Consider the following 140,723-nt stretch of genomic DNA (forward strand, 5'->3'; position numbering starts at 1 on the left):
CCAGACTAGATTATTGCCACGTCTTCTGTATGTGGCTCTTTTGAAGATCTCAGAAAAAATTAATTCAAAGTACAACTGCTAGGCTGCTAATTGGGGGAGTGGACAAATGGATCACATCTCATCAGTCCTTTAACAACTGGACTGGCTGCTTACCTTTTTTTAAGGAGCACAATTCAAGGTGCTGCTGCTAATCTTTGATAGCCTAAACAGCATAAGTCATATAATCTAATTAACAAATCATCAGTAAAATTATTTTTTATTATTTTTTATTGAATTTATATACCACCCTATACGCACCCACAGGTCTCAGGGCAGTTCACAGGATAAAATCAGAATATAAAACCACTAAATACATAATCAAAATAAAAACAACCCAATAACTCACAATGTTAAAATGTTCATATGAGTTTCGAGAGTTTATTTCAGGATTCAGCTCTCTGCTCCCAGGGTCTCCAGAAGTTAAATATCTGAACAGGAAATTGGCATATGAACATAGCCTGCTGGATCAGGCCCATGGCCCATCTGGTCCAGCATCCTTTTTCCACAGTGGCCAACCAGACCAAGGAGAAGCCCTCACCAGGTGGCAGAAAGGGAGATTCAGCAGGGACTTTTGCTTGAGGAGAAACCCTTGCAGAGCTTCACCCCCACTCCCATCATGGAGGCAAGCAAGGGGCATTTCTCGGGCATCAAAGCATCTCCAGATGCCCCTGTATGCACACGCACTCAGAAATAAGTTCCGTCAAATTCAAAGGGGCTTCTCCCCATGTGGGTGGGTGTGGAGGTCTGGTGGCTTAGACCCCATTGCTTAGCCTCTACCTTTGTCCTGGATTGTGACTGAGGTCAGCAGAAATCTGTCAATTTTTTTTCTTGGTTTCTCGTTTTTCCACTCTTAAATTCAGCACCCAATGTTTCTCAGTTTGCAAATTTAAAAAACTAGTCGTCATGAAAATTCAGCAGCATTTTAGTGCCAATTTCTCCTGTATGCAATCTTGACTAATATACATATTTTTGCAAATCAGTATCCCCGTCTATAAGGGGTTGTATGCTGTTATATTAATGTACACTTTACCCTAGCATGTGCATCTCTTGGCTAGAGAACTGCTTTGCAAAATTCAGAGAACTACACATTTCAGAGGACAGTGGTGCTTCACTGAGCATGTTTCAAAAGGTGCAAATTAAGATTGTTTTCCTTATAAATGTAGACCAAATTGAATTCCTTCACCCCTAATTGTGGCCCTGATGTTTTCACATTGCACCAGCTGCAAGTCATAATGCACCTTGTATATACTTCAATCAAAAATAAAGGTAAAGGTAAAGGTACCCCTGCCCGTACGGGCCAGTCGTGTCCGACTCTAGGGTTGCACGCTCATCTCGCTCAAGAGGCCGGGAGCCGGCGCCATCCAAAGACACTTCCGGGTCACGTGGCCAGCGTGACGAAGCTGCAGCTGGCGAACCAGCACCAGCGCAGCACACGGAAACGCCGTTTACCTTCCCGCTATAAAGCAGTACCTATTTATCTACTTGCACTTAGGGGTGCTTTCGAACTGCTAGGTGGGCAGGAGCTGGGACCGAACGACGGGAGCTCACCCCGCCACGGGGATTCGAACCGCCGACCTTATGATCAGCAAGTCCTAGACACTGAGGTTTTACCCACAGCGCCACCCGCGTCCCCATCAATCAAAAATACCCACTTTAATAGCGTTTCCATGCGCTCTGGCTTCTGTCACAGTGTTCCGTTGCGCCAGAAACAGTTTAGTCATGCTGGCCACATGACCCGAAAAGCTGTCTGTGGATAAATGCCGGCTCCCTCAGCCTGAAAGCGAGATGAGCGGCGCAACCCCATAATCACCTTTGACTGGACTTAACCATCCAAGAGTCCTTTACCCTTTTTTAAAAACTTATTTATTATTTCTTACTTACCTTTTACAAATACAGTACCTACCTGTGGATTTAGGCATAGGAGAAAACAGACCAGATATGTATACTTTGTAGTTAAGCAAAGATATTAACATTTATTAAAGATTATTATTAATACTACATAATGAGATTATACTTGCTGGTAAGTAAATGTGGTTTAAACATCAGATGCAATATGTTATTGCATGCCTTAAATAGATGTTACAACAATGCTGGTGTTGCTTTAAGAAGATGGCTAGGTGTCTGCTGCTGTTCCTTTTCAGCCAGGAATGGAAAATATTTGGCCCTCCAAATGTTTTTGGAATCCAACTCCCACAGCCCCAGCCAATATGGCCAGGGCTCAATGGAGTTGTAGTCCAGAGAGGTGCAGGTACTGCTATGCAATAACCAGGTACCATTCCCAACTCTACCTCCGTTAATTCAAATATGCTTGGAGTGCTTCACTTGAAGTCTGGTCACGTTCACTTCCCCTGAGTTATCTGGCAGGAGTCTTCAGTCTGGTCAGGAACTTCTTCAGATGACTTGCCTAACAGCTGATTCACTGGGCTCCATTCTTCCCCAAACCTATTACAGGAGACCCCCTCTCCTCTCTCACAGACCTTCCTGGCTTCAGGCTCCTCCGCTTCCCTCTTCCAGAGTCTTCTTAAGTCCCTTGCTGAACTTCACAGCCCTCCTAGGACTGTTCAACTGACCTCCAAACAGCACTGATCCTGGCCTTATATTCCCTGCAGCTGGTAGCCCACAACCAATCAACTTGCTTCCAATGCACATCTGAGCCCCCCATTGGCCTAAAGTCCCAATGGGCTTGAACGGAATGGCCGCCAGAAGACCAATTGTAGCTGACCACTTTGGGATGCTGTTGCTCTGCATACAAAAGCTGGAACCTGCCAGCACCATGGCAACGGTGAGCAACTGTGGCAGTTTAACTGCCATTTGAAAGGCTCCCAGCAGGCCTTGGTACTAGCTATCCCCAGCCTAGTGCCCTCATTCTGGACTATCAGCCCCAGCCAGCACAGCACAGCTGAAGGGAGTTTGCAACCCAAACCATCTCATGCATCATGTGCCTGTTTTTAAGAACATAAGAAGGGACTGCTGGATCAGACCTATTTCACCCAGTGTCCTCTTCACATAGTAGCCAACCAGATGTCCATTAAAGGAAGCCTGCAAGGAGGGCATGAGTGTAATTCCCAGCAGCCTCTGGCAATGGAGGTGGAACACAGCCATTGGTAGTCTTAATCCTCCATGAATTTGGCTGGTGCTCTGTTATTTCTCATAAAATCCATATACCTGTACCTCTTAATTGTAAAAAACAAACAAAGTGGTGTACAAAAAGAATAAAACAATAAGATTATCAGTCAAAAAGTTAAAAACAGAACATCCAAAAATAAAATCACCAACGAGCTAAAAACAGATTAAAACACATTTCAACATTCTAGGTATCTGGGTAGATTTGTCTAATGAAAAATGTTTTTAGCAGGAGCTGAAAATAGTACAGTGAAGGCTCCTGCTTGATGTCAACAGGCAGGGAGTTCCAAAGTGTAGGTTTTGCCACGCTAAATGATTTCTTACAAAGGTAAAACAAGTATTAGGTGGCACCTGTAACAATGCCAGTTCTGTAGATTGAAATGGTCAAGTGGGCTTATATGGAGTAAGGCGATCGCACGGGTCAAGTGGGTCCAGGTTAAAGCCATCCACGTTGGTGACCATCCCTACCTCTTGTAGAAGAAGGTTCCATAGTTTAATAATTGCAGTGTGGGGAACTTTCAGGCGACAGAGGTGATGTGACTCGCTCTCATTCTCCAGGACGGGAGAGAACCACAGAGGCTGCTGCACCTCCACTTTGGGTTGAAGCAAAGCACCCCAGCTAAGGCCAGTCCCAAGCCCATGGTGATGCAGATGGCCCACTTCAGCAGCCCCCCATCCAAGATGGGTAGAATGAGGGCCGCGAGCAGGGCTGAGAGCAGCAGAAGGAAGACCAGCCTCTTGGCAGCCATCCTGACATTATCGCTGCTGCCACCGCCATCTGGGTTGACGTGGAAAGTGCCACGAGCCAGCGGCTTCCCTCTCCGAGCATCCAGAGGAAAGAGACCCTCTGCATTCCAGCCAGGGTTTGGCAAGGGCTCAAGAACGGCTTCCTCCTTATCGCGGAGGCTGCAGATAAGGCCCCCAAAGACGGAGGTGGCTTTTCGGCAGATGGGGCAAACAATTTCCCACGTCTTCCCGTCATTCCTCAGGATAAGCTTCAGGCAGACGGCGCAGAAGACATGCTGGCAAGCCAGAAGTTTTGGCAGTCTGCTAAGACTGTACCGGTTAAAGCAGATGACACAGTCTGTGTCTGTGGCTGGGACTGCAGAGGAGCATCCAAGGTCCACTTTCTCTGCAGGGCTGTCTGAATGAGTCGCTACCCAAAAGGCTGGAGGGAAAGAGTTTGGTGGGTTCGTGTCCAGAGCTGGTTGATTTGGAGCACCTAGGCCGGGTCGTCGCACAGGAGAGGCTGGGCCCTCTGAGCCTGAAATTCCAACCATGCGTCCTATATCACCTGTATTTTGCATTTCTTCTTCAGGAGGATCTGTGTTTTGCATTCCTTCTGCTGATTTGCCCTGGTCTGTTCCTTCTTTAGCTCCCCCAGGAGAGGAACTTTCTCTTTCCACCAAGCATCTGCAGGGAGGAATGAGATCTTGCTGTGCTCATCTCTGGCTTCACAGTAACCGCTGCAGTTTCCATGATGCTTTACTGGTATTGATATGAGCGATTATTAGTGAGTTGGCTTTCAGCCATGTTGACGTCAGGAAAATAATGCTAAGAAGGGTGTTAATCAGTAACGCCACACAGCTCCCTGGGTTCCTGGTGCTTGGCAATAACACCGAATTATTCTGCCCTTGATTTTCCCAGTCATAAAAATATGTAACGTCCATATCAGTGGCCACCAATATTTTATTATTTTCTGAAGTGTAAGTGCTTTATGGCTCTTATCTAGCCTGCGCAATAGGCACCATGATAGGCTGGATCCTATCACACCCTCCAAGCTCCATAGCTGAGAAACAGTGGGGACACACAAACTACAAAAATTGCTTCCTCCTTGGCTCATATCCATGCTGGTTGGTGACCACTGGGCCTGGTGGGGCTGCCAAGCGAGCCTCTGGAAGCAGCGCCAGTTTGCTCTGGGTTCCACCCCACTACTTGCAAAGATACTGTGCACACGCTAAGGAATGCAGCAATACAGTTGCTTTCATCTGACTGGTCACAACCCTGTGAGGTAGGCTAGGCTGAGAGGCTCCACCTCCTAGATGTCCGGCACCTGCCCCCACTGGAGTCAAGGGTGAACGGTAGGACCTGCCGGCCACAGCCATGTTTGTGATTGACTTTGCTGTCCACTGCTGTGATTGGCCAGCAGATGAGATGGGCAGGGGGGGAAACCCCAAGTAGTCTTTGAATGATGCAGAATTCATGCATGTATCAGGAGTGGGGTGGAGCCTCCTGCTTGGGACATTGGTGGGGGATCTCAGGGTCAAGGGCCAAATGTGACCTTCAGGCTTCTCTCTCTGGCCCTCAGGCCTCTCATCAGCCCACAAACCCTCACCACCTTTCCTTAACATGGTCTGTGAGTGTTTTTGCCTGGCTGGAATGTGCCCATGAACCCTGATAAGGCTTGCCTGGATGGCAAGTGTGTGCAGAAAGTAGCCTATCACATGGAAGTAAAATTTGTGTCCAGTGCTCTGCCCCATTTTGTCTCTGGGCCATAGCTGTCAACTTACAGATTTGAAAATAAGGGACCAGCAGCCTTGAAAATAAGGGACCAGCAGCCAAAATAAAGGACCTGCAGCCTCACCTGTTCCAGGCACTCCAGTCTTCCTGTCCTCCTGCAGGCTGGTCAAACTCATGCTGGGTAGCTTCGAGAACACTGTCCAACCAACTTTGTAACCAGAGGTTCAACTGAATAGAATCTGAATCACATGCACCACAAGCCCTATGCAGCCTCAACTTAAGATGGCTCCCCGGCCTAGCTTTGCACTGCAAAGTTTGCAGCAGCACGTGCAACAAAATGGCGTCCAGCATTCAAAAACCCCCTCAGCTTGCATTAACCAGCCACATACAAGGCATGCAAGCTCCACCCCCCAGTCGTTCTTAGACTTCTTATTGGGTGAGCAACACAGCTAAACAACACAGTTGGAGCCTTCCTCCTCCCTGACCGGCAGGGAGGGAGGGAGAGGAGCTGCTTCCTTTGAAATTTAAGGGACATCATTTAAGGGACATCCATCAATAAGGGACAGCAGCGGGACATGGCGCTGGAATAAGGGACTGTCCCTTCAAATAAGGGACACTTGACAGCTATGCTCTGGGCCTGCCCACTGCTCAGGAGGTTGCCCAGAAAGGAATGTGATTCTCGGGCTGAAAATGGTTCTTTATCCCAGCTTAAGCCACCCATTTCTCTCTCTCCCTCTCTCTTTCTCTCTCCAGCTGTTGCCATGCGCCATTTTCACCTTGCTGGAGGACTTTCAAAACAGAGGCTCCTGTCTGCTACTGTGCTTATCTCCGATGCGATATTTCTGCATGCAATTTTTTCCATTAATGTTTAAGCGAGACTAGTTGGCCGATAATAAAAAGCGCAGGGGATCAAACGGAAGTGTGAAGATCCCTGGGGCCGGGCGAGGGGTGGGGAAGTCCTGGTGTGGAGGACACCTCCCTTCTGCAAAAGAGATCCAGGAGAATGGAGAAGCTCACACTCTCCCTAGTTTCTCTGTCTCTGCCATTTCTGTTTCCAAGCCAAGTGAGAGAGCAGAATGAAATAAAGACATTGGTGCCAGTTTTGCCGCAAGTTTCTATCTCATCCTGTCTTCTGCAAGAAAGACACCCTGAGGTGTCTGATGTCAGGAGTGGGCAAGCTTTTTTCTGTTTAGGACCACATTGCTTTGGGGGAACTCTGTCAGGATCCGCATGCTGGCAGCAGGATAGGCTGAAGCCACCACTTGGCAGAGACTAGAGACTTAAAGAACCAATCTGCATACCCCACTTTTACTCTCTTTCTGCCACCCATTTTCCTCTCTCCTTCTGCCACAGCTCTCTCGCTTCATCTGCCATCCAGTGGTCACTTTGAGAATTACACAGCATTGATTGAAAGAACGACTTTTTAAATTGAAATTGAGAAGTCCCCCGTTTTGAACTCCAACCTTCTAAAGAACTTGGGGCATGGCCTTTTGTTTTTGATATGATTTTCATTCTGTGTGTATATACAACATGATCCCCGCCCTTAAAAGTCTGATATATCTTAGCCATGTCTTCGTATCTTATTTAGAACCAATGAAGTACTAGGAAATGATGGAACAGCAAAGAAACAGAAGGATAATATGTCTAACAGTCTCTTGGAATAAAATGTATATAAAAAGGAGGAATAAGACAATAAAATAATCAGTAAAGCCAGTGTTATAGAAAAAAGGGGGGATTGGCTTTGTTGCCCAACTCCCAAGGGACTGAGTCCCCTAAGTCCATGATCAGTCAGAGATGAATGGATGGAGGCAAGATCCGTAGAAGGCAGGCAAGGCAGATCTTTATTTTTCTGTTGCAACAAAGTTCCCTCTCCTCATTGCAAGGAGGTAGGAGAGACCCAGAACAATGGTGCACAAACACCTATAAAGACTTTTGAAATTGCTCCACTCTGTAGCCCAAGACCACCCCCCAAAACATCATGCATACATCACAGAAGGAGGCAGTCTCCAGCAGAATTTTGAGAGTGTTGCTTCTCTCCTGTCTGCCAGGATACCTGATCATGCCTTAAAAAGTAAAGGTAAAGGTACCCCTGACCATTAGGTCCAGTCACGGATGACTCTGGGGTTGTGGCGCTTATCTCGCTCTATAGGTCGAGGGAGCCACCGTTTGTCCGCAGACAGCTTCCAGGTCATGTGGCCAGCATAACTAAGCCGCTTCTGGTGAACCAGAGCAGCGCACGGAAACCCTTTACTTGATTGCATTTTCTGGGTAGTCTGGCAGCCCTGGGCATTCCTTCGAGATGGTAAATACTTTAGTTCCCAAATCTCTTACACATATTGATAGTTTGCTCAGCCTAACAGATACTTGCCAGGCTGTATTTGCAGGGAGGTGTAAGCCCATCCAGTCCAAAGACAATTTGAAAGCTTTCCCCATTTCCTTCCTCCTTGCAGATAAATATTTGAGGTCACTTTGGGAGAGTCAAAATGGCTTCAGGATTGCTCTCCTGTACTGTTTCAGACATGTGGTTTATATACAGGGTAAGTCCTTTATATACAGGGTAAGTCCATGGGGCCTCTTTTAAAAGACTCATCCTGTACTTCTGTATGTTTGTTTGCCTTGTATATTAATGAACATTTATTCTGCATTTGAGAATGTAGAATTATTATAACAACAGTTAAAAGCAGCCATTTAACACTTTTTTTAATAAACCCCCCCTGAAATCAATGATATTCTAAAGACAGATTATAACACATGTCAACAGTCTACATGTCTAGGTAGGCTTGTCTATAGAGTGTATATGGAGTAAGGCAATCTCACATGGAAAAGTGGTCCCATGTTTACCATGCTGCTGAGGGTTTATAGGTACTAACAATCTGAACTTGGCCCAGGAGAAAACCGGCAACCAGTGCTGGGGGGCCCTCACTCCTGTCAGCCACTGTGCTGCAGCATTCTGCACTAACTGCAGCTTCCAGTTCAAGCACAAGGCAAGCCCCACATAGATCACATCGCTGTAATCCAGGCTTGAAGTAAATAGTGCGTGAACTACTGCAGCCAGGCTTTCCTGGCCCAGGAATGACCATAGCTGTTCTCCTATTAAATGCCAAGCCCGCTGCAATCTGTGCTAAGCGCCAACCCTCACAGCTCACGGAACAGACCAGTTGTTACCATACCATTTCAAATCTGCAAGCACATGGCTCTCCTCCTCATGCGTCTACTGGCACTTGGGCAAAGCCAACTCAGCACTTTTCATCCTGTGCTTCCACGATCCGCAGCCCAAGTATTTCCGCAGTTTTGCTCCGTCTCCTTTCCAGCTTCGTCCACATGGTTTCTCCATGGATCATTCTACACACAGCCCGCTAGCCAGTCCCAACTAAAGCAATGCGATTATACAAACTAAAAAATGGCGATAGCCGGGCTTGGGGACAGCCTGACAGTGCTGAACCCAGTTTCCATTCCATAAAAAGAATGGTCATTGGAGAGAGGGGCAAAGTGAATTTCCAAATGGTAAATCACTTGGGGAGGAACTGCATTTCAATCCAAACTGCTGGGCTTGAGCTCTAAGGTTCTGAACTTCCAACAGCCTCAGTCAGTATGACCAGACCTCAGGAACGATGGGAGTTGTACCCCAACAACACCTGGTAGGCACCACATTGGCCATCCCTGTCCTCAATGGTCCAGGATCAGCTAGCTTCCTAAGACTCCAGCTGCTCTCTTTGGACAAGTGACAGTTTCTGACCATGTACAGGGTAAAAGTAAAGATAAAGGGACCCCGGACCATTAGGTCCAATCGTGGCTGACTCTGGGGTTGCGGCGCTCATCTTGCTTTATTGGCCGAGGGAGCCAGCGTTTGTCCGCAGACAGCTTCTGGGTCATGTGGCCAGTATGACTAAGCCGCTTCTGGCAAACCAGAGCAGCGCACGGAAACGCCGTTTACCTTCCCGCCAGAGCGGTACCTATATATCTACTTGCACTTGACGTGCTTTCGAACTGCTAGGTTGGCAGGAGCAGGGACCGAGCAACAGTAGCTCACCCCGTTGTGGGGAGTTGAACCTCCAACCTTCTGATCGGCAAGCCCTAGGCTCTGTGGTTTAACCCACAGCGCCACCCACGTCCCTATGTACAGGGTAAAGGTAAAGGGACCCCTGACCATTAGGTCCAGTCGTGGCCGACTCTGGGGTTGAGGCGCTCATCTCACTTTATTGGCCGAGGGACCTTCTGATCAGCAAGTCCTAGGCTCTGTGGCTTAAGTCCTAGGCTCTGTGGTTTGTCCCTATGTACAGGGTAGACCTCCACAAAACCCAGGCAAATCTTCCTGAACACCAGGGTGAACTTGGAGACTGCTCGAAACCCTCCATCAGGTGGACACATGGGTAGAGGCCCTTTTTGCGGTGGCACAGAGGCTGTGGGGATAGATCCTTCAGGGTCCACCTTTGCCCACCTTTCAGCAGGTGATAGACACACAATGGGTCTCATCAGGTCTTAGTTGACTGAGTTGATTTAGCCATTTATACCCGAATGGGATGTTTAATCCCTTTAATACTGCAGCCGCTTGGGAGTATTTTTGAACAGAAAAGAGGGTTGTGAAAACAAGGCTGTAAATAGCACTGTTAATGTAGAGGACAACTATTCAAAATAACCTTGAAACGCAACACACAAATTTGCAGGGAATGGAGCCAGCACTGTTGGTGCCAACTAATCTACACATTGCTGAACTCTCAACAAAACATGGTTTGGTGGGATGGGGGAGGGGAATCCAGGTTAAGGCAAACTTCCAATATAATATTAATCTAGCAAAGAAATCCAGAAGGAAGCTGCTCACTTTACTACCCAACTTCAAAACATTGTGATCTTTAGCTCCAAAATTGGACTACTTGGGGAAAGGTTGCAGCCGAGCAACAGAGCATATGGGTTTTCATGCAGAGTCCAAAGTTCAATTCACTTGCCTGGCTGAAGCCCTGCAGAACGGCTGCCACTCCACCTGGAGACCCAAGGGATTTAACCAGAGATCGTCTGCATGCAATGCAGATACTCTACTACTGAGTTGTGGTCTTAAATGTTGCCAATAGTTTGACTGGGTAGAAGGGCAGCTTGTCATGTTTAGGTCAGCTTTCCCTTTAAGTCTGGGTCTGACAGCATCTATCAAGATATCTCAAGACTAGTTCAATACATATCATAGGAAATATGGGGCGGTTTCCAGAATATAAGAACGTGCTGGATCAGGCCAGTGGCCTGTCTAGTCCAGCACCCTGTTCTGACCTGAGCACAAGAATTCTTTCCCATTTTGTGGCTTCCAGTAGTAACTGGTATTCAGAAGCCTGCAGCCTCTGTGGAGCATCGCCATTGTACATTTCTGAACATAATTCAAAGTGTTGGTGCTGACCTTTAAAGTCCTATACAGCCTTGGCCCCACATACCTGAAGGAGCATCTCCACCCCCACCGTTCAGCCTGGACACTGAGGTCCAGCACCGAGGGCCTTCTGGCGGTTCCCTCACTGTGAGAAGAGAAGTTACAGGGAACCAGACAGAGGGCCTTCTCAGCTGTGGCACCCTCCCTGTGGAATGCCCCCCCCCATCAGATGTCCAGGAGATAAAGAACTATACAACTTTTAGAAGACATCTGAAGGCAGCCCTCTATCAGGAAGTTCCTAATGTTTGATGTTTTATTATGCTTTTGTATGTGTTGGAAGCCGCCCAGAGTGGCTGTGGCAAGCCAGCCAGATGAGCAGGGTTTAAATAATAAAATTATTATATTAGTAGTAGTAGTAGTAGTCACAGATAGCATTATCCTCCATCAAATCAACGGAATCCTTCCTGGGCAGATGATCTAAATCCCTCTTTGCCTGACCACTTGCTCCCAAGCATCATGCCCACATCTCCCACTCCACATCTTTGCCCAGGATCTAGGCATGGCATTGTTAGTTCCAACCAATGTAGGGAGTCTCACATTTCATTCATTCATTCATTCCCAGACCCATTATAACAAATTAAAATTCAGACCAAAGCACTTGAAAGTTGCCGCGCAGAGTCCAATTCTGCTGCCATTTTCTGTGCACAGAATCTTGGCTGATAAACTGCATTTATTCTGGGAAGGTGAGCTACTGAGGATCTGGCAAACATCGGTATCCTGCCCGGGCCCTCTACTGAAACAGAGAAAGGAATGCATGACCCCTGTGTGTTAGGGCTGGGGAACATGTAGTCCTCTGGTTGCTGTTGGAATCCAGCTCTCACTAGCCTCAGTCAGCACAGCCAATGCTCAGGGCTAATGGGAGCTGGGGTCCAGCAACAGTTTGGAGGGCCACAGGCTAAAGCCTTGCCCCAGCAGAGGAAACACTCACTTTTGGCAGCATTCAGTTCCCAGATCGATCATAATTCACTCGTCTATTGACAGCTTTAATTAAAACCTGTCATTTTGTTTGCTCTCAAGAACATCCCATTTCTGAAAAAGCTCTGCCATTTCCTTGGGGACAAGGCAAGAACACAACACAACCAGTTACTCTATGTGCTTCTTTGCATTTGGTAAGAAGAGGAGCTCTACCAGATGGAACAGCAGCCTGTCCTCCACCAGAATAGAAAGGGTTCCCCCTAGCGCAGTGATGGCCAAACTTGGCCCTCCAGCTGTTTTGGGACAATTCTCATCATCCCTAACTAACAGGACCAGTGGTCAGGGACGGTGGGAACTGTAGTCCCAAAACAGCTGGAGGGTCGAGTTTGGCCATCACTGCCTAGCACATTTGAACATAATTTCCTCAAATCGTTGCATTTAGGAAGGGCTTACTCCCTGGACATGAGAGCTTAGCCAACATACACAGACAGGCTCTGAACAAGCAATGTAACATTGGAAGTTGGGCAACTGGTAAATTTTCTAGCATTTTGGAATATTTTTTTTTTTAAAAAAACCAGTTCCACTGACAAAGTTCCTTTTTACAATTTGCAACAAAGCCTGGCTGATCATGACACTGTAGATTTTCAAGGGAAATTCATGAAACAAGTTTGTTTGGATGCAACATGTGGATAATAAATGAAAAAAATCGGGGGGAAAGGTATCCCAATGCAATAGAAATTGGGGGGGGGGGTTGCATTTCTAAATTTCCAAGATGCTTTGGTCATGCTGTGCCATCTTCTTGGCTTGTCTCCTGGGCTTTTGCTGCTGCCTCCTCAAATAACCCCCCTTTCTCCCAACTCAGCATCAGCAGCCACCAGGAGTTTCTTTCAGCTCCACATTAATAATAAAGGTTGCTATCAAGGCATGAGATAAAGCAACCTCCTTCTCCAACTGCTGAATATGCATTTAGACCAGTTGATACTTTGTTGTTAAGAGCTAGGGAAACTCTTCCAGAGTGCTAGAACTTATTATCAAGTGTGAGCCCCGCGTGAAAAAAGGCTATTTCCAAAATCATCTACAATGTCCCCACCCCCACCCTACGACGTTTGCAGCCGGTGCTGAGCCTGCACAAACCAAATGATGCAGTACACCAAGGGGAGGATAGCCTGCTTGAGGATTAAGAGTTGACAGTCTCCCAATAGAGTGGTACCTTGGGTTAAGTACTTAATTCGTTCCGGAGGTCTGTTCTTAACCTAAAGCACCACTTTAGCTAATGGGGCCTCCGGCTGCGCCGCCAGAGCACAATTTCTGTTCTCATCTTGAAGCAAAGTTCTTAACTTGAGGTACTATTTCTGGGTTAGCGGAGTCCGTAACCTGAAGCATATGTAACCCGAGGTACCACTGTATAGGGAATCACCTCACATACGAACACCTGGATACAACAATGATGCACCTGCAGCTGGCAAGTTTGCACCAAGCTCAAGCCTTCAAGAAGTGAAAAGGCCTGGTTTACGTATGTCCAAAAAGCCCCGACATCTCAAATTCCTTGTTAATTCAGCCCCATTTATCTGTGTTCTGATTTGTGATGGCAGGTCTCCCCCCCCCCCCGAAACACCCCCAATTTTTCAGAGCTTTTTGTATTAATACTCAAGTAGTCCTTTATTCCAGGTGGTTTAATTTCGGCACTATGAGTACATCAGACTAACAACACATTAATGTCTGGGGTTTTGAGAAAAATGTCCTCCTCTGAGCTTCTGAAACGATTTATGTGGAGAGGGTGGGGAGGATCAGTTAAATCATAAACACACGACACCAGGCAATTCTTAAGACCTTTATTAAGAGATGCTTGCAGTTTGACTTGAAAAAATCAGGTGTATATTTCATACAAATTAAAAATGAGGTTCTTAAAAATCTGAACTGACCAGATATGAAACAATTTAAAAACCTTTAAAGGTGTATTGAGAAAAAACAGGCCTTTAAAAAACATGTTTGTCGCTCCAAAAAGGAGACCACTTTAGGTAAAAAGAATAAAAATCCCATGCTGCATAGATAATGCAGAGAGTTCGAGTTATCTGGTCAACAGCAAAAAGCAAGCACTTAAGGTCTTCAGTTCCAATTCTTCTGTTCATTTCTTATTGCTGGAATTTCATATTCTCTTAAAAATTTCATATTCTTCTCTCTTCTTTGATGACTAAACTGTAAAGAGAAAAACAAGAAGTCACCTTACTATACTGGGTAAAACCCAAACCCCACAAGAGTAGGTCCGCAGATGGCCTCTGGGCTCCTCTTACACACCACCACCACATAGTGCAACATCTCGGCTGCACAACCAAACCTAGGCATCATGCATAACACTCTTTGGACTACAATGGGGAACTTACAGGGTGGTATACTCCTCCAGCACTGAAGTGCTCCTCGTGCATATAAAAGGAGACTGCCTGGGAACACAGTTCTAACCTATCCATCTTGCCAGGCAACTTTTCTATGTGCAGGATTTCTGTTCTAACTGGCGAAGAATGCAATCATGCCATTCACTTGAAGGCTATAGTGGTTCAATCCAGACTCAAGTTAATGCCCTTCTCTGTGGAGTAACAGAAACTAGGGCTGTGATTCAGCCGCAGTCAGGACATGTGGTTTGGCAGCTCTCCAAGGGCCAGGATTCATGAATCTTAACCCACTACTGACTGCTTCTTGGAAGCCTCACTTAGACTCAGTACCATCTAAACATGAACTCAAGAAAGTTGCTTGAAGGAAATCCTGTTAAAGCCTTTAGGATGAACTTCCAAGCATTTATTTCAAAGGGCTTGTATAAGGATCATCTTGTAAGCCTTCCTAAAAAGACCACAAGCTGTCCAATGGGAGTGCCCCCAAGAGTTTCTTGGCTGATTTCCCATAAATTTTGTCTTTCCATGTTTGACCGCTAGAAAACTAGAGGGAAGGCCTGCAACTGTCTCCTGTTGTGAGTACCACAGAAGGATGCTGCTTGGCCTTGCCAATTCAAAACACTTCATCTCAGCTGTAGGACGTCCTTTCTGTGGTCTCTCACCCTTCCCAATTTCACCCAAAGTGACAATGAACATCTACCTGTCAAGGTGAAAACTGTACTAAATGTTGTAGACAAAAATTACGACTATGCCTGACCGTACACAGCTCTTCTAGTCTTCACAGCGCAGTGAGCCCCCCTTCTGGGCTATTCACTTAACCTCTGCTTGACCAAGGTTTCTAAAAGACCAACTCAGATATTCACAATTTAGACTGCATTGGACTCCTTTCACATGGCATCTTAAAACAGCTGGGGGATCACTACCATCCCAAGCCCCTTTTTGTTTTGCTTACTACCCAATGAACTCAAAATCTCATTTACACCTTTGTGTACTGTGGTTGGTCCTAAGGGCTTTCTTATGAGCTGCATTGTGTTTTTATCACCACCTCCAATTCATTTAGCAGGTTTCAAGCGCCTATCTAAGGGCAACTTCAACATTCCTGCCAGCTGCCTACTAAACAGGGCTCTGGACCCATTTTCCCTCTCTCCTGGTGGGAATTGCAGCCCACTTACCCGGATGATGGTAGAGATGGTAAGCCGGTGTTTACTCAGCCCCGCCCTGCTCGGCCTCGGGAGCGGACGTGTTCTCAGCTGATGGTTCGGCTGCCTTTGTCTCTTTGCCATCTTGTGGTTTAGGGTTTTCTGGGCGTCTGCGTCGGTAATTGAAGTTACGGCGGTACCGACGTTGAGGTGGCTGCTGACCCTGGGCCTCATCACCCTGGTTCTCTTTGTCTTCTTCATTGCCTTCCTCCCTGGGCTGTCGTTGGCGAGGAGGACCCCTGAAAAGTGCAGCAAAGCTGTGAGCATCTTACTCCCACTTCTAGGGGAAAAGCATTTAAAGCGCCTGAGGGTAGGACATGCTCTCTGAGGGAACTCACCTGCGATAGCGTGGTCTGTAACCCCGATACACGTTCTGTCTGACAGGTCTGCCTTGTTCTCCTGCACCCTGGTTGTCAGCACCCTGGAAGATGGAAGAGGTGATAAAATGGATTGTGGTTTGCATTTAGGAAAAATCCTGCCCTAGGCAAACTGCAGTAAAAAAGTAATTCATTTTAATATGTAACAAATTCTGAATTTGACTCACACCAAGATTAAACTGATTTTTATTTTTTTTAGGGTCAACTCAGTTTAATAGAAATAAAGCTGTATTACTTGGCTTCACTGGGAGGAAAGAAAAATGCCAAAATGTTGTGACTTGCAGGAAGCACAGTGTTTTTGGCAGGTATAACTTAAGAATACAGAGACCACCTGAATTTCAAACAGGCCAGTGCACAAAAGGCATGTCTACTGGCTTCTGGCCTGGGTATGTTCACTACTGGCAAGGAATCCCATTATTCAGGCTAGAGCTTCATGTTTTCAAACCTGGCTCACAAGAAATATTCGTTAGTAAAAATTACCTCCACTATCTCGCCTTGCACAGGAGCATTGGAATACTGTGGCCGCCGGCCGTAGGGCCGACGCATGTAGTAAGGTGGATACCGCCTCCTGCGGTAGGGGCGGCGCTGTTGGGATTGGCCTTCTGGGAGGCTCTCTGACCCCTCGTTCTTTTCCCCACTCTCACTGTTTTGGTAATTTTGCTGGTAGTTGCGTGGAGGACCTCGACGCCGTGGATATCGTCTGTACTGGTTACGGTCTGCTGCATATTTACTGCCTTGCACTGGAACGCCACCAGGACCTGTAACGTTGGCTGCCTCTGCTCCCTAAAAATAGCCATCAAGAGACAACATGAGCAAGTGTCAGCTGCGCCAGCACAAGCACAGAGAAAGCTCCCTGCTGCACCCCAGACAGAAGGAAGCTGCTGGCCTTCACTTGCTCAGCAGCTGAGATCCAAAGAGCAGGAAAGCCCCAGAGTCAGTCCAGGGCAGTCACCTCACCTTTTCTCCTTCAACCACATCAAACTCCACAGTCTCTCCATCTCCTACACTGCGAAGGTACTTCCTGGGGTTATTCTTCTTTATAGCAGTCTGATGAAAAAACATTTCAGATTTAGACTTGTAGACATCTTGTGAACTGCCCTGAGATCTATGGGTGGTTCACAAATTTAATAAATAATAAATTTTAAAAGTGCAAGTTTTCTAGATTAGTAAGACCATGAAAGACCAACAGCAGATGTATATCCTGCAAGATTGAACATATAGAAGGAGCCATCAAATGTGTGGTAGGTCCCCTCCCAGCAACCTGTCCAGGGTAACCTTGGGAGTAACTATGGGCCACAAAGACTTTGCAGTCATGCCAGAGAGGCATAGGAAGTACATTCTGATTTACTATGTCCCTTCTAGCCCTAATTTTCTATCCCAAAAACATTAACAAGGAAAAAAAATTAACTGGTGTTTCCTTCCAGAAGTCCATGTAATTCAGGGCAATCAGTGTAAAAACTCACATGAGTGTCATGAGCTAGTCTTTCTCTAACTAATAGAACAAATTCTGTCTTTTTGAGTGGCAGAAGCTTTAATTCTCAGCCACTCATGTGATCACACTCTATTAAACTGACCTTCATAGTTTTGCTTACCAAACACTTTTCAGTGTCAATAGTAACAGCTGCACTAGGAGCAAAGTTAAATAGTGCTGACAACATATTCCTGGTATCCTGCTTCTGAATAAGCAAGCACCACTAACCCCATTTGCAACTAACAACCCTAATGCCCAATTCTTAAGACACAGAACTACACCAGGGGAAAGAACAAGTTGTTTCTCATAGGGCTTTCATCCATTTAGGCCTCCTAGCAAGGAAGCCATCAGACAACCCAGGGAAGGGAAATTTATCCACCACCAAGAAACAGATGGAAATGTATCCCAAATAGGAATCACAGAATCATATAGCTGGAAGGGACCCCAAGGGTCATCAAGTCCAACACCCTGCAATGCAGGAGGACCTTCCTTAATCAGACACCAGAGAATGATACATAAATTTTGAAACTGAATTAAGAGTCCTTGAATTGAGAATAAGACATTTGTCTTTAGCTCCTTCCATTCCTCCTAAACAAAAACTGAGCACTAAATCATATTAATTTAACAACTGAATCAAAGCCAAAAATTAGTTACTGCCCCTCAGACACTCTCATCAAGTTCAAAATGTTCCTCCCAGGCTTTTCTGAGGGAAAGGCCAGTAGGGAAAGCAATTGATTGGCTGCTGCTATTGGAAGGGCTCTGTGCACCTCCAGCAGTGATGACCGTCCCCCGACTGCTGGTCTTTCCCATGAAAAGGTTTGGCAAGGAAGAGATGAAGGCACCCTGAGCGTCTTTCAGCAGCTAGCTCTAACTCTCCCCCACCAAACATTCCTGCTTCATAGCAGGAAGTGCTGGCGTTTGCTGGGGCTTTGCTGATTTGGAACCCACAGTCTTCCTCTGTGTGGGGAGAGCCATAAAAGCAGTGGGGCAATCTCTGCCCAGCTTCAAAACTGAGAGGGTGGCTCTCTGCTGAACAATGGATGGCCTCACACTTGCTACTGCAGCTAGAGCAGGGGTCACCAACCTAAGGCCCATGGACAGGAAATCGCGTTTGTGCATGCGCAGATGCCGAAAATCATGTCTGCACAGACACCGAAAATCACGTGTTAACAATTGCGGGCGCACGCGCTCACGCAATCTGGCCCACAGAGGGATCTCCACAGGACCGATCCGGCCCAGACAAGATAAACCTTGCCGACCCCTGAGCTAGAGGAAACCTGTGCAGTGGGCAATGTTTCCTTCTCTTTTATCACTCTGCTTTGCCCCACCCCCAGAAAAATATTCATATTTGACAAATTATCACCCTGGTTCTTTGTTTACAAAGAAAAGTATCCTTAAGGAGAAGAATTCAACTAACTGGTCCTGAGAAGACCAGGAGGAGAAGGGGATGTTCCATCTGGCAAACTGAAAAGCATTGGCTGATGCTACACTGAATTCTTCCCAATGTGTCAGGCAAGGGTACCCAAGCAGCACCATTAATTTTTCAAGCGGAGACCAGGTCATATAAATGACAGCCACTGGTGTACAGGAAAAAGCAGGAGTCCCCAAAAAGGTTGGCACCCAACCAATATGAAGTTCCCAAAAGTCTGTGGGTGCAAGGATAGATGATAAGAACAAAAATACTTTGGCTATTTTTTAAAAAAAAAACTTAACAGTGCCTAATAACCCAATTAGACAGAACAAAAAGCAGGCATAAGCCATTGTGTGACTTGTGGGACGCAAAAGCAAAGGTAAGGTAGCAAAGTGATAAAGACCAACTGAGGACAAGCAGGACATGGGTGGGCTGCAGGGAAGTCCTGACCACTTAGGCACTGCAGGCAAAGAACAGAGGGAAGAAAAGCACAATGAAGAGAGAAGGGGCATGAGATGCCAGGTAGGCAAACAGGCACAGTGTGTTGAGCATTCATAGGCTCTTAAGATTGGGTTTTGGCTACCTTATGTCAACTGGTTTCCCCTATAAAAATTCCACACTTCATAACTTCAGTTCTGAGGCAACACTGACTTCTCCCAAGAGCAACAGAACTGATACTTTTCCACCCCTTTCAGCTAATGCACAAAGTGTATCATTTCATCAAAATCCAGCATATCTTGTTGTACAAGGAAACAGTCTCACCTGGTGGACAAACACATCTTCCTTGGTGTCATTCCTGTAAAACAAGGAGTTTCATATTCAGAAAACATGACACAAAAACCCAGCATTTTCCAGGAAGGAGTGGCACTTAATTTTGGACGGAGGCCAGCCTGTAGCATTGGGGGACTGCCAAGGAACAACACATATCACTCCTCACTCCACACCCATGACTTTCTTGTGCTAAAAATACTGGGAGTGTATTAACTTGGAAGTTTCGTATTTCTTTTTGCGGACTCTTGCAATTCTGGCTACAATGATCAAGCAGGTGTAAGTTGAAAGTTTGCCAAAATGCCTTTTTGGACAAATGACAGACCTTTCCCGCAGAAACATTTTCATTAATATTTGATTTACAAACACTCTTACACTGGAACACAAACATTAAAGGAATATTCCAATATATGCCTTATTATTCTATTATACTTTTACTTCCTAAACAGGGATTATTCTACTTTCTCAGTAGAGATTAAAAGAAGAACAAATAAAAGCAGGTAGGGTTTCTACATGTCTCAAAGCACCAAGTATAGTCATCAACCCTTCCCCTATCCTGCAGTCACAGAGCTGTACGGGAGGGATTACAGGATGTAAACACAGTCACTGCCAGAAGACTTTCCTGCCACACTGTATTGCAACAGCAGAATGAGCTAGGTGGAGTTTATGATTGGACACGGGTGGGGCTACAAGTAGGACAAAGATTTTCAAGCGTGATGTGGATAAATACAATGACTTTGTACAGAGAGTGATTTCTGATCAGGTGTTTCAACTACACAAGGAAGTTACATGCCAACGTTAATTCATAGAATTACAGAATTGTAGAGTTGGAAGGGACACCAATGATTCTGTAGACCAACTACCAGCAATGGGGAATTACAACTAAAATATCCTTGACAGATGCTTAGAAACCTCCAATGAAGGAAAGTCCACCACCTTCTGAGGAAGTCTGTTCCACTGTCAAACAACTCTTCCTAATGTTTAGTTGGAAACTCCTTTCTTGCAATTTGAACCCTTTGTTTCCAATCCTACCCTCTGGAGCAGAAGGAAACAAGCCTGCTCCATTTTCCATGTGACAGCCCATTAGAAATCTGAAGATTGCTATAACTCCTCTCTTTACCAGGCTAAACACACCCAACTCCCTCAACTATTCCCCATAAGGCTTTGTTTCTAGACCCTGGATCATCTCAGTTGCCCTACTCCATACATTTTCCAGCTTGTCAATATAGTATTAAATTAAAGTACCCAGAACTGGACATGGTGTTTCAGGTGTGGTCTGACCAAGGCAGAATAGAGCAGTACTAGGACTTCCCTTGACACTGTTGGAAAGCCAGGAGACCCCCATCATATATTTGTGCACCTAGTTATTCCTTCCTAAGTGCAGAACATTACATTAGTCCCTACTGAAATTCATTTTTTAATTTTTGCCCATTTTCCAATCTGATAACCCTTATCCTATCTTCTGCAGTATTAGCTACCCTTCCCAGTTTGGTGTCATCTGCAAATTTGATGAGCATCCCCTCAATACCTTTATCCATATTGTTTATGAAGATGTTGAGCAATACTGGTCCCAGGCCAGAACCCTGTGGCACCCCACTTTTTACAGGATAATGAGGAACCATTAGTGAGCACTCATTTGGTTTGGCCCGTCAACCAGGAGCTGTCTCATTTCAACTGCCATTTCCTGAAATATCTCATAGCGCCTTTAAGACCTGTGCATGTCCCCTTTTGCCACACTGCACATGTAATATCACGGCCCTGCCAAGTCATATTCAGAAGTACACAACTGATGGAGCCTATCTCAATATCTACCAAGGCCCATTTCAGTCCTGCCTACTAAGACCCTCAACTGATTGGCCTGAGGTAAACCAGACCCACCTGTACAGAGGCCAAACATACTAGAATAACCACTGTTTCATACATGTCTGCTATTGAAACACTACAAAAAGTGCTGCCAGCTGTAGTGATGTGGAGAAATGTCCCCCAAAGAGGCAGCAACAGCCGCCCTGCCTTTGCACTTAATTGCAGCCATGGCATAAGAAAAAGCGAGAGGAAAACTAATCAAATTCCATATAAACTGAAGTCACACTAATCTAAGGCCTTAATATAGATCAATGCCATTCACAAGACAGATTTACAGATGGCAGGCAATGCAGCAGGGCACCTACACGTCTCAAAGTGGACAATCTGCCAGAAGGTACATGTATGGCAGAGGTGGAGGAACCATTTAAGCTTTTTATTGTTTTTTAATTACCTACATGCTTTTCATTTGCCATGTACTTTAGAGAAGCCCCTGGGGCATTTCTCTGGGTTAGGCATAATGACCAGGAATCTAATTAACATAGTTTACTCACACCTGCTTTGAAAAACAACCCAAGGTAGACCCAACCCAAGGCAGACAGCTAGCAGCACTTTATTTTAAGTGTGTATGTTATACACACACTCTGTAAGAACATCTGTAGATAAAAATCTACTACCCTGTATGACCAGGGGGTTTGGTTTGCTGTGTGCTCCTTTGGCCAAATGTTCAGAGGCAAATTAGCAGGAACTGTAAGTAAAAGATGGCTATTATCGCTGTGGACAGTCCTCACCAGCCTTTATAGATCTTTGGACTTGCCTTTTCACTCTCATTGCTGCTTTCCTTATTGAGACTGAGGGACCCCAAAAGGAACAAAACCACCACATGGTATTTTACTAGCCTTCAGCCAAGGAGTATAATCATTTCCTAAATCTGGCCATCTCTGTTACAGTATACATGTTGAGTCATGCTCAGTTTAGTTCTAGCACTCTCTAGAAGTTCTGCTGTCTCAACTGCTCTCTCATATTTCACCTCCCTTTTTATACTTCTTGGCTGACATTTGATTTATTATGCCCAGTCCTCCTCTAATTTACATGTTGGAAGAACAGAAGTTACAAAGAACTGCCAAGGTACCATATTAAAGAAGCCATCTGTGAGTAAAAATTTATGATTGCACATACATATACTAAACCAGTGGTGGCCAAACTTGGCCCTCCAGCTGTTTTTGGACTACAACTCCATCCCTTGCCAACAGGACCAGGTCAGGGATGATGGGAATTGTAGCCCCAAAACAGCTGGAGAGCCAAGTTTGGCCACCACTGCACTAAACCAATCCACTGAGATGTACAGCAAAGAAGCTGAAGCAGAGTGGAATCGGTATCATTAAGTCCTGTGCACAAATCTAGCTCAGCCTTCATCCATCTGCTTTTGAACTACAAATCTCATCAACCCCAGCCAGCATGGTGCCATATGAGTTTTAATCCAAACAGCTGGAGGGCATCAAGCTGAGAAAGCCTGATCTAGCTTGATACTCAGAGGACAGCTTTAGAGTGAAAAGGCACATTTCACGAGCCTAAATCAGCTTTCAAAATATGATCACATCCAGCCCCTTCTCACCTGTTGATGAAGCCATAGCCGTTCCTTACGTTGAACCATTTCACTGTCCCCAAAACCTTCGTTGCTACAAAAAAGAAAGAAAGAGTGACTGCAAGTTAAGATATATGCTCCCCCTGCTCCTCCCTCCCTCCCTCTCTCTCTCACACACACACACACACATGAGGGGCCATTCAAAAAGTTCTGAGCCACATATAGATGCTTATCACTGGACTACAGCATCATGACTGCTGCTCTCATGTACTAAAAGATGAACTTTCCTCATGCCATGGGTCACACGTGAGTAAAGAAGCTTGTTGCCTTAGCCATGAGTTCAGTTTTGTGGCCTCAGGCAAGGTACCCTCAACCCTCTCACCTGCAACAAGGGATCTTTATTGAGACAATTTTGTACTGCATTTGCACACACATATAGTGCAATTACATGTGTGTGTACACACTATATATGTGTGTTTATAATTAAAAACTAATTTATAATTAAAACATAGAATTTATAATTAAAATATGATGTATTTCAATCTATTTGAAAACATGAAAGGAAATAAAGACAAGACACAGTCAATATTTTAAAAACTTCATAAAACATGCAGCCCATTCCTATACACTTACTATACTATACCCATTCAATAAGGTAGATGTATGACTGCAGCTTTCAGATTTTTTAAAAAAAGATATATATAATTTAAACAAACTTTAACAGGTTTTTTAAAGGCTTTAAGTTGCAGGAATGAAACTCCAAAACTGATTCCAATGAGCCTTGTGACATCCCAAAGTCCTGAATCAAGGGATGAGCAATCAAATCATGTGCACATTTCTGTCGATTTGCCAACTAGCCCCCAAAAATAACAGCAGCAAAGCAGAGCCTGGCCTGCTCTTGTGCATTGAAAAGCCATTTGATATGTGGAAAACAGATGCAGCTTTTCACAAGGAAAGGAGCATGAGCCACCCGCACACCAAATGGTTATTTAAAAATGGACAAATAAATGGGAAGGGGAGATTCAAAAGATGGCAACCTGCTAATGGACAGTGGCATTGGAAATGCTACTGTCATTGGTGGTTTATGTGTAAAAAGAAAAAAATGGATGTAGCTGAGCACATACTTTAGCATGCAAAAGGTCAAAGAATTAATCTCAAGCATCTACTGCTAGGGCAGAAAAAGACTCCTTTCTGAAACCAGACAGAGCTGCTATCAGTCAGCAGATTAATATTGAGCTCAGTGTAATTCAATATAAGGCAGTTCTTCCTACTTACACTTCAGTGGCAAAACACACCTTTTGAAGCTGGAAGGTCTTATGTTCAAACTCCAGCATCTCCAGGTGAGGCTGGGAACATCTACTGCCCCAAACCTTGGAGACCTGCTGCCAGTCAGTATAGTCCATTGTGAACTGCATGACCCAAAAGTCTGACATGGCAAGAGGCAGCTTACTATATCCCTATAACCCTCAGCCTGAATCTACTCCCAATCCCTGATTAAGGTATATTTTTTTAAATATTAAAACTGGCACTCCAGTAAATAAAACAAGCAAATTTAATTAAAACTTGCAGTAATAAACTATCAATTAGTTATATACACAAGCACACACACACTCCCCTCAACTGTCACACCGTGGTAACCATTCCAGCAGTGGGAAAACTGAGAAGCAGAGTTCACTCAATCGGCTCTGCTGTGACAGGCCTGTGGCACCATGCCTCCTCTCCCCTCAACTGTCACCTAGGGGCAGCCATTCCATTAGGCTGCCCCAGTGGGAAGAACAGGAAACAGGGCTCATTCCAGCAGCCTTGCTGGAGGCCCAGCTTCCTCAAACACCTCCTGCCCCGGAACTGATGCCTAAATTTAGACCCCCCCCCTTCCCTTGTGTATCATGGTTTTTTTAAAAAAAAACTGTAAGCCTGCGGGGCAGGGACTGCCTTGATTTGATTGTATGTAAGCAGCTCTGGAAGTCTTTTTGGCCCAAGAGCATGGTATAAAAATGTACCAAAAATTCAGCTACATGAAACATCACAGCTACTGCTCAGAGAACAATCTGCGGCTAATAGCATCAATAACCGGGATTAATGGAGAGCAGGGAGGGGGGGCTCCCCCACTGCAATCACACAAAGGCTGCGCGCGTGGCGGACATCTTGCGCCGTCTTCTCGGCCACGCCCCCTCCCACACGCACGCACGAGCCGCTTGCCTTCCCTTTCCCCACCAACATTCTCTCCGCGCAGGCGCGCTAAGGAGAGGGAGCGCGAGGCAAGGCGCCTCAACGGCCGGGGCACGCGCTCGGACCTGAAGGGAGGAGGGGGGAGTCTTATTAGAATATGAGGAACTAGGGGAGGAATAAAAAGCCTCAACGCGGCCAGCCAATCCAGGAGGGGAGAACGGAACGGAGGCGGAGACAAGGAAAGGCACGAGCGCGAGCAACCAGCCCACCCTCAGCCAATCATCGAGGCGGGAAATGGAACGTGAGTGAGGAGTCGGGAGGGGGGAGAGTAGGGGATAAAAAGCGCGCGCGGGAGAGGAAGGGGGACAGAAGCCCACGGAGCTAGCCCAGTCTGTCAGTGGCTCAGCCGCGCCCCCGTTAGCACACACGCGCGCGCGCGCCCGCAGGCCCCTCCCACCCTCTTTCGCTCCCTCTTTCCCCCGCCCGTCGTCCCTCACACGCTCCTTCCCTCCCTCTTTTTTTCCGAGCCCCCAGCCTCACCGATGACCTTCTTGTCCCCGCCGGCGGGGGGCGCCGCCGAGCCCAGGCCGCCGCCGTTGGATCCGTTGCCGCCGCCACCGCCTCCTCCGCTGCCGCCGCCGTTCCCGGGCTTGGCGTCCGGGACGACGACGATGGCGGTTGTGGGGGACGGGGGTGCGGGCGCCGCCAGGGGGGCCGCCGCAGGCGCCGCCGCCGCTGGTAGAGGGGCGGCTGTGGCTGTGGCGGCTGCGGCGGTGGGCGACTGGGTCTCGGCCTCGCTGCTCATGGCGGCGCCGGTGTCTGTCGGCGGACGGTGGTGGTGACTGGCTTTCGCAGCAGCTGCAGCTGCGCCGCCTCCCGCGCGGTGTTGATGGTGACTCGGGGGCCGGCCGTTGGCGGGGGGGGGGCTGCTCCCTTGCTCCGGGCTTGCTGGGCTCCGCTCTCCGCTCCCGATACCGATCGAACTGGCCACAATGGCGGCGCGCACTCGCTAGCCACCCCGCAGGCGCCGCCCACCGTGCGCCACCTATTGGGCGCCGGATTCCGTCAGTCAGTTGCCGCGCCTAGCGATTGGGGTGTCGAGGCGCGCCTGAACGTTCGGACTTATTACATTGGCCTCGGGAGCCCGTCTGTCAGAAGCTGCGCGCAGCCATTGGCTGGGCTCCAGTCCTCTTTTCCTCCCTCCTCTTCTGAAAAAAAGAGTAGATAGGTTGTAACATGCGCTTGCTTGCCTCGCACCGTCTGCCAGTCGATGGGTTTTGGGTGGTGATTGGGCGAGAGCGCTCCCTTTTCCTGCCCCTCCCTTTAGGGGAAAGGCACAGTCAGGAAGTGCCCTTTCCTAACCCTACATGGGGACCATGCGGCCGAGGGAACCTAGGTCCCCTTGCCTTGTGGGGCCGCTGCCGCCCTTTCCCGATCAAGGCCTATACATTCTTTGCCCATGCGCCCACGTTTACTCAGAAGTCCCATGTGGTTTAGTGAGACTTACTCCCAAGTAAGTGTGCACAAGATCGTGGCCTCTTGTCGCTCAGTGTGTTTACTTAGCCTTCGTTATTTTCACAGGGACTTGCCTCTCGGGTAAATGTGGCAGAACAGCGGTGGAGAATCGGTTTCGAAGACCAAAGGCTTCCTTCCCTCGCGGGCCACCACCTGAGGGCCGCATGGCAGGGGTGGGCGGAGCCGGGGCAATAGTGGGCGGAGCAACAGGTGCGACTCTTACCTTTGTATGGGAAGCTACTTCCCGTCAGATATTTCCCTTCCTGATCCCACCCACGCATTGCTCGCCCCAGCAAGCTACAGTCTTGCTATTCTATAGCGTGCAGAAATCTCCGAAAATGGTGTGGAGCCAGGATGGTAAACAGGGCATGGGCGGGGGAGAGTCCCAAGAACCAGGTAGTGGATAGCTACGATCCACCTTTCAGGACCTGTGGTTCTACACCCCAGAGCCTTAGGGCAGCTCCACACTAAACATTTTAAATACATTCAATGCACATCTAAAGCACATGGAAGGACAGATCCTGAAGCTGAGGCTCCAATACTTTGGCCACCTCATGAGAAGAGAAGACTCCCTGGAAAAGACCCTGATGTTGGGAAAGATTGAGGGCACAAGGAGAAGGCGACGACAGAGGACGAGATGAGATGGTTGGACAGTGTTCTCGAAGCTACCAGCATGAGTTTGACCAAACTGCAGGAGGCAGTGGAAGACAGGAGTGCCTGGCGTGCTCTGGTCCATGGGGTCACGAAGAGTCGGACACGACTAAATGACTAAACAACAACAAAAGCACATGGGTTTTCTCGTGCTTTTTTCTGGGGGGATGCAGGGATATGCATACCCCTAAACATTTTGTGAATCCAAGTTTGGGGGGCAGTATTTCAATATGAATAAGAAAATGAGAGTACCCCTAAACATTTTTTAAGAAAAAAAGCACTGGTTTTCTCAAAGACCTTACAGAACTCTAGTTTTTCCCTTAAAAGGTAAAGGTACCCCTGCCCGTACGGGCCAGTCTTGACAGACTCTGGGGTTGTGCGCCCATCTCACTTAAGAGGCCAGGGGCCAGCGCTGTCCGGAGACACTTCCGGGTCACGTGGCCAGCGTGACATCGCTGCTCTGGCGAGCCAGAGCCGCACACGGAAACGCCGTTTACCTTCCCGCTGGTAAGCGGTCCCTATTTATCTACTTGCACCCGGAGGTGCTTTCGAACTGCTAGGTTGGCAGGCGCTGGGACCGAGCAGCGGGAGCGCACCCCGCCACAGGGATTCGAACCGCCGACCTTTTGATCGGCAAGCCCTAGGCGCTGAGGCTTTAACCCACAGCGCCACCTGCGTCCCTACCTTTTTCCCTTACAGAGCTACCATTTCCAGCACCCTTAATTCCCAGGATTTTTTGGGGGGAAATCGTGCTTTAATTGTGTACTGCAGATCTGCCCTTAGTCAGTGGATAATAATAATTTTATTATTTGTACCCCAGCCCCTCTGATGAGCTTGTGGCAGCCACTCTGGGAGGCTTCCAGCAAATATAACATAGCACGAAACATTAAAAACTTACCTATACAGGGTTGCCTTCAGATGCCTTCTAAAAGTTGTATACGTAGTTCTTTATCTCCTTGACATCTAATGGAGGGCATTCCACAGGGAGGGTGCCGCTATGAAGAAGGCCCTCTGCCTGGTTCCCTGTAACTTCTCTCAGAGGGAACCACCGGAAGGACTGCTATTACTCTTCTAACTGGGAAGTAACCCCTGCTGTTGTCAATGGAGTGTTCTCATTCATCCAAAGCATAATTACCTAAATGTAGTTCTTAATTGTGGGTATACTTGCATAGGACGGCTGCATGCAGATGAAAATGGCTTTATTTTCCCTAATGTGAGTGTTCTATTGCAATTGACTTCAATAAGGCTTGGAGCCTGATGCACACTTACCTGGGAGGGAGGCCCGCTTACCTCAGTGGAACTGACTAGTTAGTAGATAAACATGCATAGAATGACACTGTAAAACAACTCACTCCATCACCTGAAATATTTCCTCAGTTTTGTTTTACCTGTCTGTCTATGATCACCTAGGAACAGAGGAACCTGGCTTACATAGGCAGAACATTCGTGCTATCTACACTGAGTGAGTCTCCAGGATTTCAGGCAAGAAATGCCTCTCAGCTCTGCCTGGGGTGATGGGGTATTGAACCCAATACCTTCTGCATGTAGAGCAGATGCTGGACCACTGTGCCCCCCACCATAAGACTGGGACTGGCAGTGTTCTCAAGCTCTGACCCAGCCTTAATGAGAAAACAGATGGGTTGTTTTGTTCAGCCTTACACCAAGGCCATCAGCATCCTGTTAGAAATCAGAATTTTGTATAATTAATGACAAAGCACCCCTATAAAGTTTTTACTCAGAAATAAGTCCAACTGTGTTCATGTATGATTTGAATCTGGTTCCCCAAGGTCCTGTTCTTTACTAACAATCCTTGAACATGCCTGGGAACTTTGTGTTCATCCTCATTTGAACAAACCAAGGAAACTTTGCCAAAGTGAATTCCAGCTTCCCCCATTCACTCTGAAGCCCCTGTGAATTTGATGGCTTTGAAATAAGCATGGTTTGGATTCATTCGACCCTCTGACTCAGACCACATGATGTCCCAACCCACATCAGCTAATCTTCCCAGGCACCAGCTCCTAGTTCTTACCATGAAAGCTCTCCCCAACTTTTTCTATCTGCTTTTATTTCCTTTTAAATGTTTGTCTGAGACTTTTGCTCCTTCAGCTCCTCCACCCCAAGGCCATGCGATGTCAGCCATTCTGCCTTGTTTCCCCTTAGGCAGTAGTGTTGCCAAGTTTGGGGCGCCCTCTGCAAGTGCACCTGCTCCTAGCATCTGGTTGCTCAATATTTCAAAGAGTAGACAGACCCTTGGTGTGGTTTTTCTTTGTTTTTACACGTCTGAGTTCTGATCGTGCTCCTCAACACTGAAGACAAAGAGCTGAACACCAGGAAGATATATGTGGCAGTAGGAGCTGCTTGACAGTGGAACAGACTCCCTCGGAAGATAGTGGACTCTCCTTTATTGGAGGTTTTTAAGCAGAGGTTGGATGCCCCTCTGCCATGGATACTTTAGTTGAGATTCCTGCGTTGCAGGGGGTTGGACTAGATGACCCTTGGGAATCCCTTCCAACTCTGAGTCTATGAGCAGATATACTTGCATGCCACAGACTGCTGACCTAGTTCAATCCCAGTAGAATGACTTTTGCGCTATGGAAGCATCTTGCTTCTCTCCTTCACCCAACCCTTTGCCCATTCTCCCTCTTCATGGCAGGAATGGGGAAACCTGTGGCTTTCTGAATGTTGCTGGACCATGGTTTTCACTGGGGGAATTGGCCATGGTGTCTGGGGCTGACAGGAGCACAGCATCATCTAAAGGGCAGCAGGTATCCCATAGACCAGTGCTTGAAACTTGAGTATCTGATGGAACCTGCTGCCATAGCAGCATGGAAGACTCAGCTGCATCTACACCCTGTGATCATCGTCTGATCAAAGTATCTGGCAAGCCAGGAAGCTATTTTGCCAAATGTCAGAAGGGTAAGTCTGTGCAGGCACCACCTGCGAACAGCACACTGGGCAGGTCAATGGATGACCACAAACAGGAAGCAAGTAAGAGTTGGCAAAGACATTTCTGTAATCTAGGAGAGTGCTAGCTCTAATCCCTCTCTCCCGGTCTGCCAGAAATCCCATTAGGATGTTATAGGCACACGGGCTAGCAGAAAGTTATAGACAAATAGCTTTTGTGACGTATTGTGCGATTTCTCAAAAGGGACACTTTAGATCTGTATCTGTTCGCTCTATTACTTCCTCTCCCCCAGTAACCCATTAGCCTCTGCTTGAAAATCGAGAGGTAGACATATTTTTGTAATATAAAGTAGGGTCAGATCCAATAGGCATTTGCAACTGTGGCAGCTTAGCTACTGCCCCTGCCAAAGCTGTTGCCTCCCTCCGATTATTTTGCTGACTTTTATGCTGTTCCTTCAGTTAATTGCTTATTTCAACCTATAGCTATACTGTATCCTTTTTGGTTTTTTGGGCAATTTAGGATATGCTTTGAATAATAATGAAAAAAGGGTTTTGTGCAATGCTAATTCTACTCAGAGTATACCCACTTAAATTATCGAACATGACTTGGGCCCATTTCTTTCACTGAGAAAGTTAGATATAACTCATCATTCCTGCTACACCCACACAAGAGGAAAACGCCAGGCTGTGTTGCTGTATACTCCTTGCTATGCTCTTCTGGGGAGAGGCAGTGTCCAAATACCCAAACAACCACTTCCTGGGCATTGTGCTTGCTGTCTGCTGAGGATTGTATCCAGTTCTGGCCCTACTCCGGGTAGGACCACTGGAGTTAATGAACACAATAACTTGAGTCCACCACTTTCAGCAGGTCTCCTCTCAGAGTAGGACATCATTGGATACACCCTTAAGACTGAGCCACAGGTGCTTAATGAATCACACAAGGTTTCTCAACTGGATTTTTTCCTTCCTATTTCTCGGAGTAAAAAACAGACTGCCACACCTAAAAATAAAATGACATATACCTATCATATATACTGAGAACAAACTTGATTCTCCATGCCATTCCTCATGCAGCCAAAACAGCACCACCAATGCAGAAAAGAGAGGGAGCAGCAGGGCTTGAGTGAACCCAGTGGTTTGCAAAAATAAATTTCATGGGGCAAAAGCTTTTTTTGGGGGGTGGGACTCAACCCAGTAAGGATTAAGAATACTCTGGTCCAGAAGACTTAATTGTTGGAAGGTGGGACAGTAAACGGGGGAGGGGGAATGGAATGGAGAGTTCAGGAAGAATCCTGGTGGAATCCTGAACAGGAGGCATGGTGCACTGCAATGTTTTATTGTAGGCCTCACTTGCAACTGACCCAAGTCCAGGTTCCCTGGGATGACTCGATGGACTTTGCTGATGTCACAAGACAATGGCCCCCGATAATACTTCCTGTTAGGCAATTCCTTGTGCATTCCAATGGAACAACAGACACTTAACCAAATTCCTTTATTTACAATGGGGGGAGAAAATTAGTTTGGAATGTGTGGTAGATGAGGCACCACAGGAAAAACATGGAACAATCGGGAGGTGATGGTGATCCAAGATGGAAAGAGACTAACCTAGAATCAGGAAGAGTCAAAGAGTCAGTCATCATCACAGCTCTAACATAGTGTACCAGAAACAGCACATTCCAGCCCAAATAATATGCTTTGTGAATGGATCTTGGCAATGCCACTAGAGGTCTGTGTGGGGTTGCAACACCCAGAGATACTAGTGATCCACTCAACTATGTAGCTGGGGAGCCCACAGGATTGGTAAACCTTTTTCCAGCTGGAGGGTCACATTCTCCCTTGTCCAACCCTACGTGGGACTTTATGTCATTGGTGGATGTGGTCACACCTGCTGTAGGGGCTGGTGATTGCCAAAGCCTAAGAAGGGTCTTAAAGAGGGTGGATTTTGTGCCAAGGCAGCTCACACGATGCAGTATATGAGTGTCGTCAGCAGACAAACCTGATTTCCTTTCGATTAATATTTTCTGCATTTATTGTACTTAATAGAATTTATTTAGCAATGTGTTGCGGGAACTTGAGGGCTCTCAAGGAGAGTGTAGCCACCACTCTTGACCACTGTAAATCTTTATTCAGCAATTGGTCTGAGTTGGAGACTCCACCAGGCCGAAACAGGATTTCAAAACCAGATGAGCAAAACATTCACCTTCAAAATGTTACCTGATAATTACATACCTGTCTCTAGTTTGAATGAATGTTAAGATTCTTACAAAGCTGAATTCTGCACTTTTATGGAGCACAGCATACACTAAGGTTTCATTCAACTGAAGTCAGATTCAGAAGTGGACGCACTGAAATTGATGGGCATTATTAAGTTTGATGATTTGATATGGTCTACTTTGAATCTGACTTAGCTGAATACAACCCTTGGCATATGCTGTATTCCATAAAAGGAAAGAATTCAGCTTCCTAAAAATCTTTATTTTTTTATTCAAGCTAGAGATAGATATGCAATATAGCTTATCCACCCTCCCCAGCTTCATTGGGCCAGGTTGTGGCTATCACAGCTATGGAGATGGGTACCTACCTTGAGAATCGTTTCCCCCTACATCTCACCACATTGGGCAATCACCACTGGCAGTTTGGGCTTGTTATTTGGACCGGTGGGCACGTTCTGAGGAGGGAGCAAAAGGCAGCATTAAGAGGAGACCCTCAGCCCCTGCTGGGAAGAGCCATTATATTACTTTCCCCACCCCTTAGCAAGCCATTTTCAAGATAATTTTTCTCATTTATGATTGGTTGGTGTCCTCAGGACCTTCTTTTTCTACTGGCAAACCTGCAACCCACAATGTTGTGTCTCAAAAACTGACGGAGATCATTCTCAGTTTTGAACTGAAGAGCTGCCTGCCACTTTGAATGATGTAAAGCAGCATCCCCATTTACAGTTAACGGATCAGGACGGTCAGAAAGGCAGCAGAAGTCAAGCCTTATCGCTCAAGCCCAGGGTGGTCAACATCTTCTTGTGCTTTACATTCTGCCACAATAAGGACTAGAATCTTAACTTAGATTCCTAAGCTGCCCAATTCTGCGTGGTAATCAGACTGCCGACTTGTGCACCAAACCCCCAAATTAGCACAATTGTTACTTCTTTGGCTAAGATACTTACTTCAATTTTTCTCATGACAAGCAGCCCATCAACTATTTTACCTGCCGGGTTTAAAAAAAGAAAGAAAAAAGGATGATTTTAATTTTTCAAGTATTTCCAACTCATCATCAGCAAAATTAAGGTCAAACAATGCAAGAGGGGACTGTGTACAGATGTGGCCTTGCTTGACCATGGAGATCTGCAGGGGAATCTCTTCTAGGGGTTCCCTATGACTCAGACACATGACTCATATCTACTAGGATCTGTGCATTTGGTATTGTAGGATTGATTCTGTGGAACTCCTGACTGAGACCCCCTGCCTGTTAAACTTCTGATGACCAATAAAGACCTTTCTATGTCAGCTAGCATATTAAGTGAACTCTCCTGTTTTTATTATTGATCCTATCTACTTCATTTCCTTTGTAACTTTATTGTATTCGGTTTAGAAGCTATGTGTTACGGGCTGAATAAGTTGCCTGCCTGCCTGCCTAAATAAATAAATAAATAAATCAAAAGCAGATTGCAATATGGGGATGGGCAATGGGTTTGGGTTGTTTTTTTGGGGAGGGAACTAAGAGAATTCCCACAGGCCCTCCCAAGGCCATGGACACACCTAAAGGAGCTTTTCTGATCTTGGTCCTTGCCCAGATTGCAACTAAGAGCATAAGAAGAGCCCATGGCCCATCCAGTCCAGGATCCTGTTCTCAGAGTGGCCAACCAGATGCCTCTTCTGGGAAAGCTGCAAGCAGGACTTAAGCACAAGAGCACTCTCCCTTCCTGTGGCTTCCAGCAACTGGTATTCAGAAGCATTACAGCCTCTGAATCAGCCCTGGGTCAGACCACAGCCATCTATAACCCTCCCTCCTCCATGAATATGTCCATTCCTGTTTAAAGCCATCACTGCCTCCTTGGAGAGAGAGTTCCACAGTTTAGTTATGCTCTGTGTGAAGGTAGGACTTTAAAAATTTGTCCTGACTACTCACCAAAGACTACATGCTTCCCATCCAGCCAGTCACACTTGGAGCAGGTGATGAAGAACTGGCAGCCATTGGTGCTGGGGCCACTATTTGCCTAGCGGGGAAAAAAATCCACATAAATCATGGAAGGCAAAGGCCCACACTCAGCCTCGCTCTGCCACAGCTGGTCTGGTGCACAGGATCCCAAAGGAACAAAGAAATAAAAGGTGGTCCTAAAACCACCCTACTGATATGTCGACTAGCACAGAAGCCCTGATCTGGGCAGAGAAATGAAAATCACTTCTTTTCAGGGTGAATAAGCTAAAAACAGATTAAAACATATACCTGGACATGCCTGACTAAACCATAATGCTTTTAGCAGGTGCTACACCAGGCCTTTATGATGGCAGGAAAGGTCAAAAGTACTATGAGCCCCTGCTGAACGACCCCAGTTTCAGACAGGTTATGAAGAAATTCTGTTTCTTAAAAACTGTTTAATGAGTATCGTGCAATGTATTTGGTTATTTGTATTATAATGTACATTGTAATGTGTTTGGCAGAGGAAATCTTTTCTCTGGTCAACTGAAAGTTAAACTAACTGTCACTGGGGGACCTTAACTGACAGTTGGGGAGGGGCTGGAGATAGAACTCTCAGTATGCAACTGAAGGACATAAGAGATGTATACTCTGATTGGTGGTTGCTGGTTTAGAATTCTTAGACTGACAATGTGATTGGCTGAGGCAAGACTGGGAAGGGCCAGAAGAAGTGAATATAAGGCTGGGTGCTAGTTAGCCAGAGTCTGTCTGCGCTGGACATCCAGAGGAAGAAGATAGCAGAGGCTGAGAACTGAGGAAGAGTGGAGAAGACCTGAAAGGAAGGTGGAAGGGCTTGGCGGTCAAAGAGTAGCTGGGGTAGCCAAGCTACTTGACTAGCCAAGACGGGAAAATAAACAAATCTGGAAATCAGCAGGGCTGGAGACAGAAGCTTCAATGAAAGCTCATAGTTAAAGTGTTGGTGAAGTTTGACTGAGGTGGAGTATAATATAAGATCAGTCTGTCAAAAGTTTTATTACGATTCCTCAAAGCTGCCTTGGTTTAGTCATAGTACTGTAAATAAGATGCTGGTATTAAGTATATACACATTTGAAGACACAGTAACTACATAAGCTTGTGCATTACATCATAAATGTTAGTGCCTTGTCAAATACAGTCATACCTCGGAAGTCAAATGGAATCCGTTCCAGAAGTCTGTTTGAATTCCAAAATGTTTGGAAACCAAGGGGCGGTTTCCAATTGGCTGCAGAAAGCTCCTGCAGCCAATTGGAAGCAGTGGAAGCTGTGCCAGATGTTTGGGTTCCAAAGAATGTCCGCAAACCGGAACACTCACTTCTGGGTTTGCGGCGTTTGGGAGCCAAAACATTCGATTCCCAAGGCATGAGTGCATTTGACAAATATATTAATGACATGACTGGCTTTGCCCCACACTTACACCTCACAAGGTTATTGGTTGGTAAAGGGTGTAAGTTATACTAAATGGTGTTAGCAGTATAGGTTTAGGAAAACCATTACAGTGGGAGTTGGGTTTTTTTGTTATTAAGAAAATTATCACCATGGGCTTCAATGCATGTACAACTCTCACAAGCCGCAAACTGATGGCTCTTAAGGGCCAGGAGAGACTGCTACCTTTGCACATAGGCATGAGCAACCCCAGCTGCACCCTAGTTCCAAATGTAGCCAAGTTGCTTCCAAGTTTAACTGAAACATGAAGTGGTGGATGTAGGGCTTATCCCATTCTATCCTTGCAGTCACCCTGCAAGGTAGGATGTGTGAGTGGCTCAAGGTAATTCAGCAAGCATCATGCCCAAATAGGGAGTTGAAGTCCAACATTTAAATATCTGCATGGGTACTCCATGCCAGACACTTGACGTCCCACTGCTTTTAAAAGGCACACCAAATGGCAGGCCAACCCCATCCCTTTATAGGGGTCAGAAAAGGGAGCCTGAAGTCAAATGAAATTGCTGGACCACAATAATTTTCTCCAGGCTACTTACCATGGACAGCAGACCAGGAGCGGAGTGTTTCAGCTTGAAGTTTTCATCTGCAAAGGGACCCCGGTAGATGCTAGCCACTCCGGTGCCATCTCCCTGTTTTAGAAAGTGGTCATGCACTCAATTCCACAGCTGAAGTTTTATTGGGAGTGAGTAATGTTCTCATTTATTGTTTATTTTGGATGCTGACAAGTGTCTCTTGATAAAACCAGCCACATAATTAGAACACTTGCAGAAATGTGTTTTGGGAACCTCTTTCCCTGAACAGCTACATGGTCCTCCTCTCTTCTTTCCTTTAAATCCGCCCTTAAAAAACAGACTTTCCCCAAGTGGCCTTTGGCTCATCCTCTTAAATCTGTTTCCAGCAGCAACATAGTTTTGCAATACAAGTGTAAAGGCACATTCCTAGGCTGCCCAGGTCTGTTCCTGACACTTTGGCCACACTCATTTTTGACTATGTCCACATTTACTTGTGGCCCTAGGGCAGTTGGCCACTGCTCAATGTGGCCCTTGGTCTGAAAAAGGTTAGCCTACCCTGATTTACATAGATTGTGTGTAATAGTAATAATAAATAGCTAACTGAAGAGTTTTGTGTATGGTCTAAATTAAAGTGCTGTGGGCTGATTATTTATTGCATTTACAGTGGTACCTTGGCTTAAGTACTTAATTCGTTCCGGAGGTCTGTTCTTAACCTGAAACTGTTCTTAACCTGAAGCACCACTTTAACTAATAGGGCCTCCCGCTGCCGCCGTGCCGCCGGAGCACGATTTCTGTTCTCATCTTGAAGCAAAGTTTTTAACCCAAGGCACTATTTCTGGGTTAGCGGAGTCTGTAACCTGAAGCGTATGTAACCCGAGTACCACTGTATATACTATTTTTCTGTCAAGGCACCAAAGTAAGTTTACAATTTTAAGGTACTAAAGCAAATGATATAACATCTAAAGTTGGCTGTGGGGCAACTGAAAGTTGTCTGTGCCTGCCTCCCTTAACTTCCTCTTCCCTCTTATTTTACAACTGAAGTATCCTGTGCAACATCAAGGCTTGTCTATTCAGGCACCAATTCAGGTAAGTCTGCCAGAACATATCAGACTACCTATTTTGTGAAGATTAAGGGCAGTTATACAAAATTTTCTGCAGCCCCAGTTAGCTTTTCTTGAGCACCCACCACAGAATTGTATTTGGTTGGGCAAAACATGGCTTAGGGTGAACATGCAGACTCCCAGAGAGGAGCTCACAGCTGCTTTGCTCCTCCTCTGGCCCTGCTTCTGTGGATTAAGCCATGGTTTGGCTCAGCATGTTGCCTGAACTCGGGTTCAACTCAGCTAGATGGGCGGGGTATAAATAAATTATTATTATTATTATTATTATTATTATTATTATTATTATTACCTCACTACCAACAAGCAACAGGTTGTAACCAAAGGTAAGATTCCAAGAGGAAACACTGCAATGTCCTTCCCCTTGATGACAACAAAGCAGAATGAAAAAAATGGAGCACTTACGTTTACAAAATCGCCTCCTTGGATCATGAAGTCCTTAATGACCCTGAAAAAGTGGGGGAAATAAATAAATTGTAGGCTAGACAGACAAAACAATTACTCTTCAGCACACAGCTGGGAAGCTTGCCAGTTGGCTATGTGTTCTTCAGTGGCCTTGCAACCAGCCAAAGAGCAAAATTGCACCCACAGGGCCACCTGCTGATCATTGCCGACATTGGAGTAGTTGTTAATCCTACTCAGAGCAGATCCACTGAAATCCATGGTCATAGCTATTTCTATTAATTTCAGTGTGTTTACTCTTGAGTAGGACTGATATTGGCTACAACAGACACTTATTGTTTTTAATGAAGGAATGGGAAGAAGCTATTTGTGCAGCTGTTCCCAAATCCTGCTAAGCCTTGTTTTCTATATCAACAGTGGGTGATCCAAGACAAGCTCTTGAGAAACCATTCAAGGCTTACCCCTTGAGCAACGCTTCCCAAACATTGGGTTGTTGCCATGCATTGAAAGCTTCACTTTAAGAGTCAGACAAGCAATGTACCTGTGAAAAGTGCTGCCTTTGTAGCCGATAGGAACTCCATCTTTCCTAGAATACAAAGATACAGACATGGTGAAGTTGTGCAGCCTCAGACCACAGGAACTACCCCACCCCAGTCCTCAATGCATTCACATCTGCAGTGGGCTTTGAATTGGTGACCTGAAAGATCTCAGATGTGGTTTCAGATGTGAACTACCAACGAGCTTTGGCCAAAGAAGTGGATTGCCAAAGGCCGCCCAGCCCCAAAAGGTCAAGGCAGGTCATGTGCTACTTTCTGACCCTCAGCAGATGTGTCTGGGTCATCTGGCTACACATGGAAAGCGGTCATAGAAGCCAGCTTGGACAAAGTGAGAGGCTGGCTTTCTGTAAGATGGGCAGAAAGTATCCTCCTCCCCCTTCAGCCTACTGCAAGTCTGCTTTGATTAAACCAAGAGGCCAAGTGCTCTTTTTACATCTGTCTGCACACCCCAGGTGAAGGGCAAGAGAAAATACCACCCAGAGAGGCATCAGCCTTCTAATTATATTTAGGACTTATTAGACAAACACTCATCAACACACAAGGGACTCAGACTGCAGAAATAAGAACTTGCGGCTTAAATTGAATGGAGAAAGTGTGAGGGAGAAATCAAGGCACAGTATTTCTGCAATCCAGGAACTCATCAAAATCCCAGTTTTCAAACTTACAAATCCCCAGTTCTCAAGGAATGTATACACCAAAGAAATTGCTGACTTATGACCACCGTAAATTAAACTCTCGCGTCACTCTCTGAGCCTTTCCTTTTGCACTCCAGGTGATAAGAAAACAAAAACTCCAAACAACAACCAAGTACATCTCCAGAACCAAAGAAATGTTGTACACAAGCAGAGATGAAGCATTTGGAAAGCCAGGTAGGTTATTCTTTGGGGGGGGGGGGTTGATTCTTCTTCCAAGGAGACAAGCCACCATTTGATCTTTAAAATGGTTTCTCTCCTTGATGTTGTGCACTGCTGCAGTGAAAAGTGCAGCCACCTCTAGTTCTCCTAAGCATATGTATCACAGCTTTATAACCCAGCCAGGGATTCAGGTTTTCCTGCTTGCTCAAATGCTTGTTTTTACACTGAGACAACATACCTGAATTCACCTGTGCAAAACTGCCTGAAAAGAAGAAGAAATCTACAAGTTAGTTCTTCTTACAGGGATGTTCTTTTTTAGGTCCACAAGTTTAAGTACTCCTGAATACTGAAATAACTGTTAAGATGGAATTCAGTGTTGTTGGAATTCTAGAATTCACAGTGATTGCTAGAAAACCAACTTAAAACTTTTAAATTATTTCTGTTACAAAATAGTATATACCAAGTAGGAAGGGACCAATAATAATCTAAGTTCAGGGCTGAGAAAATATTTTTTGGCTCGTGGGCTACTATGAAAAAGACAGAGAAAAACCATTATGTTCTCGCCCCATGGTATGCCATATTCTTTCGAAAAGGATGGAGGTTTGCTCTGCATTTAGAGAAAGACATTTAGTCCAATACAGTGATATCTTGGTTCTCAAACGCCTTGGTTCTCAAATGCTGAAAACCCAGAAGTAAGTGTTCTGGTTTTTGAACGTTTTTTGGAAGCTGAACGTCCGATGTGGCTGTCAGCTATTGTTTCCAGGGCGCCTGCACCAATCAGAAGCTGCGCCTTGGTTTTCGAACCAAGCGGACTTCCAGGACGGATTAAGTTTGGGGCTTTTGTTTTTGCTATTTATTTTGTGTTTTTGAGGTTTTTTCAGTTTTTGTGACTGTGTGGGAACCAGTTCAGCTACTGATTGATTGACTGATTGTGTGATTGCAGAAATGGATAAAAGCCCCCCATCCAAACAATGACTATCATCAGTGCAGGTAAGAAAAAAAGTTAATTTTAATTTTTATCATCTACCACACTGTCTTATTTATTTTATAGTATAGTACATTGATTATTGCTTTCATTTTATGGATCAATGGTCTCATTAGATAGTAAAATTCATGTTAAATTGCTGTTTTAGGGGTAGTTTTTAAAAGTCTGAAACGGATTAATCCATTTTGCATTACTTTCTATGGGAAAGCATGCCTTGGTTCTGGAATGCTTTGGTTTTGGAACGGACTTCCGGAATGCATTAAGTTTGAGAACCAAGGTACCATTGTACACGAAGAACAGATTATGTGTAAGTCTAGTCTTTTTCTCTTTCCACCCATTGCTTTCTCACAGCATGTGACATATTGCCTGGGAAAGAGATGAAGAAAACCCAGAAGCTTTCCCAATCTAGTGCCTTTGTAGTTTTGAACTACAAGTCCCATTAGACCTCCGAGTATAGGGTGGTATATAAATTCAATAAATAATAATAATAATCAGCCCCAGTCAGCATGTCTAAAGGCTGGCAATGATGGAAGGTGCAGTCCAAAATACCTGGAGGGCACCAGATGGGAAAGACTGTGCCAGAAGAATGGCATAAGGAATAATATTTTTTCACGTGCACTGGCTGAACCAGTCTGAGGAAGGGAGGGGAGGGTATTTATCTGGAGATGGTGAAGACTAGATTCAGCCAGCGAGCTGCCAGTTGCTGACCTCTGATCAAATCCAACCCTACAGGCAAGAACTAGCTGTGTGGTGAGAGAAGACAGCCCCCAATCAAGGTTTATTGCTGTCTTAATACAGATCTGCCTAAGGGAACATTTTGCCATGACAGGTTTTCTGCCAGGATGGAGAGCAAGCCAGTAAAACCAGTGGTTGCACTGTTTACTAGACTCTGTTTAAATTCTAGTCAACATGAAAAGGCTGGGGAAATCCAAAGTGGCAAGTCACTATGATAACCAGGGACTACTTGAGCCAATTATTAGTCATTGGATCACAATGAGTAAGACTTTGAGAGGCTTCCCATTTCATGAATTTAAGAGTTGACAAAAGCATAAAATAAGGAAGCTTTGCTAGAGGGAACCTGTGGCACTCTTAATGTTACTGGATTACAAGTCACCAGCCCGCAACCAGTATGGCCAATAGCCACAGATGATGTGAGTTGTACTCAAGTGACATTTAGAGTGCCACATAATCCACACAAGTCTCCTGGTTTCCAACAGTCTTTAGAGAAAGATGCCTTCAGTAGACTTCCTGAGTGGGCCCATCTGCTGTTTCCTCACCTTTGTTAATTCACGCAGTTGCCCCTTCATCTGATGTCTCCCCTAAAACCAAGACTGTGCAACTGCCTAGGAAGGGAAAATATCTCAAGGTTGGTCTCCTGTCTCCTCACCACTCCCCTGCGGACTGGAGACAGCAGTCACAATATGGAGGGGCCCCAGGAAGAGCAGGCCCAGGAGGCTTTAGGGTTGGCAGTGGGGTCCATGCAGGTACAGGCCAAGGCCAACCCGTAGCGCCAGTCCTAAGAGCAACCCAGAGTTGTGACTGGTCACCAGCCGACCCAGCTCAGAACAAGGAGCATCAAGCGAGGAGCTTCTGCTTTTTCTAACTCAGCATTTCTTGTTTAAGTTCCCATACAAAACAAGATCAGATTTTCTAAGCAACCCCACTTGGCAAACCCCATTTCTGTGTCGGGTTGCCCGTGCCGATTTCGACAGAAAAGGGGATTTTTTTTAATTTTATTTTTTAAAAGGGAAGGAAATCAGCCACGTGGGACCAGCGCAGCTTCCCGCGCGCATATGGGCCGAGACGCGTCGCTCTAGGCCTGCAACTCACTCGTTACCCACCGCTACCATCATTGGCATAAAAGGGCTGCCGGAAGAAAAGGAGGCCGGGAGACTATGCGGCCTGGGGCCCAGAGATGCCGCTCTCGCCGCGCATCTTTATGGCATGCCGCATTGTCTGTCAGACACAAACACACGACCAATCCTCCGCCGAGTTTTCTCCTCAGGCTTACCTGAAGTTTTCCGCCGTCTTGGGTACCACGTCGGCGAAGAGCTCCACTTTCATGCGGCCGACCTCCTGGGCATGGGCAGAACCGTCAGAGCCTCCTCTTCCTCCTCGCGCGCCCCTCCCTCGCCCCCACGCCAGACCTTCCCCCCCCCCTTCAGCCTCCCCCGAGCGAGCCTTACCTGGCCGCCTATCGTGACATCAAAGAACACCACAGGGTTGTTAGGATTGGAAGCCAACACCGCCATGGCGACCACCTCTCACCCGGAAGTGTAAGCTCGCCCCCCCCTTCGCGAGAGGCAACCCGTTGGAAAATACGTCACATCCTGTTACTTGCTCACCGAGTAAAAGCTGCCTCGCGGTCTTTGTTCGGGTTTCCTGTCCCCTGTTGCGCTTCTATTCGTTCGAAGCCTCGACGGAGGATTTTTGTTTCTTTTTCTAGAGATGAGTGGGCTTACCTGTTGCCCTCCATATGGCGCTGGAAACCAACTCTTATCAGACCCCTGCTAGCGTGTACAGCAGTAGAGGTTGATGGGAGTTGTAGTTCAGCAGCGTCAAGGCAACCACGGGGTGGGTGGGACTAGCACTGATCTGTAGGCAGTGGCGTAGCGTGGGGGGTGCAGGGGGGGCCGGCCGCACCGGGCGCAACATCTGGGGGTTAGGGTTAGGGGGCGCAAATTACTTGCCTTGCCCCGGGTGCTGACAACCCACGCTACACCACTGTCTGTAGGTAAGGAAGAGACGCTGTTCCACCTGTTTAAGGTGCTGTGGTGAGAAGAGTTTTCATTCCCCCCACCCACTGGCGGTCTCTTAACTTTGACTACCCAATTAATTAATTAATTAAATTTTATTAAATTTGTACACAGTGGAACCACGGGTTACGTACCATCCTCCTCATGAATGCTTTGTGTAATGAGCTCTGCTAACCCAGGAGTAGATGCCCCCAGTTGGGAACTTTGCCCTGGGATGCAAGCAGAAGTCGCGTGCCGGCAGCAGCGGGAGGCTCCATTAGCGAAAGCACGCCTCATGTTAAGAACAGTTTCGGCTTAAGAACGGACCTCTGGAATGAATTAAGTTCGTAACCAGAGGTAGCACTGTACTGTCCTATACCCGCAGGTCTTGGGGCGGTTCACAGGATAAAATCACAAGGCAGCTTCCTCCGTTGGCACAGAGCCACGCAGCAAATATATCTGTGTAGCATTTTAAGTGAGGCGAGGGAAACGTGACATTGGTGCATCTGTTTTACTCTAATACACATTCATAGATTAAAGATGGAAAAAATGAAGATGTTGGATGGGAGCACAACAGAAGGAAATGTAGTGTTGATGAACTTTGAAGAATGTTGCCATTGACTGATGAACTGATAGTTAATGGTTACAACTTGGCCCTTGTGATCTACATGGTATTGTTGGATCTTCAAAATCTTCATTCAAAAAATATATTAAAAAAAAAAAATCTTCATTCAAAATGCTGCTCAAAATAGTGCTTTAAATGGGGCTTCTGAAGATTCCTGCAGGCGATGTCATTGTAATGTTGGGTGATGCACATTTGGACTATCAAACCTGGCCTGTGAGGGCTGGGGAACATAGTCTTGCCAGGCTAGAAAGGTTCCCCAACCCTGTCCTACCTCAACAAATCCACCTTAAAAACAAGAAAATGGAATTCCTCAAGTTTTGAAAGCAACAGGAAAAGCATTGAAAATATGGGATGAATGTGTAACTATCCAGGAGGCAAGAAAGAGCTAACCTGCATAAGCTTTGTGAAAGCCAGTTAAGATGAATGCTCAATAAACATCTGGAAGGGCCCTTCTTCTGCGATAAAACTGAGATTATATAAATCCATGCTACGAGATGGAAGGCATTGGACTTTGCACCACTGAAACCAAGTGTGTTCCTCTGAGGCCTGGTGGCTGTGGTGTGATCCCTCCCATATTCTGCATTGACCGTGTATGAGATGGCAACAGCATCTCAATACCATTCAAGCTCCAGAGGTTTAGGGCCCAGAGAAAGTAAATGCATATGGAGGCCCAAGGTGTATGTCCAATGTTACTCTTACTCAGAATAGACACACTGAATATAATAGCCATGACTACTACAGGACTATTAATTTCAGCAAGTCTATTCGGAGTATACCTTAGTTGGATGCAACCTTTTGAGTCCTCCTTTGTTCAAAAAGTTTGTCACAGATACATTTCTGGAATATTTATTTAAAAATCTGGCACAAGATAAAAGACTTATAACTAAAATAGTATGTGGCATATCCAGCAGGAGAAGACAAAACAATTACAGTATTTTCCTTTCAAGTGTGCATTTCCTTAAGGTATGGAATCCCCACACAGAATTGCCAAATGAAAAAATGAAGGAACGAACAGTTTTGTTGTTTTCTTTTTTTGTATGTAAAACTATCCCTTTCTTGTTATAATTTACAAATTTTAATTTAAAAAAATATATTTTAAAGACTCATAACTACAGCTGTACAAGTCACATTTTTAACAAAGACAGTAAGGTCTTTAGAAGGTTTTCTTTAAAGCTAAAAGTCTGATAAAGCAGCCTGACAAATGGAAGCAATACTACCTAGCAGTGACAAGAGGTTTCTGTACTGTTATTCCACTTCGGAATTTCCCCCTTGTCCTCTTAGACGTGATCACAGCACAAGGCTTGACTCTGCTCCTCTGTGCGTAAGTCTGAGCTTTCCCCGGGAGAAGCCACGTTCAAGTAGCCAATCTCCGAAGGTGGGCAGGGCAAAGAGGCAAGCAGAGACCTTTCTGTGTGGTCCTCGGGTTTGCCATCCTGGACAGCTTTCAGAAGGCCGTGAGAGTCCGAAAGCTCCATCACTGAGAAGCTGGAAGAGAAACCATTAGCCTCACATGGGCCACTCAGGCTCATGGCATCATCTGACTGAACCTAAACACATCTCCGAGTCCCTGGAGAAAGGCAAGGAGGCCTGCTAAAGAGGTTGGCAGAGCTTTATGCATATTAAGCATAGAGCCAGAAAACATGGGAGGCAGTTACAGAGAAAAGAAATGCACCTGAGCACATGCAAAGGGCATTTTCTATTATTACTATTCCCTCCACCCTCCCCAGCCCCCCACATGTACAGCTCAGGGGCACAGTACCTTACGCTGCGAAGGGGGAGAACTTTGCTTTGCGGTTGGAATTCAGAGAAGCCGATACTCTTCAGCTCCTGGAAAAGGGGAACATGCACAAAGTAAGACCTTTAACAAAAGAAGAAGAAGAGAGAGGGAGGAAGAAATTGGGCTGTTATCCATAAATGCTTTGGGCTGCAGCCAACTCAATTTTACTCAGAGTAGACCCAATGAAATTAATGGACCTAAGTTAGTCCTGTCTAATTGCAGTGTGAGGAACGGCCAGTCGGCCCAAGAAAGCAGGGAGAGGTCCTTCACCCAGCAGTTCAGCGAACTGCTCTGTGCAGCAGCCTCCTCTCATTTAAAAGGGGGTGGAGTGGAGGGGCAAGGAGAGGGGAAGCTGTAAAGATTTTTGGGGGGGGGATGTTGGTCAGATGCTGCCAAAGTGGCAAGAGGAGTTGGTGATCAGAGTAAGCAGGGGCAAAGCTATGATACATGATATGTGTGTGTGTGTGTGTCCAGCTAACTATACTGAAATTCTTGGTGGCAAATGAAATACCATGAGGGAAATCATGGCTGTGATCTGAGTATAGGTAGCTACTAGAAAGAGCCAAGCGGCAACCAGAGAGATTAAACAGAGACCTGGTGGACCAGCTGAAAGGGCCCAAGCCTATAAATAAGATGGCCCATAAAGACACTGACTGAGCCGCAAGGGTCTGGGGTGGATCTTCACCCCTCGCAGCAGGAGAGGAACAGTGAGCACCCCAAGCCCTGATTCTGCAGAGGAGACCAAAAGCCGCCACAGCAGCCCATCCTTACCTCCAAGCTGTGGCTGTGAATGCTCCTCAGCGCCCGCTCCAGGAGCCCAACCTGACCCGTCAGCTGCAGGGTCCATTCCTGGAGCTGCTTGTTCTCCTCGTCCAGAAGCCGCACTCTGGAAAAAGCCACAGGGAAGATGCCTCAGTGGCACGTTCATCCCTGCCAAGATGGAGCTGTGGGAAAGGATCTGGCACAGGGCTGCAAGGGAGAGAAGTGACCGGGGGCCAGAAGGAAAGAGGAAGGGGGAAGTCGCTCTGGCTGGGACCAGAGCCACTTTCCCCTTTCTCCATTTGGCCACAAGTGTCACCAGGAGGAGGTGACATCCCCTGCCTCCTCCCAGGAAGGGAATTGTGGCATATGGAGAGCAGCCTAACCCCATCCGTCAACCAGAGAAGGGGCAGGGTGCTTGCACTCCCAGCTTGAAGAAAGCTAAAATAATTAAATCACCTGTTCAGGCCTCTTCACAACTGTCATTACTGAATATATGGACCAATAAGATGAAAGCTTGTTTCTCTAAAGCGCTTTTGACATGGATGTTAGCTGCAGCTAGGATTTCAATAGCTCAGCAATGGAAAGCCCTGAAAAATCTGCAGTATAAGAATTTATGGACTTTGGCTATTGCGGAAAAAATAGTCTGCAGAGGGATGAGGGAAGATACAAAACACTTGTATGTCATCTGATCTGCTTCAGACTTAGATGCCCAACATTCACCATCCATGGCAGCTCAGGAAATATAGATATCTTGATTTATATTGGTGTGTTACCACTTCTTCCTCTAATTATTTTTTGTTTCCTTGCTTGCTTTGCATAGGATATGGTGTATTACCCTGCTACAGTACCTTTGGGTTGTTAGCAATGGTCATCATATTACAATAAAAAAATAAACAATTAAAATAAATACTTATAAAAGAAAATTTTATAAAAGGGGGCAAAAAATGAAAATATGGGATGCTGATTTATCTTGTCTCATTTTTATTCAAGTGCTCCTCTTTATCTGTCTTGGTTAACCTCACATCTTTCTGATGTTTTGATCTACAACTCCCAACATCCTGTGCAAGCGAGGTGTGTATGGGAGGTTGGTGAAGGCTGTTCTATTACAAAGGAGACAAATTTAATATTTGGACAAGGTCTTTGGACAAAGTGTGCATTTCATACATTTTAAACAACAAGGGTGAGACCAATGTGGTCAAGATGACTCCTGCGGCTGAATGCCAAACAGCACAGACACCTCAAGCTGCATGGCACTGAATCACAAGGCTTGCAATTCTTTTTTAAAATTTTTTTTAAAAAAACAAACTGCTGCTACCTGCTCTGGATTGTGGAGAGTTCCTGCTTGCTGCTCCGCTCTGCTTCCTCCAGTTTGTGGAGCTGCTGAGTGAGCTTCCGCTTTTCTTGGAGTAAACTGTCATTCTCAGTGGTCACTTGCGCGATCAGCATTGCATCCTGCAAAGAGGGATGCCACGCAGAGAAGCCCCATCATGGGATACGTTTTCCAGCATTCTCTGCTCCTCTTCCCTTCCCCCACCAGAATTGTAACCCCATCAAACCATGGTTAAAATGCAGAGGGGAAAGGAGCCTCCAAACCGTCAGGATTTTGCATGAGGCATTCAAGCAAACAGGAAAACATCTAAGAGTTGGCACCTGGAGGATTTGAAAGCTTCCACATTATTTTATGGTGACATTTTGATGGGCCTAATAAAGGTCTTGCTCTATTAGGGATTTTGGTGTTATTATTCTGCTACATGCTTTTTTTGTCTAGCATTTTTGCAGACTAAACTCCTTTTTCTTCTTTGACATTTATGATCCAACGTGACTGGGGGTGCAGTTGTAAAACATATCCAACAAGATATTTTATTGGAAAGCTTTTTTTATATATAACAATTCAATTACTGTTATTATTTTTAGAAATAAGTCACCATCTGAGAGGGCTCTCACCTTTTCTGACTGACTTTTGGAGAGCTTGAGTTCATTCTCGAGGTGCCTGATGCGGACATCACGCTGCTTCACTTCGCAGATGAAGGTCTCCTTCGCTCGCCGGAGCTTGGCCTTATGCCGGAGCTGTCGCTCTTTCTGTTTCCTGAGAAAACAGGCCGCAGTCATCAGAAAGGGGGCCCTGGTGCCCAAGACACACAGCCAAGTCAGCGGAGGCCTGGCAATCTGTCTTCCCTTAGTCAGCACCCAGCTCCTGACTTCCATCCAGTCCAGGGGGTGCCTTCCTCCTCATCAATGGCACTTAGATCTATAGATGAACATGAAAAGGGAAGAAGCATATGACCCATCCCAAAGACTCGAGACATGTAGTATTTATTGCCACTGGTGCATGCAGGAGAAACTACCTATGGATGGCCACTCCTGCCATTAGCCCAGGGCTGAGGAATCTTTTCCAGCCTGAGGCTACATCCTCAAATGGGCAACCTTCCAGGGGCCACAAACCAGTGGTGGGTGAGGTCAGAGGCAAAGGTGGGAAGAGCAGTGACTGCCCAGTAGGCTGGTTTCTGCATAGGGACCCCTCTCTCTGCTGTCCACCCAAGCAAGCAAGAGGCACGATCAGAGTTCAAGGACACAGTCCAGGCAGACAAAAGCACGCAAGGAGGCAGCAAAGCAGAGCCAGGAAGGAGTGTGGCCTGAAGATAATCCCAAGGGAAAGGCAGATAAACCTGGAGGGCTGGATTCAGGCCCCAGGCCAAAGGTTCCACAGCCATGCTTTAATCTCATTTGTGTAGTCACCTGACAGAAATGGCCACCTCCTTCAGGATGTGCTCATACTCTTCCCGGAGGGTTTCCCTCTCCTGTTGCAACCCCAACAGCTGCCCTGAAATCTTCTGGCTGTATTTCTGACACTGGAGATGCTGAAAAGGAGATTTGGCATGGGGTCATCAGTCAATTGCCAACCAAATTCAGCCAGAGGCCAGCCATGTGGACAAGATGGCAGGCGGTCACTTGTGACAGAGCACATGTAGCTGCTGTTCTAAAAGGACAATCCCTGGTCTCAACCTTGCAGAGCCTGGAACCAGAGAATCTAAGGGCTACCTGCTCCCATATGCTCACCCAAGAGGCACTGTATAGGCTACCATGAAAGGGTCTCTGTAATGTTGTGATAATTGTTCAGGTAACTATAATACATGATTTTAGTATGTGTTAGGTTAGGAGGGGAAGACAAAATGTGCTTGGAAGTGATTGGTGATTGAATAAGCATTTGAAAGGGAGTTTGAATGCTGATGGGAGACACTTTGGGGTGGGGGGTCAGCTGAGTTTGGGAGTGGGTGGCAGTGGAGAGAGTGTTTGGATGGTAGCAGGGCTGGTTTAATAGAATAGGATCAGTATTGCTATCAGCCACTGCTTTATATGAGACAAAGTAACAGGTAAGCGAACACAAAATTGAAACCATCTGCTTCTGTACACTAAATAATCACAAAAGCCTTATTTATTATATCTGTCTTCATAGATTGAAAAAATGGTAAACTGAATTCATTGCTGGATTTGTCCACCCCTAGCAGCGACCTTTTCTCACCTCATTGGAGAGGGTTTTCTTCTCTTCTTCCAGGATCCGCAACTGGGCCTCCTGATGCTGATGCTGGATCTGCAGCTCAGCAAAAGTCCTGGCCAGCTGCGCCTCATTCTCCTGGGAGTGCCTGAGCTGCTGCTGCAGGTCTTCTGTCTGCTGATCCAGGAGCTTCCTGGCAGCCAACAAGGAGAAAAATCCGGTGATGCAAAACAGGAAATCATCCAGTGTGGTTCATTTTTCCATGGTCATTAGTAACAACAGGTTGTATCCAACTAAGTTCTACTCAGAGTAAACTTATTAATGTACCTGGGTTAGTGAATATCAATGGGTCTAGCTTTGAGTAGAGCTTGCACTGGACATAACCTAATGACTGGATACCAACTGCAAATATGGTATTTGGCAAGTTTGACAGTTTTAAAGCTTTTCATTTTGTTTACTAAGATAACTAAAATTGGATCACTCTCTGGGGCATCACCACATTTTTTTTTTTGGTAATGCCAATTATCCAATTCAAAAATGCAAATTATCCTTTGCATCTTATCCAATTCAAAATAGCCCTATCATAGTCTCTCAGCCAAGCCTACTTCATAGAGTTCTGAGGATAAAATGGGAGCGAGAAGAAACGTGCATGCCACCTTGAGCTTCTTGGAGAGAAAGTGGAATGAAAATGTAATTATTAATAAAGAATAAAGAGCAAACTTTTCCTGGACAAATCCCTACTGCTTATCAGCTGGCCAAATCCCCCTACACCACAGAATTTGTTCCTGTCTTACAGAAGAGAAACTGAGGTGATTTCTGCTACCTTTTTCGCTGCTCCTCTTGGAACTGCCGCTGGGCCTTGGTTTCCTCTTCCCTGGCCTCCTTCAGCTGCTCCTCTAGCTGCTTCCTCACCAAGACGTGGGTCTCGGAGAGCCGTACTTGGTGGTGAGATTCCTTCAGTGTTTGCTGCAGGTCCAAAATCTAAGAAGAAGGGTGATGCGATACAGCAAGAGCTCTGAGTGGCCCAGGTAGGTAACCATTAACAAAAGGGACCTGAAGAATTTCGGAACTAAATAGTCACAGCTGTATGGGATGCACCTTCCCAGTCTGCCAGAGAAGTTGGAGGGGAGGAAAGAGCAGCCTCAGGAGCAGCAGAGATTTGGAAGGAAGAGATACGTAGAAAGCAAAGCATTGCCTCAATGTGGGAGATGCAGCAGGAATGAACAAGGAACTCTTTATGGGCTACAACAACCCAGTGACACTGATCAGGAAGCAGCAAGAGGGACAAAAGCTGCAAGGAGGATGATTCAAACTAAAGAACATTATTTAAGAACATAAGAAGAGCCTGCTGGATCAGGCCAGAGGGGGCCTGTCTAGTCCAGCATCCTTTTCTCACAATGGCCAACCAGAGACCTATTATGGGAAGCCCATAAGCAGGATTCGAGCACAAGAGCACTCCCCCTCCTGTGGTGTTCAGAAGCATTGCTGCCTCCAAACATGGATGCAGAGTGCAGGTATTCTGGCCAGCAATAGCCCTCTCCTCCATGAACTAGTCCAGCCCTCTTTTAAAGCCATCCAAGTTGGTGGCCATCACTGCCTCCTGTAGGGGCACATTCTACTGTTTAACCAAGCCACACTGAGGCACATAGTGCAAAGCAGGGTCTAATTTTTTTAACCAAACAAATACTTCTGCAACTCTTCAGGATGGCATTGTCGAAAGCAACTTGGGACCGTGAACCCAGCTGTGGCCACTGACCTTTCTCTCAGCCTCAGTGGCCCTGGCTTTCTCCTGGGCAATCTTCTCCCTCAGGCCGCTCAGCTGCTTGGCTGCCTGCGTCTGCCTGAGCAGCTCCAGCTCCAGCTCTTTGACCTTCTGCTGGCTGAGCTCCCACTGTGAAGTGAGTGACGAACAGGCCTTGGCGGAGTCGGAAAGCTTCAGCTGCATTTGCCTCAGCTCGGCTTTGACCTGACAGGGTGGGGCAGAGAAAAGGTGGCACTTTCAGGAAAGTGGGACAACAAAATGGCAGTTCCCTGATAACTGTCCAGGCCCTCATTGCCAGGCAAAGAACTCCAACTCCCAGCTATGGGTCTGTCAAAGGCTTCAGCACTCAAATCGGACTGGGACATGAGGCAAACAGGAGGTGACATGGTTCAGCTGGTACATAAAAGTATTGATACAGGGCTAAGTGCAAGCTGAAATGGTGATCCAACAAGCAACACCTTCTGTTTGGAGAGCTATTTGAATGGCAAGACTAGGCAAGTATATGCCAACTGAGTCTTACTCAGAGGAGACCTACTGAGATTAATGGACCTTAAGTTAGTCATGTCCACTAATTTCCAAGGGTCTGCTTTGGGTGGAATTTGGTTGGCCACAGCCCACAAAATCCAGCCTGAAAGGGCCAGGAATAAGCAAGAAGCACCTCATGCATCGCATGATGAAAATTATGTGTTAGTCAAGTGGAGATGCTTTGGCCTAACAAAGCCAGGGAACAAACCTGTTCAATGAACACATGTCTTAAAAGGAGGAGGAAGAAGAAGAAGGAAGAAAAGGAGGAGGAAACAGAAGATAAAGAAGAAGGGACATGTCCTCATCTCTTTCAAAACTGTCACTTGGCTTTCCTGCCCCTATGGGGATGGGGTCACCTACCTTGATGTTTTCTTGCTGAAGCAAGATGTTGCATTTCAAGTTCTTCTCCCTTTCGTACCTCAGCTCCTTCTCGGCGGAGCTGCTCAAGTTCTGGATGCGCTGAACATCCTGCCAGAGAAAATGCCCGTCCTCCTTCTGCTCAGGTCTCTCCCCCAGCAGACCCTGTAAGACAGAGCAGAAGCTGTGAGGAAGGCAGCTGATACAGTTGCCAGATGAATGCAGAGAGGAGCAACACAGGGCTTGGACTGGGACTGGCACCATTTCCTGCTCTCAGTGACACCACCTGAGCAGTATTGGCCACAAGAGTTGGGGACACGCCCAACACTGCCTAGGAGCCTTCTGGGAACCAAGTGATGCTCAGTAGCCAATACCTGCCACAATGCTCCCAGATCTGCTGAGCTCTCTCAGCCATACCAATAGATCACTGAGGGTTGCCAGTAGACCATGGGTTGTATACATTATCCAATGCAAGTCCTACTCAGAGTGGACACACTGCAATTAATGCATAGTTCAGCCATGGAACTTGCTTTCACAGGAAGCAGTGAAAGCCACCAACTTGGATGGCTTTAAAAGAGGATTAGAGAAATTCCTGGAGAAGGCTCTTGATGGCTACTAGCCATGCCAGCTATGCTGGAAATCACAAGAGGAAAGAAGGCTCATGAGCTCTGGTCCTGCTTGCTGGTTTCCCACAGGCATTTGGTTGGCCACAGTGAGTACAAGATGTTGGACTGCTAGCCTGAGCTGCTAGCCTGCTCCAGCAGGTTCTTCACATGTTCTTAATGGGAATGACTAACTCAGGTCCATTCTTTTCAGTGGGTCTACTCTGCATAGGGCATAGTTGAATACATCCCTATACGCCTGTGACTATGGACTATCCACCCACCAACAAAACATTAGGAAGAACTAAGAGCATAAGAGCTGTTCAACAGTGGAACAGACAACCTCAGGAGGTAGTGAAGTCTCCTTCTCTGGAGGTTTTTCAACAGAGGTCGGGTGGTCATCTGTCCAGGATTATTTAGCTGTTATTCTTGCATTGCTGGGGGCTGGACTATATGACCCTTAGGGGGCCCCTCCCAACTCTACAATTCTAAAAAATAGCTTTGGAAAGTTCTAGGTTCCTCTGTTTACATCTGCATCTGCTATGATTCCATGTTCCTACTGAGATAACCCCCCCCCAAATCACAGCACTTTCTCTTTTTTGCAGGAGGCTGTCTTACTTTGGGGGACCTCTGTCTTGCCGAGAGGTATTTCATTCAGGAAGCCTTCTTACCTGCTTCGGTTCCCCATCTGTGCTCCCCATGGGAGCCTGTGTCTTGCGGGGTGGATTCTCTCCAAAGCCAGCCTCACGCTTCGCCCTGACATTTGCCGTGCTCTTGGTGTTAAGCTGACACTGGAGATCCAGCATGTCTTTCCTTAACTGCATGTTTTCTTCCCACAGGCGTCTTCTCTCTTCATAGCTCTCCTTAACCTTCTTTTCTAGTTCCTCCGTTTTCTTCTTGCTCTCTAACAATTTAACACTTCAGGTTGAAGGTGGAGGGGGGAGGAGAGGAGAGAAAGAGGCCGACAGATATATGCCATTTACTGCAGCATAACCTATTAAAAATGGGGTGCAAGTTTTGTAATTCCCCCAAGATAAGGGACAAAAATATAAGCATGGATACTTGCTGGAGTATTGGTGGCTTCTTGACATGGGCTGTGTACAAACCATCCACTTAAAGCACATGATATCCCCCAGGGAATCCTGAGAACTGCAGTTTGATAAGGGTGCTGAGAGTGAGCCACTTCCATATGGTGTGGAAGTGAGCCAAGCCCTATTCAGAGAAGCCCTATGAAAGTCATGTCTACTTATTTCAGTAGGTCTGCTCTGAGCAGGCCCGACAAGGGAGACAGCTCAGTATGCTTAGAAATGCATACATTGAGATAAAATATACATTTTAAGTCTTTATTTAGATATTTTACCGCAGCTGCTCTCTTTCTTCTCCCTGGCTGTGGATCTGATCTTCCAAAGCCCTCTCCTTAGCTGTCAGCTCAGGGCACATCCTCCGGCTTGCCAACGATATTTCCCCCGGTTTTTTCCCTTCTGTAAGAATGTGGTTGAGCTGCTCACATTCCTGGAAGAGCTCTGACACCTGCAAGGTTAGGAACGCAAATATCCCAAGTTAAGAGCGCTGACCAGGACCAAGTAAAGTGTGGCCCTAAAGGGGTGGGCTTGTGCAACTCAAACAGCACCCTCACCCTTCCAAATATCACATGGCAGTGTTCTGAAAATGTTGGGGGACCTCACTCTGTAATGTGGCGTGGGTCTTCCTGGTTCAAGGTGAGGAGTGGGAGGCTAAGATCCAGTCAAAGTGTACTCGATGGTCTGTCTCAACAGAAGGAAGCTTATTCATGGGCATTGTTTTCAAAGCACTTGTGATTACTAAGCTTCCCCCAAGGCTCACCTTCATTTCCAGCATCACATTCTCCTGCTGTAGTTTCTCAAGAGTCACGTGCAGAAAATCTCTTTCCTCAGCTGCTCCCCGAAGCCGCAGAAGCTCTGACTTGGAACTGTGCAGCTCCTGGTTGAACAGCCAAAGGAGTTAGCTGGGCCGGCTTGCAATGAGAGCTCTTTAGCTGGCAAATTACTGTTATAGTTTGGGGGGTGGGCTCAGTCTGGATGATACCCAGGGGTCCTTTCCAAGCCTGTGATCTTGTGTATGTGAGGCTGGAATCTCTAAAAGGAATCTTGCTGAACCAGTCAAACTATTTCCCTTGTCAAGGCACCAGCTGACCTAGTTTTTGGAGGCTTTCTAAAAGCAGCTGACAATAATAATTTGGGGACCACTCACTTTCTTTCCATCTTTCAATGCTTTCTGTGTCATTTCGAGGTTGCAGGCCAGCTGCTTCCTCCACTCTGTCTCCTCCAAGAGTTTGCTTTCCAGCTCTTCCACTTTCTCTCGCTTACTTTTCTCCACCTGAGACCAGTGAAAATTGCAACCATTGTCAGCCTGCTGAAAGGGGAGGTCTGCAAGTGTGGACCATGCAACCCAAAGGTGGTGGGCCTCAGAGGTGCAGCCCCACCTTCCACCTCCTTCCCAATCTAGGGGCCCCCAAAATACCCCCTTCAACCTTGTTCCTTGCCTCTTGGGAATCTGCCACTTTGCTTGTTTCTTCGTCAGCCATATCGGATTTACTCTTCTGCGCTTTCCACAGTTCTGCCTCTAAACGAGAAATCTTGACACACACCCCAAACAAGAGGGAAGAGGTTTTATTTTAGAAAAAGAAGTGCCTTTTTTCAGTCCCCCAACCCCTTCACACAACTCCTGATGTTGGAATACATGGCTTGGGTGCCCAGGTTACCTGAAAGTTCATATGTCCAACTACAAGCCTGCCCTAGTTTTAAGATCCTCAGGTGAGTACCTTCTCTCCGAGAGACATGGCTGGTGATGACATGAGAGACAGCCTTTTCTGTAGCTGCTGCCATATTGTGGAATTCCCTCCCAAGAGAGGTTACACCCTCTCTATCAACCTATCGCCAACAGGTTAAGACCTTCCTGCTCAGATAGGCCTTTGGAAACGAAGGGACAGATTATACTGACCTGAAGTCAGGGCAAACTGGATTTTAGTTGCTGGTTCTGAATGTGTTTTGATATATTTTAATGATTATTTGTATTTTATAACAATGTTTTTAAATGTAACCTGAGAGGAAGGTGGGATAGATGTGTTATATGTATTAATAAATTATATTTTAAGATGTGGTAGATATAATATTTAAAATGCTTTAAACATTTACTGAAATTTCAGCAGCCAGTATTCTTTGTATTTTGATTTTGGGATTCATTGTTTAGATTTTTATGTTGTTTACTGCTCTGAGCTTCCACAGGACGAAGGGCAGTATAGAAATGGAATCAATCAATCAATCAATCAAAGAAAAGTTGGTTGAGAGTGTGAGCTGAGAACTCATGAGCTCAAACCTCACCTTCCCTCTGAATCCTTTGGAAAGTGGGCTATGCACCGCCACACATGTATGCAAAAAAAGGCCTGGCTTCAGGTGCCGGCATATCTCATGTAGCAAGGCCGGGTGCGATGTCTCTGCTTGGGACCACACAGGATCACTACCAGTGGGAAGACACAGCTCTGGGCTAAATGGAGCACAGGCTTGACTCAGGACCAAACAGAAAATACGTTAAACTGGGGCTCCAGATCCTGCTAGACTCCAGCCCCCATCAGTCCTAGCCAGCTGGGTCAATGGCAAGAGATGATGGGATTGCGGCATCTGGAGCACTGGTTCCATTCACCTAGGAGAGATATGGCTGTTTTTGGTTTTGCAAAGAACCCTCCATCAAGAGAGGAAACCCAGGACCTCGTGGTCTGGCCAAGGCCAGGAACTAGGCTTAGGAAGCAGCATTGGCCCTACAGTTAGGCCAGGGCTAAGGAACCTCTCTGAGCCCCCAGATGTTGTTGAACCACAACATCCATCACCCCTGACTGTTGGCCATGCTAGTTAGGGCTAGTTGTTGTCTAGGAGCATCTGAAGGGCCACCCTTCCTACAAAGCGAGGAAAACCAAATGAAAATACCTATGTAACATGTTCTCTCACTGATCTCCTCCAATTGAGCTACTCCTGGGTATATTATGTTTCTTTCTGGCTCTCTATCACTGAAGTATTCCTGTAGCTCCATCTTATGAAGGGAGGCACATGAGGCCCTTGGCTCAGAAAGACTCCAAGTGCTCTTGACAGTTGGAAACTGTTAACTCAGCCTTATAGCTTCCAACTGTTTGGGGTTCTAGATCACTTTCCTGCCAGGGAGATTTTCCCTGCACTGGACCCAATGATCAAGCCCCGCATCAGTCCTTTTACCCATCAGCGTACATTCACCGACACAGCATACCAAAAATATGTTATGTAAGGGCAAATGAATGACAAGAATGTGCATATTTATTTATTCAGAAGCCTTCTTCTGTTCCAAATTTTAAAATGCCTGCTGAAAACTCTTTTATTCTTCAGTCAGGCTTACTGCAGGCAGTTAAGAAGACATCTTTCCACAATAGTAAAAGGTAAAGGTAAAGGTACCCCTGCCCGTACGGGCCAGTCTTGACAGACTCTGGGGTTGTGCGCCCATCTCACTTAAGAGGCCAGGGGCCAGCGCTGTCCGGAGACACTTCCGGGTCACGTGGCCAGCGTGACATCGCTGCTCTGGCGAGCCAGAGCCGCACACGGAAACGCCGTTTACCTTCCCGCTGGTAAGCGGTCCCTATTTATCTACTTGCACCCGGAGGTGCTTTCGAACTGCTAGGTTGGCAGGCGCTGGGACCGAGCAGCGGGAGCGCACCCCGCCGCAGGGATTCGAACCGCCGACCTTTCGATCGGCAAGTCCTAGGCGCTGAGGCTTTAACCCACAGCGCCACCTGCGTCCCAGTCCACAATAGTACAGTACGATAATTTCTTATTTTAACCTTTCAAATATGGTTTTTATTGTGTGGTTTTATGTGCAGATCACTGCGATCACTTTGGTATTTTTAAAATGAATTAGCACCATATAAATGTTTAAATAAATAAAACATAACCACTTGATTGTAAATTGGGGGAAAGTGTATATAATGCGTATGTTATGGGAAATGTGCCTGAATTTATTGAATGAATGAATAAATAAATAAATAAATCACAAACTGATGTGGAAAAGGGGTGAACTGAACTTAAGGTTGTTAAAAAAAAAGGAACCCAGAGAAATCAAAACTGATAGATTGTCTGTCATAATAACAATAACAACAATAAAAAATTATTTATACCCCGCCCATCTGGCTGGGTTTCCCCAGCCACTCTGGGCGGCTCCCAATAGAATATTAAAAACACGATAAAACATCAAACATTAAAAACTTCCCTAAATAGTGCTGCCTTCAGATGTCTTCTAAAAGTCAGATAGCTGTTTATTTCCTTGGCATCTGATGGGAGGGCATTCCACAGGGCGGGTGCCACTACCGAGAAGGCCCTCTGCCTCATGTCCCAGAATTTAGAGACTGTCTCCTCCCTCCAAATCCTACCTCAGCCTCTACCCTTTTTCAAAGTTCACTGCCTGCTTGCCCTCCAGTTCAACCAACCATTTCACACCGTACAGACGTTCAACAACAACACAAAATGCCTTGATGGTCAACAGGAGCCCAGCTTGCAAGCGTGTGAATTGGGCTTCAAAAGCCCCTCCTGGACCCCAAGGTCTAGAGGAAAGACAGCCCTGTGACTTGCCTCAGTGGGAGATACAGGAAGCAGAAGGCTTATTCCATCAACTTTGCCAGAGGTCTGGCTCCACCAGGCACCTCCTGCCCCTGAAATGGGGCAGCTGATCATTATAGGAATAACTGTTTAGAAATTGGTGTCTGAGTTTTGATTTTCCTCTTCCCTCCCTTTCCCTTTTCCCTTGCATGTCATTTTTTTAAAAACTGTAAACTTTCGCAGGCATGGACTGTCTTGTTTTGGGTTGTATGTGGGAGCCTTTGGGGCTGATGAGCGGGGTATAAAAATGCTCTAAACAAGTAACACCTGGCCAGTCTGGGTTACCTTCCTCTGCAGTCCGTCTATCTCACACTCAAACTGCTCCCGCTCATCCTTAGTCTGGTTCTGTGTCTCCCCTAGGAGGGACTCCAGTTCCTCATTCCTCTCCACCAGGTCCTCGTGTTCCCGTTCCAACTTCCGGAGCTTGTGCAGGAGCTGTGAGTTTTGGCATTCCACGCCTTCAATGGCTTGGCGGCACCTACGTCAAAGTGAAGCACATTGGCAGGAGGTCCCTGAAGCAGCTGGCACAGTTTAAGTTAAAGATTTGAAATTAATGTTCCCATCTTCAATTGGGCCCAGAAACTGACTGGCAATCAAAGGTGCTGTGGTACCTGATATAACCTGAGATTCTACCAGTATCCACTGTGTGAATGGACCAAAGCAGAAATTCACAAAATGTAGCTTGTGGAAGCAAGGATTGTGGGCAATGAAACAACAGCGTCAAAGAAAGTGGCACAGTGACATAATTTGAGTGATCACAGAATTGCAGAGTTGGAAGGGACCACAAGTATCATCTAATTCAACCTCCTGCAAAGCAGGAATCTTTTGCCCAATGTGAGGCTCGAATTCACAACCCTGAGATTAAGAGTCTCATGAACTACCAACTGAGACTTAGTGGAAATCATTTGCTTTTTGATATTTGCTTAGCTTATTCACCTCTGATGTAGGGCCTTGTTATGTTCAGCTTCTGAGGCAGCTTCGTCCAAAAAGCTTGTTTCTTCTTCAGCTTTCAGCTTTCCATTTTTATCCTGTGATCCAAGAAAATTTAGGAGCATAGTAAACTACCTTATATCCAGACAGACCACAGGTCCATCTAGTTCAGCCTGGCCACCAGCAGCTCTGCAGGTTTTCAGGCAGGAGTCTTTTCCAGCCCGTCTTGATATGACCTCATGCATGCAAAGTGGGGCCCTAAACACATTTTCCCATAGTTGCAAATCCTATTCAGCAAAGGTCCTCCTACAACGTTAATTAGAAACTTCCTTCTCCAATAACTTTTGTTCATCACAGCTAAAGAACATACTCTTTACAGTATGGCATAGAAGATAGACAAGACTGGGAAGATCCAGGTTCAAATCCCCTGTTGGCCCCAAAGCTCACTCAGGAAACATGGGCCAGAGACTCTCTCTCTCTGACTAACCTACCTCGCAGGGTTGTCATGAGGATAAAAGGGGGGAATCAATTTATGCCACTCTTAACCTCCTTGGAGAATGCAGGGGACACAAAAATAACAAACATGCAAACAATAAATTTAAAATACCTGCAACAAGCAGCCTTCTTCTTCTTTAGTTTGGTCTGTCCTGGCTAATACATATCTTGGCTCTTCCTCAGTCACCTGATACTTGGGAACCTCCTCATCAAGCTTTTCAGCCTTAAATGCCAAAAAGAAAGAAAGAGAAAGAAAGAAAGACAGATTTCCAATGGTCTTCATTCAGAAGAGAGAATTCACATGCAACCTCTGCTCTTCTGGGCCAGTTAACCTAGGTTAGAAAGACCCCCTCAGAGCAATTCCTTGCCTGCTGAGGATTTCCCCCTCCAAAATGATCTTGCATAATCTAAAAACAGTTTCTCTCCGTTTCTCATTTTTCCATTCTTCAGTTCTCCACAATTCCACATCATTATGTATTTTTTTTAAGTAAGTTCTCATGAAAAAAGTACCAGAAGTTTGGTGTGTAATTCTCCTAATACACACATTTTTGCAAAGCAATCCCTCCTAATATAATACATTTTGTATGCTCCCCCTCCCCAATATATGCATTTATATGCAAACTTTACCCTAGTACTGTATAAGTATTTTTGTACACATTACTTGGCTGGAGAGCTGCCTTATAAAATTTAGAGACGTGTTAATAATGAAAACTGAATCAGAATTCTCCCCTATCCCTACTCAGCACTGAGAGGACCACCAAGCATGGGTAGTTGCAGTTAGCATTTTGGGTCGGCAGTATAATAGGGTCAGCAACTTGGGCCATTGGCAACTGCCTGAGGCTGCCAGCCCTTAGCGGCGAGCCTGTCTGAACAGATCAACACAACAGTTTAACTAAAAGCCAACCTGGTGCTCCAAAGGTTCACGTGCACAATCCCAACCTCCCCTGCCCTGCTCAGGTAAGCTGCAGCAATGCTGGTGATAGATGGGTGGCTCTTCGGCTCCACCACACACACCACACCGTCAACTATGGTCACTAGTACTCCAAACATTAGTGACCCAGACTGACCTGCTCCAAGAACATTTGTCTCTCCGAGTTGAGGAGTTGGACTCTGCTGCGTAGTGCCAGGATTTCTTGGTCCAATCGGGTGTTCAGCTCCCTGGCCTTCTGTAGCTCTGACATTTCTAAAGGCAACCAGGGGCTATGACCAGCAGGTATCCAAGTAGACGCTGTTCTACATCTCAGAAATGGCACTGTTTTGCATTTTGTGACAGTGGCTCAGGCCACGATTGCCAAGTTTAGGAAGTCTTTTATCTCAACAAGCTGGAATATTGGTATTCCAAGGCGTGGCATAAGTTAAAAGTGCCCAGGGGCCCAAGTGCTTCTTTGCCATAGGGTCTAATTTTATTTTATATACAGATAGAGAGGCTCAGGAGCATCAGGTCCCACAGGACCATGCGACTGTCTTGGGTTTAGTGCAGTTCAAGGTTACTTTTTAGCTTTTTTCGCATTAAAAAACGAAATTGTTTTTTATGTTTTTGTTTTTTATTGCTTTTATGTTATGGAAGCCTTTGTAATTATAGATGACATATCCTTTCCCTCTTGGTATGTTTTACTACTGTATCCCCTACTTATTTGTTGGAAATGAGACAATTTAAAAAAAAACAACGGGGAAAACTTGTTGGTTATTATTAAAATTCAATAAAAAAAATTGGGAAACCAGAAAAATTAATGACCCAGTTCTTTAGAGGAGGCACACAGCCTACGATGTTTCCGCCACCAAAATCCTCCTATCATCACAGCAGTGCAAATTCCTGGACACATGACCAGGATATTGTTACTGAGTTGTGTCATACAAAGTGCTTTTTTCTTGGGGGGCGGGGCGGGACAGGGAGACACATATCCCTAAACGTTTTGTGAATCCTTGTACTTCTGTCCATTTACTGTATTTATTTTCCCCGATTTGAACTATAAAATGGTGATTTTCATGAATGAAAATGAGAATATCCCTAAACATTTTTAAAGAAAAAAGCACTGGTCATACCCCTGCTGGAAGAACCCTCTTCAGAGTTTAGCCTGGCGCTCCCAAAGCAAAATATCACAGGGGAGCAGTCAGTGAAGCCAACCAAAGAGATCCAGGGCCCTCGGGGGAACTAGCAAGCCAGCCTACCCTGCATGACACAAGTAGGCCCTTCTCAGGCTGCATTCAAATGACACTTTATTCTGTCTTCTTGACATTTCTTTACATGCTCAGTTTTCTCTTTTATTTGATCTTTCATCCAGCAAAAAACCACTTCTGGGAATCTAGTAGAAGTTTAATGCTCATCCATGTTAATTGTTTCCAGGGGGGAATACAGGTTTACCACTTCAGGCTACAGGTGGGGCTCAGTTGACTGGATGCTCTTTCAGCACAAAAAGGCTCCTTCTGCCTAGAAGACTAGACGGTGGCTCTAGCTCAACCTTTTCCCCTGGCATGTTTTCAAGTACAAGGAATAACTGGGGGTTGAAGGAACATCCAGTCATGCCTCTTCCTACAATGTGGAGTGGTGCAGCTCAGATCCTAGTTGACTGCCCCAGTGAAAATGTCGTCAGAGAGGGACTGGGACTGAGAAATACATGGAGACACTTCTAGGCAAGGCCAGGATTTGGCTGTTGCCCAGAAACATTGATAGCCAATAAGGGGGAACCAATGAGCTGCCTGGGCAGATGCAGCTATGATGGAACCGAGCAGGACAGCACAATTCTCTCTAATAACAAACTCAGCTGGTTGAGTGCCAATAGGATCATGCTTTTAAAAGCCACAAAGAAACAAGAGAGGTACGCCAACATGCTTGTGGGGAATCCTAATGTTTGCAGAAGTACAAAAAAGAAAAGAAAGAAAAAAGAACAAGGATCTTAAGGAAAATCCTTGCGGGGGAGAGAAGGGGAAGCTAAGGGAGCAAACAAACCCTGAAATATTCTTCAAAATTTGTTCATTCACCCTATCCCCCCAAATTGCTAAATGATTTTTAGGAAAAGAAAAGGAGATGAGGAATGGAACGGAGTATCCAGATCGCGAGCATGCTGGGGCAGGAGTACTCCATGCTGCCTCTAATATCCATTTCACATGATGAGTGCGACATTTTGTTGCAGTTCCCCCCACTTACATCTCTGAAAACCAAATGCAGAGAAGGCTGTTGCCTTCATGCTCTGCTTGTTAAATGCTCTGCTTGTTAAACATCTCTTTAGCCACTGCTGCAAACAGGATGCTGAACCAGATTGTCCTTTGGTCCAATACAAATCATAATTATTCCTGCAAATATGCTAAGCAAGTGATATAGGCAGCATGCAACTTACCACTGTCTTTCACCTTATTCGCCTCTTCTTTCAAGCTCTCTGCCATGGATGGAGCTGATTGAAAAATAGAGCAGTTTTGGGGGGGTGGGGGGAGGAGAGTTATAGATTACTGCTGTCCCTATAATTAAACACATACACAGTAAGTACAAACAGTTTGCTGGAACAGTGTTCTTCAATCTTGGGTCCCCAGATGTTGGGACTACAAAACCCATGATCCTGGTCAGGGATTATGGGAGTTGTAGTTCAAAGACATCTGGGGACCCAAGCCTGAAGAACGCTGCTAGAAGAACTGTCCCAGAAATCTCCGATCAGAGGGGTCTGTGTGCCATAGGCAATGCTTCTCTATTTACTAATTTTTAAAAATCCATTAATTTATATTTTAAATGGATGTGTGTGGGGCACCAATAAACAACATTAAAGCAATTGCTAGGGACTAGCCATGTTCATCTATCATTGCAAAAACAAGAAATAATATTGTTGTTAACCTATAATAACCCACAGTGATCTATTAAAAGTGAAAAAGGCTGCTTTGTTCCTAAAATAAATCAGGGATTCCATCTGATTTGTTTTGAAAAGGTAGAATAAATCCTTTACAACAGATTTCACAAATTATTAAAACACAGGTCTTCTTAATACATCACCCAGAAGCCCAAGTTTAACCTATAAAGCCTATCTGGATAAATTTCTAACCTTGAAACATGGAATGCCACAGAATAACATAAAATTCAAAATACTAAAAGCCATAGATACACAAACAAGTGCAAAAAAAGAAAACACCACTTGCAAATTGTAACAGATTTCTCACTGGCTCAATGCACTCGAGGGTCACCCAGAAAATGAATCCACCAGCAGCTCTGATGGGGATCTGGTGGCGCACTGCTGTCGGGAGGCTGAGGCACATTGTGCAGAACGTGTCCTCTGAGGCAAAAGCTGCCCTAAAAAGAAATTGATCAACCAAAGCAGAGCAGGAGGTTGGACTGTGCTGAGCAGAGCAGCCAGTCTGGGACCCACACGAACTGAAAGTTCTATGGTGATTTTGCAACACTCTCTGCCTTGAGGGAAAAAGGAGTTTAGAGGGTCACATTCCCAACTTGTCAAGTTTTCGGGGGGGGGGGGGCTCCTGGGGAGCCTCCTGTGTTTTACAAAACAGCTTCCACGTATTTTTCCTGGAAAGTAGCTATTTTGGGGACAGAGGCTGAATATCTCTCTCCTTGAACTCAGTTCCCAGATGAGAGTTCTTGACTGCCTTGAATGCAAGTTAGAAATCTGAGCTGGCACAGATACCAAAATGTGTGTCAGGCTGTGTTCATCCCCATTTCCTCTTGAGGGAGATCACCTGGTCACAGTGGCCCACGCTCTGACAACACCCAGATTAGACTGCTGCAATGTACTACATGGGAGGTTGCCTTTGAAAACGTCTAAAAACTCTCTTGGATAAAATCAAAACAAAACAAACCATAAGTGCTACACCACTAGCTGTGGTTGGCTATATGGAGCACATCTCGCCATTCCTTAAACAGCAGTGCAAATTCTTGGACACACAACCAGGCCATTGAGGGCAAATAAAGAGAATAGATTTGTAGCCCCCTTGGCCATTGCCAATATTTTTATATGTCAACATCATCTTAATGTATTCGTTTGTGTTTATATCTTATGTATGATGAGAGGGGAATTGACGTAATGTGGCATCTTCTGGAGAAGAAAAATGGATCACAGCCAAGGTCCGCCAAAAAAGTTTGAGTTGTCAGTGGCTGCAAGCAGATGGAACTCACCCAGTTTGCTCTGGTTTTCCTTCTGTGTGGCCAATTCTTCTGTCAGCCTCCAGATCTCTGCCTGCGCCAACTGCAACCTGTGTGTGGCTTCCTCCAGGTGCTGCTCAGAGTGCCTAAGCAAGGCACTTTGTCTAGCCAGCTCTTCAGCATGAGACTAAAAGACAAAGTACAATATTTAGAGGAAGGGCCCTGGCTGGGGGTGGCCTCTCTGCATCCTAGGTGCCAGAACCATCATTTTTAACAGATGGACACAAGCGGGCAGAATTAAGGGCCAATGACATTGCTTCTCACTCAGGCCCTGTCGGGATGGGAAGGTGGTGGTGGGAGCAGCAAAGCTTTCTTAAAACTGGTGGCTTCATCTTACAATAGCACACAGCCCCTAGTACAGAGGTAGCAAATGTGGTGCCTTTCAGGATTACAGCTCCCATCAATTAAAACAAACAAACAAACAAACAAAAATCTGTGGGCAAAATAGACCAATCTTCTCCTGACTTTGTACAGGACAGCTTCATAAGATCTTCATCCCATAGGGGACTTTCCATTTCATTTCCCAAGGTTTCTGTCAGTGATGTGTCTGGTCCTTCCACTACAACTTCTATAGACAACTTTTTCCAGGAATTATGTGATACCTTAAAAAAAATCCATGCATGGCTGTCTTTCAATTGACACCATGTTACCCTTGATGTGCCCAAGATACACTATGACGCTAAGCAGCATGAGCAGAAGTGAAAAGGGTTGGACCAATTTCTCCTCTTTATTACTTTATGCATCATCTCTTTGGTGCACTGCATAGATTTCCGTTGCTCCTGAAGCTCATCTTCTAGTGTCCGCTGGATGTGATCCAACTGATCCTTAGACAAAAAAGAAAAAGGAAGAAAGAAAGAAAGAAAGAAAGAAAGAAAGAAAGAAAGAAAGAAGAATTATTAAAAATACATAACTTCACCAAAATACTTCCCCTTGCATTTCTTCGTAGTACTAATATAAATAACACGGAGAGTAAAAACAAACATAATGTTTTATAGGGTGAACAGGTGCTATCTGAAAACATCTCTTCTGCTCCCTGAATATACATACTTCTCCCCTATCAATCTGGAGGGAAATTAACTGGGAAATCTTATGTTTTCCTGTCTTAGTAAGACCTGGAAACAAAATGGACGATATATTTTTTTTAAAGGAAAAAACCAGCTGAGGAGGCTAGCACATGAAGAACATAGGAACAGTCTGCTGGATCAAGCCAGTGGCCCATATAGTCCAGAATCCTGTTCTCACAGTGGCCAACCAGATGCCCCAGAGGGAAACCTGTAAGCAGGATTTGAGCACAAGAGCCCTCTCCCCTCCTGTGGCTTCCAGCAACAGGTATTCAGAAGCATGGCTGCCTCCATCTATGAAGGGCAGAGCAGAGTCATTATGGCTAGTAGCCTTCAATAGTTCTCTCCTCCATGAGAGGTCACTGGTCTTCAGCTGCTGAGTCAGGACCCTGTGCAACAGGGTGGGGAGCCTGTGGGCCTCCAGATGTTGTTGGACTCCTGTTCCCATCAGCCTTGGCCAGCATGGCCAACAGAAGTTGTAGTCCTCATCAGAAACCATTGCTGATCTACAACACATCACCCAGAGACCTACCAGTAGATTGCAACCTAGCTTTTGTCCACCGCTGGTGCAGACAATACTGAGCAAGGCAGACCAATGGCATGACTTGGTATAAGGCAGCTCCCTATGATTCTAGGGCAGAAAATGCTGCCTCAGTAATCCTGGCCCCAAATGGACACCATGGCATTTTTGTTTCCGATGCTACACTTGAATGAAGACTATACTATGACTCTTTTGCAAGTTGTACTGGGAGCCTCTCAGGGCTTTAAGGCAGAATACAAAAGCATTCCAAAGAAAGAAGGGTGATGTACCTGAAGCTGAGCAGCGCAAAGGCTTTCCAAACAGCTGGGGGATTGGAGTTTTTGCTCCAGTGCATCTATCTTCTCCAGCAGGGTGCTTCTCTCAACCAGCAAATAAGCAACCTGTTCACTGGGGCTGCTGTGGGCGATATCAAACAAGCCTTCCTGCTCCAACATTTCTTCCACTTCCTTCTGCTGAGATTCTGGTGGGGTGGGGAAGAAATGCACATCTAAGCATCCTAAAAAAAGAACCAGCTTTCTTGGAAAGAGTTGCTGGGCTTCAACACAAGGCCAGAGACAGGAAAGACACACCTCCAAGATCCATAGCCAAAGAGGGGGCTGCCTCCACGCCTGCCCAGAGAGCTAAAGGCAATTCAGCTGCTGCTTTGTTGTATTCACTCATTCCACTTCCACCTCCAGAAAATAAGATTTGCAAGATTTTTGTCCCATTTAAAAACAAAACAAAACTCTGTTCTCCACACTTGTCTACCTCTATTCATAAAAAAATATCACTATCAGAGCACTTTACAATAACCAAATACATATACAATAAAACCCACATAAAACCATAAAGGATAAAATCAAAGATCATCAACTGTCTGCAAAAACTTGGTGGCACAGAAAAGTTTTGAGCAGACATTTAAATGTTTAAACAGATGGCACTTGCTAAATCTTTATTGGAACAGCATTCCACAAGACTGGGCCAACAACCCTAAAGGCTCAGTTTTGTGTTACTGTCAGATGAGGCCTCCCAACTTGGGGAACAACCAACGATGCTCCTGCAGGTGATCTCCATGACTGAGCTGGGTTAAAAGGGTTCAAGAGGTATCCAAGTACCCTGTGCCTAAGTTGTTTAGGGATTTGCAAGTTAATACAAGGCCCTTGAACCCAGCATGGTAGTAAGTGGGCATTCAGTGTAGCTGTTTCAACAATGGGGTCACATATTGTCGGACAACAGCTCCCATCAACAGTCTGGCTGCTGCGTTCTGTACCAGATGGACCTTCCAAATCAGGCCCAAGGGCAGCGCATTGCAGTAACCGAGCCTCATGGCTCCCAATGCATGGACTGCAGTGGTGGGGCTATCACAGTCCAGGAACAGCCATAGCTGGCAAACCAGACAAAGATGTGGGATAAATCTAGGGTATCATTTGGCTACTGTCTCTAGTTGACCTCTGATTTTAAAATTTTAAGTCGTTTTATTGAATGGTTTTATGTATGATTTTTATGTATGCATTTTTTCCCATGAAATATTTTTATAAACAAAGAAATAACCCATGCAGCATGATCCTAGCACAGCCATTTCTGCTTCCCTCTTGCTCCCCTTTTGGCCATTACTGCCTATCCTCGGCCTTTTGTAACCCCCTTTATTAAACTGCAGTTTAAAATCAAAGGGGATAGCAGAGAGTGGAAACCATGGAGATGTTTTCGATTCCAAGAGCAAATGGAACCGGCAGCACAGCCTCTGAGTGGAAACATGCAATTGATTTGGACAGGGAATGGACAGTCTGGCTTTTGCTCTGTTTAAGCATGCGGAGTTCAGGGAGTGGAGGGAGGAACAGTCTTGCTTAGGTCCCACAGCAATGATTCCTATGTACTTTCTGTTCACATAGAAACATAGGAAGAACCCTGCTGGACCAGGCCAAAAAGAGCCCATCTAGTTCAGGATCCTGTTCTCGCAGTGGCCAGCTAGATGCCTGTGGGAAACAAGCCAACAGGATTTGAGCACAGAAACACTCTCCCCTCCTGCAGCTTCCAGCAACTGGTATTCAGAAGCATTGCTGCCTCCAGCTGTGGAGGCAAGTAGCCATCAATAGCCCCTCTTCTATTTGTCCAGTCCTCTGTGAAAGTCATTTAAGTTGGTGGCCATAACTGCCTCTTGAGGGAGCGAGTTTCATAGTTTAACTTTGTGCTGTGTGAAGAAGTCCTTTCTTCTATTTCATCTCAATCTCCCAACATTTAGCTTTGTTGGATGTCCACAAGTTCCAGTGTTATGAGAGAGGGTTTTGTTCACTTTTGTTCTGTAGGCAAAACCACTGCTGTTCTCCTCTCTAGATTCCTTCCTTCCATGTGATAAGCCCCGGCTAATCTGGATGGTTCAGACATCACTGTCACTGGACAGATTCTTTTGCATTCACTGGGTTCACATTCCATAAAGATGGCACAGGTCTTGCTGATGACAGACTCTACTCTGTCAGCTGCCTCAGGCCAGTGGAGAGTAAGTTGCAGCTCTCCAGAAGTTGTTGGACGCCAGCTTCCATCAGCCTTGCCAGTGGCCAAGGATGATGGGAGCTGGATCCAGCAACAGTGAATTTTGGACCTTCTGCATGAAAAGCAGATACTCTGCTGGCGAGTTTCAGCCTTTCCCCTTACTTTTTTCAGCGGCCCACTTAAGTGGTCAGCTTTCCTCAATGGCTGACCAGATGCATTTGGGAAGCCAGCAGGACCTGAGTGCAACAGTAACTCTCCCCACCTGCGGTTCCCAGCATAATGCCTTTGATTCCCTGCTTCCCCTTCCAGTCCTGGCAAGCACCAGCCACCAACCGTCACTTGGGAGGTGTGAAACCAGGGCACTGTGACTCTCATTGGGGAAATATGCTTTCGTTGGGAACCTTATACTAAGAGAAGAGAGTGCTGGGAACCAGGTTTCAACGTTAAGATGTGATATGTGGCATGGGTTGAATCAGATGAGAGCTGGAATACCATTACTGTTTTTGAATATGCTGGTCTCTTCTACTTCCATCTCTTTGAGGATACATTGAGAAGGTGATGCCTGTTTTATCTTGTTGCTGCTCTCTTAATTATTTTCCATGTAACTTTTCTGTGCATTGGCAACTGAGATTTAAACTGCCGTAAGCTGCTTCAGGAGGCCAAGTTGGCTGCACAGCCAGGCACAAATACAATAAACGAGCAGGTCAATTTTAAAAAACACTTATTTGATTCTAACACATCAGCAAAAACATCTTCTATGTGAACGCTTAAATTGCTCCATTCTTTTGCTTGGTTGGTTTGTGTGCAGGGCAATTTGGGCTTTGTGGTTTGGAGGCTGAGCACACCCCCCCCCCGCACTAAAGCCGTTGATCCATTATCACATAATGCATCGATCCACCCACTAAATGCATAGCACAGGTTAGGCAAGAGCTGTGGAAGTAGCTTCTTCCTCAAGGTCAGCTCTCCGCTTGCGGCACTGCTGAGAACCACTGTGGGCAATGAGCAGAGGAAAGCAGCAAGAGCTCAATTCTGGTTTTGCAACTATACTCATGAGTATAGTTATTACTTTCCTAACTCATGTTCAACCCTTTAACTTAACCACCTTATGTTCAACATTTATTTAACAGGACGAACTTAACAGGATTTAACAGCTAAATGGTAAATATATTTAACAGGATTTAATAGGTTATCAATGGCTACTAGCTATTGATGGCTATACTCTGCCTCCACAGCTGGCAGCAGCGATAACTCTGAATACCAGTTGCTGGAAATCACAGGAGGGAGAGTGCTCTTGTGCTTGGATCCTGATTGCTGGTTTCCCACTGGGCCATCTGGTTGGCTACTGTGAGAACAGGATGCTGGACTAGGTGGGCCATTGACCTGAACCAACAAGCTCTTTTGTAATTAAATTAAAGCATACTTATTGCATCCACATTTACTGCCTGGTTTGTTTTATATTGATTCCAATGCAACAAAGAAGGAGCCATTTTTTCCTTGAAGCCTCCACTGAATGAATCTCTCTCTTTTGTAGCTGTGTGTCAGAACCCAGATGTTTGCCCACTTCCTGTTTAGTCATTTTACAGAGAAAATATGTCTCCAAAAAGGGCCAAAGGAAAGCCATTCTGTAGTCCAGAAACATCTGGAGGTCCACAGAATCCTTTTCCCCAGTCCAAAGTAAATATACCTCTAGATAACAGATGCCGAGGAGGGGAAAACATCAGGAGAGACTCTGGCCCTCAAGGTCTGTTTTAGGATAAAATACATTTGGAAATGTGTACACTGAGATAAAATGCAGGTTGTATTGAACTAAGCTGTACTCAGGATAGAATCACTGAAATCGCAGAGTCCATTGACTTATCTTATTTTTACGATAAAATGCATATTTAAGAACATATTTAAAACATGGGTTTCTGTACAGACTTAAAACCACAGATTAATCCAGTAAGCACATCACAGACACCTGGACTGTGGTTCTCAGGGCTCCTGAGGTGAGCCATTTCATGAGTTCCCCTGGAACAGTCAACCTGCCCAGCACCTCTTATTTAGGGAAACTAGGGGTGGAAGTATAAGAGGAAGAAAGTTACTTCATTGGGAGAGAAGGGAAGCAGGGCTCATTCCATCAGCCAGCAGAAAGACCAATTCCATCTGGTGCCTCCTGCCTCTGAGCTGCTTCCATGCCAGCTGGCCATTATATTTATTATTTATTTGTAAAAATATTTATATACCACTGTATCATAAAAATATGCCAAGCAGTTTACAATATAAAAACAGAAAACCAGACAATAAAGCAAATCTCAATAGACCATTGTAGTTTAGTTATCATCTTCCAAAGCAACTACTCTATTCCGAACTTAAAAATGGAAAGCATAATGCTGGTGGTCAACAAAAGAGGTTTAAGTCTGCTTTTTTCCTCTTCCCTCCCTATCCCTTTCCCCTTGTGTATTGTGCTTTATACCTTGTAAGCCTGTGGTCAGGGACTGCCTTGTTTTAATTAGTTGTATTTAAGCCACTTGGCGAATGTTTTTGGCTGAAGAATGGGGTCCAAATGCTCTAAGCAGATAAAGTAATAAAAAGCAGGTCTACGCCCCACTTTCCAGTTTGATCAAGATCCTTGAGAGCAATGGGCCAGCTGAGGGGACACTTTTGGGAGGGTGGCCTCAGCTTCACGGTCCTGGATCTGACACATTCAGCAAAGTGAGGGAGAGAGAGAGTACCTTGCTCAAGTTGTAGCTGTGTAACTTCCACCCTAAGCTGCGCATTTTCTCTCTCAAATGCAGTTGCCAAAGAATCCCGTGCTTCCGTCAACATACGGATGTGGGCCACGTAATTTTCCACCTGAAAAGAGGACAAAGCAAGTCTATGATTCCCAATCAGCAAGGACAGGTCAGGCTGCATTATTTGCCCATTTATTTATTTATTTTAAAGTACATGCCGCTAAATCATAAAAATATACCTATGCACTTTACAACATGAAAATGATAAAAACCGCACAATAAAAGCATAAAAAAGGGGGGAACAATTTGAAAGCAAGAAAGTTAAAAACAAGCATCAATAAACCACTGCAGAAGGATGAACTCTCAATTGCCTGCATAGGCCCTGAGGAAAGGTTTTCAGCAGGCCTTTCAATACTGGCATAGAAGGTGCCTGAATCACTACTGAAAGAGTTCTACAGAACTTGACCGATGACACTAAAGGTTCGATTTCTTGTTGTCGTCAAATGAGCCTCATCAACTCGAGGAAATACTGTCAACGTTTCCAATTTTTTAAGGGAAATTCCCCTATTCCGAATAGGATTCCTTGCAAGAAAAGGGAAAAGTTGACAGCTATGCAGAGATGCTGCTGTAGATTATCTCACCAACTGAGTTGGGTTTAAGTGGAAGCTGTAAATTAACACAAATCCCTTGAACCTGTGTCATTAGTAAATGGGCAGTCTGGGCAACTGTTTTAACAACTGTGCTGCATATTTTCTGCCAGAAGCCCCCATCAGCAGTAACATCTACTGTGACTGGCACCAGCGCTCCAAGGTCTCAGGCATAGGTCTTTCCCAACAGCTAATAACTGAAACTCTTTTGCTCATGCATTCATTCATTCCTGTCTTCTATGGCAAAACCCAGTTTTTGTTTCTGGGCTCAATTTAAAGTGATGGTATTAAACTTTAAAAACCTGATTATTTGGGATCAGGTTGTTTGAAAGACCACCTATACCCATACTAATCTGCACTGTGCTGAAATTAGGTTATTTCTTTAACTGTCAGCAGATGGAGTCATTGCTTTGCTTAACTCTTGCTGTGACAAATGAGTTTTTTTTTTCAGCAGACCAACTCACTTCAACACTCCTGAACTTGCTTCAGGATCACAATGCAACTTCCTGTCAGATCGTGCAGCTCTCCAGATCTGACTATGCGGTTTTAGTGTATAGAAGGAAGGGCACACAAAAATATATATTTTAGGTAAAATAAGGCACACAAAATGTGTAACACAGAGATGAGTTTTTTCAATGAAGCTGTACAAGACAGAATGGCACAGGCCTATGCCTTAGCACCCAGCGAGTCAGAGAAAGAAAAGAATTAGGTTGCTCAGTCCATCCCTACGAGTGCCCTGCCTGAAAACACTATGGGACTCCCTACACCAGAGCTTTCCAAACTTTTCATGTTAATGACATACTTTTTACACAAGCATCATTTCGCAACACAGCAATTCAGTTTTACTAGCAAACTCGAGGTAAAACTAACTCCTTTCCAGCCCCAGGAATAGTGTAGGAGCATTTGCATGACACACGTATATGCTGCAGCTGACACACTAATGTGTCACGACATACAGTTTGGAAAGCTCTGTCCTACCTTCTGCTCAATATTGAGGTTAACCTTCATGTAGATTTTCACAGGTTTGAGAAATCTTCAGAGTCCCCTAGATCAGAATGGATTTATGCTGTTCATAGCTAAAGAAGAAGCCTTCAAACTGTCTAGTGCTAGAGAAGCATTTCCATTTTAACTGGTGGGCATGGGACTGTTGGTACATCTGCCACAGAGAACTCCTGCACATCACAGAGGATTCAGGTAGCTTTTTTGGATTATGCCCATGTAATCCAGTGCTCCACTAGACTGGCCAACTGGATGTCCTAAAGGGAAGCCTACAAGCAGGTTTGGAGTGCCACTTTTCAAAGGTGGCAGCACTCTTCCCACCTATGAATCCCAGCAACTGCTATTCCGAGGCAGATTACCTCTCACAGGGGAGAAAGAACACACCATCTTTTGGGCACATAGATCCATCATGACTGATCTTCCCCTTATAACCAAATGGAAAAAACCAACAAAACACAGTTGAAAGCCACTGATCTAAAGTTTGAATCAACAAGAGTTTAAGGTCAAGACAAGGGAAGCCTGAAGCCCCCTGCCCACACCAATATATTTCACTAGAACAAAAAAAAAGCTGTCATACTGCTTGCTCAGTATTGTCTGCACTGAATGGCAGCAGCTTTTCAGGAAGGCTTCAGGCAGAGGCATTTCCAACCCTATCTGGCATTGATAAGAATTGACAGGCTCTTCCCCACTTTATCATTTCCAAAGGAGCCCAGGTCTGGTTGTGCTTCTTGACACTTCTACAAACATGTGGCCTCAGACTGTGATCTGACCATCTCTTAAGTGGGCTCCTGGCATCCCTGAAGCAGGACACATCCAATGAAATGTGCACATGTTCAAAGGGTCGTATTCAATCCAGGACAGGTTGAGCAGTGCAAGTAGGAACTGAAACCACCTGGATCACTTTTAAATTATATATTTCCAACTGTCATTTTAGACTGTCAGTTCCTTAAGCACAAGGGTTCCATCTTTTCTTCTTTTTAATTCTTACATTTCCAGAAATGTGAATGGTGCGCGGGGCCAGGAACAGAAAAGCCACACAAAATGGTTGCTGTCTGTAATGTCTCTTTGAAACGCTTTACTGATTTGAGGATTCGAACATACTTCTCCGTTCATGCAAGGGGCTTTTGCCACGTTGGAAGCCCATTAGTCCACACAATCAGCTTTCTATGCTGATGGGGCAGTTCCAAAGCAAACAGCTTTGGTGTCATCCCTGCAAGCCACCCCACACTCCAGGCCCTGTAAGGGGGTGTGGGAAATTGCCCTATCTCCTGGAGCGGGCAACATAATAGCATAGGAAGAGCCTACTGGATCAGACCAATGGCCCATCTAGTCCAGCATCCTGTTATCATAGTGGCCAACCAGATGCCTGTGGGAAACCAGCAAGCAGGATTCGAGCACAAGAGCACTCTCCCCTCCTGTGGTTTCCAGCAACTGGTGACACAGGAGACATCTGGCTGGCCACTGTGGGGAACCAGGACACTTTTTTGAGATGGACTTTTGGCTCTTATCCAGCCGGATGATTCTGGCGTCCTTCAAGTCTGGGAAAACCACCAACCTGAGACATCTATTTTGCTCCTTTTCCGTTCAATTAGCACAAAAAAAGTCAAATGGCATATTAAATATCTCCAGACATATTTTCCAGACATCCTCTGTTCAAAGCAGGAGGAGATGTGCTTACACAGCCTTCTGTTGCTCTCAGTGGGCAGGGGGTTCTTTACAAATGTGATGTGGGCAGATTTTTCTCTGTGTGGACATTCAAGCCACATGGCAAAGATCTAAATTTCACCTTGTCAAGCGGACGACAGTTGAGAAACGCAATCAATCCTTTGCGTCAGACATAAGAAAGACCCTACCACCTGCTGTTCCTATTATTTTTGCTCTTCTCTTTGAAGGCCACAGGGAAAAAACCCACCTAGAACGATTCCCATCACCAGCCAGGCTGAATCAAACGGGACTTGCCCAAGAACAAAGGATGCCCTCCTGTGCAAATCCTGTTCCTTTCAAGAGACCTTGCACAGGAAGGTTCCCTGTGAGCTATGCACTATGAGTACTTTTCCTCTCCTATTGACAACATACCAAACACCTATGACAACCGGATGCAAATTCCAAAACAAAAACCAGGAAACCAACAGAAATCATGGAAAATTTTGCTCCCCTGCCCCATGCCAAGGTAAGCAGGATTTTTTTTTAAAGGGACAAAAAGATAGAGCTGTGTTTATGGACATCTTTGGGAGGCCCTAAAATATGAGAGGGATAAGCAATGGGCTGAACTGGGACTCATTCACACAAAGCTAGCCCTCTCTGGAGAAACCACATCAATTCCCAGTAGCTGTCACGGTAAGCCTGGAAGATTAAAATGTACAGTTCAAACATGCTCCAGCTCTGTTAGAAGATTTGTGCTGGGACAGAAACAAACCACAGACTTCTATAACATGTTCACACAGCAGCTATATCAGCCTTCGCTAACAGGGCACCCTCTGTGGGGTCTGAACCACAACTCCTCTCAGTCCCAGTTGAGGGAAGCTGAGCTAAAAGCTCAGTTCCTGTGCTGTGCCAAAGATAGAATGTAATGTATAAACAAGCTCAGGTCCTGTACTGCACATTATTAACATTATGGCCCAGAGGACAGACCCTCCATGCCCCTCTCGTCGTAGTCTGGGCACCTTGAGAGCAGCCACTTTCAGAATAAAAAACATTGTAAAATAAGCACAACATGCCCAACAACTGTGGTGTAACATCCACCATATGCATAAAAATGGCACACAACGTATGTTCAGTCCATGTACCCAATACATATTTGCTGTGGGAAGTTATTCAGCATGGACTTCTATCTTGAGCAAATTGTCCACACCTAGCTTGGAACAATCCCAAGGGCAGTAAACCTGAAAGCATCTACCTTTGAAAAACCCTTTAGAAGTGGTTGGCCTACTCCAGTGTCAGCAGCCAGTGGCTGACAATCTTCCCACCTACCTCTCTCATCTCTTCCACTTGCTGACGCCTGAGTTTCTCTAACTCTCCGGCAGCAGAATGCAACTCCTCTTGACTGCGTAGGAACAAACTCCAGACATAACAGAGCTGGTCCTTTGCAGGCGCTGTAGTGTCAACCCCTTCTTCCTTGAGCTGCTGAGTTATGTCTTCTATATGTGCTTGCTCCTGTATAAAGGAATGTAGAAAGGAATCAGAAAAGGGGTCTTCCCTAAACAATTAATAAATATTTTTATTTATTTATTATATTCAGTCTTCTCAGCTATACTGTTTCAGCAACTGTATTTGGAAACATTCTGCTAGCCCTCGTGGCTAACAGCTATGGATAGATCTCTCTTCTGTGGAGCAGGCTGTATCTTTCAACACAGTAAATCATAATGCCCTGTGGACTTTCCTTCTGAAAATTGGCTGCCCAGATAAATTTGTGAACATCATTCGGCTCCTCCATGATAATATGACAGCAACAATAGCAGATAACAATGGCTCTCAAAGTGAACCATTCACAGGGGGATCAGGTGTTAAACAGGGTTGTGTTACTGCCCCAATTCTATTCAATATTTTCATTGCCATGATCTTACGCTTTGTCCAAGGGAAACTCCCCACCGGAGAAGAAATCATATATCGAACAGATGGAAAGCTCTTCAATCTGAGCAGGCTGAAAGCAAAGAGTAAGGTTACCGTAACTTCCGTCATAGAGTTTCAGTATGCTGGTGACAGCGTAGTGTGTGCACACGCTCAGTGGATGCCCTCCAAACCATCCTAAATATCTTTGCAGAAGTTTACTCAACATCCAAAAAACCAAAGTGCTGCACCACCAAGTGCAAAATAACCCTTCTGCAGTGCCACAAATCCAACTCAATGGTGTAACGTTGGAAAATGTCGATCACTTCTCCTACCTGGGCACTTATCTTTCCACAAGGGCTGACATTGATGTCAAAATCCAGCATCACCTGAGCTCTGTGAGTGCAGCTTTCTCCCGATTGAAGTGCAGAGTGTTTGAGGGCCAGGACGTTTGCAGGGAAACCAAAATACTTGTTTACAAAGCTATTGTACTACCAACCTTACTGTATGCTTGTGAAACATGGACCACTTATAAACACCATCTCCAACTCCTTGAAAGATTCCATCAAAGGTGTCTCCGAAAGTTTTGCACATCACTTGGGAAGACAGGCGAACTAATACCAGTGTACTGGAAGAAGCAAAGATCGCCAGTGTTGAAGCAATTATTGTTCAACATCAACTTTGTTGGACTGGTCATGTTGTGCAGATGCCTGATTATAGTCTTCCAAAGCAAGTACTCTATTTCGAACTTAAAAATGGAAAGCATAATGCTGGTGGTCAACAAAAGAGGTTGAAAGACTGTTTCAAGGTAAATCTAATAAAAGTAGTATAAACACCAACAATTGGGAAACACTTGCCTGTGAGCGCTCCAATTGGAGAACAGGCTTTACCAAAGGTGTCATGGGCTTTGAAGTCACTCGAACTCAGAACACAAGGGAGAAACGTGCTAAGAGGAAGGCACGCTTGGCAAATCCACACCATGATCAACTCCCGTCCGGAAACCTCTGTGGAAGGACATGTGGATCCAGAATTTGCCTCCACAGTCACTTACGGACTTATTGTTAAAACTGTGTTTATGGAAGACAATCTTACTTGGCTACGAGTAAGCGCCACAGAAGGACAAATCTCTGGGCCCAGTTCAAAGTGCTGGTTTTGACCTATAAAGCTTTAAATGGTTCAGGACTGCAATACCTCAAGGACCACCTCCCCACATATGAACTGACCCAAACCCTGTGTTAATCATTGGAGGCCCTTCTTCATGTGCCCTTTCCACAAGAGGCTCAGAGGGTGGCAACACAAGAATGGGCCTTTTATGTGGTGGTTCCATTTGCAGAATGCGCATCCCAGGAAGGCTCCCCTAGCACCTTCATTACATATCTTTAGGTATCAGGCGAAAACATTTCTCTATAACTAGCCCTTTGGCTGATTGAACATTCCATGGCCTTTAAAATGTGTTTGGGGGGGATTATTGGTTTGTTTTGGTTCTAGTTTTATTATGTATTTTGTGTTCTCATTTGTATTTTTATGTTGTGAACTGCCCTGTGATCTTTGCATGAAGGGTAGTATACAAAATAAGTAAGCAAGCAATCACATGCTCTGCATGCAAAAGGTCCCATGTTCAATACCTGGTATCTCCAGGTAGGGCTGGGGAATGCTCCCTGTCAGAAACCCTGGAGAGGGGCTTCTGGTCAACATAGGCTAGGGATGGGGGACCTATGGCTCTTCAGATGTTATTGCACTCCAACTCCCAACATTCCTGGCCACTGACTATGCTGGCTCAAGGAAGTCTAGCAACATCTGGGAGGACATAGTTTCCTAATCCCTACTGTAGACATTACTGAGTAAAGTGGAGCAAGGGCCTGGCTCGGTATGTAAGGAAAAATCCTATGTTTCCTCCTCCCTTCAATTAATGTATTTAATTCCCCTTTGAAGCCATCTAAGTTACTGCTCCTCACCACATCTTGTAAATCAACATCTATCAGCTGCAAGTGTCAATTTTTCAACCAGTCCATGTAGCTGCATCTTTAACAGCCGAATTATCTGCAACAGTTGGCCAGTTACAACACTGGTCTCCAAAACATTCAAGAAACATTTAGAAGAACATCTGGGCTCTTGCCAGATTGTTGGCACATTTTTCTATCTTTGGTGGGAATGCTCCTTGGTTTCTAAATTCTGAACTGCCGTTTAAATCTCTAATGTATGTTAAATCTCTGGGGTGGCTAAGTGTGTAATACACACCTGAAAAGATCTGATAACATGGATGCTGGCTGCACCCAGAATCTCAGTTGCCACAATGGTGCAAAACATTGAAGCACTAACATTTAACACAAATATAAAAATACATGGACTCTAGGGTTTTTCGGAGAAACCTTCCCGATCTCCAGGGGGGTCAGAAGACCTGGAGTGGTTTCACATTATACGGTGGGACTTTATTTCTTACACTTTTGAAACAGATGCACAAAATTGTCTACATGCACCGATGATGGAAATCAGGTCATCTTGATGGACCCTTTTCCTGAATACGCATGTATGATGCAAAACTTACTTTTGATATTTCGATCCAGGAATCACTTTTTTTAAAATTGTTTAAATAAAGTTGTTGGCTTTTTTGTTTGTTTTAAAGAATCACACACAAAAGAAACACAAGGGCAGGGTGGGTGTGTGCAGCAGTTCAGAGGTGAACATTTACAAGAAACTTACACAAAACTTGGCAGCGTAGAGCGATCTTGTTCCAGTTTTCATTAACCCAGCAGGGATTTTTTTTAATCTAGCCAGCATGACGTAGTGGTTAAAAATTTTGGGCAAGACTTGGGAGACCGGGATTCAAATCCCACCATTCGGCCACTGGGTGGCCTTGGGCAGGTCATCCTCTCTCACGGCCTAACCTACCCCAAAGGGTTTTTGGGGTGACTTTGAGTCCCTTCCAACTCTACGAAAAGGGCAGAAATGTATCTACAGTAGATATGTATCGTGTCAGGCAAATTCACTGTTGAGCCTCGCCTGGCCAGGCACAGTCTACCTCTCGCTGCCGGGGCGAAGACAGCAGCACAAGGGGAGGTTCGCCGGGGGCTTCCGTGGCCGCTGCTTCTCGGCCGAATGCCGCGGGGCTGTTTTCTGAGGCGTTTGTCGTGTGTTTTGTTTCTCTCCCAACCAACAGCCTCGCCGGGGCAAGGAAGGAGAGAGCTCACGCTCCGTTCCCCGCTACTCCCGGCTGCCCTTCTTTTGCCTTCCCCGGAGGAGCCGCATCCACCCCCTTCCGTACTCACCGGCTGGGCTCCCTCCATGCGAGCTCGGCAACGCCAGTTGAGAGCCGGTTCGGATTACTCGAGCCCAAAGCTAGGCCGCGTTCACCATGGCAACGAGGCCTACCCTCCAGGCCCCGGCTAAGCCTCAGCGCAGTGGGGGGAAAAGGACGCCCCCCTCCCGCGGAGCATGTAGTCGTGGCAAGGTGGCAACGCCCCTGCCCTAGCCGCGGGTAAAACCCATTTCACTTGCATTGCATGCGTTACTCAGAAGTAAACTTTGCTGCTTTTCTCCCTAAGGCAAGCACCCACAGGGGTTTATTATTTCATTTATGTCCCACATTTTCCGCACCCCCCCCAAGATGTTTAAAATGGTGTATAGTTCTCCCCAATCTCCTTTAATCCCCGCTCAACGACAACCCTGCGAGGTAAATTAGGCTGAGAGGCAATGACTGTAAAAGGTAATGCGACTTGCTAAACGCACACAGGATTGTGCTTGCTGTGGGAACTGTGCTTATTTGGAAGTTAAGTCGCTCAGCATTATGGTAAATGGGGCTTACTCCCAGGTAAGCATGCAGGAATGGTAGCACTCATGGCAAGGTAACAGAGTAAATTCAAGGAGTTCACTAGGTTTTGTATGTAAAAGACGTGTGAAGCTTTCTGCTAAGAAGTAGGTGCCAATTTCCACTTTTGAAACATGCGACCAACCCTTAAGCCTGTTTACTTAAATGTTAAGTCCCAAAGAGTTGCTGGGATCAACTCCAATGCAAGACAGCACAGAACTGAAGCATATGGGGTCAAAATAGTCACAGGAAAATCCTATACATTTTTGGATCAAAGACATAACAACTGGAATAGAGTATTCCCACATAAGGTATGTATGTATGTATGTACGTATGAAGATTCTTATTCTATCACACATGCCAAAATGTATGTATAGATTGCAGCCACACAGCTTAGACAGATACATTTCTAACTCTGCTTTGGAACACAGCGGAACTTATCTGTGCGTAAATATGCACAGAACCCAGCTTCAAAGTCAGATATCAGACCAACCTGCAGAGATACCTGCTGCTCTCCACTGTGAGCCAACCTTTGTCCATACCCATGTCCCTGGTGGGCAGTCAAGATTAGTGTGAGGTGGAGAAATAATAGGAAGCCTCAAAACCCAGGTTTTACCACCCTAGCCAGTTTTTGTGACATTGCTGCTTGATTTTCTGGCACTGAAAAATCACAACATTAATTCCAACTGTGGGTGACTTTTTCACTGGCATTACAAACCTATGCTCCAGCTTTTCTCAAACTACATACTTCTGAAGGAATGGGTCAGTTTTAAACTGACTGCACAGAAGAAACCCCATTCCTTCACTTCCATCTCCTGGCACTGCTACCCTATGGTGAAGTCTGAGGGTTGTTTCCAACTAAGTCCTAGACAGAGTAAACCCAATTGAATTAAGGGGTCTAATTAGTCATGTTCATTCATTTCAAGGGGCCCACTCTGAGTAGGGCTAATGTTGGATGCAATCCATTCCTCTGTCAACTATTCCCACAAGGAGACTGAATCTGGATCCTGTATACCTGTGTACTCTGTTATTACTGCTGTTGTGAAATCTCGCTGTGCTTGTTTTCAACATATATATGCCATTGCAAAACTTCTTTTACTTTTGTACTTTACGTATGCAGGCATATGGGTGTGTGTACCCTGATCCCCATTTACTGAAAGACTAATTAGAGATTTAACTTCACCAGGATTGAAACAATTAAAGAACAATTTTGGTCATCTACCTGGTTCTGAAACTGAACATGAACAAATACATCAGGCCTTGAAGCAGCTTTCTTTAGCCTTTTGCCCTCAATATTTTGGGCTAAAAAAACCATCATCCTCAGGCAGCACAGGTTACTGAAGAGTTGCTGATGGGAGTTGTTATCCAAAAGATCTATAGTGCAGAAGATGGGGGATGCTGCCTTTCAGACCATCTAAAACATGTTCTTCCCAAATAAATACACTTTAAAAAAATGCAACACCAGACATTTTGGTGGAGCTGTGCACTCAAATACATGAACACAGAAAGAACTGAGGAAGCATGGAATCACATGGCAGGAAATTGACAGACACAACATTCCTATACTGATCTGGGAGGAAGCACTACTGAATTCAAAGGGGTTCACTTCTGTGGAGACATGCATTGCTCCTGCACTGATGTTCCGTGTTGCTCTTTTGTTACCTTCATCATTGGTTAGTTTTGTGATTTCATTTTATGATTTTAATATTAACTGGCGTTTTTGTAACCTACTCTTCTACCATTTGATTAAAGTACAAATAAATATATGTAAGATTATGCTTTGACAAGCTGATGGGATTTGTAGTAGAAAACATCTGACAGGCACCAAGTTGGGGAAGGCATCACTGCCTCCTTTTAAATCGATCCTCAAAACCACCCTCTCTCAAACCCTGGTCTTAATTCCCAAATGGAAAAGTCTTCAGTATATTTAAGGTGCTGCTTTTGACCTTTAAAGCCCTTCACGGCCTAGGACCCTCGTACCTATGGGACCGCCTCTCCTGGTATGCCCCACGGAGAGCCTCAAGGTCCATAAATAACAACACCCTAGTGGTCTCAGGCCCTAAGGAAGTTAGATTGGCTTCAACCAGAGCCAGGGCCTTTTCAACTCTGGCTCCGGCCTGGTGGAACGCTCTGCCTCATGAGACCAGAGCCCTGCAGGATCTGATTTCTTTCCGCAGGGCCTGTAAGACAGAGTTGTTCCGCCTGGCCTTTGGCTTGGAGCCAATTTGATTCCCTCCCTCTCTTTTTTTTCTTTTTTCTTTTCCTTCTCCTCCTGCGATGAGGCTACATTTTAATATTTTAATGTTCCATTATTTTAATGTTGTATTTTATTTTTGTTTTTAAGTTGTAATCATTCATCTTGTTTTTATTTTGCTTGTAAGCCGCTCTGAGCCCGGCCTTGGCTGGGGAGGGCGGGGTATAAATAAAAAATTATTATTATTATTATAATCACTTCCTTCCTTCCTCTCCTATCACACCATCATCTTGTCACCCCTAACTATTGAAATTAAGATTATAGCCTCCACATGACATGGCTGTTGTCCTTTTCAATACTTATGGTGCCTTCTCACCTGTGATGTACATTACGCACCGTATAACAATTTAAACTATCGAAAGTACAGCTGAATGCACAATAGTGAAAGCAAAGGCTCTGCCACCTTGGCAGGAGTAAAAAACTGAACCCAAATTAGTGGCACATGGCACAAAGGTGAACATCTCCAAGCCAGAGGTGTGTTTCATGCAGTCTTACAGCCTGATTTCAAAATCCCCCTATGCACAATCAGCTCAGGCCTCCAGCAAGAATGAACTGCTCCTTCCCCGGCAGCCCACAGGGTGGGAAAGAAAACCCATGCCAACTTCTGGCTCTGCCCACAGCTGGTTTTGGTCCCACCCACTGCCAGCACAGAGTTTACTACTGACAGGAATGCAAAAGGAAGGTTCCTCGGCCCTGCTCTAACCCCATATAATATTTTAATATAGACTCAAAAGGTTATGCATTAGCAAGAACCTTCATATGGCAATGTAAACAGCACCAGGCCCTGTCCTGGTCAGACTATGATCAAGTGGAATGGCCAGAAGTCATTAGGGACAAGGTGTAGCCATCTAACCTTGCTTGCAAGGAGAGAGTATTCAAACATTCCTTGAAGTTTGATCACACAAGGCTAAACAAAACAGGAGATAGGGATGGCACACTCAGAAAAGCCATGACTTAGGAATGTTTAGATTTATATGGTATATATTTCTAACAAGCAGCAAACGTGTGTTGTGCAAAAATAGCCAAAATTATGTCAGAATTTCACCCTTTTGATCCTATACGCCATTGTAGTAAAGTTTTGACACGATTTAGCAGTAATAAAAACATCTTCGGTTCACCTATTAACCATTTGTCTATTCTGTTCTGAGGAATCAAAAAAGTCACTTTTACTCAGGAGAAGTCATTTCTCCATAAAAGCCCTGTGCTGGGACTCAAGATAGCTGACAATCTTCTCTTCGATTTCCATGCCTTGGGCCACTTCGTCATCAGAAAGCGACAGCTGAGTCTCCGAGTCCTTGGTGACCACAATCACGGAGGTTCTCCGGGAGTCCAGCACGTTGGCAACCACCACCTGGTGGCGGTATTTCTCCAATGCCTGCTTTGCTTTGTCAATCAGGATGGAAGGGTTTGTTTCCAGCTTGAATGAGATCACAAACGCCTCTGGAGCCCATTCCTTAACCAGAGGGGATAACATCTTTGGCACCATCTTCATTGTGATCTGCAACAAGGAAAGGAGTATTAGACAAATTCACAGAGGAGATGGCCACGGCTAGAGGCAGTAATGATTCTGTATGCCAGCTGCTGTAAACCACAGGAGGGGAGTGCTCTTGTGCTCAACTCCTACTTGACAGTTTTCTACAGGCAGCCAGTTGCCCACTGTAATATAGGATGCTGGACTAAATGGCCCCGTGACTTGATCCAGCAGTGCTCTTCTTATGTTCTTAAGAAAGAAGTTCAGCATAATGCACACACACTAGGCCTGGGCGATATATCGCCCAGGACCGGTATGAGGAGCAGACCGTGATGTCGGTTTCACTCAGCAGTATATTGCTGGTGAAACCACCACAGCTCCTGAGTCCTTCTGCTAGCAACGATCACTGGAGGCACTTGCAGGCAGAGCCAATGCAACTTATCTTTTCAACATTGCAGTATATAGCCAAAATGCAATGTTTGGCTGGTGATACACAACATATTTGAAAAGCTGATATCGCCTAGCTCTAACACACACATGCTCTTGATGCAGCGATAGCCTGAGCTTGGGAAAGGGATGGGTTGGCACAGAGAGAACCCAGCCTTTATAAACAGTCCTAATTTAAAAATCAGGGAACCATTTCTACCTACTCATTGTTTGACAGAGGTTATAACTGTGTCGCAACCCTCTCACTTATTTCCACATTTCAAGCATTAGGTACCTTGCACACCTACAGCTATCACTGGAGCTGCAACTCTTGTTGTTTACACATGGACTTTGCTGAGTTTCCAAACACCCATCCCCAAACCTCCCTATAAACCAAGCACCTTGCCTTTAGCTTCTCTTGCACTAAGAGTAACTAACTTGATTATGATCCAAGCAAGGTAGGTTTGCCTTGTATTGGACTAGCCACCTTTTACTACTCCATAACTGCACTGGTGGTTCTGGCCACAAAGTCAGTTTTCTTCCTGCCTGCTATTCTGTGAAAACAAACATTGATGTTCCTTGGGTTTGATATTTATTTGCATTTCTTCATTTGTCCCAGTATGATCATTCCATGAACATGTGTACAGTACAAACAGACACACAAGCAGATCTAGTAATAGGGCCTAGACTGCCCTGTCCACCCCAGATTCCAAGGAAGAGACCCATCCCAGGGCAACAGAGGAAAAGCTGGTGAGTGCTCCTAGAGGGGGAATATCAAAAGGTGGAGCAAAGTAACAATCTGGTACTACAACCCAGGGTTCTGGTGCTTGGCTACAGGCCTCTGTAGTGGATAAATATATTGATGTATATGTTGATAGGTAGCTTACATGTGAAGAAATATTGTTAGGAGAATCTGTGAGTGTTTGTGCAGGGGAAAACTAAGCTTAGGACCAATCTGACATAAATTAGACACTGAATTCTTGCTGAATCAGGCATCCATCTCTGATAATGCAGGCATTTCCCCTCTGAAAATATTATTTTATTTCTATGCATGTGGAAAGCAAAGGCAAAGGAATGCCTCTATATAAGCCTGTCTAATTTACAGGCCTTTAGCCACTACTTTTGTGGGTTCCCCAGCAGCCCCTGTTGCTCTGTCAACATAAAAGTAATCTTATACATCACAACTGGAGTGCTTAATTGGTGCATTTAATGGTGCTTAATGGTGCATTTAACTGGAGTGCTTAATTGGTGCTATTAATGGACCACAAGTCTCCAGGAACAAAATTCCAGTACCTGCTGAGCTCACCTGTAGGGGTCCATCAGTAGACTGGATCTTATGCTCAGGCATCTCTGAAGCTGGGATGTAGAAATCAGACACAGCTGCTGCCAAGTAAAACATGGCACTGGAACCTGGTTGAGGATTAAGCAAGTGAGAAAAATTGGTACCATAAGTGGTGCTAGTTGAAAGACCTCCACAACAATTCCCACATGAATGTGCAAAATTTTAGACTGGAAGGTTAAAAGTTATTTTGAATTTATTTAGTTTCCAGAGTGTTAATGTTAATAGAAAAATTTTAGAAAGTAAAAGTAAAAAATCCCTAAACCATAAAAGCGGGCATGGGGGAGGCAGAATGCATTTAAACTTATTATCTTAGTCTGTTTTAATTCAAATAGATGATTGTTCTTGACTGCAGTCCTGAGCACACTTACTTGAGTGTAAGCCCCTCTGAATCAGCAGTCCTACTACAGAGCAAATGTGCTCAGGATTGGGCTCCAGAGCTGCAAGCTTCAATACACAAACCTGGATCCATATTACCCAGTGGAAAGCACCACCCAACAAACATGCTCCAGAAACTGACCCACAGAAAACAATCTAGCATTGCTGGCAGGAACTCCCAGGCTCACACTTGGAACCCAGGAGAAAACTGCTGCCTTTCCGTACCGGCAATACTGAGGTGGACGAGCAGGCGCGGGCACCACGCCCTCCTTTCCTCCGACCTCCCACCACCTCCGCTTACCGAGCGGTGCGAGGGCCCGGGCGGCAGCGCGCAGGAGCGCCAGGTACTCCACCAGGCCGGTGAATTCGAGAACCAGGAGGGCGTCCTCCTCCTTGGCGCGGTGGTAGGCCAGCAGCGCGGGCACGAGGTCCGGCAGCGCGCTGCCGCTGCAGTCGACCACGACGCGCTGCCCACCTGCGCCTCCGCTGCCGTCACCATCGTGCACGCGCAGAACGTCCAGGAGCGCGGGCCCGCTGAGCGGCAGGGCGCGCGCCCAGGGAAAAGCCGACCGTGTGCGGTAGAGGAAGCAGACGCCGTAGCCGGCGCGCACCAGCCTCTCGGCCGAGGCCGCCCCGCGCCGCCCGCTGCTGAAGTTCTCCAGGAAGCGGACGGCTCGCGCCTCCAGCGGGACCTGCGTCCCGCCCGACGTCACCAGAGCCACGCGACGGCCCCGCGCCCGCTGCGCCTCTGCCCACGCCCGCACGCGCCGCTCCGCCTCGACCTCCACGGGAGACACCGGAGGCACCTGCTCGGCCATGGCGGCATCGGCAGAGAAGGAGCTGCTCTGGCACCGCGAGCGTTGCAGCTGGTTCTGTTTGCGCTACTTCCGCTTCCGGGAGAGGTGCTTTCATGCTGCGTGTGTCGCTCTAGCCGCTCCTTCTCTATGGGCGCTCCCTTGAGGCTTCAGGATTGGTTGGTTGTGCCGGAAGCAGAAGGAGTGTGTCGGAAGTCCGGCCCGACGCCTTAGCGACGGCTCCCCTAGCAACCGATGCGTCGGAGCGATGCAGACGCAGCAGCTGGTGCCGCTCGCGTTGCCTCGCGGGCAGAAGCTCTTCTGCGAACTGTGCCGCGGGCCGGCCACGCTGCGCTGCGGATCCTGCGCTGTCACCTACTACTGGTGAGCGGGGCCGCGCTCCCTCCTTCCCTGCCCACACCTACGCCCGTAGGCACGGCATGCAGGCAGGCATTCGTAGGGTGAAGCTGGGGAGGTGCTATGGAGCGGCGTCCTCAGGGGCGGTCGCCTCCTGTGGGCTTATTTATTTATTTATTTATTTACTTATTTTGCATTTACATGCCACCTTTTTCTCAAGGTGGCTTACATGGTTCTGCCCACCCTCGTTTTTAATCCCCCACGACAACCCTGTGAGGTAGGGTATAGGCTGAGGGGTGAGCTTGAAGGCGACCAAGCGGCGATGCGAACCCTGGTCTCCCCCAGGTCCCAGTTCGACAGGAATAAGGAAGGGCCAGGTCTGGTGATGTGTGGCTTTTTAAAGGTCTATCCAGCAACCCCCTTTTGAATGACGGGAATGGATCCATAAGCAGAGCAAGCTTTTTGGCTATATTTTATTTGTTGTTTTTTTTAAACAAGATTTATGTACCTGTCAGAGCTGCCTCCAGGTCCCAGCTCACAGAGGACCAACGCTAGGCTGTAGTTATGTACAAAAGTCTTTATTGAGATTCAGTCTCCATTTCAAAGCCGCAGCGTGCAGCTCTACGTCCCGACCTTAGACCGGCGAAGTCCTGTCTGAGTCTCCTCCCCCTCCACACCAGTTTAAGACTCTCGCTTTGCTCCACCTCTTCCTAAGTTCCTTTCTCCTCTGGGCCCTCCTGCCCGCTAGAGTCTCATCCTTCCTGGACTCCTCTGACGCTGACCCTGACGATTCTTGCCCCTCCTTCCGGCGGGCTTTAGGACCTGGTTCCCTATCCGGGCTACCTTCTGTGCCGCTCGCCTGTACCTTTGAACTTGGCGCGCGCGCCCAGCCTGCAACTTTCCTCTTAACCGTTAACTCGCTCTCCGATGGAGGCGTGGTCCACCCTGACTCATCTTCTCTCGCTGGTGGTGCATATGTGGGCTCTGACACCTGGGACTCCTCCCCCCCACTACGCTCTGGTGGGGAAGCTGGTCCTGATTTGCAACTGCTGCTCTGGGAGTCCCCGCTGGCCCCTTGCTTCTGGGGTGTCCCCCTTGGGTCGCCCCTTGCCCTACCCATCGGCGCCCCCTTCTGTGAATCTTCCGATTCGCTGGAGAGGCTCATGGAATCTATCGGGCTGCTGTCATATTCTCCTACGCTGCCCTCGGATTGCTTCCCCTCGCTTTCCATCTCCTCTCCTCCCTGCGCTCCCGCTGAGTCCCTGACAGTACCGCTTAAGGAAAGAAAGAAAAAACCTCCAAGTGGTTTACAAAGAATATAAAATATTTGTTGATAATAAGGAAACTGTAAGCATGATAAAACCCAAATATGGATAAAACTGACAGTTTTACCATATATATGCACACTATTATTTCTGTTCCTTGAGATTATATATAGAGAAATAGATATATAGATATAGTTGATATAGAGAGACTGTGTGGTGTAGTGGTTAGAGTGCCAGAGAGACCAGTGCTCAAATCCCCACTCCTCCACAGGGTTGTTGTGGGGATTAAATGAGGGTAGGGAGACCACCTTGAATTCCTGGTTGGAAAAAAGGTGCAGTATAAATGTAAGAAATAAATACAAATATATTAAATAAAAAGCAAGCAAAATTTCTCTCTGTCACTGATCGGGATGCTTTAAACTGGTCACTATTTTTTTGTTCTTTCTATCTCTGATTGTCATCGTCCATCTGTCCCCCCCATTATTTTATTTATTAATTTATATCCCACCTTTCCTCCAAGGAACTGAAGCTACCTTGAGTGTTATGTAAAGAGATGCAGGATATACACCAGAACAATAAAGAAATTGTTTATTTTTTCAAATAGGGTAATATCCGACACTTTAGTGTACCAGGTGGTAAGATTGGCCCTTTCTAAATTTTTCCAAAATTGTGTGATTGTCATTCTAGCCACTATAGCAGATGTGCTTTTTGTTACTCTTGACAAATATAGATAAAAGTGGTAGCTGAGAAGTTGGGATAATGTGGCAGTTTAGGATCTTAGCAATTTCTCTGCATGCTGTTGCCTAAAATTATTGCACTCTAGTACATCCCTACCATAGGTGGAAGTTTATCCAATTTCTGTACATCCCCTCCAACACCTTGGAGATGCAGATTAATATTTATGTGAGAGTTTTCTAGGAGTCAGGTAGCATTTATGAATCAACTTTAATGACAGGCTTGTGTTTAACTCGTAAGTTTTAGTGATAATTTTAAGAGAATATTTTATGTACAATACTTACAGGTTTTTGCAATTAAGCAGACTATCAATTCCATTAATTAAAAAGAAATAAAATGAATAAACAGTTGTTTTTTATACTAGTAAACTGCTTAAAGCCTATTTTGGCAGAAAGCACTATATAAATTACCTAATATTATAACTGATGCATGCATCACAATTTGCGCTGCTAATAGCCATGTCTCTTATCTTTTCTCAGCGACGTAGAACACCAGAGTGCCGATTGGGTCAGCATCCATGAGAAAATATGTCAACTTCTCATCCCTTTGCGTACAACGTTACCTTTTTACAATTCGGAGGAAGAAAGGAAGCATGGGCGAGAGCAGAAGTTAAGAAGAGAGGTGAGGGAGTGGTCCAGGTCCGGGAGGTTCATGGATGAACAGCAGGGTCCCATTCAGTTCAAATAGGGAGTGGCGATCCTTGAGGTGTTGGGGTCCTGAGATGTGTCAGAATAGGCCCCGAAGCAAACTGGTGGCTAGAACAGTGCAAGTACAGTGGTGCCTCGCAAGACGAAATTAATCCGTTCCGCGAGTTTCTTCGTCTAGCGGTTTTTTCGTCTTGCAAAGCACGGCTATTAGCGGCTTAGCGGCTTGAAGAAAAAGAAAAAAAACTCGCAAGAACTCGCAAGACGTTTCGTCTTGCAAAGCAAGCCCATAGGGAAATTCGTCTTGCGAAATGACTCAAAAGACGGAAAACTCTTTCGTCTAGCGAGTTTTTCGTCTTGCGAGGCATTCGTCTTGTGGGGCACCACTGTACCAAAACTAGTCATCAGAAATAAACAACAACAATAAAATCTCTCTCTCTCTCTCTCTCTCTCTCTCTCTGTGTGTGTGTGTGTGTGTGTACCTGAGAGTGGCTTAACAATCCATGCTTGTCCACAGAAATTCCTGGCCGAGTTGACCCAGGCAGTCGCTCAGAATTTTCTTCTTGAAGGCAAACATGAAGATGCCATTCCAGCTGCGTTGCATTCGCTGAAGTTCAGCATCAGTGTACACAGTTCAAATGCTGTGGAACTGGTGCCAGCATACCTCATTTTAGCTGAGGCAGGTCTGGGTGAGTTTGGCTGGAGCTGTGCTGAAGTAGTTCTGTGTCAATTTCTAGACAGGGACAATGGTCTCTTGTTTTTAAACATTGTAATCGTGTTTTGCGCAGGGATTACGTTGCGGGGATGGCGTGTATACAACAAAACGTGTATACTCAAACTGTCCCCTTGGAACCACCCCCATGTGAGCATCCTTACCTTTCTGTTGCCTGTGCTGAGTGGGCTTTGCCCCCCAAAGCAATGCAGAGAGCAGATATATACAGTATGATCACAACTTGCACATGTTTAAGTTGTGCGGAATCAGTTGTGCACAGTTGAAGCCTCCTGGTTGAAACTGCACAAATTAAATGCAGACAAGGTGGAGATCTTAAAAATTCTTTTTTGCATCAGCAAAAACTCTCTTTTCCTGGTGCAGGAATAGCTTTTAAGCTCTCTGCCTTGCTTACCAGGCAAGTCCTACTCAGTTCACAGGCTCTGGGGTGCTCTCTCAAGATGTCTCAGGGTTTTCCAAGATCTTGATCAGGATACTGTTTGCACTACAGACACAGACCACCACAGATTGCTGACTCTTTCTTGGCTTCTCTCCTTCCTGCCAGGCCTTGGGCACCTTACCCAAGCAGAGGAGTACCTCTCACAAGCCCAGTGGATTATCCTCAAGAATTCCCACTGCAGCAACGCCATTCAGTCTGACTTTCATCGCAACCTGGGCCTCCTTCATGCCGCCAAAGGGAACTTTGAGGACTCTTTGTACCACCTGGCTAATGACGTAAGCCTCTGCTAAAGTGCTAGGTGGACCCATGTTGCCCCCCAAATGGCTACACAGAGCTGCCTCCTGTTTCTTGACATGCCACAGCTTGAAATGTATTCTCTGGTTTCTCACTTTAGTAGGGAAGAGACTGGAAAAAACCCTAACCAGTGACTTGGATAGTAGAAATTGTGACCTGATCCTCAAGGGGGTCTCCAGGCCATAGCAAAAGACTGCAAGACTTGTAGAATAATGCTCAAGGCTGTTACCCACATTTTGGGGTAACCTGACCTTGGTTGAGGTTTTCTTTGGTTGTTTCAGGCCTTCAGTGAACAAACATGGACATTCGAAGAGCCCTGCTAGATCCATTCAAAGAGCCATCTAATCCCACATCCTCTCTCCCAAACTGACTGGCAGGTACTTCTGGGGGAGGCCAGAAGCCCACTGTGGCTGTTTCCCACATCAGCAGCAACCGATTTTCAGAGGTAGACTGCCTCTTAAGGTGGAGGTTTCATTTAACTCTCATTGCTGATCCCCATGGTTAGACCATCAATTTGTATAATCCCCTTTTAAAGCCATCTAAGCTAGCAGCAGTGTTCGCATCATGTTTCATCAGTTCATTCTTTGAAGAAAAGCTTCCTTTCTCTCTCCTAGTCTTACTGATAGACCCCAAATTCTAACGTCATGTGAGGTGGAGAGTCACTTTTCCCTCTCTGCTTTCTCCACACCCTCTATTCCCAAGGTATATACAGCTGTCTTGTACCAAGTCATACTACTGTTTAGTAGCTTTGCATATGAACTGCTACAATTGTCAGTGGTTTTCTGAGATTTCTGACAGAGCAAGATACCTCTTCCAGTCCAGCTAGAAGAATCTCTTAGGTCAGTTAGACAAGGTGACTCAGAGCCAGTGTCAGACTAGGACCTGGGAGACCACAGTTCAAATCCCCTTTCGACCATGAAGCTCACTGGAGTGACCCTGGGCCAGTTACTGCCTCTTAGCCTAACCTACCTCACAGGATTGTTGTGGGAACTGAAAGGGTAGAACCTTATATGGCTTATAACTTTATATGAGAGATGTACACGCAGTCAATAAATTAATGAACTTTGCATGCTCCTGCTCCAACAGAACTTGCACCCAATAAACTAGTGGTTGTATTCAGTGTTGATGCTGCTCAGAGTAGTCCCATTGAAGTGAGTAAACATTCCTAATATAGGCTTGTGAATTTCACTGGGTCTATTCTTAGTTGAACTCAGTTGGATACAGCCCTATATATAACTTTTCTCTGTTCCATATTTCAGATTCACTTCCATCATGGTGGTAGTGCTGACCCATATAGATAATCTTCTGGTTTTTATAGAATTGTAGAATTGGGAGGGAGCATAAGGGTCACCTAGTCCAGTCTCCTGCAATGCAGGAATCTTTCGCCCAACATGGGACTTGAACTCATGACCCTGTGTTTAAGAGTCTTGTGCTCTACCGACTCTATGGTGGTTGGTTTTTTTTTTTAAGAAAATAATTTTAGTTGATTTTATCCATTGTATGTTTTTAATAATCTTATTGTAGAGCCCTTAGAAACTTTGGCGATTTCAGTGGTGTACCAATAGCTGAAATAAATAAATAAATATATATATTTATCCCATTTCAGATTTACTTTTCCTCTTGTGCCTTCGGAACAAACCACATGGCCGTCTCGGGGGGGTACTTCCACATGGCCAATGTCTTCTTCCGTCAGAACAGAATGGACATTGCCGATTCCCTGTACACTGAGGTCAGTTGGCTTGAAGTAGAGGTGATGCTCAACGCGGCAGCCTCATCTCAGGTTCCATCTGTGGTGTAGTGGTTAAGAGCGGTAGTCATGTAATCCGGGGAACCGGGTTTGCGTCTCCGCTCCTCCACATGCAGCTGCTGGGTGACCTTGGGCCAGTCACACTTCTTTGAAGTCTCTCAGCCCCACTCACCTCACAGAGTGTTTGTTGTGGGGGAGGAAGGGAAAGGAGAATGTGAGCCGCTTTGAGACTCCTTAAAGGGAGTGAAAGGCGGGATATCAAATCCAAACTCCTCCTCTTCTTCTTCTTCTTCTTCATCTCCCCTCTGTGTCATATCCCTATGGAAAAGTGTTATTTTTCTCAAGTGTGCCTTGCGCGCGCACACACACAGCCAGCTGTGCATTGTTGGTAGCAGAAGTGGGGGGATATAGCAGCTATATTCTGGATCAGTCCCAAGAAACGTTCAAAGGTGGCCCCAACATACAGTGGACGGTAAGGGGATAGGGATCACCACACCCTTTTCTTCCTTGCTTAATGAGCCCTCTTCTCATCAGGTGACCAATATTTGGCACCACCATTTCAGCCACTTCATCAGCCTCCAGTACCACACGCTTATGACCCCAGCAGAACTTGATATGCTTGCGGAAGAAGAGGAGACTACAGAAGAAGTCCTTGGTAACTTCCACTCTTTCAGATGGCTCCCCCTTCTCCCAATTCCAAGAAAATGGGGTGGTTTAAAATTCAGGCTGCTTCCCTCCTCCTGCCAGAGAGTTAGGTGGGGGCAGGGCAGAGAGATGCCTCTTCTGAGCCTGCTGACTGTGGCACATGGCTACATCTTCTGAAAAAGAAACAATATTCCTCCCCGTTCCTTTTCTGAGCTATTATAACATCCGCAAGTGGGTGTAGATTCAGTCAACCATATGAGGCACCTCTTTTTACCACATATCTGTATTTTGTTTTCTCTTAGAGGTGAGGGGCCTTCATCCCATGAGCCTTTTTAGGCTCTCCAGGCTCACATGTCACACTCACCTGCCCTGCACCTAGTGTCATATATGACACCATTGTATACGACATCAGGCACAGAGGGCAGGTGAAGACTGAGCTCAGCCAAAACAGTGTTTGTAGGCACTGTCAACCAGCAGTCGGTAATGCCCTGCAAAACCTTCTCAAAGCAGTGTACAAAACGGAGCTTTTCACCTGATGTCCTAATGATTGACAAGTAAGCTGGCTCAGATAGCCAAGATCCTCCATACTCTGGCCATGTTTCATTACTTGACAGGTGCATGGAAACTTTGCCTACAAGGGGTGGATGAGATAACAGCCTGATCCATTGTGCTAAAAAGAGAAAGGTCCCCTTCAGCTCGGTTTGGTAAGGCTCTTGCCTAAACAGGTCAGCCAGGCCACCCAGGCCCAGAGATGGACCGTGCTCCCTTGACTGCAGTAGATCCTCCTTCATGGAGTTCCCTTTCTCCCTTACAGATGCAAAGCAGCGAGCTGAAGCAAAACAGATGCTGAGCGCCATCTTAGAGATCCGAGAGCAGTCTCCGCGACCTCAGCTGCCTCAAATAGCCAAGATCCTCCATACTCTGGCCATGTTTCATTACTTGATCCTGGATGTGCCAAAGGCAAGTTGACAATGGTGTCTGTTTGGGTTGAAATACATCACATATGCCAGACCAGTGTCATCACCTGGCATCCCTAAGCAATTGCATCCTGACAGGGCCTGCCAGCAATGTTTGCTATGGTCTTTGTGTAGTTTTTCCCCCGCTCGTGCTGGCCCAGCATTCTGAACAGGGTGCAGCATGGGAAATTAAAATGGGGGTTAGACCCAGCTGCTCGAGTTGTTGTTGCCCCCTGACCAGTTTGTGCTTGGCTCCTTGAAACCTAGAACTTATACCATGTCAGATTATTTGCCCACCTAGTGCAGCATGGTCTGCTCTTTCCTAGTTTTGGATCAAATATTTCTTCTGAAACTTTTCCTCTTGACAAATTAAAGAGGCAGATGTGGTGCCGAACATGGAATGATACTCGGAGCGGATTAATTTTTGGTGTGTGTGTTTTCAGTGCTTAATATGTTCAAAGGAGGCTACAGAGGGAAATGTCTTGTTGGACATCATTGGGAAAGGAATTGAAAATAGAACTGCCAGTATTGTAGCGACCTTTGTACGAATAGATGGGGAGACCACACTTAGAAGGTTGTTTCTCAGTGCCACACCTCAAACGAGACATTGTAGACCAGGAAGAGGGACCTAAAAGAGGAAATGAAATGATCCAAGGGCTGGCAGAGTTGCTCCTGAGGAAAGGGCTTTTCATTGTGGAAAAAAGGAGAGAGTATACTGTAAAATGATGGATTTGTGTGGTTGGAGAGATGTTTTCTCCCTGTCCCATAACACTAGAACTTGAGACATCTAATGAAGCTGAATGTTGGAAGATTCAAGACAAATAAATTAGTTCTTCACACAATGCATAGCTTAAACTATGGAAAATGCCCCTGTAAGAACTAGCAATGGCCAACAACTTGGATGGCTTTAAGAGAGAGCTAGACAAATCCATGGAGGATAAGGCTATTGGTGGCTACTGGCCACAGTGTATCAACGGCTATGTTCTTCCTCCAGTGGTAGAAGCAATATGCCTCTGAGTGTCAGTTGTAGGGAGTCATGAGCAGGAGAGGGTCTTACTTGGGGGGTTCTTGTAGGCATTTTGATAACTGCTGTGGGAAATGGGATGCTGAATTGATCTGCTCCAACAAGGCCTTTTGCCTGCTTCCTTTTCTTTAATGAAAATACTTCGCTAAACTACTCATTGCCATTTGAAACAGCAGCAGGAGTTCCCTCCCCTCTTCTTCCCGCAAGTGGCCCAATGGGAATGATGTTACATTATGACACAATGTGGTTCCCAGGGGCATTGCTGGAGAAACAGACAGGAGTGCTTTGTGATGCAACATTTTGTTGCGTGCCCAGCTTACCTATTTAAAGAAGCAATTGATGATCAGCCCCATTCCATCCAACAACAGAGATTGTGTGAGGAAAGGAATATTATGTTAACTGGAGCCAGGGCAGGGCTAATGGGAATCAGGCATTTAAAAGAAAGTAACCTTTTTAACAATTGATAAGGAATAATGTTGCATGTTCTTTCTTTCCTTCCTTCCTTCCTTCCTTCCTTCCTTCCTTCTCGTCACTCTCAGGCTCATGAACTTGTGATGAAACTCCTGCAAGTTATGAAGAAGCTGCCCAAGTATGAACCAAGCGAATCACTTCACCAGTTGGTTAAATTGTTGAAATCCAAACCAATCTATGCAAAATAGACCCACCACTGTCACCCTCAGGCCTGGCATCCCAGATGAACATTAGATGCCAGTCGCTAATCATCCTTTCCTGTTTCTACTTCCAGTTTTAATTAAATTGGCACTTCTTAGATATATCTGTAGATTATATTCTTCAACCTGGAGAGGAGCAGATGAACCTCCAGTCCATTTCTTTCCAATTGCCAGAGGCCACTAATCTTCCCATCTGAGCCCCCCACCAGCTGAGTAACAAAATCCAGACGATGATAAATATGCCTTGGGCAGAGAGCAGGCAGGACCCAGACATACTTTGCAGAGACAGTTGCTTCAGATTCCTCGGCCAAATGGAAGAGAAAAACTCACACACACCCCCTCCAAAGGGAGCTGCTAAAGCTGAAAGCAAAGTGTGGCCTTTAACTGTATCTAGGGGGCTCTCTGGCCTCACTGCTGTCCCAAATCACCCAGCTGCACAAAATTTAAAGCTGTGAAAATTAACCACCACATTGGGTTTTTTTAAAAAAAAATCTCTGTGCATATGAACGTACAGTTGCACCCATGTCTATATGGGTCATGGTTTGGCTAGAGCAAGGCAAACCCCAGAGCCCAAGCTCAGGCAATATGCTAAGCCATGATTGCTCTGGGTAGCCCAGGAGCAACAGGATGTAGGGAGGAACGAGACCCGCATGCGCTTGCTGTGGGAGGGAATGATGTTCCAGATTTATTATAGCAGCTCGCTGAGAATTCCCTCAGGGAAGAAAGTAGAGGGCCAGTGAGGGGGTGGCCTTCAACCCTCAAGGTGAGCAGGCAGGAGATTCCTTCAGAGGACCCCCAAGCCCAGGCTGACCCCTCCCCCTCAAGGCACAGGATTTCCTGCAAGGGCTGAAATGAAACCACATGACACAGTCCAGGGTTTTCAAACGCTCATTTCATTTATTCTGTCCATACAAGGTTCTCCTTTCTGTGTGTCTTTTTTTCTTCTCTTTACCCTCCCACCCCTTAACCATTGGCACTTTAGAAAGGAGTTCATTCTGACATCACACCATACACAGCAAATGCAAAAAGTTAACATTTCATTTTCTTTGCAATTCCTAAAAACATATTGTCCTTTTTTTCCAAGTATGGTCGTGTCTTCAATTTAAAAACAGAAAAATAAATTTTAAAAATACTTATTTTTAAATAGCTGTGTGTCCATTTTCTCTCTTTGATTTTTTGCAAACCTGCCAAGAGCTTCTATCCAAAAAACACACTTGCTCAGGGTCCTTTAAGGGCTTGGGGTAGTTGACTATATAGAGGAAGGTCTAAAATGTCAGTGCATTCAGATGCCACTACAGTGCATATTAATTTTATCTATACAAACAAACAAACAGTCATCTTAGTCAAATACAACTCTTGCTAGAGGACCTAAGATCTGTTTTATCATATATTTATTTACAGTAAAGTTGCTTGTCCATCTGAAGCCACACTATAACTTAGTGCTCTATTAACATGGTGGAACAAAATAAAATACATATATATATATATATATAATATAAATATTTTCCAGTCTATACACAGTAAGCAGGAAATGTGTGCAGCCAATTTTCACTGAGTCTCTGTCATTTCAGTGAGTCCAGGGTGCTAAGGGAGAGGAGAGGAGCTTGCCGGAGGCCCTCTGCAGCAGACACAATAGAACTGTGTCTTTATGGAGCCTTTTGGTGAAAGGAGATCAATATGTGAGGTTCGGGGTGTTCTTTTGGATTCCTCTCCTGCCCCCATTTCCAAGGCATTTGTCACACCGCATGTCATTAAATGTCTGGAATTTGCTGGCAGAAGGAACAGCCGTAGCCACCGGCTGGCTTAGAGGGCTCTAAAAGGAATTTAGACAGGAGAGGAGGGCCTTTCCAGCACTAGACTTCTGTTTCCATGGCTACTGGTTAGTGGAACCTCTGTCTTCAGGAGCAGTCTACCTTTGAAGAGCAGAGGTGGGCAAAAAGCAAGCGGGGTGCTTGTCAACTTCACGCCCTCCCCTTGTGACCTCAGTAGAGGCAGCTCATTTGTCACCATTTGAATACAGGGTATTTAATGATCAGACAGACCTTTGGGCCTGATCCAGCTGGACTCTCCTCATAGGGTGGGGAAGCAGTAAGGAGGGAGGGCATTAGTGCTGAACAGGGAAACCTTGGGTTATGTCTGCTTTGTTTCCTCCCATCCCAACATGTGGTTGTCCACTAAAAGCTAAGCTATGTGGAGCCAGCCAGGACATGTGAAAAGACCCTCACCATGACATAATAGCCTCAAGGGTCTTGCCCTCCCCCCACCTACAATTTTAAAGAGGGAACAAATGGCTGCATGAAAGCTTTAGGGCAACAGTGGGGAAACTTCCAGGCTGAGGGCCACATTCTGGATACAACCAGAGTCAAAAGTGGGCAGAGCAACAAACATGCCTCTTTGTAGTTTACCTTTCAGACATGCAAAATCAGAGGTGGATACACACACATATATGTATATGTATACGGATGCCTCTCCCCAGCCAAACAAGCAAGAGACACTATCACACCGCAGGGTCAGAAAGGGGCACGGCCCTGCGAGAGTCAGCTCCCGTGCCTGAGCCTTTTAGGGCCGCTGCTCTGCCAAACCAAAAAAAGATTAAAAATGCAATGCTTGCTTTTTTCTGAACTGACTCACTTCTCTCAGCTTCCCCTCTGGCTGCAGCCACCTCTCTCCTCCTGCTGAGGAACGGTAACTGACAGGCAAATTACATTTGGGTGTTAAAGGGTAGGGGTCCTCAATCACTGACCTTTTAAGAAAATATCAAACCTCCTTTTTGTAACAGCCTTATGGGAAGGATAAAAGACGCAACCCCAATCGTTTCAGGGCCCAACCCAGCAGGAAATTCTTTTGTCATCATGGATCAGTCCTACAGTCTCCCCACACCCCTTCAATATTTTTTTTAAGTGTTTCATTAAAATCAGAATCGGAACAGTTGTCTTTGGATTAAAATGGGCTGCTTCTGTTATTGCAAACTTGGAAGGCTTGTGTGTGTGTGTGTGTGTGTGTGTGTGTGTGTGTTCCTGCTGTTTTTTTTCCTTCTAAAAATAAAAGTGAGGGTCTGGTCACTGGAAGGACTTACTGCTGCCCCACGGAAGAGGCTCGGCCTCAACCACAGCCGCGGCTTCCGAACCTTGTCAGCATTGAAATCCTGGACGTGAAAAACCAGCTAACCGTTCCTAGGGCTGGGCGTCAGTTCGTCGCCTGGAAACCAGGCGGCAGCCCCGGAAAGGAGGCCTCGGCGCCTGCTTCGCCATGAGCCTGGCTTCTGTTTACAAGCGTCAAGAACAGGCAGCAAAGGAAGTGAAGCGAAGGGAGGAGCCGGTCGGGTCTTCGGGGCTTAGACTTGGGAGTCTGCGCCCAAGCTGTGAAATTCATCCGGCGTCTTGTTGTCGCTCTGCCCACCGCCCCCTTGGCGGAAGCCGGAGGCAATCTCGTCAAAGGTGCGGCCCTTTGTCTCGGGCACCTTGAAGTAGGTGAAGATGAAGAAGAGGATCAGGAGCACCATGAAGATGATGAAGACGTAAGGGCCACAGACTTCCTGCAGGGAAAGAGAAAGAGGCGGGTTTCATATTGCTGGATCTGCCCCATCGGTTTGGGGCTGTAGCTCTGCCTGAAACCCTGGAAGTCACTGCTGCCAGTCAGTGTAGGCAATAATGAGCTAGATGGACTGATGGTCTGATTCAGTGTAAAGGCAGCTTCCTATGTTCCTGTTGTGTTTCCCAACTGTATACCCTGGCCCTGGCAATTTCCCTCCCTCCCTATCTTATTTCATAATTTATTTTATTTCACAAAATGGATACACTGCTAGATTGTAGAAAACCTCAAAGTGGTTAACAAGAAGAATTTTAAAAAATGGTAAAAACAATTAAAACCAGTTAATTGACCAATGCTTCTCTTTCATACTTTTCTCATCATTTAAGGGTCCTGAGCACCCTGCTGTTTTGCCTGAAAGGTCTGCAAATTAAGAGTACTTTAAACAGCCATGGGTTTTCCCAAAGGATTCTGGGAGCTGCAGTTTATTACGGGTGCTGAGTTTGAAGACCCCTATTTCTCTCAGAGAGCTACAATTCCCCAGGGTGGTTTAACCATCCATCCCTCGTCACAGGGAATTCTGGGAATAGTAGCTCCAGTTCCCTCACAGAGTTACAACCAACGCGACAAACTACAGCTCCCAGAATTCTTTGGGCGAAGCCATGGTATTGTAGTGCTTTAAATGTGCAGTGTGGATATTGCTCTAATAACATTGCAGTGCAATACGAATGTAAGCTGACCATTAGGAGGTGCATTGTAAAGAAACACCCGCCCCTTGACTCAAGGAACTGAAGCCCAAATCTATGGGGAAGGCCGCCTTTCCCAGAGTGAAATCAACTTGCCTCAATGTACTGAAAGCTCATCCCCACAATGAAGTTTGACGTCCAGTTCGAGAGGCCGGCCACAGCGAAGGCTGCGGGCCGGGGGCCTTGGCTGAAGAGCTCTGCCACGATGAACCACGGAATGGGGCCCGGGCCAATCTCGAAAAACGCCACAAAGCCAAAGATGGCAATGATGCTGAGGTAGGACATCCAGGCCATTTGCTCCTAGCGTCAAAATACAAGACCAAGTCAGAGCCAAATACATGCATGGGCGTCTGTCCTCATTGCCCACAACATTTGACCCTCTATCCCATGAGACAAGTGAGTCTGTGAGTCAGAGAGCAGTCAACCTAAAGTCATACAGGGAGCATCACAGGGAAACTGAGCCCTAAATAAAATATTTCTGTATACTGCACCACACGTAAGCTCATCATTGAGCTGTTTCGTGCTGCCCTAAATTTTTTTTTTTTAAAAAGGATGTATTTTATTTTTTACTTCTAAAAAGCCTCAGAGCATTCTCCCAAGTGTGCAGACAGTACCTTCTGGCTTCCATTACTGCAATTAAAAATGTATTCATTACTTAAAATGGTGCTCCTCTGCTTTTCCAGTAGGCTCTTTCCCCACCCATTTCTAGAGCTAAGGCTGCTCCATCTGGTGTGCAGCTTTGCTACCTGAATGTAGTAGCAAACCGACTGCTCTGAAGGGCATGCTTACAGACCAGGGGTGGCCAACGCAGCACCTTCCAGATCTGGTCTGGCTTCCAACTCCCATCAGCCCCAACCAGCATGGCCAGTGGTCAGACATTATGGGAGTTGTAGTCCAGCAACTCCTGGAGGGCACCACGTTGACTAGCCCTGTGGTAGATGAAGGAAAGCAAACTGAGACAGGGACCTAGCCGATTTTCCTTATTTATTTACTCCATAAAATTTATACACCGCTTGATTCTAAGGGGGGGCGGCGGGCAACCTCACTGCAGTTTGCAAAAATAAAAAAAAAACATAAAATCAATAAAAACAGAGACTTAAAACATGCAAAAAATAATTAAAACAAGCTAGAAACAGATGTACACCTGTCTGGAAAGGCTTTCCTTTAATAAAGTGCATTTAGCAGGTGCTGTAAAGAGTACATTGAAGGTGCCTCCCTGCTGTCTATAGGAAGGGAGTTCCAATGAGCAGGTGTTGCTACAATATAAGGTTGATTTCTTGCAAGTACAGAATGGCTATTACCTGGCAACTATAGCAGCACCAATTCCTCAGACTGAAGCGGCCGTGTGCGCATTTATGGGGGGTGGGGGAGAGAGACAATCTTGCAGGTCAACTGGTCCCAAGTTCCCAAGTTGTTAAGGGCTGGGGCATTGGCCAGGATACTCTGCAGTTATTTCAACCCCAAGAGGTGGAGGTATATTCTCAGCTTATTTAATTGTCTTCTGATCAAATGCCACTCACCAGAAGCGCCAAAGCGATGGTCATGAGGACTGCGCACCCTGCCATTCCAGCCAGGCCCACGAGGTGCAGAGTCCGCCGTCCGGCCCTCTCCACCACGAACAGCTATCGAAAGGGAGACAAAGAAATGAGTTCCTCTTTGGCAGGATGAATAAACCAGCAGGGCTCTACCCAGAGCAGTCTGTCCTAAGAAATAACTTTTGTTAGAAGTTCCTGGGAAGCCCAAGGGACCCACTCACAGAGGAGCTGCTTGTTGTGTTTCTGCATGACTTAGAAGTTGTTTTAAAACATAGACCACTGGTCTACCTAGCTCTATATTGTCTATGCTGAGTGGCAACAGCTCTCCAGCATGTCAGGCGAGGGGAGTTTATTCTAGCTCTACCTGGAATTGCTGCTGGGGACTAAACAATTGTTGGGATAGCTCAATTGATAAGAGCACGAGACTCCCAATCTCTGGGTTGTGGTTTCGAGCCCCATGTTGGGCAAAGGACTCCTGCACTGCAGAGGTTGGACTAGATCCCTTTCAACTCTATGATTCTACAGTGGTACCTCTGGTTACATACTTAATTCGTTCTGGAGGTCCGTTCTTAACCTGAAGCATCACTTTAGCTAATGGGGCCTCCTGCTGCTGCGCCGCCGCACAATTTCTCTTCTCATCCTGAAGCAAAGTTCTTAACCCGAGGTACTATTTCTGGGTTAGCGGAGTCTGTAACCTGAAGCGTCTGTAACCCGAGGTACCACTGTATCTGCATGCAAAGCAGGCAGATGCTCTGCCACTGAGCTACAGCCCTTGCATCCTCCTGTTGATCAGTCTCCGCTGCTGGAGGCAGTCATTTGAGTCGCTCCTCCTGCAGCAAAGTGGCAGAATGACTCCAGAAGAGACAGACCTAGAACAAGGACTCGTGCAGAAACACAGCAGGGCATATTCCTTCGACAGCATTGGATAGGCATGGGCAAACTCTGGCCCTCCAGATCCTGTTAGCTAGGGATGATGGGAATTGTAGTTCCAAACATCTGGCGGGCCGGTGTTTGCCTATGCCTGGCATAGGAGCACAAGAGCCACCCATTTCAATTTGGGATTCTCCAACCTGCATGCCTGTTTTGGACAGCAGAGGTCCCATACAGAGAGGGACTTCCCCCAGGAACCCTGCACAAATCTCATTATCTTTAAAAATATCAGGGGCCTGTATTTGGGAGGGGTTAATGAATGCAACTAACATGGTTCTAGTCCGAGAAGCACTTAGTGGGATACAACCAACTGCAGATAGAGACTGCAAGATATGTGGGACACCATTGCTGCCCATGAGCTCCAGTATTAAAGTACCCCCTGGCATAAAGATGCCCCCTGCCGCTATATTTGGAGCACCCCCCTTTTGCCAGCAGCGAAGGAAGGCACTTACTGAGACCACCGTGAAGGCCGTGTTTACAACTCCTGACCCAATGGTAGCATAGACAGGCTGCTGCACCCCAGATTTTTCAAAGATGCTGGTTGAATAGTAGAACACCTAGGAAAAAGAAAGAAGAAATGTAAAGAGGTGACCTGCATAGGACCAGTGTCCAGAATCCAGCATTGCAGGGCACGGGAAGCTGCCTTCTACCAAGTTAGAACATCAGATTAGCTCAGCATTGCCTTAAATGACTGGTAGCAGTTCTCTGGAGTTTGAGGCATCTCTCCCAGCCCTACCTGGTATGTCACTGGGGACTGAAAGCAAAGCAAGTGTTCTGCTACTGAGCTATGGCCTTTCCCTAAAAATAAAACAAGATTCTAGTCCTCACTGTAATGCATATAAAGGTAAAGGTAAAGGGACCCCTGACCATTAGGTCCAGTCGTGGCCGACTCTGGGGTTGCGGCACTCATCTCGCTTTATTGCCGAGGGAGCCAATAGCCAGCATGACTAAGCCACTTCTGGCGAACCAGAGCAGCACACAGAAACACTGTTTACCTTCCCGCTGGAGCAGTACCTATTTATCTACTTGCACTTTGACATGCTTTCGAACTGCTAGGTTGGCAGGAGCAGGGACCGAGCAACGAGAGCTCACCCCGTCGCAGGGATTCAAACCGCCAACCTTCTGATCAGCAAGTCCTAGGCTCTGTGGCTTAACCCACAGCGCCACCCACAATGCATATAGGATTGATTTAATCAGCAATTAGCCCTGGTATAGGAGGAAAGGGGCAAAGAGAGAAGATTCCTAGCCACGAATGGTGTTGCTTCAGCAGACCACTCACAGAGCCTCTTCACCCTCAAACCAACCACCAGCTCCTCCGCTCCTCTGCAGCCACTTACCGCATTGATCCCAGAGAGCTGCTGGGAAAGCTGCAAGATCACGGCGATGAGGATGGGCTGGCGGTACATGGGCGAGCGGAAAAGCTCCGGGATGGTGACTTTCTTCTCCTGCATCATCTGCCGGCTCTCCTCCTTCATTTCCTGGAGATCACTGCTGACGTCGGTCGTCCCTCGGAGCTTCTTCAGGACTGAAGAGAAATGAGGGAGGAATCAGGTGAGATGCACTCATGACTTGCAGGTGAAGTAAGGAAGGGGGGGGAGAAAGAATAAGACAGTGCTCTTACACCTTTAATAGTTACACATAGTAAGCTACACATTAAATGTGCACGAGCCCTGTGTTTTCTTCTCTTTTCAATCACATGATGTTTGCAGCAACTATTTTATTTACTTGTGACATTTCTAAACTACCCTTCATCTCAAGGGATCCCAGAGCAGTGGATAAGACAGCACATGACCTCAGTCACATAGCTCCACCCAGAAGCATGCTACCACTGTGCCACATGCCTCCATGGGCACTGAACATGTGCAGGCCCCACACTAAAGGCCTCTTTTGAAAGGAGGCGGCTGCTCACCACTCTTGGCTTTGTTCTCCTCGTTGCGGTTGATAAGGAGGAAGCGGGGACTCTCTGGGGCAAAGGGCAGCAGGATGCATTGCGCCAAGGCAGGAACAAAGATGAACCCCAGCAAGAGCGGCCACAGGCTATCGCTCCCCATGATCAGATCCATGCCGAACACCTGTAGAGGATGACATAATAATAATAATTTATAATTTATACCCTGCCCATCTGGTTGGGTTTTCCCAGCAACTCTGGACGGCTTCCAGCAGAATATTAAAATACAATAATTCATCCAATATTAAAAGCTTCCCTAAACAGGACTGCCTGACATAGTAGGGAAGAGGAGGCAGGTTTAATCTGGGAACTCTGAATCTTGGAGGGGTAACAGTGTTTGAGAGTTCTACATTTGCCTGGATCTCTCAGGGTGTTGTTATGGGGTAGCTGACACAAGCACTCTCTCTCTCTCACACACAGTCTTTTGTACCAGGCCTCAGATCTCCTGTCCTGACTCCCCACTTAAGAAAAAATTCTTGCAAAAAATATTGGGTTCTAGCCAATGCTCCTCCTACACAAAGTAGACCATTGAAATTAAAAGACAGGTCCATTCAATGGGCTTACTCGGAATGAAGCTGAGCTGGGTACATCCCAAAATAGTTACAAATAAAACATGCACTTGTATCCACCCAAATTCTACTCAGAATAAGCCCCACTGAAATTAATGGACCTAATTTGACCGTGTCCATTTCACCGGGTCTGTCCTGGATTGGACTAGCACTAGGTACAACCCACAATAATTCATCTACACATGTAAACACGGTTTCATAACGTCATGCATCCATTTACAAGAAGTCAATCACAGTTTATCCACTGTGGTTATTTACTGGGGGTCTTTGGTTATTGTTCTTCTTTTAGCAAAATGTAGGATTATAGGAATGAAAGTAGGGAAGGCTGAACACAGTAATGGAATGTTACATTCCCATAACATTCCCATAATTATCAGACTCCATTCTTCAATCAATGTGTTCAGTGCACATCCTTCAATATCTATTTCATAATATGCAAGTGCTATAGCCCATATGGGTGGTGGTGTTTTTTCAACACTGTAGGATGGTCAACTACTTTATCTGACTTCTAATGTCTTGTGCTGACTAATTTGGCTGCAGTGATCACAGTCGTTGCCAAACTTTTGACATTTACTATGCCTTCCAGCTACTCCAATAAAGTATACCTACAAATGTGTGAGGGGACACACACACACACACACACTTTGCTTATGGAGCAACTTTCCCTCTGAAACTCAGCTTCAATTTGCATCCATGTGTTACAAATCAACATACGGAAGTTGTATGCTAAACTGCCCCATTTTTATTGCTTTCCCCTTTGACATTTATACTTGGAACTGAAGCGGACTTCCGGAGGCGGCGCGAACGGCAATGGCGGTCCTTTTCCTTTAGTGAAAGGGAGCTCTGCAGAGATCGGGTCTTCCGCTATGGCGAAGCGGAGACCCGCGTCTGAAACCCACAGGCAGCAAGAGCCTGTGGTCCTGGGACTCAGCGGGCGCCAGGAGCGACCCTCAAAACGTTGAAGAGACCCCATAAGGAGCCTCGGATCGTGGAGGGGGTTGCGGCGCTGTGAGTCGATCGCTACTCTGCAGAGTGAAGCCGCGCAGCTGCTGCCGGTAAGCCCTGACCTTTTTTCCTTGAAACGTTCGGAACTGAAAAGCAACAACCCGTGAGTAAGGAAGGACTTTTTAAAATTGGAGTCTAAATTAATGGAAATTTGGCTGAAAGCGGAGAGATGTTAAAAGGAAGTCCGTCTTCCGCTGCTATTTAAATTTCAAAGCAAAAAGAGCTGGAGGAGTGGAGCCACTGTAGAGGTTTTTTAAACCATCTGATTTGAGCACCCACTGAAGCTGCTTTGAGACAAAGTAAAGATTTAACTTAATTACTGGATTTAACCTTTACTTGGACTGTGATAATCTTCTTCTATGGGAACTACAGATTTTGACTGAGAAGCCCAGGTACTTGAGCTGCCTGAACAGTAAAACTGTCAGTTTGCAGACTTGGCTATTGTGGATTTGGACTTGCAACATTTAGAGCATTTTAAGACTTGCTACTTTGAAACACCAGTTGACACTTGTCAGAAACAATGTTTTGCTGTCAATTCTAACTCTGCTAAGCATTAGCTACTGAAGGTCTATGGACATTAAATTTGACTTTATTGATTTTATTTGATTTGACTTCTTCTCTCAAGACATTGCAAGCTCCCTCTAGAGGATTCTGGACTTACAGCAGTGACATTATTCTACTTTCTCTTTCCTTTCCTCCTATACGATTGTTTACTCTTGGGCTGTGGAATTCTCATGGGAACAACTCAGCTTGACCTTGACTGTTAGATAAAGTTGGAATGAGTGGCACAAGAAAAAAGGGAGTAAGAACTAGACAAACAACTTTAACCTCAGCATTACAGACACGTAGATCATCTCTACCTACTCTGCCGGTAGCAGGGGAGGAAGAAATTGTATCTACTCTGCCGTTGGCAGGGGAAGAAGAAGAAACTGAGCAGTTACAGTTGGAAGATATGGCCTCAGGAGCAACTGCTTCAATCCTAGAGAAAATTTATGAAAAATTGGAATCCTTGGATAAAAGAGTAGAATCTCTGGACAAGAAAGCGGATGAACAAACAGCTAAAATTGATCAAAATACAGCTTGTCTAAACAGAATAACTGGACAGGTGGCACAGAACGTACAAGCAATTGGGCAGTTAACTGAGGCCTCTGAAGAGAATCGTAAATTGGCTGAGGCTACCAGCCAAAAAGTTGAAAAATTAGAACAAGAGGTAAAACCATTATGTAAACAAGTTGGAGAACATCAGATGTATTTGTCTATGATAGAACTGCGGAACCGGGAAAATAATTTAAGATTAAGGTCAATACCAGAAGCTGAAGAAGAAAACCTAGCTGAGTTCCTGACCAAAGAATTTTCCAAGTTCTGGTCTATACAGGAAGAAAAGGATTTTAAAATTGTATCGGCTTTCAGACTTGGAAGATTTGCAAAGAAAGATAAGCCCAGAGATTGCTTGATAACTTTGAGATCGAGGGAGGAAAGGGACAAGATTTTGGGATTACACTACGAAAAGTCACTGGACATTTTGGATAAAAGAGCAGAAATTTACAAAGATATCCCGAAACAACTGCTGGACCTTAGATCCGCCTATCTTGAATTGGTGAGACTGTTAAGGAGTAATTCAATCATTTTCAGGTGGGAATTCCCTCAGGGATTATCCTTCACCTTCAGAGGGAAGAAAGTCAAGATTAAAACACTTGAAGATAGAGATAAATTTTTGATTGCTTACGGAGAGGACCTTCAGAAAGGAATCGAAACACCCTTGGGGCCTGGAGCATCTGCTGTACTTACTCCCTTGGAACCTGAAGATCCAGAGAAAAAGATACCACCCCTTGAGAAATAACAGATTTGCTCAGGATGTCTCTGCAACTGTTGAGCTGGAATATTAATGGGTGAAACTCTCCGGAAAAAAGGAGGAAATTATTTCATATATTGAAAAAAGAACAATTGGACATTATCTGTCTGCAAGAAACACATGTGACAAGGCTCCATAGAAAAGTGCTAATAAATAAAAGATTAGGCCAAGAATTTATATCTTCGGACCGAGTGAAGAAAAGAGGAGTGGTGATCTATGCAAAGGAGAGCCTATCACCTAAATTTTTATTTAAAGATGAGCAAGGAAGAATTTTGGCAATAGAGATACATTATCAAGGAGAGAAGTTTTTGATACTAGGAATTTATGCACCAAATGAAGGGAAATCGGAATTTTATAAGAAGTTGCATGAGAATGTCCTGGACTATCTGGACTATGACAACATCATTATGATGGGAGATATGAATGGCGTGGTATCAACCAACATGGATAAGTCACAAAATCAAAATCTTACAAAAGATGGAAGACTACCAAAGACCTTTTTTGAACTAACTGACAACATGGACTTGATTGACATTTGGAGGACAAAGAACCCCCTGGGAAGAGAAGGAACATTCTTTTCTGAAGCCCAACTGACATGGACGAGAATCGACCAAATATGGATATCTAGAGGTCTGGCACCTAAGACTGGAAAGGTGGAAATCTGCCCAAAGACCTGCTCCGACCATAATGCTGTAAAGATGAGCATAACACTACTACCAGCCGGCTCCTTTAGATGGAAGATGAATGACAATTTGTTTAGAGAGCAGATTACCAAGAAGGCCCAAAAAGTTTTGAAGGACTATTTTGAGATAAATTTGAACACTACGGTGGAAAAAAGAATCATCTGGGATGCAAGTAAGGCCGTGATGAGGGGGTTCCTGATACAACAGAATGCTGTAAAGAAAAGGACACAAAATGAGAAAAAAGATAAGATTTTGGAGAAAATCAAAGAACTTGAGAAGAAGCTAAGATCTAATCCGAAGTCACAGCCGATTCTTAGAGAAATTAAACTCCATCAAGCACAGTATTCTAAATTGATAAACCAGGAAATAGAGTGGAAACTCAAATTAATGAAACAAAGATCATTTGATTCGGCGAATAAATGTGGGAAACTGCTAGCATGGCAGTTGAAAAAGAGACAGAAACTAAACACAGTTACAAATTTAGAGATTGAAGGAAGAAACATTCAGAACCCTGTGGACATTAGAAAGTGTTTCCAGAGATACTTCAAAAAATTATATACTCAAGGGCCGCAAGATGAGGACGAGATAAAACAATTTTTGAAAAAGAATGGATTACCAAAATTGTCACAAGAAAATAGAGTAATCTTGAACTCTAAAATAACACGACAAGAGATTGAACAAGCTATTCAGAATATGCAATTGGGCAAATCTCCAGGGCCAGATGGACTAACCTCCAAGTATTATAAGACATTGAAAGATTATTTGATACAACCAATGCTGGAGGTTAGCAACGAAATTTTGGAGCGGAAAAAGGCGCCGGAATTGTGGAAAGAAGCTTTTATCACATTGATACCCAAATCGGAAACTGAAAAGACTCAACTTAAGAACTACCGCCCCATCTCCCTCCTAAACGTGGATTACAAAATATTTGCAGACATATTAGCAAGTAGATTTAAAAAAGTCTTGAATCAGGTAATTCACAAAGACCAGGCAGGCTTTCTCCCAGGAAGACATTTGTTTGCTAACACAAGGAACATAATTGACATTTTGGAACTTTTGCAAACAAATATCAACACAAAAGCAGTTTTAATTTTTATAGATGCGGAGAAAGCCTTTGATAATATTTCTTGGAAATTTATTAAGGGAAATTTGGAAGGGATGGGGGTGGGACGGAGTTTTGGGAACGGGATTGACGCAATTTATTCAGAACAAAAGGCTAAACTGATAGTTAACAATGTGATTACTGAAGAGTTCAAAATTGAAAAAGGAACACGACAAGGCTGCCCGATTTCCCCACTGTTATTTATCTCTGTTCTGGAGGTGCTCTTGAACATGATTAGAGGGGACCGGCTGGTGGAAGGTATTCAGGTCAGAGCGAAACAATATAAACTTAAAGCGTTTGCAGATGATCTAGTTTTGACCCTTCAGGAGCCAGAATCTAGCACGAAAAAAGTATTACAATTAATTCAAGAGTTTGGTCGGGTAGCGGGATTTAAGTTAAATAAGCAGAAAACTAAGGTATTGGGGAAAAACTTGACAGTTACAGAGTCAGAACGGTTTCAGAAAGAGACAGAGTTGAACGTGGTTAAAAAAGTAAAATACCTAGGGGTAAATATAACAGCAAAAAATCTGAGTCTATTTAAAGATAATTATGAGAAATGCTGGGCAGAAATTAAGAGAGACTTAGAAAGTTGGACAAGATTGAAACTTTCCTTGTTAGGCCGAATTGCTGCTGTAAAGATGAATGTATTGCCGAAAATGCTTTTCTTATTTCAAACATTACAGATTGTAGACAAAACAGAGTGTTTCCGGAAGTGGCAGAGAGATATTTCTAAATTTGTCTGGCAGGGCAAAAAGCCCAAAATTAAGTTTAAGATATTAACTAACGCGAAAGAAAGAGGGGGCTTTGCCCTGCCAGACTTAAGGCTGTACTATGAATCAGCAGCTTTTTGCTGGTTGAAAGATTGGCTGCTTCTCGAAGACACTGATGTACTAGATCTGGAAGGTTTTGACAATGCGTTTGGTTGGCATGCATATTTATGGTATGACAAGGTTAAGATCAATAAGAATTTCAAGAACCATATTGTCAGAAAAGCAGTGTTTAATGTCTGGACAAAATACAAAGACTTATTGGAAAACAAAACTCCAAGGTGGCTTTCACCATTGGAAGCTAAGGCCCGGAAAAGACTCAATATGGAGGCCAAATGGCCGAAGTATTGGGAAATATTAGAAAAAGATGGAGATAATTGGAAATTGCAGAGTCAGGAGAAAATGAAAGACAAAGTGCGAGATTGGTTACATTATGCTCAGATTAAAGAAGTTTTTAAACTTGATAAAAAGTTAGGATTCCAGGTGGAAAAATCGAAGTTAGAAACGGAACTGTTAGAGCCTAAGACTAAGGTACTCTCAAGAATGTATAACTTGCTGTTAAAATGGAACACACAAGATGAAATGGTTAAATCGGCTATGATAAAGTGGGCACAGGACATTGGGTATAATATTATGTTTGAGGACTGGGAAAAGTTATGGACCATTGGGCTGAATTTCACTGCATGTAATGCTTTGAAAGAAAATGTAATGAAAATGATATATAGATGGTACATGACCCCAGTCAAACTTGCAAAAATATACCACTTGTCTGATAATAAGTGTTGGAAATGCAGGGAAAGTGAAGGAATGTTCTTTCACCTCTGGTGGACTTGCCCTAGGGTTAAGGCCTTCTGGGAAATGATATACAATGAGCTGAAAAAGGTATTTAAGTATACCTTCCCTAAGAAACCAGAGGCCTTCCTTTTGGGCATCGTTGACCAGAGGGTGCTAAGGAATGACCGAACATTTTTTATGTATGCAACAATAGCAGCAAGGATACTCATTGCGAAGCATTGGAAAACCCAAGATCTACCCACACTGGAAGAATGGCAGATGCAACTGATAGAATATATGGAACTGGCTGAGATGACTGGCAGAATTCGAGACCTGAGAGAGGAGACGGTGGAAGAAGATTGGAAGAAATTTAAGGACTATTTGCAAAAATATTGTAAACTGTATGAATGTTAAGGAGGATGCTTGATCACAAACAACTTGGCACCATTGAATTAGATAAACTGAACTATGAAGATAAGCTAAATTTAGGAAAAAATCAACTTTTAGATAATGATTAGGCTAAACTAAAAAGTTTTAAAAAGTCAAATGACTATATCTAAAATTTAAGATATAACATTGGAAAATTAGATAAGGTGGGGACAAGGTGATAAATTGCTGAATTAATTTTTATATTTTGGAACGTAGGAGAGGGAGATGTGAGGAAGTCCAAAAAGGATAAGAAAATATGTTATGAAATGTGATGTTTTTTGTATGTTTTGTTTATTATAATTCAAAAAAAAAACCTATTAATAAATATTATATATATATATATAAAAAAAAAGGAACTGAAGCAGGCAGCCTCAGTCCATCGTAATTGCTTGGCCCAGTGCAAAGCATCACCACACCCGTCCCTGGGAGATTTGTGTAGCTGGGACTCTGATTTTTTGGACAATAAAAACTCTGATAGATAAAGCACGTTCCTTCTCCAAACTGAAATCAGAGGTTTCACCCAGTGTTAGAAACTGAGATATGAAAACTAGGAGCTAAATGGCACCTTAAACCTAGGTTATGGGCACAACAATGGAATGTCTAGGCACACATTTCTATAACAAGAATACAAAGCTGAAAATGAATGAACTGCAGCTAAAATATTATGTTCATTTTTCACATGGTCTAGTCTTTCCCCTGCCCACCCCCCTAATATTCATAAGAGGGTCTCTTCTCCAGTCTTCAGAGAGTAGCTGGAAGTGGAGAGGCAGAAAAAGGTCCTCCTTTCCTTCCCCTCTGCAGTTTTAATCTGAAATCTTAGGCGCAGTACTGAACCCAGAGCTTGGAAACTGCTTGTGCTAATGAAATTCCGTCACAAAATGCGCCTAGAACAATGGGAGTTTCAAACACTGGTTTCACCTCATTCAGTCAAGTGGGCAGGTATGCATGCATTTAAGGGGAGCCCAGGAGGCAATGACTTTTTGCACAGGATAATTATCACCCTCAAAAAGAACCAGTTTCCCATCATCTCGGAAAAACCATTTGCCCCCATCGACCCCTTTTGCAGGTGCACTGTTTCCCATCCCCCAGCAGAGGGAGCCACCGATAGCCCGCCTCACCTGCGCTATGAGGATGCCTACGACGATGCCCAGCTGGTGAAGCGTCCCCAGAGCCCCCCGAAGGGACGTGGGCGACACCTCCCCCACGTACATGGGCACAAAGCCTGTGGTGAGGCCAGAATACACCCCAATGATGAAGCGACCGAGGACCAACATCTCAAAGGAGCTGGCTATCTTCGAGAAACCCATTAGCGCTGCAGCCAGGAAGGCAAGGCTGTTGGACATCAGCATAGAATTCCGCCTGCAGGAGGAAAAAAGTTGGGCTAAGTGGGGGCATCCGTAGAAGTAGAGTGTCCAGCTCAAGAAAAGTGACAGTACTGTTCTATTCCACCTTGGCCCAGGGTGGATAAAAATCATTTTTTAAAAAAATCAGATTTTTTTTATTTAAATTGAATTTTTAAAATAAAACGCTTTTGGAGGAAAAATCTTTCTAAAGATAGTTTTCTGTTTAAGTTACATTATAGTCCAAAGGCTATTCATCAGGAAATAAGGATTTGTCATGTGTGCTAAAACTCTTAGTTTAATTGTTTAACCACATCAGTTAACAAACATGGATACATATGCCATAATGTTATTGTTTTAGTTAAATAAATTGTTTAAATTTTTATTAAGGAAATAATTATTTAATCTCCTTCCAATGAAGTACAGCAGAAAAGTTGTCCAAATATAAACAGTTAATTTATTAAACCTCACAATAATTTCATAATTATCTGTCTATGCATTTCTAATAGTATAACCAAATCAGTAATTTTTTATGTAACTGTAAAAACCACTCTGAAAATTTATTATTCCAAAACCAAAACCTTCATCTGGTTGTCAATATTAAGGTTATACCAGCAAGAATGAGTCTTTCTGTCCAAAAAAAAATAAAAATGATTCAAATCAAGTCTTACGGACTAGTGATTTAAATCAAATCCAACCTGCCGTGGCCAGACCCCACCTGGAGCCCTGTGTCCAGTTCTGGGCAGCACAATTTAAGAAGGATATTGACAAACTAGGACATGTGCAGAAGAAGGTGACCAAGATGATCAGGGTTCTGGAAACCAAGCCTTATGAGGAATGGTTGAAGGAGGTCTGGATTGGTGTTTGCTCCAGAAAAAGGATGAGGGGGTGTTGAAACAGCACCAACGGAACAACCCAGGAACATAAGGAGCTGTCTAATACTGAGCCATACCATTGGCCCCTCAAGCTGAGTATCTCCTGCACAGACTGGCTTCTCCAGAATTCTGGGCAAGACTCTCCCCCAGACCTACCTGGAAAAATGCCCTTGGGAGTTGAACCTGGGAACTTCTGCACAGAAAGCAGGTGCTCTAGCACCGAACTAGGGCCCTTAACTGCGGAAAGCCAAAAAAGCTCAGCGCTCACCGTCCAAAGCGGTTGACGAACAGCCCCACCGAGAACGATCCAATCATCCCGCCCACCGAGAAGATGGACACCGAGAGGGACCAGAGCGTGGTGAGGGTGCCGCGGCTGATGTACTCCCCATAGCGGTTGTACCACGTGTAGTTGTAGAATTCCTCAATCACCTGCAGAGGAAGAGAGCAAGGAGAGACCCCATGAATTGCACCATCCCTCAAGGCAGCCACTTTTACCAGATTGGTAGCTGCCCTTCAGAAAAGGTTGAAACGCAAAACACCAAGCCACCTGGTAAAAACAAAACCTCTTCCCAATATTAGGGTACAGTGGTACCTCGGGTTAAGAACTTAATTCGTTCTGGAGGTCCGTTCTTAACCTGAAACTGTTTTTAACCTGAGGTACCACTTTAGCTAATGGGGCCTCCCACTGCCGCCGCACGATTTCTGTTCTCATCCTGAAGCAAAGTTCTTAACCCGAGGTACTATTTCTGAGTTAGTGGAGTCTGTAACCTGAAGCGTCTGTAACCTGAGGTACCACTGTAAATCCATTGTGGGTTTTAGTGGGCAAAGAAATGTTATGGGGCTAGGAACTGAACCGAATTTTATGGTTTATATGCTTACCACATTTTGTATCCTTTAAGAAGAGCCACAAGGCTGGATCAGGCCAAAGGGGGCCCCATCCAGTCCAGCACCCTGTTCCCTGCAGTGATGCCTCAAAGGGAAGCCTGCAAGCAGGGCGTGAAGCCGATGACCCCTTTCCCACCATTTCTTATTAAGAATATAGACAGAGTCTGCTGGATCAGGCCAGTGGCCATCTAGTCCAGCATCCTGTTCTCGCAGTGGCCAACAGATGCCCACTATGGGAAACCCGCAAGCAGGATCCGAGCACAAGAGCCCTCTCCCCTCCAGTGTTTTCCAGCAATTAGTATTCGGAAGCACCGCTGCCTCGGATTGTGCAGCCAGATAATAGCCTCCATAATGGCTATTAATGGCTAGGAGCCCCCGATAGCCCTCTCCTCTACAAATTTTTCCAATCCATCCCTGTTGGTGGCCATCACTGCCTTTTGTGGAAGGTAAATTCCATAGTTTAACTATGCACTGTCTGAAGAAGGACTTCCTTCCATCTGTCCTGATGATTAAATTATGATTTGTTGGACTTACTAGTCGCTTTTTAAAAAATGAGATATAAACTCAAAGTGAATTGCAATATAATAACATACCCTAGCATTCAGTAATTCAGAGGCGATCAAACCTGGAGGCTTCATGATCTGCAGCCAGAGCCCATTTTACCTGCCAGTCTTGCAAGACCTGCTGCTCAGGACGCCTAATATTAGGGCAGGGTGCTGTTTAGAAGTTTTTGTTGGGGTCAAGATTTAATTTTGTAGATGCTTGATTTTTTGGCTCTTATTGGTATCAAAACTGCAATGGTTAGTCAGTCTCTGATTTTAGATGTTTTTAAAGTTTTTTTACTGGATGGGTTTATGAACAATTGCTGTGATCAGCTCTTTTTCTCCCCAAAGACTAGCTTAAATAGCATGGGGGAGCTTTAGTCCCAACACACCTGGTGGGCAAAATATCATTTTGGGGCTTTAAGGTGGTGATTACTCTCTCCACCAGGTGGCAGCGAGGAGATTGGCAGGGCACCCAGCCAACCAGGTGACCCTCACCTGGAAGGAAACAAGAGTCTTGCACAGGTGCTTTTCTGTCACCAGTTCATAAAAAAAAAAAAAATCCTATGCCATACAGTGTAACTTCCTGGAGGTTTGGTTCTTTGCTGAGTCACCATGAGATGCTGAGTCATCACAGGCATGCAGGAATAGACTGGGGCAAGGGGAAGGCGGGGAGAATTCAGCAATGGGGAAAGAGATCCCCCTTCTGTCCCTCAGAACTGCATTTAAATTCTTATTTCTTCACAAAATAGGGCAAATGCTGTTGTTGGAGGCCAACCTCTCCATCCTGGAGGAAATGTACTCTTTGCCATTTGCATTTCCAACAGGTGCTATTGTTTGTTTACAGTATTAGAAATATATATATTATTATTTAAACAGGATTCCAAGAATAACTCACGAGCCAGGACCCGGCAGCTCACATTGCATGTTCGGAATAAGCAATGGATTCCTTCTTTCCTCTCTCACCCGGGGAGACGGCAAACCCCAACTGTTTTTGGACAATTCTGCTGCATTTAATGGTGTTTTCTTTTAAGCTCATTTCTCCCCCATGGGAACCAAATTGGAGAGGGGGGGGGGGTTAAAGAAACCAAAGCTCTGTGCGAAGAGGAGGGAAAAGTCAGCAGCAGGCCTTTGGAAGTGGCAAGCGAACCACTGCTTCGCTCGTCCCCACTCAGGACCGTGCGCTAAATCAGCTCAAAACTACAGTGTTAAAACCAACCTGAAACCTTAACAAGTAGCAAACTCGCCTCACGTTTTCTTGAATCAGTGATGGGAGGCCTGCAGCCCTCCAGGTCCTCCTAGGCTACAGCACCCCTCATCCGTAGCCGCCGACCATGTTGGCTGGGGCTGATGGGAGTTGGAGTCCATTCCCATCTGGACAGCCACAGGTGAGCCCACACCATCACCACAGAGTAATACTGTGGGGGTGGAGAGCCTGTGGTCCTCCAGGTGGGGTTGGACTCCAACTCCTATTAGCCCCATGCCAGTGTAGTCAAAGTCAGGGATGGCATGCGCTGGAGTCCAGTAACATCTGCACCCCCCGCCCCCATCCTGTTTGATGTGTCTTTAAAAGAAAACTTCGTCAAATGTGAGGCACCTAAAAGGCAAACACACGTCTTATTCCAGATGCTTTTATGAGTCCGTTCCCTCAGATGCAATGCCCCCCCTTATTCATCGGATAAAGCTTACGGCGTAATCCGTTTTAGTCTTGTGGCACCAAAAAGATGCTTGACTGGTTCTCCTGCAACAGCCTTAGCACAGCTGCTTTTCTGGGAACCATTAAATAAGGCTCTGGGCGGGTCTACGAAGAGCTCGATGAAGAGATAAGACAGAATTGAGAGACTCTCCTCCTCAATCGTAATAAGGGCTGTTCAATCAAGTTCAGCATTGTCTGCACCAATTGTCCAGGGTTTTAGACAGGGTCCTTTCCTACCTGGTGATGCAGATAGGAATTGAACCTGGGACGGCCTGAATGCAAAGCAGATGCTCTACCATTAAGTCACAAAAGCCCTGACGATAATAATATGATAATAATCTATTATTTGTACCTCGCCCATCTGGCTGGGTTTCCTCAGCCACTCTGGGCGGCTCCCAACAGAATATGAAAAACAAGATAAAACGTCAAACATTAAAAACTTCCCTAAAGAGACTTCTTCTAAAAGTCAGATAGTTGTTTATTTCCCTGACATCTGACGGGAGGGCATCTGACATCTGATCTGATGCAGAAGGATTCTATAGCACAGCATTTTACAATGAACAGAGTTTAGTTTAAATTTAAATGGTATATAAGCAGCTCAAATAAACAATTTGTTTACTTGACAAAATTCAAGTAAACAAAAGAATCCAGCAAAACAAAACAACCTCTTATAGAATCAGAGTTGGAAAGGACCACAAGGATCATCTAGTCCAACTTCCTGCAATGCAGAAAGCTTTGTGGTTGACAACCATATAAAACATTAAATGTGCCAGTATTAAAAATACTCAAAAGCACTGGTTACTAAAAAGAAATAAATACAACATTCTACATTATCTGGACAGGCTTTCCTGAACACAGAAGTCTTTTAAGGAGGTACTGAAAAAGAGTACAGCGAAGGCACCAGCTTGATGTCAATCGGCAGGGAGTTCCAAAGTGTGGGTGCTGCACCCCAGAAGATCGATTTCTTACAAGGATGGAACTGGGTATTATACAGCACCTTTAACAGTGCCAGTTCCATGGATTGGAGCAGTCAAGTGGGCAGGTAAACTGGCCCCAAGCTGTTAACTCAGAAAGCTGTTCCTCAGTTGTTGCAGTGAAAGAAGTGATTACTTAATTAGCGACGGGGCAATCTCTCTTCAATGCAGTTTGGTTTAATATCTTAAGTAGCAAGTGAACAGATTAAAGCACATCTAAAAGAGGCAGCAGGGAGGGTATTAAAGGAATCTCAGAATAAGCAAGGGAATATCATTTATGCCAGTGGTTTGCAACTATCATTGGCTGGCAATTCAAATAAACATGTGTCTAACCTCAGCAGCTCTGGCTATGTGCTTAGTACAACAATTATGACTTGGGGTGGGGAGCTTTTGGCCTTGGATTCTATTATTCTGGAATAATCAGGGTGAGGAAGGTCAGTTTTCTTAGTTTGCCGAAGGAGCAGCCCCCTCCGTCACATCAAACTGTGGTGCATCTAAATCCTGCAACCTGCATCCCGTGAGGAACAGCCCAGGAAACCCAGAGACAGAGCACAAAGGAAAAAACTCCTTCTTGTTGCTGGTCCCTCAAGAACCTGGAAATCAGATGTATACTGTCTCTGGCCAAGGAAGTTCTCTTTAGCTACCCAGGCTGCTAGCCATGCCACACTACTACTCTTGTGGCTGTGGGTCCATACACTCAAAGGCTGCAAGTTCTATCCCAGCTGCGGACCACCTGCTTTGCTTGTCAAGCTCCCCGGTTCAGTCCAAGTGGGGCTGGGGATGCCCCCCCAACCGGAAACCCTGGAAAACTGCTGCCAGTCAGTGCAGACAATACCAAGCTAGATGGACCAGTAGTGTCTGACTCAGTATATGAAGCCGCTTCTTTATGTTCCTATTATTGGAATATATGCATCGTGTATATGCAACAGCATGCATCGTTTTCTAAATCTCTACTGTGCCTCTGGCTAATCAAACTGACAGCCCTTTCTCGCAAGGAGGGCTCCAACTCCCCAGTCGTTTTCCTTGCCTTCTCCAAAGCTTTCCCAGCTCCACGTTATCTTGAGATGGAGCTGATCCAGACCACGGTCTGAAAATCATCCTGGGCATGCTTAAATCCCACTCTGGAATCCGTCCCAGGGGCATTGGGTGAGTATTAGCCGAGAAGGGTTGAGAATGACGCAGCCGCACCCCCCCCCCCCCCCGCCGCCCGAGTCCTTTTAAACAAAACACTCAGCACAAGAGGGACTGTTAATTCTCCTGGGAACCAGCTTAACAAATCCCATTAGAGTTGGCAGTAAGCTGGCTAACCGGATATGCTATTTTTGGGGGGTGGGCAAGGGGGGAGCAGAGGGAGGGAGCCTGAATTTCCCACCTTGCACAGCATTTTCTGGATTTCAAAAGACAATTTTCCTTTATAACCAGTCCTTTGGCCTCTATCTGTGGCCTTTATCTGTGGTGGGATATTTTTAATGTATTTTTTCTATTGGTTTTAATGTATCTGTGGAGTGTTTTGCTTTTGCCTTGTGCAAGGAAAAGCAACTAACTGATAATAATTTTCGCAGTTTTGCAAAGCAGGGGCTTATGAGCACCCCTTTAAAAATTATTATTATTAATTAAAAGAGGTGCTCATACACCCCGCTTTGCAATAGGAAACTCTATGAAACTAATTCATAGCCCGTTCATGCACAAGCTGGGAAAAAACAACTTTTTAAATGCTTGGTTGCTTGGACCCAGCCCTGACTCGCCACAGGCAACCGTGCAAGCAGGTATGGACAAGCCTTGGATATATACAGCATGTGCTGGACCCACACAGAAGGGCAGGAAGACACCGGCACTGTGCGGATAATGTATCCACAAGGAACCTCTGCACAACCAGTCAAATCAGGCTACACGCAGCCCACACATTTACAAGGGCTATTAAGTCCAGATATAACCTCCATAGACAGAGAAATTATACCTGTGGTTGCTGGGGTGCAACACCAGGGAAAGGCTGCTGAGGGCTTTTCCCAGAGGCCACTATGGAAAGCAAGGATGCTGAACTAAACAGACCTTCAGCCTGGTCCAGAAAAATAAGAAGCTGCTTTATACTGAATCAGGCCGTTTGTCCTCGTAGCTCAGTACTGTCGGCACTGACCACCAGCGGCAATCCAGGGTTTCAGAGAGGGAACAATCCCAGGCCTACCTGAAGATTTTGTTGGGGACTGAATCTAAGACCACATGCATGCAGGGCAGAAGCTATACCACTGGGCTACAGCCCTTCCCCTTCTTACACCCTTGGGGAAATTGTTTAGGCCTGGAGCACTACGTATCTGTATACTATGAACCCCTGAAAGAGCAGCTGCATTCTCCTAAGGGGGTCGACTGAACATGCCTCAGATGTCCTCCCCACCCTGCTAGCACATCTTTCCCTACCATGAACAAGTTGCCTCCTACAAGACCAGCACAGAGGCCACGTGGGTTTGCCCATCAGATGGTTTGCCCATCAGAGAAACTGCAAGCCATTCATTCATTCCTCCCTTTCAGCTCTCACCTTCTGTGGGGCATTGATGACTCCAGTGTTGTAGCCAAACTGCAGAGATCCTAGGACTGCTCCTCCAACAGCCAGCATCAACCGAGCCGTCATCTGCTTGGGGCGGGGGGAGGAGAGAGAAGAGAGAAAACAAGGCAGATTTTTAATCAGCGGGCAAAGTGACAACTTCCAACACTTGCTCCCTGGGTACCTTCAGACAGCCCCTTGAACAAGGGTTCCCTTAAACCGCACCTGTGAAGTCAAGCGTTTGAATCATTCTGCAAGCTGTGGGCAGGCGAGTCTGCTTCACTGTTAAATGGCCCTTAATCTCAGAAAGTTCTTCCTAAGGTTTTGTCGCAATCTCCTTCCTTGTCATTTGAATCCATTGGTTTGAGTCCTCCCCTCTGGAGCAGCAGGAAATAAGCTAGCTCCATCTTCCATGGGACAGACCTTCACATATTTGTTGAAGGTGGCTATCATATTGTCTCTCATTTTTCCCTGGGCTTGTGTGTTCCATAAGATGGAAAGCAAAGATACGATTTTAAATTAATAATAATAATGATGATGAAGAAGAAAAACGGTCCTCTCAGGATATCAGCTCTCAAATGGGATAGGAAGAAAACAGGCCGCTATTGTTATTCCTCCCTAACGAAAGAGGGCAAAACCGGGCATGGAATCTCTCCAGCAGCTCTTTGGCAAAGCCCCTTCCCCACCTCCTTTCTGGCTAAGCCGAAAGCGACAATTAGGGGCTTGTTTCAAGCTGGAGGTTAACAGGGGCCACCAAGTTTGGACACCAGCCTGATTGTGGGGGTGGGGGTGGAGAAGGGGTTCTCCCTCAGCCGCAACGGGAAAGCAAAACAGGGGCCCTGATTTTCGCAGGCTGAACTAAGCAGCTTTGGATGCCCAAAGCCCCTTTTCTGTTCCCACCCACGTCACAGTGGCTCTTTGTTTTGGGAGAGTGGGATCCGGGATCCGGCCTTGGCTAATCCCAGATGGTCTCTCTCTCAATTTGGGGTGGAAGGAATTTGAGGAGCCATGTGAACCTGCTTTTAGGACAATCTGGCTATACCCTTAAGCTTTACTGCCATGAGGTAATGTTCTCTCTCACTCTCTCTCTCTTTCGCACACACAGACACGAATGCCACATTCACTCCATACACTCAAAGCATGGCAATACCACTTTAAATAGCCATGGTTCTCCCCCCCCCAAAAAAATCCGGGAAGCTATAGTTTGTTAAGGGTGCTGAGAGAGTCATTAGGAGGACCCCACCCCTATTCCCCTCAAAGTGGGTTAATAATCCATCCTTCTTCACAGTGAACTCACAACTTTCAGCACCCGATTTTGGTCCAAATTTGTTACCACCCTGTTACCACATGATGAAAGCTGCTGTGTGCTTCTGACGAATACATACATTAAGGTTTAATTCATACCTTTTCTTCTTCATTTTCCTGGAATGTATCTCAATACTGCCTGCACTGACTGGCAGTAGCTCCCCAGGGTCTCAAGACAGGAACCTGCCCCAGCTCTAACTAGAGATGTCATTGGAGATTGAACCTGCATGAAAAGCAGCTGCTCTGTTTGCTGAGCTACAGCCCTTCCCAAGATTCCAGATTTTCAAATTTTGCAGGTTTACCTTAAAGGCTCACCACAGCATCCCCAGATATGTTCGTTACTGCTTTTTGAAAATTTATTTTGCAAAGACAAAAGAGTGCTCACCTGCATGCTAACTGCAAAGTTCTACGAACCAGGGATGGGCAAAAGGGTCTTTGACTACAACTCCCATCAGCTCCTGTCCTAGCACGGCCAATGCTTAGGGACAAAGACAGACGTGGTCCAGCAACAACTGAGCATCACAAGGTACTCTGTGCTACATCACGTGTTTTATGCCCTTGGAAGTGATAAAAATGCCACAGCAGAAACTGGCCTGGCGCACCTGGAACCAAGAAGCTGCAGTCTGCTGGGCTAGCATCCAGCTCCTGTTAGTGTGGGTTGCATAGCTGTCAACCTTCTCTTTTTTTTGCGGGAAATTCCCTTATTCCAGCGCCATTTCCCGCTGCTATCTCGGATTGTTAGATATCCTGTAGACTGTCCCCGGGACAGGTGAGGCTGCTGATCCCTTATTTTCAAATCTGAAAGTTGACAGCTATGATGGGTTGGGTGGCCACATCTCTGGGGCTTCAGGGCTGCCCCTCGTGAACAAAGTGCACCTAGCAAAACAAGGGGAGACCCAGCACAGCAAACTCCCAGTCTTTTCTGCCACAGCTGCCCTTGTTACATTCGCTGTTTTATTCTGGGTTTATCTGATGTTTTGACGTGCTGCAAACCGCTTTTGAGAGTCTTTCTTCAAAACATAAAGCGGCGTAGAAACGAATAAGAATAATGAATAATATTGGAAAAGTTATAAAGAAAAGCTTTGAAAAAAAGAAAGAAAAGAATGGTTGAGAACCTTGAGGAGGAGTCACTAATAAGATTCCAAGGAATCCCAGAACAGTCTGGAAAACCTCTGGCTGCTGCGGGGGGAAACTGAGCATCCGTAACAGTCCGTGATGCTCTGGGCAAGATCATAGGATTCTAGAGTTGGAAGGGACCCTAATGGTCATCCAGTCCAGCCCTCTGCAGTGCAGGAATCACAGCGAAAGAATCCAAGACCGCAGCAGAACACATGTTTGTGCCATCTTCCAATGCCCTCGTTTCCCATTTCTCCTCCCTCCACATATTTTTCTCAAATCAGCTTTGGAGGCTCGGGAGTGGGGAACCATAATAAATTTAGGGGGGCGTGTTGGGGGGAGAGAGAATGTTCCATTGCGCAAGGGCAAATCCGAAATGAGAAACTTAAGAACTGCTTTGGACACAAGCCCATGTCCGCAAATTAACCCAAACCCGAAGGCTCAGCAAAACCCCAAGGGGCGAGCCCCACAGTGAAGGAGGTTGTCAGAAGGAGCGGGGGACTTAGCTGATGTTCCCATTTCCTGGACCAGCCTTCCATCAAAGCAGGTAGGAAAAGCCTCCTGCTAACTGGCCTCCTCTAATCTCAAAGGCGCCCACACAGCTGTCAGGCCCTGGCAGAAGTTCATAGAAAATCCAGCACAAGAGAACCACAGACATTGTCCAACATGCTTCCATTCAAACTTGAAAGGGAAAAAAGGGAAAGGGCAGGAATTTATTATTATTATTATTATTTTAAAAACCCTAAACACAACCAAGCTGCACACCATTCATGAGGTGTCTGCCAAAATAAGATAACTTGGCATAGCGTAGTAACTAAAGGAGAGAGAGGTATATAGAAGCATGTTGCTGTGCTTCCGTTTCCCCTTTCTTCCACGGAGCTCAAGGCGGTATACAGTACAGTGGTACCTCACGTTAAGTACTTAATTTGTTCTGGAGGTCAGTTCTTAACCTGAAACTGTTCTTAACCTAAGCACCACTTTAGCTAATGGGGCCTCCTGCTGCCGCTGCGCTGCCGAAGCACGATCTGAGGTATATAACCTGAGGTAATATTTCTGAGTTAGCAGAGTCTGTAACCTGAAGCATATGTAACCTGAAGCGTATGTAACCCAAGGTACCAGTGTACATGATTTTCCCCTCCACCCTCAATTTTATATCTAACAACAACCTTGTGAGGTAGGTTAAGTGGAACATGGGTGACTGGCCCAAGGTCACCTAGGGAGCTCCATGGCCGAGTGGAGATTCGAACCCTGGTCTCCCAGGTCCTGGTCTGACACTCATAACAACTATACCACACGGGCTCGAGAAATCAAGACGGGGCCCCTGGTTCGAATCTAGCCTCTGCCAGGAGCCCACACTTCAGTCCCTCCCGACTTCACTATGAGGGCTCATAATTCTGACTTTTAAAGACAGGCGTGGGGAACCCTTCAGATGATGCTGAACCACAACTCCCATCCTGCCAGGTGACTGGCCATGCTTGCTAGGGCTGATGGGAACTGTAGTCAGGCAACACAAGGAGGGCCTGCAGTTGCCCCATGCCTGGTTTAAGAGAAAGGCACACGAAGCACTTCAAAAGCCACAATGCCTGACTGCCCTTTCCCCAGCAGTATTTGGTTGCTCTGCAGAAACAGTATGTGGAGACAATGAGGACTTGCTCCTTGAGGTTCAAGAGAGTTTTGAAAAGTTGTTGCCCCCTTTTTTTTAAAAAAAACCCCACAGTAGCCTCACTTCTGCAGAGACCAATCCTTTGGTTCCCTGCTCAACCCATCCTCTTGCACTTAGCATAGTGTTGGGATCCCAAGGGTTATCTAGTCTGACCCCCCTGGTTCACAGCGATGACAGCGACTCCTAACCCAATGCTCTTTCTTTCCAGAGTCTACTTTTATGAAACAAAAAAATTCATTCTGGTTAAACAGAACACTTTTAACTGCAAAAGAGGCATGCGTCATACAAACAAACAAACCCAACCCGTGTTAGCACAACAAGTTATTACAGCTCAGCAGCCAAGGCTGAAATCTGACTTACACTTACTTGGGAGTAAACTCCTTCTGCATCAAAGGGGTTGGGATTGGGAAGCCTGTGCTTCCCCCCCCCACACACACCAATCCAGTAGAAATAAACATCTCATCCGACACAACCCTATGCCTGCTTAATCAGAAACAATTCCCCCTGTGTTGAGTGGGGGTTAAGGTAAAGTTAAAGGGACCCCTAATCATTAGGTCCAGTCGTGCCGACTCTGGGGTTGTGGCGCTCATCTCGCTTTACTGGCCGAGGGAGCCAGCGTACAGCTTCCGAGGTCATGTGGCCAGCATGATTAAGCTGCTTCTGGTGAACCAGAGCAGCACACGGAAACACTGTTTACCTTCCCGCCGGAACGGTACCTATTTATCTACTTGCACTTTGACATGCTTTCGAACTGCTAGGTTGGCAGGAGCAGGGACCGAGCAACGGGAGCTCACCCCATAGCAGGGATTCGAACCGCCGACCTTCTGATCGGCAAGTCCTAGGCTCTGTGGTTTAACCCACAGCGCAGGTGAAGTGTGTGCCTAGGACTGCAGCCTTGATTTTAGACAGAGGAAAACCTACAGCTGACGCAGTGGGGAAGCAAAATAGAGACACCAGAACAAGGAATACAGTTATGTTGGAAACAGGTGGGGCGAAGGAACTCTTCACTATTCCCCTCCTAATAATAAAAAACTCAATTTATCCAAAGTAAAATTTGTTGGAGGGCGGGAATCACCAGCTAGCTGTCCTTGTTTTGGGGGGTGGTTCTCAGGCTGCTCCAAAGCTGAAGTGGTTTGGGTGTGGGGTTGATGGGGAACCACAGAATTGTAGTGTTATAAGGGAGCCAACCAAAGGGACGCAGGTGGCGCTGTGGGTTAAAGCCTCAGCGCCTAGGACTTGCCGATCGAAAGGTCGGCGGTTCGAATCCCTGCGGCGGGGTGCGCTCCCGCTGCTCGGTCCCAGCACCTGCCAACCTAGCAGTTCGAAAGCACCTCCGGGTGCAAGTAGATAAATAGGGACCGCTTACCAGCGGGAAGGTAAACGGCGTTTCCGTGTGCGGCTCTGGCTCGCCAGAGCAGCGATGTCACGCTGGCCACGTGACCCGGAAGTGTCTCCGGACAGCGCTGGCCCCTGGCCTCTTAAGTGAGATGGGCGCACAACCCCAGAGTCTGTCAAGACTGGCCCGTACGGGCAGGGGTACCTTTACCTTTACCTTTAAGGGAACCAACATGTCCTTTAGTCTAACCCCCTGCAATGCAGGAATCACAGCAGAAAAACCAGAACCAGAAAAAAGTAAAATGGAATATTTTGGAGTTCTCCTCTCACCAGATGAGAATCCCAAGCAGGAAATCACCATTTCGAGGCTCCGTGAGGATATCTGCGGAAATTGTGCCCAGCCTGCCTAGCCACAATAAAACAGAAGAATCAGAGCAGTTTGAAACCCAATTTGGGGGTGGGGTGGGGGAGAAGGGACCCCAAATAAATCATCAACCAATCTGGTTCTGATGCCATTTTAAGGCCAAACTGCTTGTCAAAGTTAAACACGAGTGGAGGGGCGGATCAGGATATTGCAGCTGCCTCCTATTTGCATTGGAAAGTTTCCTTCTCAGTGCAAACAGCAACTGCGTAAATTGTGATGTCTGCCGGGAACTGGAGACGGAGCAAAAAAGGGAGGTTCCCCCTTTCCATACCTGCTCCAGCCTTGATCCCGGTTCTCTCTCCAAACCCACGACTGGTATTTGTCATCAAAAGCAAAAAACAACAATGCATGCCTACTGCCACTTGCATTAATCTAGTAGGAGAGCCTCGTCCCCCCCCCCCCCCGCCTGCACACAAACTCATCACTGACCGTTCGGACACTTTTTGATTCCTGCCTGAACAAACTCCAGGAAGTCCACAGGGAGGTCAATTTATTTGATGACACAACCTGTGTGCATTTGCGTTGCAACATACAGAGAGGGACAGGCAGGGACGTTGCTCTAACTACAATACTTTAAAGTTAAGTCAGAGACATGAGCATCAAGGCTCATAGAATGGTAGAGTTTGAAGGGACCTTGAGCGTCATCTAGTCCAACCCCTTGTAATGCGAGAATCTCAACTACAGCATCTATGACTGATGAGAGGGTCTTAAATTATTGTTGGTGACTTTTTTGTGATGATTTTATTGTTTGGACGGTTGGTTGTTTTTTTTTGTAAAACACGTGGGAGGTCGGTTTGTTTTTTATACAATCAAGCGGTGCATAGATTTTATGAAACGAAATTAATTTTGCGAACTAAATAAACAAACCGCTCCCCTCAATTGCTCGCCTGGAATGCAAGATCCATCTTTCAACGAACTTTCAACGAACTTACGTTAGCCGCGTTCTTTGATTGCAATGGGTCTACTCAGAGCAGCGTCTGGTGAGATTCAGCCCCTGAAATTGGGGCAGGATTCTGTCTGTCTCTGGATCTGCTTGTTTTGTATTTTGCTATTGTTGTGGTTGTTACAGTATTTTAGATGCGCTTTTATTTTTTTATTTTAAATTACATTCTGTTCTTTTGTTGGATACCCTGGGATCTATTTGAATGAAGGGTGGTTCAGAAAAGTGAAATAGATAGATAGATAGATAGATAGATAGATAGACAGATGATAGATAGATAGATAGATAGATAGATAGACAGACAGACAGACAGGTAGGTAGGTAGGTAGGTAGGTAGCAGGGTCTGTCCTGCCAGTGAGCTTCAGATGAGGGTGCCTGTTGGGTCTCTGCCCTGCTTCCCTGCTCTGGTGTTGTTTCCTTCCAATAAGCCTTTGCTAGAGGAGCAGAAGAGGAGCGAGAAAGGTGTTGCAACTGGGCAGCAACAGACTTTGTCCCCACCCCCAAGTTCCACAGCAGATCAATCAACCACTCACTCCAGATACAGAAGCATCCTAGAAATAAACCCGGGGAGGCTGCCCATGGCAGCTGTGAATGAGTCCCTGTTCTCAGCAACTGGGTCTGAAGAGGAGCCACACACCTGAATTTTCAGAAGTGAGCCATCTGAGGATGTGCAATTTAAACATGCATGCTAGGCCGAAGAAAAATATTGCTGCGTGCTTGCTTTTCTTAGCTTAAAAAAGAATCTGGCTGATAGGTCCTATTTCAAGATTTTGCACAGATGTGCATGTGGGGAACTGGTTCACAGATCAAAAACAAAGTGAAACCTCACAACCCAACCTTTGTGCATTCCTTCCCACCCCCCATCCCCTGCTCCCTGACTGATGAGCACCCTAGGTCATGTTTCATCATCCACCCTTCAGACACCACCATCGCCCGACTCACTTCCTATGACTAAGTATTCTCAACGGACAAAACTAAAGTGCCCCAGCTGGTTTATAAACATGATCACTTGTGTGACATTTTCTATTTGCAAAGGAGCTCAGGTGCTTTAAGAAACACCCACCAAGGTGTGCTACAAATTCCTACCATCACTATTTAAAGACACTTGGGACAGTCAAAGTTTGGATTGTGAAAGCAGAGAACTAATTGGCTACTTGCTAATGACAGCAAGATGGAATGTCACACATACATGGGTAAAGCCACAATGGAAATTTGGAATGACGACGTCTAGGTTTCTGACCATGTCAGAAAAGCCAATGCAAATAATGATACTACTACTACTACTACTAATAATAATAATAATAATAATTTTATTATTTGTACCCTGCCCATCTGACTGGGTTGCCCCAGCCACTCTGGGAAGCTTTCAGCATATATAAAAACACATATATAAAAACACAATAAAACATTACATTAAAAAGCTTCCCTATGCAAAAAGTTCGCTTACTGAGAGGTACCTTTTATCCAGCCTGATTTCACTTTATTTAGTATATAATGAGGGAGAAAACCCCCAAAATACCCCAGCAAGATATTGAAATTTACTTTGCTTAACAGCAAAAAAATGGATCCACATTAGAGATCAGTGACCTGGGATCTTGGGAACTCTATGCTGCACACAATGAAACATGTGGCACAGAAACAGAACAATCAGACATAAGAATGTAAGTGGAGCCTTGCTGGATCAGGCCCACTAAATGAAGAAGCGGTTGGTAGATCAGAATTTAAACCAGGTTCACTGTAGAAAGTATGAATGGGGATACAGTGGTACCTCGGGTTAAGTACTTAATTCATTCCGGAGGTCCGTTCTTAACCTGAAACTGTTCTTAACCTGAAGCACCACTTTAGCTAATGGGGCCTCCTGCTGCCGCTGCACAATTTCTGTTCTCATCCTGAAGCAAAGTTCTTAACCCGAGGTTCTATTTCTGGGTTAGCAGAGTCTGTAACCTGAAGCGTATGTAACCTGAAGCCTATGTAACCTGAGGTACCACTGTACTTGAGCTACGAGATAGGGATGCAGAACATGTGGTCACCCAGATGTGTCTGGACAACTCGCAACAACCTTGACTGCTGGCCATGCTATAGCTGGAGCTGTTGGGAGACCCACAGCATCTGGAGGGGGGGGCATCAGTTGCCGGCCTCCCAAATACTGCATCCTGGCTCCGAGCCAAAAGGTGGGCGTAGATGATCTCACCAACCCTGAGTGATTCAGAGGGGGATCCGAACAAACGACAAGGTGAACAATCCCCTGCAACTTATCCGGAGGAAACAGCACGGCGGCCAACATTGTGGCGGGCTTACAGCTTTGAGATTAGTTTGCAGAGCAACAAAAGCCGCTGGCCGCTATAAATCCCCACTGAGGTGTAGCGTGGGACCGGGCAGGCCAACAACCCGTCTGCTTCTGGTTGTGTAACGGCTATTTACCACAATCACATGCCGGAGCTTTTGCAAAAGACATAATAAGGCCCGGCCAGCCCCTCCTGACAAAGCTTATGACAAAGGATTAGGCCACATGGAGAAAGCAGCACATAGTCCAACTATGGAACTCCCCCCCCCCCCCGAGAGGGCCACCAATTTCAATGGCTTCAAAAGAGGACTGGGCAAATTCAAGGCTAGCCATAGGGATGCTCTGCCTCTACAAGCAAGGCTTCCGAATACCAGTTCCTGGAAAGCACAGCAAGTGAGGTGTGCTTTGGTGCTCAGTCCTGCTTGCCAGTTTCCCATGGGGGGGGGGGGCGTCTCGTCCGCCACTGTGAGAACAGGATATGTTGGACTGGGTGGGCCACTGGCCTGATCAAGCAAGCTGTTCTACATATCCATCATGACCAATAAGCCAGAGGCAGACCCCTCCTCCTCTTCCACCCTGATTTATTTCATCTCATTTATGAATGGCTTCCCAATGTGTTTTAGCATCCTTCCGCGAATCTGTCCAACCCCCTTTTTGAAAGCCAGCATCCGTGTCACTCAGGGCAGCCCCTTCCGTCCCATTCACTTAGCATCCAGAAGTGTTTTCCTTGGTCTGTCCCATAAAAAAAATAAAATTAAATTTATTTGCTACCAAAAAAAAAGGGAGAAAAGTGCAAACTTAACAAAAAGAAAAGAAACTAAGAAACAAAGGTTGAACCGCAAAGGGTCAAAGCCTTGGAGGGACAAAAGTAGACAGATACAGAGCAGCTCTAAAGAGATCATAAAGTGTCCCCATTGATTACATCGCATGGCTGGGAAGGCTATTATAGTGGGGAGAAAACCCCTCTTCCTCCACCTTCTCCTCACCAGGCATAATTTTGTAAGTAGAGCAAGATAAATCGGTTTGGCTCCATCTTATGTCCATTTTGCATGCGCTCATTCAATATCCTGTTCTGTCCTGTCGCCACCACAATCTACATTTTTAAAATTTTGAGAAATCTGCACATAGATTAGTATCCATGTGAATGTTTCCCCCCAAAAGGCAACACATTTCTAAACGCGGTTTCTCTTAGGATATGAAGCACTTTCCTCAAAGCAGAGGACAGCATTGCAAAATTCAAAAAAATACGAAATCTGAAGGATAGATTGTCCCAGGATACTGGGGGTGATACAGAGTATTTAGACTCCATTTCTACCTCCCAAGCACTCAGCGGGAGTCACTATCATCTCAGGAATCCTTACAACACTCTCCCCCCTCGAAGTCAGACTAGGGTTACCAATACAAATTAGGGCTTGTGGGAGATTGAAAAGTAAGAGCTTTGGAAGGACGCATTACGAGTTCACAGTGGAAAGGAAGATCTGAACCAGAGTTTTTCTGCTTCGCTGCTCGCTCTCTTATTAGACAGTCCACTGCCTCTAATATCCATCTTGGAAATGTAATGTATTTTATTTCGGCTTTTGGGTGGGGAGGAGGGGCTGCCACCTTCTGCTTGAAGTGTTCACCTAGCGGAAACAGTTAAAAGCACCAAGGAAATATATTTCCTCCCTCTTCCTTGCTTGGGCAAGGAGGGGGGAGGGAGGCCACGGAAAGAAGATTAAGTGGGGGACTCATTTTGCTCTCATTTCAGAGACTGAGACCAACACTTCCCTCCTCCCCGGAACGTGCAAAGGGTCATGTACACACCCATTACGTTCCTCAGCCCAGCTCCTGCCTACAGATTACCCACGACACTGGACAACGCTTATGCATTTGTACGCCTCCCCCAGTACGAACTGGACTCCTCACTAACTAAAAAAGAGAGAGAGAGAGAGAGAAAGCTCTGACCTCAGATCTCAGGTTGCTGGGGGCTCGTCCCCCAACAGCCAATCAGGATGCTGATCCTGCGCATGGCCCTCCCTTCCCCCCTCGTAAGCCAGAGCATCATGTTCACCTTTCGCCCACATTCGCTGGGCTGCTTCTGCCTGCCTGCCAGCCCCCCCTCCAGTCCCGCCAGGCGGACATGCCAGCAGCACCCTCCCCAATGGAGGAGTGGGGGTGGGGGAAGGGGAGGAGGAAGATGGGGGAGAGAAAGGGGCCTCCCCATTTCATCAGGAGGCGGGAGGGAAGCATGGCAAGATGCATCCACTTTGAATATGCCCAAATGCCAGAAGCGACCGGAAACAAGCACATTCTCCCACCAGGAGGGGTGAAGGCCTATCCCGTCGCAAAGAAGACTTGCTCTTGCCAGGGTACAGACCCTCCCCGCCCCCAAAATTCAGGAGCTTAACAACTTGGCTCAAGTTAGAAACCTTTTGTCATTTGCTTTCCAGACGGAAACTTGCACAGGCTGAGCAAAAGGCTGGAGAGCTGGAGCAGTGACGTCTGACAACTTAGAGGCAGGGAAGCAGCTAAGTTCCTGGGGGGGGGGGGGGATTACTGCTGCTACATCAGGTCCTCCTTGCAGGCTTCCCTTTGGAACAGCCACCGCATAGCTGTCACCCTTCCCTTTTTGTTGCGGGAAATTCCCTTATTCCAGCGCCGTTTCCCGCTGCTTCCGCGGATTGTTAAGATATCCCGTAGACTGTCCCCAGGACAGGTGAGGCTGCTGATCCCTTATTTTCAAATCTGAAAGTTGACAGCTATGTGCCACCGTGAGAACAAGATGCTGGACTGGTTGGGCCACTGGCCTAATGCAGGGTCTTCTCACGTTCTTAAAAGGTTTCAGGACCAACTCAGCTCATATTCAGCTGTTCCACACTGCTGGAGGTGTAGCCTCAAACAGACATTTCTCTTTCAGCAATCGTTTTAAATTAAGTTGCATTATGGATCTTGTGATTTTACCTGTGGGGTTTGTGGCTGCTGTTCGTTAAACACACTATATCCTTTTGGCTGATAAGATTGTTTTATTGATTCTTATATAAAACTCTCTAACTGTCTATGGTGACAAGTGGCTTAGGGATATTATAAATCAACCAATCAATCAATCAATCAATCAGTCACCCAAATGGCCCCAACTGGGAGAAAACAATGCCTGCAGATCTCACTTTCCACCAATTATGTAATTTTTAAAAAAGAAAAGAAAGATTAGAAACATGCCTTGCGTCCAAAAAAGCTAGTATAAAATTGACCTTTCAGCTACAGCACAAGATCTGCCCCCCCCAAAAAAAAAATTCCTTCCTTGCCCCAGGTATAGTGTTGCCAACTAACCAGAAAAAGAGACACTGTGAGCTGCTCTTGTGCCTTTTAATAGCATGAAGTATCATCATCTGCCAAATGTCTAGAGATCAGGCGTTGGAGAAGCAACCCATTCACTGTAAAAAAAAAACCACTTTCCTAATCCAGATCAAGTTGGTGTTAAAGGGTTAGAGCAACTGCAGCCAAACCAGAAATGGGCAACCCAGATCTCAATCAAGACTGCCATTTTGGATTTCAACACCAAGGGAGACAAGATGTTCAGCTGGGCTTCTTGGATCGTTCAATATTAATTTGCTTTTTAAAAGAAGAAGTGTACTTCAAGGATATTTGTCGTTTGCTGTACCTGATCATCACTATAGCAATGACATCAGTACAGGATACGTTCCTTTGGTGCAAATGCTTAGTACATAGACCCACCGAATTGCAGGACAATCATTGCACACAGTCTTGTGTCTATGCAGAAGTAAGCTCATTGTATCCAGTGGGGCTTACTCGCTCGTCAGAGGCTCCAGTATTTCAGACTTAGGGTGTGTTTTGTGGTGGAGAGGGAGAAACAGGCCTACTGCCTTGTCTAAGGGACTCCTCTGAGCTCCTCCACCACCCCTATCTTGAGTGCTTGCTGTCTGGGGTTTCCTACCCCACCCTAAAGAAATTTTCTTTATATTTACTCCCCCCCTTTTTTTTTACTCTTCTGCATAGAACAGATTTGCAAGTAGCGGCTCGCCTCTTCGCCTACCGCGCAAACTCAGAACCACCAGCAGAAAATTTCCATGAACCAAAAGATGCTCCTTTTCGGATGGAAAAACCCCAGAAAAGGCCCCGCGCACCCCCCAAGCAATTGTTTTTAAACTGGTACAGGATCTCTGGAGCCCAGAGGAATCCTGGAGAGCAGCAAAGCGTATCATGATAACAAATGCATTTTGTCAATATTTATTATCCCCATCCTTTCCAACAATGATCCGGGACAACTCCCACTGACCCGGTCTGGTCTAGAGGGGTCTTTGTCCAGGAGATCAAAGGCTGCCCCATTGTGTCCCGGGCCTCTTTGATGAAGGAGCAGAAGAAAAAAGAAGGAACGCTGCCCCCCCCCCCGCCTTCTTCATAAATTGTTGTTTTAATCCTATCGGCTTCCGAAATTTTTGGCCTGGGGGGAGCGGAGAAGGAAGCGGACCACGAAAGTGCCCCGCTTGTGAGCTTCTCCATCCTTCCCCTGCAGTGGTGTGCTCCCAGCTGTCACGTCCCACATTCCTGTTCCAAATCCACACCTTATGAGCAACTCAGCCCGTGGCGCTGCCAAGATTCCAGCCCAGCTCTTCCCTGCCACCACCCTCGCCCCTGCCGACTGTGTCATCAGCAATCAGGGTTCCATCGGCAGCCTTGTGACCAGTCTCTGCACACAAGGGGGGCGGAGGAGACACACCATGGCATGGAAAGGAAGCAATTGACAACCCTCTTGCACAGTTTAAATCTTTCAAAAGCATCCTGACCCAGAAACATTGGATCACACACGAGCAGTGTTGCCTCAAACGCCCTTTGATGTGGGTGAGGCTCTGTCTTGGGCTGGTCTTCCGCCTTTGCAAGCCTAAAGCGGGAATATTTTTTGCAAGCTTGATTTATCAGTGCGATTGGGCCATATGCAGGCTCTATAAATGGAAAGTGGAGACGCTATAGGTGCTTTCCCTTATTTGTTTATTTTCTTAATGCAGAAAAAACTTCAATGAAAACAAATAATACAGTGGTACCTCGGGTTAAGTACTTAATTCATTCCAGAGGTCCGTACTTAACCTGAAACTGTTCTTGACCTGAAGCACCACTTTAGCTAATGGGGCCTCCTGCTGCTGCTGTGCCGCTGGAGCACAATTTCTGTTCTCATCCTGAAGCAAAGTTCTTAACCCGAGGTACTATTTCTGGGTTAGCAGAGTCTGTAACCTGAAGTGTATGTAACCTGAAGCGTATGAAACCCGAGGTACCACTGTAAAAAAAAACTTAAGCAGGAAGAGAAAGCGTTTGCATTTCAGGATAGCAAACGAACCCGAGAGACCTTTTAGCTATAGAAAGATAAATGGCTCAATGGGTTTGCCTCTATGGCAGCAGAATTCAGAAATGAAGAGGCATAAAGAATGTCCCTTTATTAAAAAGGGAGATGGCCCCATAAGAGTCGGACCACGTCTGCAGAGACACAGCTTCAAATCCTCACTCTTTCTTGGGATAGACACACACTCAGCAATACCAACTTTATGGGATCATTGGAAAGGTAAAAGGCAGAGAGGAAATTGTATGTGCTGCTTTCGCTCCTTGGAAGCAAATGTAATTAAAACAATGAGTGAGTCTGCGGTTGCACACAGGCTTTGAATGGAGAGTGTGCCCCGGGCTCAATTTCTAGCAATTGTCATTGAAGTGTCTCCGGTTAACAGAGCTGAAAAGGGCCTTGCAGAGCAGGGGTGAGGACTACAACTCCCATCACCTCTGGGGACTGGACAGGGCTGCTGGGCCTTGTAGTCCAAAAACATCTGGAGGGCTACAGGATACCCACCGCAGCTGGAAAGCCACTACCAGCCTCTTGGACAAGCTGGTCTGACTTGGGGTGAGGCAGCATCATAGTTCAGAAGGCAGCCCTGTTGAATTGCACCCAGATTACATGTCTAGTACAAGACTGCAACTTCATCAAGATAGCCCTGGGAATCAATGTGCTGCCTACCCTAATAGTCCACAAGTGAAGGCACAAGGGCTAAATCCAGCCCCTTGAATTGCCAATATAAGGACTACCTTATACTGAGTCAGACCTTTGGTCCATCAAGCTCAGTGCTGTCTACACTGGCTGGCAGCAACTCTCCGGGGTTTCAAGCAGGGGACATTCCCAACCCTACCTAGACTGAACCTGGGACTTTCTGCATGCAAAGCAGGCTCTCCGCTCTTGAGCCACGATTCCTCCCCACAATAAACCCAGAAAACCCCAGTAAACAGTAAGGTCTTCACTTGCAGCAGAGAAACAAAACTGAGACCTCAGGTCCAAACAAAGCAGGCCTGCTGCGTTATACAAAATGAAAACAAGTACCGGTATACCAATGTACTTTTTTTAAAAAGGCAGACGAAAAGCATAAAACTAAGGAGCAGGATAAGACAAAATTGCAATAGGAACAGCAGCTAACGAAAGGATTTGCCAGCATCCTAAATCCAGGCTCAGAAGGAAATAGGCAGCCAATTCAACTCTTTTAGAACAGGCATAATCAAAATTCGGGCAGCAGCGGTCTGCCCTGGTGGAAGTAATATCTGCCTGCCACACCAGGGCTTCCCTCTCTCTTAGGAATCACCTGTGACCTCGTCTTGGTCAGGGTGAGCTGAGAGCATAAGGGAAAGTCACCAGAAGATGGGGCAGCTCCTAAGCAACTGCTTCAATTGCTTTTGCCTGCTCTCTCCTTCTGAGAATTAGAAACCGGGCCAGCCCTACCGTTAGACAATCGCATTAGGTGGCAGGTACTTGTGGGGAGCTAGAGGACAGAAGCAGCAGCCACAGCTCCTGAGCCCTGTGGTCATTCCCCTCTGTTAGAGATCAGGGCTGTGTGCACCCCCTCAGCTCCACTCAGGTATAATGGAGGATACTATCCCATTGGGGCATCTCTGTTATGATGCATAGGCAAGATACAAGTTCAAGTCCACAGCCCGTGAGCTTTGTTCAGCTGCCATCTCTCAGGCCTACCTATCTCGCAGGGTTGTGGAGAAAGCTTCCTCCCAAAATTTCATGTCAAGAGTTTACCTGCCCTATAGATCAAACCCTGCACTACAGCTCATCTTCAGGCATCACACAGCAGGATTTCTGCTCTTTTATGTCAGTTGTTGCCAGGATACTGACACTCCCCAAATGTAACCCGAGACAGAACTCAGTTCCAGTTTAGGACTAGTCTCCTGCATGAGCTCTCCATAAGCCAGTGGTGTCCAAACATTTTTCAAAGAGGGCCAGATTTGATGAAGTGAAGGGCCGTGAGGGCCGACCAAAGGGCCAATCAAAGTTGCTGACCTTTTTTAGGATTGAAGTGGTTGGCCTTTCTTTATGATTTTACCCCAAAGTTGTTGAACTTTTTTTAGGATTGAAGTTTTTGAGGTTTTTTTTAGGATTTTACCTCAGGAAATAAACTGCTACAGGGGCCGGATTGATTAATCCGACCGGCAGGCCGGATTATGCCCCCGAACCAGACTTTGGACATGCCTGCCATAAGCCAACAGAAATCCACTGTTGACTCAAATGCATTATTGGCAGGGATCTTAGGAGCCAACTCCTAGGGAACGTGGGGGCTTTGGCCCCCACAATAAAATATTTGAGGGGGCTGAACAAAGTTGATGGGTATTCCCATTCAAATGGTGTGTGCGCACTTTGTCATGTGATTGATTATGCGGTGCAGGGCTTACCTGGGCCCCCCACAATATTTTATTTGAGTCGGCACCCCTGGCAGCAATCCAATGGAACATTTGCTTGGAAGCTGTATGCCGGCTCCCTCGGCCAATAAAGCAGGATGAGCGCTGCAACTGGACCTAACGGTCAGGGGTCCCTTTACCTTTTACATATACATTGCAAGGGTAGACCTGATGACTCTCTACAATTAGAGGTCACCCATTTCACTGACAGAGAACTGAGGCCAGGAATATATGTGGGAGTTAGACCTCAACATTTGAAAAGTGAGTACCACAGATTATTCTTGAGCAGAATTTTTTTCCCCTACAACACCACACTGAAGAACAAGTGTGAGATTCTGGGAAAGCTCTTTTTCATTAGTGACAGGGACAATGAATTGAAAAATAAAGATGAAACGCTTAAAGCATTGTTACAGATCAATGATAGGGAAAGCGAAAGAAACCGAGGTAGCAAGCCTATACATGCTTACCTGGGAGTATAACTGTTTGAGCTTACTTCTGAGTAAACTTTTTATAGGATTGCATTGCACAATTTCTAAAGAAATTTGCAACTGGCTGCCGCATAATCCAAGTTCATTAGCAATGGAAAGGACATTCCTAACCCAAGCTCAATGTTCGTTTCAGTGCTGAGGTTTCACCCTCCATTAACCGAAATGTACGAGACAATTTTTAAACACAAAGCCATTCATTTTAAAGAATGATTAAACATCTCTCTACTACTCCCGGGGAAGAATGTCTGCAGATATTGCACAACTGTCATTTCCTAGATAGGAAATGTTGCAGAACAGGTATGTTTGACATTTTGAGAGGAGAAAAAGTCCAATTACAGACATGTCAGTCTGGACACTTGCAGACATGTACACCGTGACCGTAAAAGCAGAAACGCACCCTGAACTTAACTGGATTTTAACTGTGTATTTTAACTGGTTTTCAAGAGGAGGATTTCGGAGAATATAATATGTGATTGTGTTTAATCAAAATATATTCTGCTGGATCTTCAAAACAGAAACTAACCAAGTTACAATGTGTGGCGGTACATGACAGGCAACCCCCACAAAAAGAGGGATGCGATTTAAAAAGTGAAAACAATCCAGTTATCCCCCCCCCCCCATTGTGAGCCTTGTAAGGAATTTTAGAATGATTTCAGAGTCTAAAAAAATATTTCTAATATAATGTAATAGAAGGCAACGTTTTACAGATTAACAACAACAGCATAGCCCTACTGAAATTAATAGACCTAAATTAGTCATGCTCATCAGTTTCAATGTGTCTACTTAGAGAAGAGCTAACATGGGACCAAACCTATCTGTAAACTCAGGGGAGAGGGTACAAAAAAACAGAACTGTCAGCCAATAAAAGTACGTGTGAGAAATAGATTACTTGTTCCCAAAATAAAAAGTAAGCCTTACTAAAACACTAGACTGATGGTGTGATCCACAAGCCAGTTGATCTCACCAAAGTCACCATGACTAGCAGACAGCCTGACTTATTTACTCTAAGGCTGCAGCGTATACCTTGGAGTAAAAGCCCCACTGAACTTAATGGGGCTGACTTCTGAGCAGACATGCATAGGAGAACATTAAGCGCAATGGGATTTACAAGCAGCACAAAACTGCAGCTGAACCATGCAGTACCAAACACAGTTCTTACCTATCTGTAAGCCCCATTGAACCTATTGGAATTTAAACACCAAAGGAGAAAACATGCATAGGGGGCAGGCATGGGCATAGCCAAGGTGGGCTGCTCCCTAACAAAAATACTGGCTACACCCATGGGGGCAGGTTACAGAGTGTGCTTCCTTGCGAATAAGACACAATGCACATAGTGCAATTTACTTCTAAGTCAACATGCCTATAGGCTTGTTGGGTGTTTAATCCCAGGTCTACCCCAATCCCATACAAATTCAGGGGTGGGGTCCTCAGATTTAAGAGCTGGGGTGATGTTGGTAAGTGTAGCTGGATCTTCAATACTTCCCAGAGACCAGCCTTTCTCAGTCTTGGGTACCCAGATGTTGGACTACAACTCCCATCACCTTGCTAACTAGGGATGATGGGAGTCGTTGTCCAACAACATCTGGGGTCCTAAGGTTGAGAAAGGCTGCACTAGACTATTTACCCTACCCTACCCTGTCTTATTTCTGAGCTCAGAGCCCCTCTGGCTGTGAAAATCAGCTCTCCTCCATTTCACCTGCCTTTATACAGCAACGCGGGTGGTGCTGTGGGTTAAACCA

The 140,723-nt window shown here is 45.7% G+C and overlaps 7 protein-coding genes and 1 long non-coding RNA gene across 13 annotated transcripts in view; 2 read left to right on the top strand and 6 right to left on the bottom strand.

Moving 5' to 3' along the window:
* Positions 1–1,985: 1,985 nt before the first annotated feature.
* On the bottom strand, positions 1,986–5,650 carry LOC307222599 (E3 ubiquitin-protein ligase RNF186-like). Its single transcript, XM_079987996.1, has one exon. The coding sequence runs from the start codon at positions 4,497–4,499 to the stop codon at positions 3,681–3,683; it is 819 nt and encodes a 272-aa protein (XP_079844122.1). The 5' UTR covers positions 4,500–5,650; the 3' UTR covers positions 1,986–3,680.
* Positions 5,651–13,762: 8,112 nt separating this feature from the next.
* YBX1 (Y-box binding protein 1) lies at positions 13,763–26,101 on the bottom strand. 2 transcript variants are annotated; one of them, XM_079987967.1, is made up of 8 exons: positions 25,649–26,099; positions 22,970–23,033; positions 19,549–19,582; positions 16,862–16,951; positions 16,385–16,687; positions 15,866–15,948; positions 15,501–15,766; positions 13,763–14,140 (listed from the first exon to the last, which is right to left on the bottom strand). In XM_079987967.1, the coding sequence occupies exons 1-7, from the start codon at positions 25,911–25,913 to the stop codon at positions 15,532–15,534; spliced, it is 1,074 nt and encodes a 357-aa protein (XP_079844093.1). In that variant the 5' UTR covers positions 25,914–26,099; the 3' UTR covers positions 13,763–14,140; positions 15,501–15,531. The 2 variants fall into 2 exon arrangements, with proteins under 2 accessions (XP_079844093.1, XP_079844092.1); XM_079987966.1 differs by lacking the exon at positions 13,763–14,140 and having other exon boundaries at positions 15,495–15,766; positions 25,649–26,101.
* Positions 26,102–31,656: 5,555 nt separating this feature from the next.
* PPIH (peptidylprolyl isomerase H) lies at positions 31,657–42,531 on the bottom strand. Its single transcript, XM_079987975.1, has 10 exons — positions 42,403–42,531; positions 42,228–42,292; positions 39,470–39,493; positions 38,362–38,406; positions 37,824–37,866; positions 36,325–36,417; positions 34,301–34,388; positions 33,339–33,379; positions 32,760–32,846; positions 31,657–31,783 (listed from the first exon to the last, which is right to left on the bottom strand). Exons 1-9 carry the CDS (start codon positions 42,466–42,468, stop codon positions 32,778–32,780), a joined length of 534 nt encoding a protein of 177 aa, XP_079844101.1. The 5' UTR covers positions 42,469–42,531; the 3' UTR covers positions 31,657–31,783; positions 32,760–32,777.
* LOC307222580 lies at positions 34,619–48,131 on the top strand. Its single transcript, XR_013841803.1, has 5 exons — positions 34,619–35,304; positions 37,342–37,386; positions 39,150–39,246; positions 40,175–40,221; positions 48,030–48,131. It is a non-coding gene; the product is annotated as an uncharacterized lncRNA (long non-coding RNA).
* CCDC30 (coiled-coil domain containing 30) lies at positions 44,407–80,836 on the bottom strand. Of its 3 annotated transcripts, none has more exons than XM_079987950.1 (26): positions 80,302–80,836; positions 76,460–76,642; positions 71,844–71,964; positions 66,933–67,123; positions 65,796–65,885; positions 65,035–65,188; positions 63,263–63,316; positions 60,995–61,110; positions 60,040–60,150; positions 59,439–59,530; positions 58,788–58,980; positions 55,376–55,468; positions 55,084–55,209; positions 54,697–54,813; positions 54,215–54,384; positions 53,526–53,772; positions 52,256–52,417; positions 51,365–51,574; positions 50,432–50,589; positions 49,636–49,801; positions 48,852–48,973; positions 48,060–48,201; positions 47,431–47,567; positions 46,125–46,239; positions 45,336–45,403; positions 44,407–45,061 (listed from the first exon to the last, which is right to left on the bottom strand). In XM_079987950.1, exons 1-26 carry the CDS (start codon positions 80,317–80,319, stop codon positions 44,854–44,856), a joined length of 3,564 nt encoding a protein of 1,187 aa, XP_079844076.1. In that variant the 5' UTR covers positions 80,320–80,836; the 3' UTR covers positions 44,407–44,853. The 3 variants fall into 3 exon arrangements, with proteins under 3 accessions (XP_079844076.1, XP_079844078.1, XP_079844077.1); XM_079987952.1 differs by lacking the exon at positions 80,302–80,836 and adding an exon at positions 79,925–80,045; XM_079987951.1 differs by lacking the exon at positions 65,796–65,885.
* A 3,208-nt stretch (positions 80,837–84,044) lies between these two features.
* Positions 84,045–87,588, bottom strand: PPCS (phosphopantothenoylcysteine synthetase). The gene is made up of 3 exons (XM_079987232.1): positions 87,010–87,588; positions 86,298–86,401; positions 84,045–84,592 (listed from the first exon to the last, which is right to left on the bottom strand). The coding sequence occupies exons 1-3, from the start codon at positions 87,524–87,526 to the stop codon at positions 84,275–84,277; spliced, it is 939 nt and encodes a 312-aa protein (XP_079843358.1). The 5' UTR covers positions 87,527–87,588; the 3' UTR covers positions 84,045–84,274.
* A 59-nt stretch (positions 87,589–87,647) lies between these two features.
* Positions 87,648–97,113, top strand: ZMYND12 (zinc finger MYND-type containing 12). 2 transcript variants are annotated; one of them, XM_079987177.1, is made up of 8 exons: positions 87,702–87,886; positions 90,339–90,480; positions 91,021–91,192; positions 91,778–91,947; positions 93,573–93,695; positions 94,248–94,368; positions 95,173–95,318; positions 96,878–97,113. In XM_079987177.1, the coding sequence occupies exons 1-8, from the start codon at positions 87,771–87,773 to the stop codon at positions 96,995–96,997; spliced, it is 1,110 nt and encodes a 369-aa protein (XP_079843303.1). In that variant the 5' UTR covers positions 87,702–87,770; the 3' UTR covers positions 96,998–97,113. The 2 variants fall into 2 exon arrangements, with proteins under 2 accessions (XP_079843304.1, XP_079843303.1); XM_079987178.1 differs by lacking the exon at positions 90,339–90,480 and having other exon boundaries at positions 87,648–87,886.
* Positions 97,114–97,497: 384 nt separating this feature from the next.
* SLC2A1 (solute carrier family 2 member 1) overlaps positions 97,498–140,723 on the bottom strand; it is a 46,135-nt gene continuing 2,909 nt past the window's right edge. The window contains exons 2-10 of one of the 2 annotated variants that reach the window (XM_079987054.1): positions 121,720–121,812; positions 115,361–115,521; positions 113,996–114,236; positions 105,658–105,820; positions 105,086–105,273; positions 104,201–104,305; positions 102,804–102,905; positions 101,376–101,583; positions 97,498–100,540 (exon numbers count right to left, since the gene is read on the bottom strand). In XM_079987054.1, the coding sequence (XP_079843180.1) occupies positions 100,344–100,540; positions 101,376–101,583; positions 102,804–102,905; positions 104,201–104,305; positions 105,086–105,273; positions 105,658–105,820; positions 113,996–114,236; positions 115,361–115,521; positions 121,720–121,812 (1,458 nt within the window). In that variant the 3' untranslated portion in view covers positions 97,498–100,343. Of the gene's footprint in view, positions 100,545–101,375; positions 101,584–102,803; positions 102,906–104,200; positions 104,306–105,085; positions 105,274–105,657; positions 105,821–113,995; positions 114,237–115,360; positions 115,522–121,719; positions 121,813–140,723 lie in introns of both variants that reach the window. The other variant, XM_079987053.1, reaches the window with a different exon arrangement.

The sequence above is a fragment of the Podarcis cretensis genome (genome assembly GCF_951804945.1).
Source record: "Podarcis cretensis genome assembly, chromosome: 8".
NCBI classification, from domain to species: domain Eukaryota; kingdom Metazoa; phylum Chordata; class Lepidosauria; order Squamata; family Lacertidae; genus Podarcis; species Podarcis cretensis.

What these genes read in the sequence shown, in the direction of transcription:
- YBX1 (XM_079987967.1), bottom strand. Translation starts at nt 25,913, where the DNA reads ATGAGCAGCGAGGCCGAGACCCAGTCGCCCACCGCCGCAGCCGCCACA. An exon ending in AAGATGTGTTTGTCCACCAG is followed by an intron (nt 16,952 to 19,548) that starts GTGAGACTGTTT and finishes TTTTTTCATCAG; the next exon opens with ACTGCTATAAAGAAGAATAA. An exon ending in TGCAAGGCGAGATAGTGGAG is followed by an intron (nt 15,949 to 16,384) that starts GTAATTTTTACT and finishes TCCATCTTCCAG; the next exon opens with GGTGCTGACAACCAGGGTGC.
- PPCS (XM_079987232.1), bottom strand. Translation starts at nt 87,526, where the DNA reads ATGGCCGAGCAGGTGCCTCCGGTGTCTCCCGTGGAGGTCGAGGCGGAG. An exon ending in CCGGGCCCTCGCACCGCTCG is followed by an intron (nt 86,402 to 87,009) that starts GTAAGCGGAGGT and finishes ATCCTCAACCAG; the next exon opens with GTTCCAGTGCCATGTTTTAC. An exon ending in CTACTGATGGACCCCTACAG is followed by an intron (nt 84,593 to 86,297) that starts GTGAGCTCAGCA and finishes TCCTTGTTGCAG; the next exon opens with ATCACAATGAAGATGGTGCC.
- ZMYND12 (XM_079987177.1), top strand. Translation starts at nt 87,771, where the DNA reads ATGCAGACGCAGCAGCTGGTGCCGCTCGCGTTGCCTCGCGGGCAGAAG. An exon ending in TGCGCTGTCACCTACTACTG is followed by an intron (nt 87,887 to 90,338) that starts GTGAGCGGGGCC and finishes ATCTTTTCTCAG; the next exon opens with CGACGTAGAACACCAGAGTG. An exon ending in TGATCCTGGATGTGCCAAAG is followed by an intron (nt 95,319 to 96,877) that starts GCAAGTTGACAA and finishes CGTCACTCTCAG; the next exon opens with GCTCATGAACTTGTGATGAA.
- CCDC30 (XM_079987950.1), bottom strand. An exon ending in AAGTGGCAGATTCCCAAGAG is followed by an intron (nt 55,210 to 55,375) that starts GCAAGGAACAAG and finishes CACTGGTCTCAG; the next exon opens with GTGGAGAAAAGTAAGCGAGA. An exon ending in GAAGAAAGAGAGCAGCTGCG is followed by an intron (nt 53,773 to 54,214) that starts GTAAAATATCTA and finishes TTCAACCTGAAG; the next exon opens with TGTTAAATTGTTAGAGAGCA.
- LOC307222599 (XM_079987996.1), bottom strand. Translation starts at nt 4,499, where the DNA reads ATGCAAAACACAGATCCTCCTGAAGAAGAAATGCAAAATACAGGTGAT.
- PPIH (XM_079987975.1), bottom strand. Translation starts at nt 42,468, where the DNA reads ATGGCGGTGTTGGCTTCCAATCCTAACAACCCTGTGGTGTTCTTTGAT. An exon ending in CTCCTGGTCTGCTGTCCATG is followed by an intron (nt 34,389 to 36,324) that starts GTAAGTAGCCTG and finishes TTTCCCCGCTAG; the next exon opens with GCAAATAGTGGCCCCAGCAC. An exon ending in TGGGAAGCATGTAGTCTTTG is followed by an intron (nt 33,380 to 34,300) that starts GTGAGTAGTCAG and finishes TAAACCCGGCAG; the next exon opens with GTAAAATAGTTGATGGGCTG.